The sequence below is a fragment of the Oncorhynchus clarkii genome, chromosome 5, assembly GCF_045791955.1.
Source record: "Oncorhynchus clarkii lewisi isolate Uvic-CL-2024 chromosome 5, UVic_Ocla_1.0, whole genome shotgun sequence".
Lineage (NCBI taxonomy): Eukaryota > Metazoa > Chordata > Actinopteri > Salmoniformes > Salmonidae > Oncorhynchus > Oncorhynchus clarkii.
In genome coordinates this window covers 57,668,804-57,812,982 of record NC_092151.1, presented here as the reverse complement: position 1 = coordinate 57,812,982, position 144,179 = coordinate 57,668,804, and the positions used below count along the sequence as shown (strand labels likewise).

General features: G+C 41.3%; 6 protein-coding genes and 1 pseudogene across 11 annotated transcripts; 2 read left to right on the top strand and 5 right to left on the bottom strand.

Moving 5' to 3' along the window:
- Nucleotides 1-8,829: 8,829 nt before the first annotated feature.
- Nucleotides 8,830-18,264, bottom strand: LOC139409077 (solute carrier family 35 member E1-like). Its single transcript, XM_071153759.1, has 6 exons — nt 17,684-18,264; nt 16,409-16,479; nt 14,797-14,934; nt 13,208-13,333; nt 12,554-12,799; nt 8,830-11,893 (listed from the first exon to the last, which is right to left on the bottom strand). Exons 1-6 carry the CDS (start codon nt 18,009-18,011, stop codon nt 11,657-11,659), a joined length of 1,146 nt encoding a protein of 381 aa, XP_071009860.1. The 5' UTR covers nt 18,012-18,264; the 3' UTR covers nt 8,830-11,656.
- A 1,067-nt stretch (nt 18,265-19,331) lies between these two features.
- On the bottom strand, nt 19,332-30,888 carry LOC139409076 (mediator of RNA polymerase II transcription subunit 26-like). Of its 3 annotated transcripts, XM_071153757.1 has the most exons (4): nt 30,495-30,812; nt 24,754-25,404; nt 21,974-22,051; nt 19,549-21,876 (listed from the first exon to the last, which is right to left on the bottom strand). In XM_071153757.1, exons 3-4 carry the CDS (start codon nt 22,037-22,039, stop codon nt 20,227-20,229), a joined length of 1,716 nt encoding a protein of 571 aa, XP_071009858.1. In that variant the 5' UTR covers nt 22,040-22,051; nt 24,754-25,404; nt 30,495-30,812; the 3' UTR covers nt 19,549-20,226. The 3 variants fall into 3 exon arrangements, with proteins under 3 accessions (XP_071009856.1, XP_071009857.1, XP_071009858.1); XM_071153755.1 differs by lacking the exon at nt 24,754-25,404 and having other exon boundaries at nt 19,332-21,876; nt 30,495-30,888; XM_071153756.1 differs by lacking the exon at nt 24,754-25,404 and having other exon boundaries at nt 19,332-21,876; nt 21,974-22,048; nt 30,495-30,861.
- Nucleotides 30,889-37,873: 6,985 nt separating this feature from the next.
- LOC139409075 (trimeric intracellular cation channel type A-like) lies at nt 37,874-42,991 on the top strand. Its single transcript, XM_071153754.1, has 6 exons — nt 37,874-38,447; nt 40,453-40,609; nt 40,866-41,050; nt 41,200-41,287; nt 41,711-41,828; nt 42,174-42,991. Exons 1-6 carry the CDS (start codon nt 38,324-38,326, stop codon nt 42,384-42,386), a joined length of 885 nt encoding a protein of 294 aa, XP_071009855.1. The 5' UTR covers nt 37,874-38,323; the 3' UTR covers nt 42,387-42,991.
- A 5,949-nt stretch (nt 42,992-48,940) lies between these two features.
- Nucleotides 48,941-71,111, top strand: LOC139409073 (thrombospondin-4-like; annotated as a pseudogene).
- A 6,881-nt stretch (nt 71,112-77,992) lies between these two features.
- Nucleotides 77,993-102,425, bottom strand: LOC139409072 (CREB-regulated transcription coactivator 1-like). Its single transcript, XM_071153753.1, has 14 exons — nt 102,263-102,425; nt 92,701-92,817; nt 92,035-92,160; nt 91,744-91,805; nt 91,361-91,455; nt 90,755-90,831; nt 90,629-90,672; nt 90,090-90,313; nt 88,701-88,849; nt 82,770-82,994; nt 82,381-82,479; nt 79,010-79,096; nt 78,660-78,834; nt 77,993-78,369 (listed from the first exon to the last, which is right to left on the bottom strand). The coding sequence occupies exons 1-14, from the start codon at nt 102,386-102,388 to the stop codon at nt 78,158-78,160; spliced, it is 1,818 nt and encodes a 605-aa protein (XP_071009854.1). The 5' UTR covers nt 102,389-102,425; the 3' UTR covers nt 77,993-78,157.
- Nucleotides 102,426-104,706: 2,281 nt separating this feature from the next.
- Nucleotides 104,707-115,000, bottom strand: LOC139409071 (kelch-like protein 26). 2 transcript variants are annotated; one of them, XM_071153751.1, is made up of 4 exons: nt 114,755-115,000; nt 111,724-111,906; nt 107,320-111,194; nt 104,707-105,693 (listed from the first exon to the last, which is right to left on the bottom strand). In XM_071153751.1, exons 1-3 carry the CDS (start codon nt 114,802-114,804, stop codon nt 109,613-109,615), a joined length of 1,815 nt encoding a protein of 604 aa, XP_071009852.1. In that variant the 5' UTR covers nt 114,805-115,000; the 3' UTR covers nt 104,707-105,693; nt 107,320-109,612. The 2 variants fall into 2 exon arrangements, with proteins under 2 accessions (XP_071009852.1, XP_071009853.1); XM_071153752.1 differs by lacking the exon at nt 111,724-111,906 and having other exon boundaries at nt 114,755-114,978.
- Nucleotides 115,001-126,014: 11,014 nt separating this feature from the next.
- Nucleotides 126,015-137,465, bottom strand: LOC139409070 (interleukin 12 receptor subunit beta 1). Of its 3 annotated transcripts, XM_071153748.1 has the most exons (16): nt 137,268-137,440; nt 136,195-136,318; nt 135,625-135,797; nt 135,385-135,462; nt 135,131-135,183; nt 135,000-135,027; nt 129,658-129,780; nt 129,312-129,391; nt 128,954-129,179; nt 128,645-128,806; nt 128,392-128,490; nt 128,112-128,282; nt 127,842-128,000; nt 127,527-127,596; nt 127,293-127,368; nt 126,313-126,683 (listed from the first exon to the last, which is right to left on the bottom strand). In XM_071153748.1, the coding sequence occupies exons 1-16, from the start codon at nt 137,329-137,331 to the stop codon at nt 126,366-126,368; spliced, it is 2,004 nt and encodes a 667-aa protein (XP_071009849.1). In that variant the 5' UTR covers nt 137,332-137,440; the 3' UTR covers nt 126,313-126,365. The 3 variants fall into 3 exon arrangements, with proteins under 3 accessions (XP_071009851.1, XP_071009849.1, XP_071009850.1); XM_071153750.1 differs by lacking the exon at nt 129,658-129,780 and having other exon boundaries at nt 126,015-126,683; nt 135,000-135,024; nt 137,268-137,465; XM_071153749.1 differs by lacking the exon at nt 129,658-129,780.
- Nucleotides 137,466-144,179: the final 6,714 nt, after the last annotated feature.

Below are 144,179 nucleotides of genomic sequence, written 5' to 3'. Positions count from 1 at the left end.
CAGCCAGCTGGTCTGCGCATGCTCAGAGAACGCGGCTTGGGATGCCATCTGGGCTGGTAGCCTTGCGAGGGTTAACATATTTGAAGGTCCTACTCACGTTGACTACAGAGATTGGGAGCCCAGTCTTCGTGAGCAGCGGGGGACCATGTCATCGACTCTGTGCTGTTTTCCTCAAAGCAGCCGAAAAGTGTGTATACTTTGAGAAGGTTAGAGTGGAACAGCCCATACGAAAAAGTAATATATGACAATACTTATCAAATCAAGATATTTGTTTATTTTTCACATTTTTTTTATTTTTTTTTTTACAAATGTTGTAGATCGTTGACAAAAAAAATGACAATTAAATCCATTTTAATCCCACTTTGTAACACGATAAAATGTGGAAAAAGTCAAGGGGTGTGAATACTTTCTGAAGACACTGTATATGTCCCTTATGTCACAATACCTGCATTATTTCAGTGATACTTGTAGTCATAGTACTTGTAGCCATGGTAATAAAACATTAGAACAAACACAAAACAATAAAAACTTAATTTCATCCTATTCATTAAATGTTTTTCTCTCATCACTTCTTAATTCAGCCATTTTACTGTTGCAAGCCGTTCCCACTTGTCCCTTTGTTACACCCGGAAAGCACTCTTGCCAGCATCTGTGGAAGGAAGCAACAAATAGAAGATAAAGAGCACATAGAACAGTTAATGGTTGGGTTTGGGCTCATAAATTAAGAGATATATTTTTTTTTTAAATTGAAAAACGATTATCAGATTCAGTTTAATAAGAAATCCTTGACCATTAATGCCCTATTTGCAATGACCGATTTATACATTCAATTAAGGGATTCACTTTTTTACACTTTATAGTCAGTCATATGGTTCCTTACCCTGAAAGTAGAAACTGTAATCCATGGTTAGAGTTGTTAACTTGAGAGGATTTGGCCACAAACATTGAATTTTGTCTAATTGCCACCATAACCTATATCATGTTTTTGTTAGCCATCTGACTATAAGGTGTAAAAAAGTGAAATTGACCCCAACCCTGTTATGGGGTATACATTTTTAGAGGGATACTGTGAGATTTCGATGAACTCATCAATACCATTTTTATGTCTCTGCGTGCAGTTTGGAGATTATTGAAGTTAGCATATCGTTAGCTTAGCACAATTGCTGGAAGTTTCCCGGTACAGTAACCAGCAGATTGCAACGTTGCATCTGTCTCAATGGCACTGTCTCTGTGCTTACAGACGCCATAATGAGACAGATAGAATGTTGCGATCTCTGTACATATCTATGTGCCAACGGGACAGAGAATGAGGAAGTGGATAGAATGTTTCAAATGATTATTAGTAAAATTAATGAATGTATAAAATATTTATTACTATGTATAGCTTTGTAAGACTATAAATGACCAACCACACAGCTTTGGAGTAGTTCGTTTTTTTTTCTTCCATTTCCCTGTTTGAGAGGAGCTGGCTACTGTGGGAGACTTAGCATTTTGTTAGCTTAGCGCAATTACTCTAACTTCAATCATCTCCCAATTACTCACAGACACATACAAATGGTTTCCATTAGTTCGTGTGACTCTGGGTCATTTAAAAAAGCAACCTAAATCTTGAAATATAGCAGAATCCCTTTAAGCCATGTCAGTGTTTGAAATAATATTCACCATTCTTTCTGCCATGAGTCATTTATAAGTCAAATATTTTTTATATATATCATGACAATACCTGCACACTTAAATGCTTTTTTTGCAATCGATTAACAAAAACCTACTCACTTTTTTCAGGATCTGTTTTTTTCTCCCCTTTTAGTTTTGCCACCTAGAATTGTTCAAATGAAATAAGTTCAATGTGTCCTAAATAATTATCCAAAGTCATAATGACACAGCAAGATATTTAAATTTGAGTTAGGTCTAAAGATAACGTCTCTGGCTTAGCTCTACAATGCTAGAAATAATACATTCATGTACATACTGTACCACAGCCATTGCACCATATAATTAGAATGAGTAAAACTGGCATTCTAATTTGAAAACAGGGTTGGTTTGGGTGAACAGCAATTAGCCTCTTTCATAGGCAATGAACCTCCAGTTACCTGTTATCCTTATATGTTCATTATGAGATGGAGACCCCACAAAAATGACCCAATGTGATTGGATCTTCAAACTTGGAGACAAAATTATATCGAGCCTGCGCAAACTCATCCCCCAGCGCCAAGGACGAGCCCCTTCTAGCCATAATCTAAGGGCCTATTCCCCTTTCAAGTAATTATAATTCTACGGTCTATACAATCTATTTACATACATTTCAGGTTGTTATTCAGCAACATGTCAATACCAAAACCACAGCTCTCTTGCCATCGCAGTTGGCCTGTTTGCATGGTCGCCCACTGTAATGTTTGAGCCTGGGTGAATTTCGATCTGCAAAACATGAATAATTCATTCAGATGCTGTAAAAGACTAGAAAGTACTGTAAGTACAGTAACATAGTACATTCTCTGTATTTAAAACAATTCCGCTAGCTAATACATTGACTTGCATTTAAAAATATACCTTCTCAGTATTTATCTTAACCTCAGATGATATAAAAGTTAACAATCATGTACTGTTTCAATACAAATAAATACACACATAAGGAAGCCTATTTGAACCTTTATAGCTAAATTAACCATAAACCAGTGCAATCATCTCTATACTGAGCCAGGTAACGGTAGCTGCTAAGCTCATAGCAACCCTATAGGCTTGACAGGCTAGCATCAGAGCAGTTAGCTGAGCGTTAGCGTATACAGTTTTTCTAAACAAATGGGGAGATGTCAGCGCCTAGAAAATATAAACGGAGTAGAAAAGAAACCACAATATTACCTCACCTATGAATCAATAAGTTAAAACCAGAATATTAGCTGCCGACATTTCTTATTGTGTTATTCGATGGGCTAGCCTAGCTTAACACAGTCATCTCTATGTCAAGATCGCTAACGGTTTCACTCAATCAATTTACACATTTAAACTTTACAATTTCAATAATAAAAAGGTAAGTATCACTCAGACAACCATTTACTCTAAGATGTTCTATAGATAATATGCTTGTGTACACCACATACCTGTCTAACAGAACAAAGAAAGAGGAGACAGGAGGAGAAATGATTAGGGTTGTCACAGATGTCTTCTTCGAGGAGGAGAAATGATTAGAGTTGTCACAGATGTCTTCTTCGAGTGTTGTTAAGGGGAGGGCTAGTGGCAATAGGCATAAACGATTCCCAACGGAAATCATTGAAGGACTCAGCCCAAAATAATAGTGGGTTACAACCATATGCAAAAGGAAAACTCAACACACTGCTGCTCATGCTCCCAGGTGATATTTATAACAACGCTTTGACCCTTATGTCTTTATCAGGCATCCATATCCCAGGTGGGGGTGGAAGGTCCTATATATAGGGGCAGTACTCAGTGACATATATAGTATATATAGGGGCAGTACTTCCTGAAACAGAAAGTAAAAATGTATAACATAGGTACACAATATTAACATTCAATGTATCACAATATATGATCATACACAAGGAATTTGATTAATATTTACAGTAATATACATACACATACAATATTCAATTAGGATTTTAAAATATATATATTAATTTTGATATTTTGAAACTATAAAAACTATTTCAAGTCAAACTCCTCGTTAAGGCCAAGAGGAGACAGTGTGTTGACCCTGTGGATCCAGAAAGATTCCCTTTGAAGAAGTTTCCTCCCAATGTCCTCACAGTCATTGATTACAACAATATATACCATGTTTTACAAATTTAGATTAGATTCAACTTTGTCATTGAACAAGTGTTTACGGACATATTCAATCAATCCCTATCCCAGTCTGCTGTTCCCACATGCTTCAAGAGGGCCACCATTGTTCCTGTTCCCAAGAAAGCTAAGGTAACTGAGCTAAACGACTACCGCCCCGTAGCACTCACTTCCGTCATCATGAAGTGCTTTGAGAGACTAGTCAAGGACCATATCACCTCCACCCTACCTGACACCCTAGACCCACTCCAATTTGCTTACCGCCCAAATAGGTCCACAGATGATGCAATCTCAACCACACTGCCCTAACCCATCTGGACAAGAGGAATACCTATGTGAGAATGCTGTTCATCGACTACAGCTCAGCATTTAACACCATAGTACCCTCCAAACTTGTCATCAAGCTCGAGACCCTGGGTCTCGACCACGCCCTGTGCAACTGGGTACTGGACTTCCTGACGGGCTGCCCCCAGGTGGTGAGGGTAGGTAACAACATCTCCACCCCGCTGATCCTCAACACTGGGTCCCCACAAGGGTGCGTTCTGAGCCCTCTCCTGTACTCCCTGTTCACCCACGACTGCGTGGCCACGCACGCCTCCAACTCAATCATCAAGTTTGCGGACGACACAACAGTGGTAGGCTTGATTACCAACAACGATGAGACGGCCTACAGGGAGGAGGTGAGGGCCCTCGGAGTGTGGTGTCAGGAAAACAACCTCACACTCAACGTCAACAAAACTAAGGAGATGATTGTGGACTTCAGGAAACAGCAGAGGGAACACCCCCCTATCCACATCGATGGAACAGTAGTGGAGAGGGTAGTAAGTTTTAAGTTCCTCGGCGTACACATCACAGACAAACTGAATTGGTCCACCCACACAGACAGCATCGTGAAGAAGGCGCAGCAGCGCCTCTTCAACCTCAAGAGGCTGAAGAAATTTGGCTTGTCACCAAAAGCACTCACAAACTTCTACAGATGCACAATCGAGAGCATCCTGTCGGGCTGTATTACCGCCTGGTACGGCAACTGCTCCGCCCACAACCGTAAGGCTCTCCAGAGGGTAGTGAGGTCTGCACAACGCATCACCGGGGGCAAACTACCTGCCCTCCAGGACACCTACACCACCCGATGTCACAGGAAGGCCATAAAGATCATCAAGGACAACAACCACCCGAGCCACTGCCTGTTCACCCCGCTATCATTCAGAAGGCGAGGTCAGTACAGGTGCATCAAAGCTGGGACCGAGAGACTGAAAAACAGCTTCTATCTCAAGGCCATCAGACTGTTAAACAGCCACCACTAACATTGAGTGGCTGCTGCCAACACACTGACTCAACTCCAACCACTTTAATAATGGGAATTGATGGGAATTGATGTAAAATATATCACTAGCCACTTTAAACAATGCTACTTAATATGTTTACATACCCTACATTATTTCTCATATGTATACGTATATACTGTACTCTATCATCTACTGCATCTTTATGTAATACATGTATCACTAGCCACTTTAAACTATGCCACTTTGTTTACATAATCATCTCATATGTATATACTGTACTCGATACCATCTACTGCATCTTGCCTATGCCGCTCTGTACCATCACTCATCCATATCTTTATGTACATATTCTTTATCCCTTTACACTTGTGTGTGTATATAAGGTAGTAGTTTTGGAATTGTTAGTTAGATTACTCGTTGGTTATTACTGCATTGTCGGAACTAGAAGCACAAGCATTACGCTACACTCGCATTAACATCTGCTAACCATGTGTATGTGACAATAAAATTTGATTTGATACAATACAATGAAATGCAGTTAGCATCTAACCAGAAGGTCAAATAAAAGAGTACAAAAAATGTACAAGTGAAACAATTAAGTACAATGTATGTTATTAAGTGGTATGTATAAATGTGCAATGAAGGCAAATTGAAAGTGTAAGGAGGCATGCAACTGAAATACAGGGATAGCAGCAGAGGTTAACAAGGTGTACATGTACAATTGAAAAATGTCCTTAATCAGACTTTGCAAAGCAATATCAGAGTCCAGTAATACAGTGAAGAGTGCAAAGAGAGTAATGCAACAAGGTCCCTGAGAGGCAGTACTAAGCGGTGGGGGGGGGGTGGATATGGCTAGTGCTGTGTCACAGAGTTCAGCAGGGTTACAGTAGCTGGAAAGAAACTGTTCTTGAGCCTGCTTAGTGCGGGAACATAGAGACCTGTACCGTCTACCTGATGGTAGGAGGCCAAACAGTTTGTAGCATGGATGTGAAGGGTCCCTGATGATGCCTCACGCCCTACGCAGACACCGCTTGGGCTGGAGGTTTACGATGGCAGGGAGCTGGGCACTAGTGATGTGCTGGGCGGTTTTCACCACCCATTGCAGGGCCTTCCGGTCAGCCACGGAGCATCCGCCTAACCACACTGTGGCGCAGTTAATGCTCTCGATCGTGCAGCGGTAAAAGTTCACCAGGATCTTGAGAGAGACCGGCGGGCCTTCTTCAGCCTCCTCAAAAAGTACAGGTGCTGCTGTGCCTTTTTGACCAGGGTTGAGGTGTTGAGGGTCCAGGAGAGGTCCCCGGAGATGTAGACACCCAGGAATTTGAAGCTGGGCACACGCTCCACCTCAGTGCCATCAATGAGAACTGGGGCGGGGCTGCAGATTTTAGACTTTCCGTACAATGTGTTGCCATAACCTTATGGGCAGCCACAACTATAGTGTACGAAAATAAATAGTCATACTTTCATAGGTTTCTGTACATTTTCAAACAAAATATAAACCTACAAAATTTATCTATGCCATCTCAATCTAATCTCAAAATGAGACGACAAGTATCATCTACAGTAGCTACAAGAAACAAAGTAGTCATAATGTTGCCAAATGCAATTAATCTCTACGTGTGAGATTTAGGTATGGTTTTTAAATACATGCCATGTATATTGTTTTCATTCTGGAATACATTTCAAAGCAATAAATGCACTGAACAAGAAAACCTAATGTTCCGAGTACATTTTGCATGATGAAAATACATATCCATGTTATTTTTTTACAATGGTGTAAATTACTGATGTGAAAATAATTTAAAGTACTACTTAAGTAGTTGTTTGGGGTATCTGTATTTTTACTTCACTACATTCCTAAAGAAAATAATGTACTTTTTACTCCATACATTTTCCCTGACTCCCAAAAGTACTCATTACATTTTGAATGCTTAGCAGGACAGGAAAATGGTCCATTCACACACTTATCAAGAGAATATCCCTGGTCATCCCTACTGCCTCTGATCTGGTGGACTCACTAAACACACATGCTTCATTTGTAAATTATGTTTGAGTGTTGGAGTGTGCCCCTGGCTATCCATCAATAAAAATGTAAAAAAGGAAATTGTGCTGTCTGTCTGGTTTGCTTAATATAAGGAATTTGAAATTATTTATACTTTTACTTTTGATACTTAAGTATATTTAAAAAAAATAAATACTTTTAGACTTTTAATCAAGTAGTATTTTTCTGGGTGACTTTCACTTAAGTCATTTTCTATTAAGGTATCTTTACTTTTACTAAAGTATGACAATTAGGTACTTTTTTAACCACAGATTATTGTAAGGGGGGTGCGAAATGTACGTTATTAAAATACATATTTTCAAATGTCACATTCTCTGATATATAAGGCCATATGACTTTTCCATATGGGAGCAGCCCAAGTCTTTGTGTAATAGTTTGTTAGAGAAATGTGACAGAAAGTCCATAGCTCTAGCCAAGGAGTGTCAAACTCCTTCCTTTGAGGGCCTAGTGTCTGCAGGTTTTTCTTTTTTTCTTTAAATTAAATCCTAGACAACCAGGTGAGGGGGGTTCTTTACTAATTAGTGACCTTAATTCATCAAATCGGGTACAAAGGAGGAGCAAAAACCTGCAGACACTTGGCCCTCCGTGGAATGAGTTTGACTCGTGCCCTAGCCCCTATGGCACAGTTAACATTTCCACCAATACGAAGCCCTATAGAGCCCCACAGTAGAGGTGTCATAATACCCATAAAACCTAGCAGTCAAACAGGGAAATGGTTCCAATAGTTTTTATATCAGGTAATTTTAGAAACACTTAAAATAATAAAGGTCTGTTTCATGTGGGATAACCATGTAAATCTCTCTCGGACAAGATCACTTTTATCAATAGAGTCGGCTTTATTTACTCTCAAATTCGAACATGCTAATTAGCATCAAAGTGGACATCATGCGAGACTACAAATCCCTGCAATCTCTTGCACGTCATCTCTAGCTGACACCTTTGCTAACAAGTAATATGTCCATTTAAAACTTGCATAAGACAGAATGGTCAATTTAAAAGACATTTAGCCAATTTATTCATTACCAAATTTAGCTAACAGATAGTTAAGCCAGATATTCTTACCTTTGTCTTGATTCGGCAATCTTGTCCAGATCATCATGGCATTTGTAATTCTTTATGATAACCACATTAGCATTTTTTGGGGGGGGTAAATACAGGTGAATATGTTGAGAAAAAAAATCATGTTGTCCTAGAGAGATTTACACAGTTATCAAAACGTCACACCAGGATATGCCTATATCCTGCTTCTAAAATCCCCTATGGGAAAATAAATGGTGGAAAAACAACTGGAACCATTTCCTTATTTGACCACTATGTTTTATGGGTATTATGACTCATATGGTGGTACTCCATTGACCTCATCCAAGCAATCTTCAAATACCCATGACGTGCCTGAAAGTAAGAAATGGAAGGGGAATATTGAGATCTTGTAAAAAAGAGGTCTGCTCTTGATCCGAGGTAGCACTAGCTTTACATTGGATAGGCTGTAGAGCTGAGTTAAAGTTCATACTAGCCCTGATTATTATAAACAATTGAAAACAATTTATTGAACATAAAATATCTAATAGAATTAATGTCCACAATAACAATAGTACTTAAGTTATAGTAATATATTTGGGATTTTGGACTTACCAATGTAAGCACACACCTGTCCAAAGTCAGTGAAAGTCATATTCATTTCACAATGCATTTATTCATTTCACAATGCATTTATTTATTTTTACATCTAAAAACGTAAGCAGACAAGACTGTGCATGGTTGCACTTATGTACACTTTTCTGTACCTAGACACCATAAATAAAAATCTATAAACATTGGTTCAGTAAAAAAAAATCTGTTTTTCAAGATCCTTTAAAACAGGAAAAATGTCATTTATACAACTTTTACAAAGCAAACCCCCACACAGTCAAATGTACATTCCAGTAAATAACGTCATAACCTCAAATGTCATCCCAGATTTAATGAAAATAGTTTCTCTTCAAAATGTTATTTAGCCTACTGTACAGTCAAATATTAGGCTTTACATTAAACATATACATCAGATTCCATCATTCCGCGCTACTGCATCACACAAGCCTTATAAAGAGGAGTCAAAATCCTTCGAGGGTGTATGTGTGTTTTGTTATTGTATTGCTAGATATTGCTGCATTGTTGGAGGCAGAAACATAAGCATTTCCCTGCACCTGCGATAAGTGTGTAAGCGACCAATAAATATTGACTTGAGCCACGTAGCTTCTTTCATTTGGCATCTCGCATCAGGACGTGACAAACTCAACCATAGATTTAAGAGGAAAGCTTGAGACAGTTTAACAGAATGTCAGCACAGTAATAAAAAAATAAAAATGGGTCGCAAAATAATACAATGGGCTCAAATCTTACATGTTAAAGGTGACAAATGAGATTTAGTAGAATCCAATCATGGCTCCAACATTTGATCTTCCATACTTTATAAGCCAAGGTGAAATCAAACCCTAATATTGAAGTTATCCACTGTCATTGGATTTCTACAAATGATTGTTTACTTTGTAACACTATCCAATAGACAGGTAAATTCAAAACTCTAATTCACGAGGACATGCAGATAACAGGCATGTACTAAAATCTCAATAGCCTAATCACCACGCCAGTATGAATTTCATCACGTAACCAGACCAAACCTACTGAACCAAATGATACGGGAGCTTCACTAAATGGAATATGAAATAAGCTTGGAACTACCTGAGAATTCCACACAAGCGCATACATACACAGCTCTACAAATGTGTAAATCCACCTGGATCATCTCTGTGCAGCCAACCAGAACTATGTGCTATTCAGTACATACCATAGGAGAAGATATCCAAATAAATGCTATTATTTGTATTGATGGTAAACAGCAAAAATGTGTTGCTGCCCAAAATAGTAGTTTGTTGCTGCCCAATATACAATAGAGTCACTAGACACGCAATAAATACAGTCAGAGCGAACATCCCTGCAGTTAGGAAACAGCAAATCAATTGTCCACTTACAATGCTGGAATGTTCTGCAACAAATTGAAACAAGCAAACTCAAATGAAAAATGTAGACTAGAAGAATATGAATTTTATATTCAACAAGTATAACGTTTAAGTTAATGGGGTTAACAACATTATTACCATCCGTTCTCCAGCTGTACACTAGAATAGAGCTTCCACACAAGAGTTAGTCACAGTCTCTCTGTCACATCGTTCTTTTTTTTTCTACAATGTGCAAACCTTAACAAGTTAACTAGTTCAGGTGCTCCACATCGGCTTTGAAAAACAGCTCGTTCCCTGTAGGCTAAATTACTATTCCTCAATCTCAGACAATTTTAAGTGTGAATATTGGGAAGAAGAATGACAAACCGGCAAAAGCATGTGGAGTCTACTGACTTCTATACCTGATCCAAGTAGGTCTGCCACATAAAACTAGGTGCATCTCAGATACTTGACCCATGTAACCCCATACTACAAAGCTTTTACCAGACCAGATACGAATTGATTCAATAACTCAAATGTAAATTTGGAACCACAGAATGAAAGATTCTCAATTTATCTGTAACTACGATCGTTAACATACATTTTCATGCCATGCCTCCATCACTAGTTAAAGACCAAAAAGAAAAATGTCTTCTGGGCAAATGTTTTTACATGTATAGGACCAAAATGTTGCCAATCTCAGAAAAAACACAAAACAGTGTAAAATGAGCAGGTCTTCTCTGATAAAATTGGGGTCAATATAACTGAGTGCAAGCCTGATTCAAAGCATTACTCAAAACATTTCATGTTCTTTGATTTGGAGTAAGAGTTCTGTTCAATTTATTTGGACCTATGCCATTGTGGCTACGGTAACAATTATTACCACATTAGCAAGCTTCCACAGTAAAAAGAATACAGCAACATCCGCTCCTCAGCAAGCAAATTTCAGACAGGCGTTTTGAAAGTAGTGATCACGAGCCAAAATGCGTCCTCGTAAATTGTGCACTACGTCACCTATTTCGTATGATATGTTACATCCTGCAAAAAAAACTTTTCCAATTCGTATAATATGTGCTTCAGATCCTGTACTGCATCTTTAACTTCACTCCAAAATCAACATTTGTCAGATGAGTCCATGTTCCAAGCCATCTGTTGTGTAGATGCAATGGTATCCCTCAATCCCAAATTAACTGGAAATATTGACACCACAAAACATTATGAAATTAGATGGTGCCAATCTTTCTCATTCACTCATGATTGAGACATACAGCTTGATCTACAAGAGTTGATGTGGGCTTATCTCGATGTCAGATTACTTTTAAGGTTTGAAAACATCTGAAAAAAACTGATTTGGACTGAACTATCTTTAAGTGTTCATATCAAAACAAATAAAAACACGCAGAGGTGAAGAAAATATGTTAGGAGAACATTTTTGGGACAAAACGCTGGCCAACTCACGATTGATACTTTCCTCTCCCGCCAATACGACAGTACTTGCCTTCCTTTCTTTATACAGCATATCCATGTAGGCATCCACCAGCCTAAACCACATACTGGTGGTTGGAGGCGCCGTAGTTCATCGTGTAGGCCTGCCGGCTGTACTGGAAGTGGTCGGTCAGCACGTTGCTTCGACCATACTGAATGTCTGAGCCTTGGGAGAAAGGCACTGAACCATTGGGCTGCGTCTTGTCCAGTCCCAAATTGTCGAAGGACATTGTGTCCTGCTTGGAGGAAGGCAGCAGCTTCTTCTTAGCTTCCTTATTGGCGTCATATTTCGCCTGTTGGCAGTGAAGAGAAGTGAATAGCTTAGCTTAACACATAACAAAGAATGACAAAAAAAAACACATTGATGTAAATTACCATTGTGTGATTTCAAAGTTCTACATAGTTATAAAGTTGCATGTAAAACTTTCCGATGGGGGAGGAATTCAGAGCACTGTTAGAACCCCCCCCCCCCCCCCATGCAGCGCAGAGCAAGCGCCATGGCAGCAACAAGCACAATTGGTTATCTATTAATACATTGTAAGACAGTCGTGTGAGTTTAAATATCAAAATTGCAAGGTGTGTGGAGTGTACCCACAGGATGTTGGGTATTTATAAAATTTGCATCAGAGATGACAAAAAGAAAATTGCTCTACAGACTTCGCGCCGCATAGTACAATAGTGTCTGAACATTTCCAACATGTTGTCACCAACAACTAATTCAACTTAGTTCATGAAATAGATTAACAATTAAATCAAACTCAGTATTAAGCATGCAGATGTACAAATGCGCTTCTTTCTTAGTATCACAGATTGTGTAGATAGCCACTATATTCAAGGTTTACATTGCAATAATTGTGATGTGTGAGTGGTTTACCCACCGTAGGTGAATGCAGTAATTGTGTTGACTGGATAAATGCCAAAAAAGTATATGCAAGCTTGTCAGAAGGAGTCACCTTGTTGTACAGGAAGACGCCCACAATGGCCGTCATCATGCCCATGATGTTGGTGGAGCTGACCGGGTTACGCAGCATCAGGAGCGATATGCTGATGACCATGATCCTCTTGGTGGCGTTTGCCACAGCGTAGCTCAGCGGGCTGACCAAGTTGAGGACGCTGAAGGCGATGACGTTCTGAGCAAAGTTACAGAAGCCGCTGACGAGGAGTAAAAGGAAGGTGCCGCTCCATTCAGACATGCCTGTCTGGAGGGGTGATGCAGAGGAGGAAGGAAATGATTACTTGGATATTTGTAGAGAACAATGGATTTAGTCATGACTTTCTAGGAAAATAGAATGTACCAAGGTTGTGGTCTCAATGTGACAAATGAACAAAAGGCAACCGGATACTAGAGATTTTGTTGTGTGTGAAGGTATATTGAGGATTAGGCAAAGGAAATGGATAACACATTTATGGTACATACTGTGTGACATCCTGTAGACTTGTGAATATATATCATGTGGATATAAGACAGACATACACCATATGCAGTAGATGAACCACTATCTTATAAGCTGGACAACAATTAGACCACATTAGTTGATGCGTAATGTATGAACCTGCGCATACACTTTACGAAACTGAAAAACGTATCCTATCCTTTTTTAACTCACAAAATCCCCCTCAACCAAGAATGAGGAGAGGTCCACCAGAACCCACGTAGGCACCATGAAGAAAACAGCATTGAAGCCCAGTATGTTGAGAAGTCTCAGGTGGTGGATCCTCGTGTCCCGCAGCACCTAAAAAAAAAAATGCATATTCATTCATGGCCCTTGTCATTTCTTAGGCAGAAAACAACTGTTGTGTTGACCTTTCGCCTCGATCAGACCGACAGTCACGGCATCAATTCTCCGCAATAAATTATGCAGTCAAACTTTTTCCATTATGTAATCCAAAATTGTTCATGCGTGTGCAACAAAAGTTTAACATTCACCTTCTGCTCCTATTTCTGTCAAGTCTACGCATGCAATTTGATGCATACGCTGGATAAATCCAAAGTATGCACTGCACAGATCGCACCGCAACTGCCTCTGCAGTGCTGCAAGGTAAACAACAGCATTCCAACGGAAATTAATGTGCTTCTAGTGTACCGAAACGTAAATCGGTCTGATCGAGGCGTTCGAAATCAAGTGAGCAGAAAAACACCTCAAAGCGAGACAAAAAGACACATCGCTAGAAATTCAGAGGTCATAAATTCCTTGTCGGTTGGATCAATCAAGTAAACTGAACTCGCTGTCACGTTCCAGGCAATGTTTTTCCACTCCTCAATCACCAGTGTTGGTGATCGCGTGCCCACTTTTTTTTTTTATCTGATAGGAGTGGAAACCAGTGTGGTCGTCTGCTGTAATGGCCCACCTGTGACAAGGACTGACGAGTTGTGTGTTCCCAGATGCGTTCTGCACACCGCTGTTGTACTGCCCCAGTATTCGTCCGTTTGTGGCTCATCTGTTAACTTGACCGATTCTCCTTCAACCTCTCATCAACAAGCTGTTTTCGCCCACAGGACTGCCGCTGACTGGATGTTTTTTTTGTTTGTCGCACCATTCTCTGTAAATCTTTGATGTCATTGTTGTGCGTGAAAAGCTCAGGAGGGCGGCTGTTTCTGAGATACTGGATCCAGCGTGTCTGGCACTGACGATCATGCAACGCTCAAAGTTCCTTAGGTCACTCATTCTGGTGTTCAATCGAACATTAACTGAATGCCTCAACGCCTGCTTTATATAGCAAGCCACGGCCACCTGACTCCTGTCTGTAGGAGCAATCAATTTTGTGAATGGGGTGATGTGCCTAATAAACTGGCCGGTAAGTGTGTGTCCTTCTCAAATATTGGTTTAAGGGAGACCACTTAAAACAGCAGGAAAATGTAGGACAGATGACACAGCACATCTACAGTATGTAATGAGCAAATGTATTGCAAGGACTAACAAGGCTTCATACAAATAGGCCTTGCCCTTGAGTTTTCCTTTTTAGTATAAGTGATGTCTATTATGTCTTCACTTGAATATTGCAAGGAGTGCTTTTACTTCAAATAATACAGTATTCTATTAAAAAGAAAATGTCTTGAACTTATTCTACAACCTCTGCTCAAACACATACTTCATTAAAAAGGTCCTCCTAAGTTCAAAATGTGCTATACTTGTATCCATCATCTAACACCACAAACAATAGTCCTTTTCAAAGGGTGCCGACTGTTAAGACATACCTTTTTGGAAAATATGTTTTGCAGAGAGAAGCAGAGTGTGGCGGCCAGGGCACTGACTAACCCAGATACATCAAAGGACAGCTCTGTCATTGTGGCCAGAAGCACTCCTCCGATGATGGGGATGAGAGATACGTACACCTGAGACAGGCACAGGACAAGAGTGCAAAAGAGAAAGTAGGCCAAAGTCAAAAAGTATGGTTGAAACCATTACCATCCATACACATGCAGTTGTTTTGCTAATTTGTTTATGGGACATTTTGTCACATTGAACCCACCCTCTAAATGGCTGTGGCACATACAGTGCATTTGGAAAGTATTCAGACCCCTTGACATTTTCTACCGTGTATTATTACCTTACAGTCTTATTCTAAAATGGATGAAATGTCTCTTTTCCCCTCATCACAATACCCTATAATGACAAAGCAAAAACAGGTTCAGAAATTTTTGCAAATGTATTAAAAAAATTTAAAAAACTGAAATATCACATTTACACAAGTATTCAGACCCTTTACTCAGTACTTTGTTGAAGCACCTTTGGCAGCGATTAGTCTCGAGTCTTCTTGGGTATGACTCTACAAGCTTGGCACACCTGTATTTGGGGAGTTTCCCATTCTTCTCTGCAGATCCTCTCAAGCTGTTAGGTTGGATGGGGAGCGTTGCTGCACAGCTATTTTCAGGTCTCTCCAGAGACCTTCGATAGGGTTCAAGTCAAATAAAATTAAATTGTATTTGTCACATGCTTACTTACAAGCCCTTAACCAACAACGCAGTTAATAAACATATGTGTTAAGTAAAAAAAAATAGATCAGGAAAAAAACCCACAAAAAAACAAATAAGCAGTAAAATCCTGATTGCTCAGTTTGGCCGGGCGGCCAGCTCTAGGAAGAGCCTTTGTGGTTACAAACTTCTTCCATTTAAGAACGATGGAGGCCACCGTGTTCTTGGGGACTTTCAATGCGGGAGAAAAATGTTTGTACCCTTCCTCAGATCGGTGCCTAGACACCATTCTGTGTCGGAGCTCTATGGACAATTCCTTCGACCTCTTGGTTTGGTTTTTGCTCTGACATGCATTGTCAACTGTGGAACCTATATAGGTAGGTGTGTGCCTTTCCAATTCATGTCCACTCAATTGAATTTACCACAGGTGGACTCCCAATGAAGTTGTAGAAACATCTCAAGAATGAACAATGGAAATAGGATGGACCGGAGCTCAATTTCAAGCCTCATTGCAAAGGTTGTGAATACTTATGTAAATAAGGTATTTATTTTTTATTCTTAATACATTTTCAATAATTTCAAAAAACCCGTTTCACTTTGTCAGTATGGGGTATTGATGAGGGGAAAAAAATTATTCAATCCATTTTAGAATAAAACGGTATAAAGGTCTGCATACTTTCTGAATGCACTGTAAATAGCCTTTTTATTGTGCACTACACGCAGTGTTAACCGGATGCGCGTTTTATTCCTGCCTCAAAGCTGCGACCTGCAAACACACCTGCAAGGCTGGTGGTAATATGAGCCAAAAGACAGGCTCACATTGTGCCACATCACCATTGCTTGGACAAAATATATTCGAAAGCAGCTTGTACACCATCAATTCTGAGTTACTCACTTTTGTGGTTTGCTTCTCCTTCATGATAATCCTTGATAACAACACAACCCATATAGGCATTGTGGCTTTGACTGTGGAGTGAAAAGAAACAAAGATAAAAGGATCCTGTTCAGTGCTTGACTTGAGGGCAAGGGCTTGAGTTGGACAAGCCTAGGTTACAAAAGGTAAGGTGCATGACTTGAGATACAATGGTTTAAAGACTTAGGAGCCCATGCGATTGTGCTAGACAACAAGAGTTTAAGTCTCATTGTGTCTCGTGCGTCACATATACACCCCTGGTCAACACAAAACGTGGAACTTATTGCATCATAACCTTATGACACTGCGTCAACCATAGCTATACATGTCAGTTATTAAGGTAAGACAGCAATGAGTTACAGTTCAACTTTATAAAGGCGTATGTCATACATTAGGTACCTAGCTAATTAGGAAGTGAAATGGTATAATACAAAGGGATTGTCATTAAGTGTTGCCGAGGTCACATTTCTGAGCTGTCAGGTTCCCACCAGTGACCATGGCCAGAAAGTCAAAATTGGCTAGAAATTCATTAACACAAACATTTGCTTTTTGTTCTTAATTTAAGGTTAGATTTAGGCATAAAGTTAACAGTGTAGTTAAGGTTTAAAATCCGATTTTAAGAAGATACATTTTTTTTTAAATAGCCAGGATTTATGACTTTGTAGCTGTGGTAACTAGTGACAACCCAGTCAGGAAAGGTGAAGCACCGACCGTTTTCCTGTTGAGATTCAATTGGCACATGCGCATCCGCGCCAAGTTGCCATCTTAAAGTAACAGCAAGAGGAAACAGTCGGTGGTTGTATTTGATTAATCTTTTATTAAAAAGTATGAATTTAAGCGAACAAAGGCATGCAACAGAGGACAAACATAGGTATAATGTAAAGGTTTCAGAATGTACATTTCCTATCGACGCATAGCGACTCGAAGGAGTAGGAGTTCGAGGTTCCTTTCAAAAACTAGTCTGCACACATCTCAGTGAAGGAGTTGAGGTAGCCCCCCCCCCCCCCCCCCCCCCAAACAAAAAGGTATTCCAACAACCCCAGTATGTTGGTAAGTAAGGGAGGACGCAAGCCTTTTGGCTAATCGTCAAGTGACTTAAACAAAGCTTGCCTAAATTGACCAGGACAAGACAGCAATCGATGTCGTTGCTAGCAAGCTAAAGCATTATACAAAGATTTGCTAATGTTGCGAGCTAACTAGCTAACATTCCGTTAGTTAAAACGTCAACCAATGATTCAGAGCTCGTACAAGTCTTACCAGTGTGTGCGTAGGAAACAGGTACCTTCCATATACTGAAGTGGGCCGACACAGAAGCGAAGTATTTCCCAAAAGCTAAAGGGAGAATATACCATTTGTAGTATATAGTTGGTACTTCTGTTTTTGGGACTCCCCATGCCTTCAACAACGTAGGAAGGAAGACGACGATTGAGAGTATATGAAAGAGCGAAACGGTGACAGGATAAGGGAATCCATTTAGAATAATTTTGTTAACGACGTTACCTCCCGAACTAACAGTGTACCAACAGAAACAGAGTAAAGCTATCCGGACCCCTTCCTTGACTGGGGGACGTTCCACCGCAGCCATCTTCCAGTTCGGATTCACCGGCAGTGAGACGTGGAGCAGCTACCAAAGATGGTGGATAAATGAAGACAGTTCACTCAGGCAATTTACCATTGGGGAAAAAAGTCAGTTCCGGTCTACTTAACTGGGTGTGTCTCCCATAGACACGGATGTAATAGCAACTTGGTCTGGTCGAAACAGTTCTGGTTGAAACAGCGAGTGGGGTGTCTCGTTTCCTCTTCCGTCTCTGCAGCTACTACGTAGCTCTGCTACGTACAACGCTGAGAATATATGCCGCGTTCACTTGCTAGTCGGAACTCTGAAATGTCCGACTTGTTTAGTTTTTGAACGCAGCACGTGTATAACTACAACCAGCTAGCAAGTCGGAATTCCATAATTCCAACTAACACATGAACGCGGCAATTTACTTCTTGCTGATTGCGTCACCCCCCTTATTTATTTTATTTTACCTTTATTTTACTAGGCAAGTCAGTTAAGAACAAATTCTTATTTTCAATGACGGCCTAGGAACAGTGGGTTAACTGCCTGTTCAGGGGCAGAACGACAGATTTGTACCTTGTCAGCTCGGGGATTTGAACTTACAGCAGAGGTCCCAAATAATTTAAATATTTAAACTATACTGCTCATATTGACATATTTACCATGCACCATTAAATGCTCTTTCACGTTATATTTTGTAGCTCGATGGCTGTGTAGCTGGCAACTGAAAGGATTATAAACTTGTTTAACTTTAACTAGGCAAGTCGGTTAACACATTTCTATTTACAATGACAGCCTTCTTTCAATTCATTAGATTGTGCAAAACAAACATGCCTGACAGTCCAGACCAATATTTACGACAAAATAAATCTCCAAAGTGTTGTTGTTGTTGATAGAACACTGGAACCTAAACACATTGACTGTTAAGGTATTACATTCCAGATTCTCTTTGATTATATTGGGGAAAACATTATTCTATTTAACATATTTTGCACACAAAGGAGTTTATGGGCCCTCAACATAAAACATTTCCACCTGCCAAGTGCTGAGCGATAGTGGCTCCTAATTAACCCCAGGAGGCATTTATGTACCAGGGACTCGGAGATAGAAAATTGGGAAATTATCCAAATGTATCTGGATAGCGCATTAAATATTATATTTAATCACAGATATGTTGTAAACTACTTTTAGAAAGACTGGCTCAAAAGAGTGCTCCTTTGACTACTTAAAATGTGGATGTTGAGGTTAAAAGTCAAGCCACTGTGGAGGCTCTCAACTAAGACAAACATCTCAGGACAGATAAGTCTCCTGTGGTACACTGTTCCACTGAAAGGGAGAAAGACATTCACAATTTATGCATTGTATTTATTAACACATACTGTATCAATGTGTCCATTTAAAAAGGACTAAGTCTCAAATATGTTCTCTTCTGCATTCAATGAACACAAATGGCACATTTCTATACATTCACTAAGGCTCCATTTTAGGAAACAAATTGGTTTCCACAAGGCAAACAATATCTAAAGGAATGGTAACAAGTATATTTCCAGCATATAAACAATTTATTTTTCAGTTTTTTTTTCAGTTTTTCCTCTCACAGTACAACGTTGCAATGTTTTAGCATCTGGTTTGTAATTGCAAATTGTTTTCCCTTATATTAATATAAATTGGAGTTCGGGCAAGAACCGTTCTAGTTATATTATGGTATGGAATGTTGCTACCGCTTTAACCATACATTTTTGTGAGAAAATGTGCAAAGCACAGGTTTACCATATCTGACAAGCAGAACTGATTGAATAAGTGACTTCAATGAAAGTTGTTTTGCACATGTATGTAACTAACAAAATAATGAGAATAAGTCCAGATAAATAAATGCATACATGATAACCACACATTTCATTCTCTTTGCCAGCTTGCACCTGCCAAACAGGTTCCTTAATAAAGTTACAGGGCACCTTAAACTCTTTGCATTTTGCACACAATGCATGGAACCCTTCCACTCAAAGAACTTCAGTGATGCTACAGCTGGGCTGTCTCCCATCGAACACTGATCAGCTATTGCTTTTTATAGACAGCACAATTAGCAAGGCCTCTCTTACACCAACTCTGCAAAGGAGTGAGCAGGTTCCACCACCGACAAGTGCCTTTTTGCACTCCAAACTTACACAACCCTCAAGAAGGGAGCAAAGGAAGGCGCTATTTATCCCTCTTAATTCAGAAAGCACAGCTCATTAAACTCTCAGTCTAGGCAGACATATGGCAGAATGTTCAGTTTGCTCTCATCCCCATGTGGTTCTAAGGATATGCACTCTGTCCAATCATACCAGTTGTCCTTGGTGTCATGGCACCCGTTCACCCCAGGCCAGTGCTCTTTGTGTATTCTGTCGAGGTCCTCGTTTATGACCTCTCGGCTCACCCCAGGTAAGTCCATGTCAGGGATATTTGGTACCAGCACATGTGTTCTTCTGGCCTCTTTGATATGATGTTCCATGTACTCATTCATGAAAAAGTGTGCCCCCAAGGTTTGAGCCCCAGATGACGTGAGCACATTGCTTTGACGGTTAAGGTAAGACTGGATGATTTCATTCCTTGACAGCTCTTTCCAGTTGGTCTGTTGGAATGGACTGGGAGTAACAGGGGTATTCTGTGCATATTGATTCCGCTTGAGCAGTTCTGTCCGAGGTTCTGGTGTGACCGGCACCACTGTAGCCTCCCATTCTGGGTAAGACTCTTTGTGGGTCCAGGATTTTATCTGCCCTGTTACAGGGTCAAACGTAAGTCTACGGTCTTTTAATCTACATGGTTTTGTGCTCTCTTCCGTGGGCTGCCCACCCAAGTTCACTGTGTAGTCTCTGGACCTGTATTTGTTCCTCTTTCTCACTGTGCTAGTGGCAGCACCATTGCCCTCCGCCTTCACCTTGCTGTGTGACGTGGCTTTTGAGTTGTGCAGAGAGTCAGGTCTCATGGTACTGTGCTGAAGGCGTTGGTCCACGTCTGCCTGTCCATCCTGATGAAAGGCGGACTCTGCAGGCGGAGGCCCAACAGTGTGGGAACCCTGGATACATGAGGTTAAAGGCTGTGGAGAAGGCAAAGAAGAGGGCTCCAGTCCAGAGCTGTCCATAACCCTGGGACTCTGAGCAGGGCTCAGTAGAGTTGTTGCTTTTGGTGCAGACAGTTTAACAACCACATCCTGTTTCGTACTTCTGGGACTATACGAGTTTCTGTGGGGGCTTTTGGGCTGATGTTGCCCCCTTCCTGAAGCAACCAGGCCCATTTTGGCTTGCTGTTGCAACACGGCCGTTTTGAGCAATGCGGAAGTGCTAGGAGGTTTGGCAAGTCCCGGTGAGCTAGGGTGAGGTTTGACAGCGTTGATGGGAATTTTGTTGAGTCTGTCATTGTCAAGATGATCAGCACCATCCTTGTCTGATTTTGGATGTGAATGAGCATCAAGTGTGTCCATAAAAGCCTTGGGACTGGCCCCAATTCCATTTATTGGCAGCCGTGAGTTTCGTGTTCTTTCATAGGCTGTCTTTTTAGAGATTTTCGCTGGTAGGTGCTGTCCATCCCTCTGCTCCCCTTTGCGTTTTCGGTTGCCTGACTTTTCTGCTTTGGGAGAATAATAGTTGTTAAAGTCATTTCTACTCTTGAGCTCCGAAACCATTTTATCCGAAGGCGGGGTGGCAGCTGGAGGGGAGACAGCCGTCCGGCAGGGGTTGTTAGCACCGTTGGCAGCGACTGGCGGCCCTCTATTCCCCTTGGACTGTGCCTCACTCTGCCCAGGCTCAATCAGCTTCTGCCAGGTGCGCAGGAGCTTCTTTGCACGCTTGACAAGATCCTCATCCTTTGTCTTTTTCCTTACGTCGTTGATCAGCTTGCCAAGGCGGGTTTCCTTGAAGAAGAACAGGAAGGTTTATTTTTAGTACAACACCCTCTTGGCAACATATTTCCAAGAGCTGACATGCACATTTGTCCCCAGCATTACCTACCTCAAGTGCTTCTTTGGTGATGGGATATTTCTCCAAATATGAAATGACATCCATTACAGCTACCATGTTGCAGATCTGCTGGAAAGTAAACAACAAATCATGTTAAAACTATGAAAGTAAGAGACAGGAAATGGTAAGAGAAACTCAATGTATAATGACAGATGAGTGTATACAACAATTCAATCAAATCCAATAAGAGTCCAAGTTGTAGAATATGAACTTCAATTATGCCACTTCTGTGTTGCAGAGAAAATAAATGCTCTATGAGCATGAATTCTTTTTACTTTGAACAAGAAATTCAAATTGGATTAAAAAACCCACACTGACAGTCATAGTCAGTGGCTTAAATGAATAGGCCTAAAGGTTCAATGGATGTATAGTGGTTCATACCACTTACTGACCAATGGGTACCACCGGAATGAAAATAAGTAAGGTGTTCGCCAACAAGTCATGTCTGCAGGCACCTTTAGCCAATTTATTTATATAATGAGCCTCTGGATAGCTTCTTGGTAGTTCCCCTTTCCTTGACAATTTGTTTAGCTTTACTGACATACCCTGGGCCAGACGGATTACCAGGACGTGTACTCTGAGTAATGCGTTAACCAACTGGTAAGTGTCTTCACTGACATTTTCAACCTCTCCCTGTCTGAGTCTGTAATACCAACATGTTTCAAGCAGACCACCATAGTGTTCTTGGGCACAGGGACTAAGGTAACCTGCCTAAATGACTACCGATCCGTAGCACTCACGTCTGTAGCCATGAAATGCTTTGAAAGGCTGGTCATGGCTTACATCACCACCATTATCCCAGAAACCCTAGACCCACTCTAATTTGCATACCACACCAACAGATCTACAGACAATGCAATCTCTATTGCACTCCACACGGCCCTTTCCCACCTTGACAAATGGAATACTTATGTGACAATGCCATTCGTTGACTACAGCTCAGCGTTGAACACCATAGTGCCCTCAAAACTCATCACGAGGGTTGCAACGGGTCGGAAACTTTCCGGTAAATTTCCATAACTTTTCCATGGGAAATTAAGGCTGGGAATTTTGCTTAAATTCATCAGAAAAAGTTTGCTTATAACAGTGAACCTTTTCTGTGGGATACACATAAGTCAATTCTAGGTCTTGTGGCATATTTTGGTTAAACTATCCCCAATTCAATGGAATTGCAACCCTCTGCATGCACAGTGCATTCTTCCACCACAGGTACAGCTGATTCAAGATCATGCACACTAATAAAATATGCTACTGAGACTACAATACTACACTGTCTGAGCCTAGGACTACATGTTTTCTGGTAAGTTTAGATTACAATAATAGGTGGGGTGAATATATTATGACATACATTATTTTTTGTTAACTAGTAAATAGTAGCCTACAGCAAAATGTGTTTAAATAATTCCTAACTTGTTAACAATTTCTGCTAGTTAGTTTTTGCTACCTTGTGGGTTTTAGCTTGCTTGAGCCTGCTAACTGAGTGTTAATTCACCTGTTTCCATGCACGTTTCATTTGAAAACATTTCTTACAAAGGAGATGTTTAATCTAACTGCTTAACTATTTATCTGTACATGGAATTGTATTTGTTTTGTTTTTTAAACTATTTTTTCTAAATCAACACAGGAAAATGCTACGGGCACTATCTGGTGTGTGGAGACATTTCACTTCAGCTAATGTAGAAGGAAAAGCTGTGTATATTTGCAAATACTGTGCCAAATCATGTGTGAAGAATGCAACAAAGATGCAGAATCATCTGGCCAAGTGCATATAGTTCCCTCAGCCCTCACAACAAGCAACCTCTGACAAAAGTCACTCTACTTCTATTCGAGGTGAAAATGACGAATCAGACACCTTATCGATAGCAACAGCTCATGGTCCTCCTGGAATCAGACGTTTTTTTGATTCAATGGAGGAACAGTCAGAGAAATGCTGATGAATGTCCTGCTTTAGCTGGGTATGCAACTGGTTCACCTCTGATGCTCACAGGCAATGTGTATTGGAATAGATTTCTGAATGTTCTTCACCCAGCATACACCCCTCCAACCAGACATGCTTTATCTACTAATTTGCTGGATGCAGAGTTCAACAGAGTTCAAGTGAAGGTCAAGCAAATCATAGAGAAAGCAGACTATTGCAATCATCGCTGATGGGTAGTCGAATGTTCGTGGGCAGGGAATAATTAACTACATCATCTCCACCCCTCAATCAGTATTCTACAAGAGCACAGACAAGGGAAAGACACACCGGTCTCTACATTGCAGATGAGCTAAAGGCAGTCATCAATGACGACAGAAGGTATTTGCACTGGTGACAGAATGCTGCGAACATGAAAGCTGCTTGGTCTAAAGGGGAGGAGTCCTAACCTCACATCACACCATTTAGCTGTGCTGGTCATGCATTGAATCTGCTCCTCAAGGACATCATGGCACTGAAAACAATGGATACACTCTACAAGGGAGCCAAGGAAATGGTTAGGTATGTGAAGGGTCATCAAGTTAAAGCAGCAATCTACCTGAACCAAGCAAAGTGAGCAGAATAAGAGCACCACATTGAAGCTGCCCAGCAACACCCGTTGGGGGTGGTGTCGTCATCATGTTTGATAATCTCCTGGAGGGGAAGGAGTCTCTCCAAGAAATGGCCATATCAGTCTGCCGATATGGACATGCCCATCAAGAGGATCCTCCTGGATGATGTATTTTGGGAGAGAGTGGTAAGCAGCCTAAAACCTATATCAGTAGCCATTGCACAGATTGGGGGAGACAATGCCAACCTGTCTGATGTTCAGACTCTGCTTGTAGATGTAAGAGAAGAAATCCGTACTGCCCTGCCCACTTCACTGTTGCTCCAAGCAGAGGAAACTGCAGTTCTGAAATACATCAATAAGCGTGAAGACTTCTGCCTGAAGCCATACACACCGCAGCATACATGTTGGACCCCAAGTATGTTGGCAAAAAACATCCTGTCTGATGCAGAGGTCATCATTACTGTGTCTCGCCACCTTAGCCTGGACGAGGGAAAGATTATTGGCAGTCTGGCTAAGTACACTTTCAAGCAAGGGCTTTGGGACGGAGATTAGATATGTTGGCATGACTGTAAAAAATTGCCACCTGGTGGAAGGGACTTTGTGGCTCTGAGGCTGTTTCCTCTTTCCTCCTCTGTTGCCTCCATCCTCCAAATCCCACCAACAACAGCCGCCTCAGAGCGCAACTGGTCCTTGTTTGGGAACACACACACCAAAGCATGCAACAGGCTGACCAATACAAGGGCTGAAAAATTGGTGGCCACCCAGGCAAATTGGGGTCTTTTTGAGCCTGACAACGAGCCATCTGCAAAAAGGTTGGAAAGTGACAGTGAAGATGAGCCCTCAGTCTGATGTTCAAGAGGTGGACATTGAGGAGGTCCAGGGAGAAGACATGGAAGCCTGAGAGGAAGACAACCAAAGCTTTAGTTTCCAGACTATAATTTTACAGATAGATGCATGTTGAAAACGTTTTTGGGAGATGCAATGGATCATTCAATAGTCCCTTTTGTTGTTCAGTGAAATCATCCCATGTGAAGAGTCAACTCAATTAAAAGTTAAATTCGTAACTATTGTTTTTTTTTTCTTTTTTCTATTGGACGGGTTTAATAATTTGCAATTATGTCTACTTATAAGGTAAAAGGTTTATGTTTGTCTCCATATGATATGGTAAATATATCCAAGGCAAAAAACATCTACATTTAAATGGTATTAAAATTAATTTGCATATATTTCGATTACTTCCCATATATTCCCACGAAAAGTTTCCACCTCTGAATATTCCCCAAAATGTTCAACCCTGCTCATCACTAAGCTAAGGACCCTGGTACTAAACACCTCCCTCTGCTACTGAATCCTGGACTTCCTGACGGGCCACCCCAGGTGGTAAGGGTAGGTAACAACACATCCGCCACGCTGATCCTCAACACGGGGGCCTCTCAAGGGTGCATGCTCAGTCCCCTCCTGTACTCCCTGTTCACTCATGACTGCACGGCCAGGTAGGACTCCAACACCATCATTAAGTTTGTTGATGACAACCGCCTGATCACCGACAATGATGAGACAGCCTATAGGGAGGTCAGAGACCTGACCGTGTGGTGCAAGGACAACAACCTCTCCCTCAACATGATCAAGACAAAGGAGATTGTGGACTACAGGAAAAGGAGGACCGAGCACCACCCCATTCTCATCGACGGGGCTGTAGTGGAGCAGGTTGAGAGCTTCAAATTCCTTGGCGCCAAATCACCAACAAACTAACATGGTCCAAGCACACCAAGACAGTCGTGAAGAGGGCACGACAAAACCTATTCCCCCCTAAGGAGACTGAAAAGATTTGGCCCTCAAATCCTCAAAAAGGTTTTACAGCTGCACCATCGAGAGCATCCTGACGGGTTGCATCACTGCCTGGTATGGCACACAGCTCGGCCTCCGCCAGCAAGACATTACAGAGGGTAGAGGTCGACCGATTATGATTTCTTTTTTTTTCTTTCTTTTTTTTTTGAATTTTACCCCTTTTTCTCCCCAATTTCGTAGTATCCAATTGTTGTAGTAGCTACTATCTTGTCTCATCGCTACAACTCCCGTACGGGCTCGGGAGAGACGAAGGTTGAAAGTCATGCGTCCTCCGATACACAACCAACCAAGCCGCTGCTTCTTTAACACAGCGCACCTCCAACCCGGAAGCCAGCCGCACCAATGCGCCGGAGGAAACACCGTGCCACCGTGTACACTGCGCCCAGCCCGCCACAGGAGTCGCTGGTGCGCGATGAGACAAGGACACCCCTACCGACCAAGCCCTCCCTAACCCGGGCGACGCTAGGCCAATTGTGCGTCGCCCCACGGACCTCCCGGTCGCGGCTGGTTACAGCCTGGGCGCGAACCCAGGACTCTGATGGCACAGCTGGCGCTGCAGTACAGCGCCCTTAACCACTGCGCCACCCGGGAGGCCCCCGATTATGATTTTTCAACGCCGATACCGATTATTGGAGGACCAAAAAAAGACTGAATAAATGACTGCAATAGATACCGATTAAATTGTTGTAGTAGCGGCATGCATACACAACCAACCAAGCCGCTGCTTCTTTATTTTTACACTACATTTAGGCCAATTTTTGGCGCTGCAATAATACCGATTAAATCGAATTTTTTACATTTATTTTTAATAATGACAATTACAACAATACTGAATGAACACTTATTTTAACTTAATATAATACATCAATAAAATCAATTTAGCCTCAAATAATTCATGAAAAATTTGGTTTAAATAATGCAAAAACAAAGTGTTGGAGAAGAAAGTAAAAGTGCAATATGTGCCATGTAAGAAAGCTAACATTTAAGTTCCTTGCTCAGAACGTGAGAACATATGAAAGCTGGTAGTTCCTTTTAACAGGAGTCTTCAATATTCCCAGGTAAGAAGTTTTAGGTTGTAGTTATTATAGGACTATTTTCCTCTATACCATTTGTATTTCATTAACCTTTGACTATTGGATGTTCTTATAGGCACTTTAGTATTGCCAGTGTAACAGTATAGCTTCCGTCCTTCTCCTCGCTCCTCCCTGGGCTCGAACCAGGAACACAACAACAGCCACCCTCGAAGCAGCGTTACCCATGCAGAGCAAGGGGAACAACCACTCCAAGTCTCAGAGCGAGTGACGTTTGAAACGCTATTAGCGTGCATCCAGGAGTTGATAGGCTTGAAGTCATAAACAGCGCAATGCTTGTATGCACAACGAAGAGCTGCTGGCAAAACACACTAAAATGCTATTTGAATGAATGCTTACAAGCCTGCTGCTGCCTACCACGGCTCAGTCAGATACTTGTATGCTCAGTCAGATTTTATATATTTTTTTACCTTTATTTAACTAGGCAAGTCAGTTAAGAACAAATTCTTATTTTCAATGACGGCCTAGGAACAGTGGGTTAACTGCCTGTTCAGGGGCAGAACGACAGATTTGTACCTTGTCAGGAACTTGCAACCTTTCGGTTCCAACACTCTAACCACTAGGCTACCCAGCCGCCCCATATGCAACGCAGGACACGCTAGATAAACTAGTAATATCATCAACCATGTGTAGTTAACTAGTGATTTTGATTGATTGATTGTTTTGTATAAGATAAGTTTAATGCTAGCTAGCAACTTACCTTGGCATACTGCATTCACGTAACAGTCAGTCTCCTTGTGGAGTGCTACGAGAGGCAGGTGGTTATAGCGTTGGACTAGTTAACTGTAAGGTTGCAAGATTGGATCCCCCGAGCTGACAAGGTGAAAATGTGTCGTTCTACCCCATGAACGAGGCAGTTACCCACCGTTCCTAGGCCGTCATTGAAAATAAGAATGTGTTCTTAACTGACTTGTCGAGTTAAATAAAGATTAAATAAAGGTGTAATTAAAAAAAATAAAAACGATTTTTAAAAATCGGCCAAATCGGGGGTCCAAAAATATTGTTATGAAAACTTGAAATCGGCCCTAATTAATCAGCCATTCCGATTAATCGGTCGACCTCTAACAGAGGGTAGTGCTTACGGCCCAGTAAATCACCCAGGCCAAGCTTCCTGCCATCCAGGACCTCTATACCAGGCGGTGTCAGAGAAAGGCCCTAAAAATTGTCAAAGACTTCAGCCACCCTAGTCATAGACTGTTCTCTCTGCTACCGCACGGCAAGCGGTACCGGAGTGCCATGTCTAGGTCCAAGAGGCTTCTAAACAGTTTCTACCCCCAACCCATAAGACTCCTGAACAGCTAATCAAATGGCTACCCAGACTATTTGCATTGCTGCCCCCCCCCCCCCACGCTGCTGTTTCTGTTATTATCTATGCATAGCCACTTTCATAACTCTACATACATGTAGAGCTCAATACCGGTGCCCCCGCACATTGACTCTGTACCAGTACCCCCTGTATATAACCCCGCTATTGTTATTTACTGCTGCTCTTTATTTGTTATTATCTCTTTAAAAAAAATTAAAAAATTAAAAAGTATTTTCTGAAAGCTGCATTGTTGGTTAAGGGCTTGTAAAGTAAGCATTTCACTAAGGTTCACTACACCTGTTGTGTTCGGCACATGTGACAAATAAAATTTGATTTATAAAAAAAAAGAAGCTATGTATCAATTGAACCTTTTTTGCTGATATGAAAGATAATGTCCTTATGTTTCTAATACCATACCGCAAGTGATGCATGTTGATGTTCAGACCGAGTGTTGGGGCTCTTGACAAAACTCCCTGTACAGAAGACACATTCATCCAATGACGTGTAATGTAATGGAACAGAGTCATGATCAAGGGCTAAGTATGCTACAAAGAGTACACCTTGACCAACAGACTTGGAGGAAAGCAAGCTTCCTTGTACTGTGTTGTCACTTCAAGAGTTTAACAACACTTTTGTTTGCGTCAGCCATTTAATTCAATGTTTGTTAATCACATATCATGATAGTCTGTGAGCCTTTGTGACAGATGGCTTCATGTTAGCAACCAGTAGTCATTAAGGAATGGCACGTCACATTGAATAACAAAAGAGCTGATTGGCTAACACTGCCAATCCAAAATGGCTGCGTGGCTTCTGCTACCTAACACGATGGATGAAAAGGACAGTTTTCTGATAACTTCAAAACCAAAACTAGCAGGCGTTCAATCTTCCCAGTGGTACAATTCAGAGTCCAACGCATTTCTTATCCCTGGATTAAGGTATGTCTTCTGAGCCGTATCTCGCGGAAGCCTGTCCGACCCAAGTAGTGCAGATACAGGCAAGCGGCTCGGATCTGCTGGCTACTCATTCCCAAAACACTGCTGACCTTGGTGTTGGGTTTAGAGTAGTAAGATCATCCTTTCAGTTAACCTGCTAGCTAGCTACAATGCTTGGGCCTAGCTAAAGTAACGGCAAAGTTTAACTCAAAGTCTAACTGGTTTAGTTAGTTACAACAGTCGCTACGCAACAGTATAACTAGCTAATAAAAAAAATACATTAAAAAAAGTAGAACTAGCTAATTTGCTAAGGTGAAGTTTAAAATGTAAACTTTAGCTATCTAAATTAGGTACAGTAGTTAGCTAAATGACAGGCAGGTAGCTAGCCAACTAACTTATGATCACTAGAACTAACTCATGATCACTAGAACTAAGATAGGTTGACCAAAGATGTTGAAATGCTTGGGCTCAGGCGAGACTCGTGTGTTTATGTACGTTAGCTAGCTAACTACTACAGAGTTAATGAACTACTGTTAACTAGCTAAGTTCATAGTATTGACTTTAACGAACGAGCTCATAGATTGTTAGTTTACTAGCAGGCTTCCAGCTAGATAACATTAGATAGCTAGCTACCTGCCGCGTCGTTAGTTACCACTGCACTGATTTCGATAACGACGTTAGCTAAGACAAGTTAGTTAGCTAGCTAATGTTCGCTGTCGATGTTTGTCATAATATTTCACAGTAGGGGATCATTGCAATAGTGTGGACAGAGAGAGACCCTTCAAGTACGTGGAAACATTACTAACTCACATTGTTTTGGCCATCGATGGCCTGCATCAGCCGGTCTCTCATCTGCTGCGGAGTTGCCGTGGCCGCTGTCATTGCATGGCTGTGGTGCGGATCAGTTGACGGGGGAGGAATCCTCCTTAGACACGAGTGGGTGACTTGCAGACACTCACAGGCCTTTCGGGAGATGTGCTAGTAAATAAAGACCCATATTTTATGGAGCTTTATTTGACCTTGAAGGTGTATTCATGTATTTCGCAATGAATACGTATCTCCAGATAGAGGATCTTCCCGAATACTCGTTTCCGACTGCCTCTTTGGCAACAGCCAACGCTGTGGCCTTTCAACATCGGCTTCTCTGCAGCTCAAAACAACAGAGCTATTGAAAAACGCTCTCCTGGTGCATCGTGGGAAATGTAACAGAAACGTCGTCGACTGTGAATGTATCTGATATTCTTTGTGTGAACCTGTAGTTAAATTACTGGGTTATCCTATTACAATATGGATGTGTAACCAAACACTGTATCTGAAACGTTAGATTTGTCTTAATTCAATACATTTAGCACGAACAATGAAGCCCAACACGTACATTCTAATACATGTGAAAGCTGTACTGTGTAGCCTATATATGCTTATTAATTTTATTAATGAATCAAGACTTGATACACAACTGTTTTATGATTTTGTTTAACATGTTTATACAGATGAGTGAGTGTGTGTCAAACAATGCACAATGTGATTGAGTGCAGAAACCAAATAAGGTTGAGAAGCACTAAATCAGATGACACACTACTCAAATCCTAAATTAGGAAAGGAAAATATGAAAAGGGTATGGATGAAAACACCAAGTGCATTTTAGAGTAAAGATTTATTATACAAAACTAGATCATAGACAAAAGTATGCAACAAAGCAATGATACAATTAAGTCTGAATGCTCTTAACATCAGAAGGCCTTAGTAAGACAAACATCAAACATGTCAAATGGTTCTCATTCTGTTCACAAGTTTTAGAAGAAAATGAGGACTATAGATAACAGGTTAGCAATCGGGCTGGGAATTGCCAGGGACCTCATGATACGATATTATCACGATACTTAGATGCCGATACAATATGTACTGCGATTCGATGTTCCAAACATATTGCTAACCATATATCCGCTGCAGTGTGACGAGAGAACCATGAGAAGCAGTTTAGGTCAGTCATGGAAATAAAAGGGCTGAAAAACCAATTGGCTACCTATTTCTAAATGCTATGAAGATAAAATACTGTAGTTTTGATGCAGGTACAACTAACTAGCGCAAAAATATTGCGATATTGCACATAATGGTCGCAGGTCACAGGATCCGACATGAATCTCAACTCAAAAAAGTAATTTTTTTTGTGCAGGGGCCCCCAATCCAAAAACTAAGTTGATCACTATCCAAACAATCTGTAAATGTAATAGACATGGGCATTTAATACACAATACATTATAGTCAATATGGTATACCTTGTGAGGCACAGAAGCATATCAGTATGACAATAGTAGTAGATTAGACTCTACAAGATGGCAGCTACTTACAGAATCATGCAAAACATCATGAATATGTTCCATAAGGCAATGAAAATCCGGAAGTAGCGTAGACTCTGGAGGAGTCTCTCAGAGCAAGTGACGTCACCGATTGAAACGCTATTTAGCCGGTACCACCACTGATCCGGGTCCGGATCATCCAGGTGATCCGGGTCACGGCACCAATGTAACAGTATAACTTTAGACCATCCCCTCGCCCATACCCGGGCGCGAACCAGGGACGCTCTCACCACCATGCAATACAGCGTACCAATAAGTGCTTCAGCCTGACTCATAGGCTCAGAGGACGGGGTAAAAACGATGCAGAAACATCAGCAATAGCCTGCAGCCTATGTTCTTTAAAAATAGATGATCTATCTCAATGCATACCTCTTGAGTATCCTTACTTTCATTTTCATGAATAGTCACTCTGTGAAGTTTCCTGAGGTGAGGTTTTTTAATGCACCACAATGCATCACACACCTGTAGTTGGTCCACGAGGTTCATCTCCAAATTGTCCTTGTGACTCCTTTTTCTTACTGTAATAGAGAACAGTGTTGATTGTCTTGTGTTGATGAGCTAGTAAAAATAATATGAAGTCCAGCATTATTGTCTGTTTAGTGTTACAAGGCACAACTAGCACAATGTCTTCAGCGCAAGACAGAAATTGTATAATACTCACAGTTTGAAGTTTAACACAGCACCAGTGTTCATGAGTAAGGTCCTAAAAAGGATGACATAGAAATAGTTGAAAATTATCACTTTTAATACAGCACATGACAGCACAGAACTCCAACTTTGGCATTAAGCAAGTCAGGTACAGTGGGGCAAAAAAATTATTTAGTCAGCCACCAATTGTGCAAGTTCTCCCACTTAAAAAAGATGAGAGAGGCCTGTAATTTTCATCATAGGTACACTTCAACTATGACGGACAAAATGAGAAAAGAAAATCCAGAAAATCACATTGTAGGATTTTTAATGAATTTATTTGCAAATTATGGTGGAAAATAAGTATTTGGTCACCTACAAACAAGCAAGACTTCTGGCTCTCACAGACCTGTAACTTTTTCTTTAAGAGGCTCCTCTGTCCTCCACTCGTTACCTGTATTAATGGCACCTGTTTGAACTTGTTATCAGTATAAAAGACACCTGTCCACAACCTCAAACAGTCACACTCCAAACTCCACTATGGCCAAGACCAAAGAGCTGTCAAAGGACACCAGAAACAAAATTGTAGACCTGCACCAGGCTGGGAAGACTGAATCTGCAATAGGTAATGTGGGAGAAAGATGTACATATAGGAAGAAACTTAATACTGTACCACAAGAGAAAGATACACTTAGAGTGCATTTGCCATTCTGGTAAAATGCATTGTCTATTGTATAGGACAGGAGGCCAGAGTAAGGCCATGAGAGCATAGGACAGCTGGACAAACCAAGGTCAGAGTGACATACAAAGGAGGGGGTCAGCCAAATGACCAACTGATGGACTATAGACATAGGGCATATATTTTTAGGACATGAACAGAAGAGACACATAGTCTACTAGTCCTAATAAGGACAAGCCAAACATAAGGGGCCCATAGGATAAGATGGGCATGTATTATTTTTGGGACATGAAGAGTTCCTGTCACCATTATAACTTGACTGAAAGCAGATATGGGCGTTATTGGGTGTGAACAAGCAGGAAGCACAGATTGAAAGATAATGGTGGCAGATGGACTGAGGGAAGTAACTTCATTTGCATGTGGGATGGACTCATATTTTGTATGTGTATAAATCAGAGCCAGTGCTCTGGAAAAGTGTGTGTTCCGCAGACCATCTAGGCTTCTGATATGTTTGTATTAAAAGCCTATATTGAATTCACAAGTTCTTGTAAGTGTTACATTTTGTTACGATTCTCCACGACAGTAAGCAGCTTGGTTTGAAGAAATCAACTGTGGGAGCAATTATTAGGAAATGGAAGACATACAAGACCACTGATAATCTCCCTCGATCTGGGGCTCCACACAAGATCTCACCCCATGGGGTCAAAATGATCACAAGAACGGTGAGCAAAAATCCCAGAACCACACGGGGAGACCTAGTGAATGACCTGCAGAGAGCTGGGACCAAAGTAACAAAGCCTACCATCAGCAAGGGCATTGAAGATGAAACGTGGCTGGGTCTTTCAGCATGACAATGATCCCAAACACACCGCCCGGGCAGCGAAGGAGTGGCTTTGTAAGAAGCATTTCAAGGTCCTGGAGTGGCCTAGCCAGTCTCCAGATCTCAACCCCATAGAAAATCTTTGGAGGGAGTTGAAAGTCCGTGTTGCCCAGCAACAGCCCCAAAACATCACTGTTCTAGAGGAGATCTATCTGCGTGGAGGAATGGGCCAAAATACCAGCAACAGTGTGTGAAAACCTTGTGAAGACTTACAGAAAACATTTGACCTCTGTCATTGCCAACAAAGAGTATATAACAAAGTATTGAGATAAACTTTTGTTATTGACCAAATACTTATTTTCCACCATAATTTGCAAATAAATTAATAAAAAATCCTACAATGTGATTTTCTGGATTTGTTTCCCCCTCATTTTGTCTGTCATAGTTGAAGTGTACCTATGATGAAAATTACAGGCCTCTCTCATCTTTTTAAGTGGGAGAACATTCACAATTGGTGGCTGACTAAATACTTTTTTGCCCCACTGTATGTGTAAACGAGGATAGCTGGTAGTTATGTCTAAACTGGGCTACTGTAGTTTGCTAACGTTAGTGAGCTGGCAAAGAAGGTGCTAGCTAGGCTTGCTCAGCCACACATAGGCTTTGCTGCTAAGTTAACCATGTTGGGAAAGCTACTCTGAAAATATAGCTTACGAAGCTACCAATTACTTAACACTGGAAGAAGTTAAGCTACACTAAAGCTACCCTTAAGAAAAATATAGTTTACTTCAATAAAGTTACTTAGGAAAAAAAATACTTTCACAAACTACTTGGTGAAAAAATATATCTAAATCTAAAATGTCAGACTGCAAATTGCAAGACAGATCACTCTGTAGTCAGATGTTAACAGGATGTGTGATTTTTGCCTATTAAACACAAAAAGTGTTTCAAGTGAGAATTAGGCAGGTCTGATGCAGGAAAATAAAGGAAATTCTTGCCTACCTCACCCATATTTTTTTTTTGCAAAAAAAGGGTGTAAAGTTCCAGTAGTTACACCACTACATGGCAAAAAAAAGTAATTACTGAAAACAGTACCGACATTTGAAGTTACTACCACCAAGCTACTGCAAAAATATATTAGTCAGTTGTACAACTGAATGCATTCAACTGAAATGTGTCTTCCACATTTAACCCAACCCCTCTGAATCAGAGAGGTGCGGGGGGGCTGCCTTAAATCGACATCCACGTCTTCGGCGCCCAGGGAACAGGGAGTTAACTGCCTTGCTCAGGGGCAGAACGACAGATTTTTACCTTGTCAGCTCGGGGATTCGATTGGTTACTTGCCCAACGCTCCAACTACTAGGCTGCCGCCCTTATTAAATACTATACTGAACAAAAATACAAATGTAACATGCAACAATTTCAAACATTTTACTGAGTTACAGTTCATATCGGAAATCAGTCAATTGAAATAAATTCCTTAGGCCCTAATCTATGGATTTTACATGACTGGTCATACAGTTATGCATCTGTTGGTCACTGATACCTTAAAAAAAAGGTAGGGTTGTGGATCAGAAAACTAGTCAGTATCTAGTGTGACCACCATTTGCCACATGCAGCGTGACACATCTCCTTCGCATAGAGTTGATCAGGCTGTTGATTGTGGCCTGTGGAATGTTGTCCCACTCCTCTTCAATGGCTGTGTGAAGTTGCTGGATATTGGCAGGAACTGGAACACGCTGTCGTACACGTCGATCCAGAGCATCCCAAACATGCTCAATGGGTTACGTGTCTGGTGAGTATGCAGACCATAGAAGGACTGGGACATTTTCAGCTTCCAGGACTTGTGTACAGGTTCTTGTGACATGGGGCAGTGCATTATCATGCTGAAACATGAGGTGATGGCGGCAGATGAGTGGCATGACAATGGGCCTCAGGATCTCGTCACGGTATCTCTGTACATCCAAATTGCCATCGATAAAATGCTATTGTGTTCGTTGTCTGTCACTTATGCCTGCCCATACCATAAACTCACCGCCACCATGGGGCACTCTGTTCACAACTTTGACATCAGGTAAACCGCTCGCCCACACGACGCCATACACGTGGTCTGCAGTTGTGAAGCCGGTTGGATGTACTGCCAAATACTCTAAAACAACGTTTATGGTAGCACGCTCCCTCAAAATTTGAGACATCGGTGGCATTGTGTTGTGTTACAAAACTTCACATTTTAGAGTGGCCTTTTATTGTCCCCAGCACAAGGTGTGTAATGTGTAATGATCATGCATTTTAATCAGATTCTTGATATGCCACACCTGTCAGGTTGATGGATTATTTTGGCAAAAGATAAATGCTCACCGACAGATGTCAAAAGATTTGTGCACAACATTTGAGAGAAATAATATTTTTGTGCTTATGGGCAGTTTCTGGGATTTTATTTTAGGTCATGAAACATGGGACCAACACTTTATAGATGTTGCGTTTTATACTTGTGTTCAGTATAGTTGAACTACATGTAGTTCACTACTCCCCGACATTGTAATTTAAATTAGCTAGCTTGCTAACAACAACAATCAAACTACACACTGGCTGGTTGAAACAAAAGGCCACAATTATCACATTCCTCGTTGTTAAAATATAATTCATCTCTTTATTACGTAGTTGTTTTCTTTGGTTTCATAATAAAAAGTCCAGCATTACCCGAATATCAAGAGATCCCCGATAATTTTGTCCACAACACAGGCGCTATACTTCCGCGAAAATCGTAAAAATAGTCGAATGGCTGAAGTGTAATCCTAGTGCGAATTCAATACACCGATTCGGTTGCATAACGTTTCTTAAACGGAAGAAATGGGGAGGGACCTAGCTGAATTGGTCCAATAGAAACTCTAGTTTTAGTTGTAAATGGTTCCGTTTTGCAACTTGTTGGACTAATGATTACACCCATGGAATATGTTCAGTAGAGAGAACGTTTTGAAAGGGGAAGCCACATGGAAATATAATCAACCCACGTAGGGGGTAATACATGGAAACAATTAGCTTTGGACATAGGCCCATATACTCCTATTTTATATTCAGCACTATTTTGACATCATTTTGACTCCTAGTTTAATCAATTATAAAATTCCGTTTTTCTAGCCACTAGGGAAGCCCGTGCGCCAATGTGTAGGCCTACACTAGCTATCGCACCGTTTTTTCTCACAATAAACTCTTTCCGCAGCATATTCACGGAACCACATAATCTGCAGAGCTATATGTTCTTTCTACAACTACATCTCATAGGTTTGGCTTGGTCAAATGTACTACAACGCGAACACACGATTTCAGCCACCCCATCGGTTTATGGAGGCACATGATGAATAAAATTAGGCTTCAGACCCTTCATTTATCATCATTAGGCCAGTTTGTTAAACAAATACAATCCTAAAGGACCGAGGTTACATGAATATAATACATCATAAACATATTCTACCTGATTTATTGCAAATGTCTTTATTGTAGGCTACCATAAGCAGGTGCCAGGTGGAATTGACTATCTCAATACAAATATTATTATGAATCTGTAATAGTTTTTATTAGGCTATCAATATACGATTCTGCATTGATTTTTCACATCAGGTTCCAAAGCCAACGTTACCCACGATTTAGGCCAATAGAAAAACGTGTTATCGTAAAATAAACCGTAAACCTGTATAGTGACATGCGCATCGTGTCATCTCTTTCTTTCTCCCCCTCTCTCTTTCTTTCTTTCTTTCTCTCTGTCTCTCTTTCTCTCTGTGTGTTATTTGCAGAGCACTATGGCAAATCGTCAATATATTTCTTAGGCCAGCTATCGTTCAAAGATTAGATTAAATAATGTATATAGCTGCATATCTGATCAAAATTGGGGACCCAAAAATAAAAGCCTATCTGTCATTTTTCAACCGTAGCGACGAATTACATGGGGAGCTGACAAATAAGACCAGCTGGAATAGAAAAAACGCTCGGCCGAGAACAAATTATAAAGCTGTGCAGATGAGGTATATTAATAGGAGGGCTTGAGTGGCACAGTCTTTTTACTCGTGAAGACGTGGAGCTTCGTGGCGAGTCGCCGGACAACTGACATTCTAGTTACGCAGTGATCATAAAATACACGCGGTAGTGTTATAAATCTTAAATCATGGACGTGTTGGAAGTCCTCAATTTGGGCGATGTTGCCCAACATTTCTCAAAAATGGGAATGTTTCCAGTTTTTGATCTTGCTTATTACATCGTGTCCATACTCTACCTCAAGTATGAACCAGGTTAGTGGTATTTTTTCCCCTATACATTCATGTTAAAAAATGAAATCATTAGTTGTAATGGATTTATAATTGTGAGGCTGAGTAGCCTGTAATTAGGTAGGCTATTGAATATAATACAGGTCAACGTTGAATAGGTTATAACCTAGGCTATATGGGTTGTCAACCCCCCAAAATTATAACACCAATAGATACATGTACCAATACAAACATTAATTTGTCAATTTATACATAGGCCTACTATGGAAATCGTAATAAACTTTTGATAACTTGGAAGGAATTTGAATTTGTCCTATGAATAACATTGGCAGCAGCGGCTTGGCCTACTTTGAGAGAGGAATTAAGAAACCCTTTTCTTTAATACCTCACATTTCCCAACATTTAACCCTTCAAACAGAAAGGGTCTCCTGTATGAAATCTGAAGAGACCTGTTGCATACCAAAGCTTTGGCCCCCATGCAATAAATAGAATGTCCCTAAATAGATGTCTCTGGGCTGGCTACACACTACAGAAAGTCTCCTCTGCTTCGGAGTAGAATTGTTCACAGCCCGTTTGTAATTGTGTTCGTAAGACCTCATTGACATTGTATTAATCAAAAGTGAAGTTTACAATACTCCAGAATATATGCAGCCAAGCCTCTTTAGAGACCAAAAATATGTCCAAAAGCACGTATGTTGGCCTCGAAATGAACATGTCTAATACAATCCCAGGACTGTTCTACCCTTCTGGATATCCCTTATTCACCCAAGTAAAGGTACACTGAATGAAGAAATTGCATTTGTTCATTGTGGAATAAGTTTTAAATTACTTCAATATTTTATTATTTACTCATTGACACATTTTCGTGTTACAAGTAAATAATAGTTGTCTATAAAACCTGGTATCAAAATACTCTCATTCCCTACCTTGCCTTTTTGGCCAAATCTTAGTAAAATCTTAGTAAAGACAGGTGGAACGGTTTTTTTCTCTCCAGTAATGGTTCAAAGAAGCCTCGTGAGCTCCTAGACCTATGTAAACCAATCACTTATCAGTGGTTCCCTGGTTCCTCATGAATGAGTTTGGAGGCTGGGGTGTTGAGGGTCAAGGTTTATGTCAGGCCTGCCAGTTGCGTTGTGAGGCAGGAAAGCAATCGAGCAGCGTGTATTTTTAGGGTGCATTTCTTTGGATCAGTTTTCTGTCAAACAGCAGGCAAATCACTCCTACACCCAGAATCACACCTGTTATTTTAGATCTTGACAGTTCTGGTGCCCAATAGGGGGACACACATTACTCCACAATCTTACAACGATCCATAGATGTTTCAAACACCTTATTATAGTAGATGTGGCTTTTTAAAATGACTTGGGTTGTAGTGAAAGACTTGATTTCCCTTTCCTCGTCCCAGTAACACAAATGAGTAGAGTTAATTAATAACTGAGTAATGGATGAGTAAAAGGATTCAGAGACTTTCTCGTGTGGTGTGTACTGTAACGTTGCCCTTGAGTAACTCACTCAATGGTGGGAGTGACATGAGTGGATCATTACTATAATAGTATACTGCTGGTATACATTTGATGTGGGGATGAGAGCTAAGGAAGAACCAACCAAAACATAATGGTACACACACACACACGGTAATACTTTATAATAACTTTGATGAATAAGCATTATTAAACAATTGATAAACTATTAATAGATGTGTAGTTCATGGTTTACTAATCTCCAAGTTTGTGTGCGTCTGTAAATTGTTGTTTGTATGTGTATGTTTGTATCTGGTGTGGGGATTTGTGCAAAAAAATTGAACATTTTATATTATTAAAAAAAAATATATATATATATATGTATTTATTTATTTATTTTACTAACGTCCAGAAACATTTCTAAGCATTATAAGCATTACAAATCACGAGTATTTATTTATGAAGCATTTTATGAAGCATTTTTAATTGGTTATTTATGAATGTTACTATAACGTGTTACCAGTCTGACTTCACGTGGAGAATATATTTAAATCCTGATTCTTCTGCAGGGTCAGTAGAGGTGGCTCGCAAGAGCCCCGTGGCCTCTTGGCTCTGTGCCATGCTCTACTGCTTTGGGAGCTACATCTTAGCAGACGTTCTGCTCGGCGGTTGCCCCCTGGACTACTTCCAATACAACAGCCACATCCTCCTAGCCTCCGCTATTTGGTAAGATCCTTTTAAATGGTTAATGTGCTTATCTACATACATTATTGTTTTTTTGTTTTTTAGAAAGTGCAAAACCTGTGTCTGTATATGCCTAGGATTGTTGAAATAGGCCAAATTGAATTTGGTGTAACATTGATAGTAATTATTTCAAAATGATTTAGAAATGTTGTTGTCAAGTAATAAGAAAACAAACTGCCACAACATTATTAAAATGTACTCTTTTGTTTCTCTCTCGTTCACTAAAATGTAACAACAGGTACCTCGTCTTTTTCTGCCCTCTTAACCTGTTCTACAAATGTGTGGCTTTCCTGCCTGTAAAGCTGGTGCTGGTAGCCTTAAAGGAGGTTGTCCGCACTCGTAAAATCGCAGCTGGTGTGCACCATGCCCATCATGCCTACCATAACGGCTTCCTCATCATGGTCATCATCGGCTACGTCAAAGGTTGAGGTCTCCCTGCACCCCCCCCCCCCCCCCCCCCCATAGCTACTATTGCAACCTGTAGGACTTTCCTTGTGTGTGTCCATTCTGTAAAGGAGCGAGATACAGACCTTTGTCCTAATTATTTCTACTTTCTATTTATATCCTCCCAGGATCAGGAGTGGCTCTCATTTCCAATTTTGAGCAACTGCTGCGTGGTGTGTGGAGGCCCGAGACCAATGAAATCCTCAACATGTCATTGTGAGTTGATTTTCCTCACGACTCTGTGGTTGATGTCAGCCGTCGACATTTGTTTGCTGCCTCCTCAAGCAGAAGAAGATTTTCAGAAAATGTCTGGCTGTTAGAAACCTAAGCTGTTTCAGGACGACCTACGGGGTTCCCAGCTCTAGTTTTTGACAGCAAGACAATGTTCTCCTATTACAGCAAATAATCTGATATTGATATTTACACCCACAACTTCTGAAGGTATCAGGTAGTTGCACAACTGTATTTGAAGGCAATCGAATGCATTTACTGATTCTCCAGGTATCTATAAGAGATCATAAATGTGTAAATGGGGCTGAACTATCCATTTTAAAGCTGACAAATGTATAACAATGGATATTTTCTATCAAGAGAAATGTTGTGACTTTGTCTGATGTTCATAACATTTTCCCTCTCCAGCCCTACTAAAGCCAGTCTGTATGGAGCCATTTTGTTTACACTTCAGGAGACACACTTGCTTCCTGTGTCCAAGACCACCCTCATCTGTCTTTTCACTGCGTTCATGGCTACTACAAAGGTAGGTCCTGGAGTCCATACTAGAGAGTGTGCATCATACGTTTGTTTATACAGTGTTTGGGGCAAATATGCTTTAACTCAAGCAATTGTGCAAATTAATTAACACAAATCCTTTTGTAAAATAATTGTCAATAAGCAGTTCATATTCTGAACAGATTTTTAAATGGAATTGATCTCGACCCTACTGCTGTACTTACCTACCTCTCCCTTCCTATTGTTTGCTATTAGTATCAGCAATTAAACAAACTTGATAGGGATCCTACTCTATGGCAATTTTGTTGTTTCAACTAGATAATTGCACAAACTAAGTCAATATTTTCACACTTATGATTTCTATTTCACTCAGGTGATTTTGACCGCCCGCCACTCTCACGGCTCTCCCTTCGTCCTCATCGAGTCTTGGGTGTGCCACTTGCTCTTTGGCTCCCCTCTTGGAGGTGGTGAGGAGGAGCACCATGCTGCCTCTGCCCCTGCACCTGTCGCCCCTGTCTCACCAGTCAAAACCAAGGAAGAGTTTGGCGAAGGCACCCGCAAGAGGAAGTCCAAGAAAGCAGAGTAGCACGCAAACTACACAAGGGGAAAAACGGTCCCCACCCCATCCACAAAACGCAACTGATCTCCCCTCATGGTCCAGCCTTCTGTTTAGACATGATGGAGTCTCCCATTCCTTGCTGGGGAAAGGTGCAGTTTGATGTTTACCAAATGAGTCCCTTTCTATTGAAGGAAATGGTGCTTTCTATGTCATATCACACTGTATGGGGATTCTGTAAATAGCTCACCAAAGTCTCAGACTTAAATCATCATCCTAGCCAGTACATATCTACTTATTTATTTATGTATTTATTGTGAAAACTGTGAACATCTCTCCTACTGTGTGCAACAGCATGTGGTGAACAGTGTTACTGCAAGTTACCTGATTGTTTTAGGATGGCCTTTGTTTCCAGTGCTTCTGCTGTTAGCTATACATGTTTTTGGTTTAAACCCAGTCAGACCTATTTCAGTAATGTAAAGAAATTGGATCAAAAGCACAATCTAACCCTTGATCAGACAATCAGACCACAGAATCAATCAGACAATAATATAATGTGAATAATACATGGCTGCTTTTTACAAATAAAACTAGTGAAAGTAATGTCCTTTATTATTAAAGGCAGGTCAGAATTCTTATGTGGTGAGAGTTTTTGATTCAGTTGTTTACTATGATATTGGGATATGTTGTTTAATGGTTACCGTAAACAAAATAATATATGCGGCTGCTGGGCATTCATACAGAAATGTGCAATATAAAAGTACAATTAATTTAGTTTACAAAAGAGAGGGTCACAATACCAGACAGAGATAAATAGTATGAGGGGAAACTGCCACTGTACCCACATACAACACATGAAATGACTCCCTGAAAAAAATAAAGGTTAATAACATAAATAAATGTTTTAACAAGTAACCTTTTAAAAGACACAACAGACGCAGGTACTTAAGGAGAAAGTTAAATGTCTTGATATACTGTTCCATAAAGAAGTTGAAATTACTAAAAAGTGCAGTGTCATTACAAAAGCATCTTCAGGGGTTGTCGTACTGAGCTCAAAATGGTGTTGTAACCTGAAGCTACCTCTGTGTCTGTTTGCCCTAGTCCCACTTCCTGTCCTTTGTAGTACAGCTAATGAACCATCATTGATTAACTTTACAGAACGTCACAACCCCTGACCTCTGACCTTACAGTCCTCTCAGACAGTGGAGGCTGCTAAGTGGAGGACGGCTCATAATAATGTCTGGAATGGAGTCAATGGAATCGTATCAAACATGTGGTTTCCATTTGGTTTATACCGTTCATTTGACTCCATTCCAGCCATTACTATGAGCCATCCTCCCATCAGCAGCCTCTACTATCTCAGCAGTAGAAGAGGTCACTGACCAAACACAAGCATTCCCTTTATTTTCCCTCCTCATAGAAATGTTAGCTTGTTTTGTATGTCCCTCAATCACACCTCAAATATAGAAAACAATGCTGTTTTTCAACTGAAACCAAAAGACATCACTAAGAGCACTACACTGAGTATACAAAACATTAGGAACACCGGCTTCTTCCATGATATTGATTGACCAGGGGATTCCAGGTGAAAGCTATGATCACGTATTGATGTCACTTGTTAAATCCACTTCAATCAGTGTAGATGAAGGGGAGGAGACAGGTAAAATAAATATTTTTAAGCCATGAGATAATTGAGACATGGATTGTGTGCCATTCAGAGGGTGAATGGGCAAGACAAAATATTAAAGTGCCTTTGAACAGGGTATTGTAGTAGGCTCACAGGTTTGTGTCCAGAACTGCAACGTTGCTGGGTTTTTCACACTCAACAGTTTCCCATGTGTATCAAGGATGGTCCACCACCCGAAGGACATCCAGCCAACTTGACACAACTGTGGGAAGCATTGGAGTCAACATGGGCCAGCATCCCTGTGGAATGCTTTTGACACCTGTATGGTCCATGCCCCGACAAATTTAGGCTGTTCTGAGGGAAACTCAATATTAGGAAGGTGTTCCTGATGTTTGGTATAATCAGTGTATTGAGGACATGTTGAAATATTCAGTGTAGTCTCAGTTTCTTCAACCTAGCTAAGACTTTAAACACACAGCAATGTTTTTCCAGAGTTGAATTTCAACCATCAAAGGTGACTTGCAAGGTAACAAGTCATGCGTCACCTTGTTTCCTGCCAACCTTCGAGTGCATGTCCAAAAAACAAGGAAACGTCAACATCTTGGGAAAGAGATGCCTACAAGCCTCACCAACACCAAGCCTTCCCTTTTCATGTACCCTCTGACAGATAGCTGTTTGTAGAGAGAGTTGAATAGACAGTCAAATGTAGTGTCATTTTGTTTCCTTTCTGACATCACCATCGAAGTCAGGGATTCTTGATTTGCTTTTCCAGCGAGGGACCAAGAGGAGGCTTCTCGGGTGCTAAGGGTTAGGGAGAGAGCTAGGATAAATGTACTGGAAGTCATGAAATCCAGTCAAGGTGCATGCACCACAAAACCTCAGGGGTGCCTGCACTGCAATGTAACCAACATCTGCTAGTTCCACTACTGGCAAACAAGACATACAACACACAAATCCACCAACGCAAATGAGTTCAGCTTTCCATGCAGACACTGGTAAATTAGGGTTCAAGCAAAATTTGGAATGGATATGAGTCCCTTTTTCCTTTTACAAAAGGTGTGATGTACACAGTTGTCATAACTCTCCTGTGAAGATCTGAAGGATCCGGTTACAGTGGGTTCGCTCTACAGCGTGCTCTCTCTCGTAGAGGGGGAGAGCGGGAAGTCGGCTGTTTTATGGCGGTTATAAAATACGCTGCCCATATGCTCTGTCGTGTTCGAGATTGAAATGTAAACTGTGGAACACAGAGAGACCCTTGGTCATCAAAAGTTTGAATAATTAAACAATATTTCTATTTTTGAGAATGTGGGAGTGGTCCGTGGACACTTAAGGGACAGTCATGACGAAGTTGTTTCATTTGGTGACCTCATGAAAGACAGGAGATCCACATTACTGTACCTCTGTTTGTGTACACTTTTCAATGATCAGATGTACATCTACATGTTGGATAAAATGAATGAGTAAATATGAAACTATTTGTGAAAAGATGTAATGTGATGCTCGCCTTCTAAATGAGAGTGTGGATTTTCATATAAAGTTTAACTAGTCAGTGGCCACACCTCCGTGAGCCAGACAGTACATCAGGCGTCATGGAACCACCCTTTTCTACTCCAGAGTATAAAACCACCCGTGACAAAATGTACATTTCATTCCAAAGAGACTCACGGTAATCCAGAGATCTCGAATGGTTAAGAAGACTAGAAAACATGCAGTTGACGCTACATGTGAAATGGTTAAGAACTACAACTCTATAGGCCGCAGAGACAATAAAGAGTGTAGCGTTGGCTTCACGGCTGGAAATGGTTAAACTCTGAGACTATCGATTACTACAAAATGAGAGCAAATCCTAGACGTAGAATTACTAGTCTGCAGCTGGAAATTACGTAAGGCTAGTACGAGAATACCGACAACCGCGGAAACATCTATTCTATGGAACGACCATCTTTATGCCTGATGTATCCATTACAACAGACACTATCCAGAGCCGCCGAGAAAGTGACAACTATGAAAGACTTTGTGACTTCTCGGGAAGTTAACCAGAGACTCTCTGATGAACTGACTGCCAGGAGACGGATCGGCGATTCCAACAGAGAAGACAACAAAGGCATACGGGTGCAAATATTGTTACGCTCTGGCCATAGAGAGGCTTTTATTCTCTATTTGGGTTAGGCCAGGGTGTGACTATGGTGGTCATTCTAGTTTCTTTATTTCTATGTTTTCTATTTCTTTGTTTTTTGCCTGAGTGTGGTTCCCAATCAGAGGCAGCTGTTTATCGTTGTCTCTGATTGGGGATCACATAAGTTATTATTTTTGTTGTTTTTGTTTGGTGTTCTGAGTAATTAAAGAATCATGAATACTTACCACGCTGCACCTTGGTCTCCTTCCGACGACAAACGTTACAAATATATACATTGCAATTCTTTTCGAATGAGCGGCCGTTCATGTGCAAAGGATTAGCATTACACTGAATATAATTATCAACTGTGTGTAGTGAATCCATTTAGTCTTTTCCGCTTTTTATCTGTCCCCACCCCTTTCCATTGTCTACCAAACCGTCATACCGATTTAGCCCACTAGGGACTTATCAATGCACTGTGTTAGTAACCAATAACTATATCATTTGTTTATGTATTTCTGTGATTTGTTTAGTTAGTTAGTAAATAAATAATTAAGCCAATTTGTATATCGCTGATACATTTTGGAGGCTAGGGTTCATGCAGATATCCAAGGGTTTGTGACTTTCAGTAATGAGAACTGATAAGGTAATAATACATTAATTCAAGACTGTACTCGATAAGATATGAAAATATCTGAAGAGTCGATTCAGGAAATAGAGACTCTATAAACGTTTTCCTGTGTGTAAAGTGTCTGTGTGTAACTGGTGAGATGAGTCAGGCGCAAGACAGCAGATATGAGTAATGAAAGCAATTTTACTCAAATATATCCCAATACACGTCTTATAAATACAAGGCCACAAATACGGACCACAATACAATAAATAATTACTCACAACCAAACATGGGGGAACAGAGGGTTAAATAATGAACAAGTAATTGGGGAATGAAATCAGGTGTGTAAGACAAAGACAAAACAAATGGAAAATGAAAAGTGGATCGGCGATGACTAGAAGGCCGGTAACGTTGACAGCCGAACGCCGCCCGAACAAGGAGAGGGATCGACTTCGGCGGAAGTCGTGACACCGTGGTGCCCCGACTTCCTAGTTTATTAATGTCACATCCTGACCTTAGTTCCTTTTTTATGTCTCTATTTTAGTTTGGTCAGTGCGTGAGTTGGGGTGGGCATCCTATGTTTGTTCTGTGTGTTATAGTTCTATGTGTTTGGCCTGGTGTGGTTCCCAATCAGAGGCAGCTGTCAATCGTTGTCTCTGATTGAGAACCATACTTAGGTAGCTTGTTTCCACCTGGTGTTTGTGGGTAGTTGTTTTCTGTTTGGTGTATTGCACCTTGCAGAACTGTTTGTTTGTCGTTTTGTTGTTTTTTTGTTCAAGTATTCGTATTGATTAAAAGGTATTATGAATACTTACCACGCTGCACCTTGGTCTTCTCCTTCTCCCGACAACAGACGTTACAATTAAACTTTACATGATTAGATTAATTACGTAATAATAATTACACATAGAGATTTGATAAAATAACATTTAATGATAGTCACAGACACGACACAGTACACGAGAGGTGTACCCAATTGACAACCTGATCAGGAACATACTCATCAATCAAATTAATTTTCTAACATTATAGATGACTGAAGACTTTTGAGGCATGGTTAGTTTCAGTTCGGGTTGCATATTGGTTCCCCTTATATCGTTTTCCTATTTATTTGCTAAACTGATTAGTTCTTCCAGCAGGCAAAATGGGTTGTAATGACATCAATATGATGGTCAGGTTGTAGACTGACCAGGTGAATCCAGGTGAAAGCTATGATCCCTTACTGATGTCACTTGTTAAATCCACTTCAATCATTGTAGATGAAGGGGAGGAGACACAAATTTTAAGCCTTGAGACAACTGAGAGGATTGTGTACATGTACTGTATGTGTACCATTCAGAGCATTAATGGGCAAGTGCCTTTGAACGAGGTATGGTAGTAAGTGCCAGATGCACCGGTTTGTGTCAATAACTGCAACGCTGCTTGGTTTTTAACGCTAAAGAGTTTTCAGGGTGTATCAAGAATGGTCCACAACCCAAAGGACATCCAGACAACTTGACAAAACTGTGGGAAGTGTTGGAGTCAACATGGGCCAACATCCCTGTGGAACGTTTTCGACACCTTGTAGAATCCATGCCCGATGAATTGAGGCTGTTCGGAGGGCAAAGGGGGAGGGGTGGGGGGTTAGAACTCAATATTAGGAAGGTATTCTTAATGTTTGTACACTCAGTATATACTGGTTGAGATATCGGTCACATTTTATTTCGATAGTCCAGATAGTCATACGATCAACAATCTATCTTGTTGACAAGCAACTGCTTGCTAAGGTTAAGGTTAGGTTTAGAATAAGGGTTAGGGTGGGTTAGAAATAGGGTTAGGGTAAGGGTTAAGATTAGGGTTAGGATAAGGTTGAAGGTTAGGTTTAGAGCAAGGGTTAGGGTTAATAGTTAATTAGTTAGTTAGTTAGTTAGTTAGTTGAAATGATACTGATAGTCTGTAGAGCATTTATAGATGGACTATCCAGATAAAGTGTTACAGAGATATCTTTACCTGGTTGTAATAGAGACCAGTTGGTTGTAATCTGGTTACAATCAGACAATGACAACCCTTGTATGTGTATCATCATTATCAATAAACAAAGTTTAGAGGACCATGCTTTTGGGCCAGTGATGGACTTCTGTGTTACGTGGACATTCCTAAATGAAGGCTTCCAGAGGACCTCATGGTTGGAGGTGATGTCACTCTAGGAGACATGTATAAAAAGGCAGGCAGCAGAGGAGCCAGATCCCACTCTCTCTCAGACTGTCTTAACCCTGCTACAGGAGCCCTCCCTGATTCTTCTTGAAGACAAAGGGCAGAATTTGGATAAAGGACTTGGTCGAACCGCACGAGACTTTACACAGTGGCACCGGACTTCATATACACTTACCTGTCTTTCGCTGTAGAGACGTCGAAGGGCAAATGAGAGCATGCTGCGGATTCTGGTGTTGGTGATTTCGCTGAGTGTGAGCAGTGACCTAGTAGCTGGTCAGAGAGGTATGTCTATCAATATTTTAGTATCTTAAGTGAACAAAAACAAAAACTTCATAGCATGTCAAAAATGTTTGCAGAGATTCCAAAGTTATTTCAAGTGGGTCTGGTAACACCATGATAACAGTGTCATGTATAAGTAATTTATAAATTCTAATAAATGCTTTATAAATGATTATAAATGTTATAAATGCATACGAATTGTAATGTTTTATAATGCTTATAAATGCATCTAAATGTTTACAATGAATTAAATATTAAATTCTTTCTTAATGCTTATTAATTCATTTGTGCTACCAACTTCAGAGGCGTGAGAACACTTTTTTGGAAGTCTGCTATTTTATACCTGTGATAAATGTCACATAAATGTCTGGTCAATGGCACGTCAGATCATATTAGTCTAAAATGGAAAGTTTATTTGCAATCATCCCGATTCAATGTAACTACTTTGATTTAGCATATTCCTGAAATAGAACACAATAAATGAATTCATCATCAATTTGCAAAACTGAATTCGTAAGTCCTATCCTCTACATGGCCAACGGGTTGATTCATTTTCACACTTTGAAAAACAAATTGGCAGCTTATGCTGTTGAGTGACTTGTCGGTCAGGCAATGCAACTAAATCACCCTGATAGTGTCATTGGTAGTGTTTTCTTGCCAGTATCTTTGAAGCATGTTTGCTTGGAATTCATTCAGAAAAGATTGCAGCTCCTAATGGGAAGACCACACTTCCTCTCCTCCATGCTCAGGAGACTTTGACACAATACAGCTCCCTGGGGAGTTTAGTACATCAGGTCAATTAATACATCTAGTAGGTTCCCGTTGGAGCACCACAACAGGCCCCACATGCCAGGCTATCCCAGCATCCTATTCATCTGGGACACCTCTTCCTTGGAAAGGCCCAGACCCCAGGGCCTGTAAATCTAACTTCCACAGGAGTCCATAAATTAAGACTTAAAGTGATTCAAGTTGCCATGATTCTTGCCAACCACTGTTAAACCAAACCACAGGCTGTGGCTGCTCTGTTATTTTCAAGCTCCTGTTCTACACCTTTCACGTTGCAATGAGTGTGAAAAATAAAACATTTAATTTCAATAAATTCTTTATCATCCCATATTTTAGAAAATTGGTATTGCAGAGGTATGAAAAACGATTTGGCACAAAACCCACAACATCTTAGTCTCTGTATTTCTGTATGCATGTGATTCAGGCCCAGGGATTGTCTTGGAATGCCAGCTCCTGTGGCAAGGGGATAGTAGTGCAGGTAGTAAAGATGATGAATGGGCAGTGGATGATGTTGTTTTATAAAGGGACATCTGCATAGTGCATCCCCAACACATTGCATACTGATGACTTGCGTCAGCCACAGATGTGCATCCAAGACAATGTCACAGGAAGAGTAATGAGGTACGAGCAGGAGCTGTGTGACCTGCCTGACGTTCAGTTTCAACATGAGGTTGACATTAGTTTCAGTTTATCTTGGCAACCTATGATGATAACACCCCATTTACCTGAAATTGCTATTCTGTCTACTGACTTTGAGTTATTTTGACTTTGGTTGAAACAGAATGTGCTGGAATAGGAATACATGTGGGAGTATGTTTTCAAAGATGATCTGTCCATTGCTAATGTATGAAACAAACATAGCTGTGTGTGCACATCCATCGCTAATAAAGCGCTGTGAAATGTTTTTTCAAACTCAGATGGGGAAATTATTAATCAGATCAAGGGAACGAATCAAGCCTTGGCTGAGATTAAAGAACTGCTGAAGCAACAGGTAAAGTCACTGTTTGGACATATAGGGCAACTTTCATTGAGGATGTAAATGGTCCCATACAGTATAACGTGAACTAATAGTGTATTTGTACCTCCATGCAGATCCAAGAGATTGTTTTCCTGAAGAACACAGTGATAAAGTGTAAAGCCTGTGGTGAGTAGCCTGCAGAAATATATATTCCAGTTGAATGTCAGTAAACATTGTGGTGTATCTGTTAATCAGGCTGGCGCTCTTTGAGGCACAAAATAAAGTTACTGTATTTTTAAAACAGTACATACATGAATATGTACATATTTAATATATAATTACAGTACCAGTCAAAAGTTTGGACACACCTACTCCTTCAAGGGTTTTTCTTTATTTTTTAAAAACTTTTTTCTTCTTTGTAGAATAATAGTGAAGACATCAACACTACGAAATAACACATATGAAATCATGTAGTAACCAAAATAGTGCTAAACAAATCTAAATATATTTTAGATTTTAGATTCTTCAAAGTAGCCACCCTTTGCTTTGATGTTTTTTTTCTCACCCATCATAAACATGTCTTTAGACATTTTTGCACATTTATTAAAAATTAAATAAAGAAATATCAAATTCACGTAACTATTCACACCCCTGAATCAATACTTTGTAGAAGCACCTTTGGCAGCAATTACAGTGGTGAGTCTATCTGGGTAAGTCTCTAAGAGCTTTCCATACCTAGATTGTGCAACATTAGTTTATTATTCTTTTCAAAATTCTTCAAGCTCTGTCAAATTGGTTGTTGATCATTGCTAGACAACCATTTTCAGATCTTGCCATAGATTTTCAAGTAGAGTTAAGTCTAAACTGTAACTTGGCCACTCAGGAACACTCGCTGTCTTCTTGGTAAGCAACTAGTGGAGATTTGACCTTGTGTTTTAGATTTTCGTCCTGTTGAAAGGTGTGTCTGGTCTCCCAGTGTCTGGTGGAAAGCAGACTGAACCAGGTTTTCCTCTAGAATTTTGCCTGTACTTAGCTCCATTCCGTTTATTTTTTATCCTGAAAATTCCCCAGTCCTTAACCATTACAAGCATGATGCAGCCACCATTATGCTTGAAAATATGGAGAGTTGTACTCAGTAATGTGTTGTATTGGATTTGCCCCAAACAAACCACTTGTATCCAGGACAGGGTGCATGTTTTGGAATATTATTCTGTACAAGCTTCCTTCTTTTCACTATGTCAATTAGTTTAGTATTGTTGAGTAACTACAATGTTGTTCATCCCTCCTCAGTTTTCTCCTATCCCAGCCATTTAACTCTGTAACTATTTTAAAGTCACCATTGGCCTCATGGCGAAATCCCTGATTTGTTTCCTTTCTCTATGGCATGTGAGTTAGGAAGGACTCCTGTATCCTTGTAATGACTCTGTGTATTGATGCATCAATCCAATGTGTAATTAATGACTTCACCATGCTTAAAGGGATTTTCAATGTCTGCTTTTTTTTTTTACCCATCCACCAATAGGTGCCCTTCTTTACAAAGCTTTGGAAAATGTCCCTGGTCTTTGTGGTTGAATCTTTGTTTGAAATTCACTGCTTGACTGAGGGTCCTTACAGATAATTGTATGTGTGGGGTACAGAGATGAGGTCGTCATAAAAAAAAATCATGTTAAGCAAACAGAGTGAGTCCATGCAACTAATTACGTGACATGTTAAGCACATTTCTACTCCTGAGCTTATTTAGCCTTTCCATAGCAAAGGGGTTGAATACTCATTGACTCAAGACATTTGAGCTTTTCATTTTTAATTAATTTGTAAAACATTCAAAAAACATCATTCCACTTTGACATTATGGGGTATTGTGTGTAGACTAAAACTAAATGTCATCCATTTTAAAATCAGGCTGGAAAAAAGTGGAAAAAGTCAAGGGGTAGAGTGCTTTCTGAAGGCACTGTACATTACACATATATCAATATCAACAGCATGATTGCTATCTCAATTGTATGTAAATATGGTACATTAATCATACCATTGTGCTCTCATGTACCTTTAAAAAATATGTACAGTGCATACATAAACGTATGAATATTTAATGGTAAATGAATCTGTAATGGAAATGTAAACAAATAGAAAAATGCCATGTTTCATAACCTGCAGTAGATGGAGACATCTTACAGGAGAGTGCTCCAGGTCTACTTGGTTGATGGTTGGTGTATCATCCTCTCCCACCTAGGCATGCAAGGTCCCCCTCGCACCTCCTGTGACCCTAACCCCTGCCACATAGGAGTAACGTGCATTGAGACCGCCGGGGGCATCAAGTGTGGCCCCTGCCCTGAGGGCATGGAGGTTAATGGTACCCACTGCACACATGTGGATGAGGTAGGACAGGATCCCAAAAATGTCATGTAGTATTCTGTAGTGCAGGGATCATCAACTTTATCAGTGTTTCCCAAACTCGGTCCTCGGGATGCACGTTTTGGTTTTTGCCCTAACACTAAACAGCTGATTCAAATTCAAAGCTTGATGATTAGTTTATTATTTGAATCAGCTGTGTATTTTTTTACATTTTTTATTTAACTAGGCAAGTCAGTTAAGAACAAATTCTTACTTACAATGACAGCAGGATTCAAACCAGGTACTGCATTGATGCCTCTTGCACTGAGATGCAGTGTCTTAGACCACTGCGCCACTCAGGAGTCAAGTGCTAGTGTTTGGCTAGGGCAAAAACCAAAACGTGCACCCCATGGACTGACATTGGGAAACCCTGAACTAGATTCAGCCGCGAGCTGTTTTCTTCTTGAGTGGATGGATGGGGGGCAGGAACATAAGCCCAAACAGATATAATATTTGACTAAATCATAATCATTTCACACCTTGCTGACATTTGTATTCCTGCAAATCACATCTTTCTATTATGAGTGGGATTACTTCGGGAACAGAGTTCCAAAATTAGAATAACTTTGAGTTGATTTCCTGATGTTTTTACAGTGTTTTATGTCCAACAATGAACATAATTATTTGTTTTTGCTCAGGGGGGCCAAATAAACTTGGGGGGCCAAATAAAAACACCCGCACTGCCACTGGGGAAACTCTGCTGTAGTGGGTCTAAACTGAAATACGATCATTTACACAGTACGTGTTACTATTGTGTATATTGTTAGGTTTTTAAAGAGCCTCTGAACACCCGGATTGGCATGTGTGCTTTCCTGTTGCTCATTTGAAAACCTAGATTTCAGTCTTGCCGGTGTGTTTCCTGACGATTCCACGTTTGGTTAACGATGTTTGTCCCTCATGACACACTGTAAATGCGGAAGCCTATTTAACTTCCTCAAAACCCCCAGAATAATTGCAAGATAACTCAAGAAATCTTGAATTAATCTTGATGTTTTTGCAGAGGATGTTTCAGTTGTGCAATTTTACATCTAACTAAGGTGTTTGGTGCAGTATTTCTCAAGCTAAAAAAACACGTTTTCTTATGTAAACAAAGTCGGAGCTGCTGGGAAGGTCTGTCTCACTGTCTATGCTATTGGATTAACAGCAATCACTGCAGCTGTTCACCCCATGTTAGTGGGGAAATGGACACTGTAAAATGAAAACACAACCTTAATTTATCCGTTGTGATGCACGGATGTTCCTAAAACTCAGTTTTAGAGGAGACTGACTTTATGACCAAATTATCCTATTTACACTGTGTAGTCAATATTGACACTAGAATAACTGTTTCTGGCTCATATTGCTGCCACATAGGCCATTTTCAAATGGATTTGTTGCTTTTAAAAGGCAGTCACTCTTTAAATCAACTGTTAGATTATCTCAATAGCAAATAGCAAATTCCAATTCAAATATTGAACATGTACATTACTGCCCTCTCTCCGCTCTCCTCCTGTGTGTGTAGTGTGTCTTGAAGCCCTGCCACATGGGTGTGCGCTGCATCAACACCTCTCCAGGGTTCCGCTGTGGCCCCTGTCCCACTGGCTACACCGGCCCCCGGGTGCAGGGAATAGGCCTCTCCTACGCCACTAACAACAAACAGGTAGCAATTTTGAAGCTTATGAGCTTGGCTTTGGGGCCTTTCCACCTCAAAAAACACAAGAAAGAGGATTTTGACACCCGCCATCTCAGATTGTTCTGAAATCGTTTCGGTAATTAGTAACAGATACAATTAGCATTCCTGAAACATACATTTTCTTGAAATATAATGTTATCTCTGCGAAATTAAGCTAATTGATTGCACCCAAATTGGCCATTTGGATTTATAGGATTCAGATATTTAATACAAATTTAATAAAAATAGTACTCAACATCCCCCCCACACCAATCCCACCTCAACAACCAGTATACAGTATCAGTTCTCTATTTTTAACAAGTAGTATGAAGCTGTGACTTGGAGTTCTGCTTCTCCATACTATGTAAATGTTTTCGCTGTGAATCTGGTGATGTTTTTTTCAATGAAGTCACTTGCATTTTTTACCATAAAGTAGTGTGAAAGTACCAGGTCTTGACCACTAGATGCCTCTGTTCCTGCTCTACCACCACATTCAGTCTCTTGTGTTTATTAAATAGATCAAAACATTTCCTTTGCAACTTTGGGTAGAAAACCAATAGATTTGTCTCTTTACGAAAAGTGTGTGGTCATCCTCACAATTCAAGTCAGTCCTCAACCCAACTCTCCTTGAATAGTCCAACAAATGGCAGCTCTTTGAGAGGGCTATTCCTATGCAATTCTCATATGAAGACTTTTCCTACAAGCCCAAAACTACTGTATAATGGAGAACTTGGCTAGGGATTAAAATGTTGTGACAACCCTAATAAAATACTGAATTGCATGGCAGCCTGTTTTTGAAAATGATCAGGAAACATTTCTACATGTGATTTGTGATTAGTGACATTCAACATTGAACCCAAAGCAATCCAATACCATTACAACTGCAATACACTATAAAGTGTGTGTTTTGGAGATTTACTATTGAAGTTCATTAGAGACCATAACATGGAACTGATGTAACCAATGGTCTTGATCAGGCTGTTGATTGTGGCCTGTGGAATGTTGTCCCACTCCTCTTCAATGGCTGTGCGAAGTTGCTGGATATTGGTGGGAACTGGAACACGCTGTCGTACACGTCGATCCTGAGAATCTCAAACATGCTCAATCGGTGACATGTCTGGTGACTATGCAGGCCATGGAAAAACTGGGACATTTTCAGCTTCCGGGTATTGTGTACAGATCCTTGCGACATTGAGCTGTGCATTATCATGCTGAAACATTAGGTGATGGCGGCGGATGAATGGCACGACAATGAGCCTCAGGATCTCGTCACGGTATCTCTGTACATTCAAATTGCCATCGATAAAATGCTATTGTGTTCGTTGTCCATAGCTTATGCCTGCCCATACCATAACCCCACCTCCACTGTGGGGCACTCTATTCACAACGTTGACATCAGCAAACCGCTCACCCACACAACGCCATCTGCCCAGTACAGTTGAAACTGGGATTAATCCGTGAAGAGCACGCAGGTCAGATTCCCTGAGGCAGTTTCAGACAGTCTGAGCAGAAATTCACAGTTTCATCAGCTGTCCGTGTGGCTGGTCTCAGATGATCCCGCAAGTGAAGAATCCAGATTTTGATTTCCTGGGCTGGCGTGGTTATACGGGCTCTGCGGTTGTGAGGCCGGTTGGACATACCACCAAATTCTCTAAAACGACATTGGAGGTGACTTATGGAAGAGAAATGAACATTCAATTCTCTGGCTACAGCTCTGACCTGCAGTCAGCTTGCCAATTGCACGCTCCCTCAAAACTTGAGACATCTGTGGCATTGTGTTGCGTGACAAAACTGCACATTTTAGAGTGGCCTTTTACTGTCCCCAGCACAAGATGCACCTGTGTAATGATCATGCTGTTTAATTATCTTCTTGATATGCAGCACCTGTCAGGTGGATGGATTCTCTTGGCAAAGGAGAAATGCTCACTAACAGGGATTTAAATACATTTGTGCACAACATTTGAGAGAAATAACCTATTTGTGCGTATGGAACATTTCTGGGATCTTATATTTCAGCCCATGAAACATGGGACACACACCTTACATGTCACGTTTATATTTTTGTTCAGTGCAGTAGTAAAACCTGATACTTTCACATTACTAATTTCTCTGAACAGGGGGAAAAAAAACATGACCAGATTCACAGGGAATACATTACATAGTATGGAGAAGCAATGCACAGTTTAATACTACTTGTCAAACAGAGAACTGATACTGTGTACTGGTTGTTGGGGTGGACTTGGTATGGAGTGTAGAGGGTCAGTGATTGACTGTTGACCATTTTTTTGGGATTCCTAATGTCTAACTTACTGTTAGGAAAAAGTTTGGTCCAAATCGGATGTTGGGAACTATATTTATTGGACATTATTGGACACAGAATCTTATAAATTAAAATGGCTAATTTGGATGCACTCAATTAAGCAACATTTCTGAGATAAAATCTTATCTGTTTGTAACTACAGAAAGAATTTCAGAACAATCTGAGATAGTTTGTATCATGGCTTGCTGAAATTACATGGAAAGACTCGCTGGCAACATGCAAGGTTTTGCTTGAAGATGGAAGATTTATGCATTAGGGCATGGAAAGTCTCGCTGGCAACATGCAAGGTTTTGCTTGAAGATGGAAGATTTATGCATTAGGGCATGCTTGGCAACATGCAAGGTTTTGCTTGAAGATGGAAGATTTATGCATTAGGGCATGGAAAGTCTCGCTGGCAACATGCAAGGTTTTGCTTAAAGATGGAAGATTTATGCATTAGGGCTTTCTTTTGTATTTGAATTCTACCCAGGTCTGTAAGGACATCAATGAGTGCGAAGGACTCAAGAATGGAGGTTGTATGGAAAATTCCAACTGTGTGAACACACCTGTAAGTATCATTAAAAGTCAATGCCACTCAAATATATATCTCATTAGGAAATCCAGAGGTCTTTCCTCTCTGAGGTTTTGAGGGGGGGAACTAAGTTTCTGCTGTGGTTGTGCGTGTTGTTGTCAGGGCTCGTTTAAGTGTGGCTCCTGTAAGGCAGGCTATGTGGGGGATCAGAGCAAGGGCTGTAAGCCTGAGAGAGCGTGTGGTAATGGCCAGCTCAACCCCTGCCATGCCAGCGGAGAGTGCATTGTCCAACGAGATGGGAAAATAGAGTGTCAGGTAATGCGATACAATTCTGTTGCAATGGATCAATATGAATTTGAATACAGCCTAAATGTATACTACTCCTTATACATGTTGTCTATAGCATTCTTTTGGATACAGATAGCTCGTTATTGATTCAACTGCTGTAGCTGAAATGGAATTGAATGCAAATTGACATTCCATATTCAATACAGTACAGTCCATAACTTTGACTTGATCCTGATTCACAGTGTGGGGTGGGATGGGCTGGCAATGGCTACTTCTGCAGCTCTGACATTGACATTGATGGCTTCCCTGATGAGAAACTGGAATGCACCGAGAGGAACTGTGCCAAGGTAATAAACTTGAATGTCCTTGAAAAGGCTATGGAAGTCCACGACTATACCATTTTGGAACTCAAAGGGAAAATAAAGTGGAAAAACTAAGTCATTGTCATGTGCTTTATATACATACTTTTAGGATAACTGTCTAACAGTACCCAACTCGGGCCAAGAGGATGTAGACAAGGATGGCAAAGGAGATGCCTGTGATGAGGATGCAGATGGCGAATCCTAAATACACAGGTTACTGATCTCTTTCTCCAGCAACTGATTTTTTGCTGTGTCATGTTTACGACAGGTCTTTACACTGATTTTGTATCTTAGTGTAAAGACAGGCTCTGATGCCTCTTTGGTAGGACAACTGTGTGCTGGTACCAAATGTCAACCAAAGAAATGTGGACGAAGATGACTTTGGAGACGCCTGTGACAACTGCCGTATGATCAAAAACAACGACCAGAAAGACACTGATGTTGATAGATTGGGTGACGAATGTGACGAAGACATTGATGGCGACAGTAAGTATGCATGTCGAGGTTTTGACCGTGACAAGCCTAATTCTGCCATTGCGGTCATTCATGTCAATTGACATGTCAACTACTGTTACCTCCTTCTAGGAATCCCCAATAATCTGGACAACTGCAAAAGGGTTCCCAATGCTAACCAGAAGGATCGAGATGGGGACAAAGTCGGAGATGCTTGTGACAGTTGCCCCTATGTTCAAAACCCTGACCAGGTCTGGTTTCTGATTTCCATGTTTAGCTGTACTTGTATTAATCCTAGTCATTACTGCATGTTCTACCAGAATGACAAACTATCTCGATGTTCGAGTGATATTTTTTGTGTTTGATACAGTTGGATATGGACAACGATTTGATCGGAGACCCTTGTGACACCAATAAGGACAGGTATAGCGGTGTTACTAGTGCTCTTGTTACCTCCCTGCCTTTAACCAGTGTCGACCTGTGCGTGGCGTTCCAATCTATTAGTAAACCATGACTTATTTTATATGTTATGTAATGACTTTGGTTTGACACATCAACTTTCAGAATCCCACAACAGTGGGGAGAACTGTAAAATGGTCTCCTTGTGTTTTTCTCTACTGTTCTCAGTGATGGTGACGGTCACCAGGACTCTCAGGACAACTGCCCTGCAGTCATCAACAGCTCCCAGCTGGACACGGACAAGGACGGCCTGGGGGACGAGTGTGACGATGACGATGATGATGATGGTATTCCTGACCTTCTGCCCCCGGGACCGGACAACTGTCGCCTCATTCCCAACCCTCTGCAGGAGGACTCTGACGGTGAGTTCAGCACTTTTTCAGTCTAGTTTCCACAAAGTTCTCCAATATATCCGTGTAATGTTGACAGTAATATTGTCCAGTGACTTAAAAGTCACATATTGCGTCAATCTCCTTGTTACAGGTGATGGTGTTGGGAATGTGTGTGAGAACGACTTTGACAACGACACCATCATCGACAGCATCGATGTGTGCCCGGAGAACGCCGAGGTCACTCTCACAGACTTCAGGGCCTACCAGACAGTGGTGCTGGACCCAGAGGGAGACGCACAGATAGACCCTAACTGGGTGGTGCTCGATCAGGTATGTGTATGCAGATGTTGGATCATAGTTTCAGCCAGTTTGTTATAATAGGATAACAATCCTGTAGCAATTTTTGTAGGGGTTGATACATTTTTGTTAGGTCAAATCAAGTCTGAAATTTCTGAGTGGAAATTCTAAATGTTAGAAGCCTTTTTAAAACTCAAATAGACTTCAAGTTTGCATTTCCTGCCATGCAGGAAAATGATCAGCAATAAAAGGGTCATCAAATCTGTATTGATGCACGCATTAAATCTTATACAATAAGTCCAAGGGTGTTACAGTAGATACAAATCAGTGCCAACCTACTGGGAATAGATGTCAGTTCAACGTCTATTCCACGTTGGTTCGACGTAATTTCGTTGAAATGAGGTGGAAACAACGTTGATTCATCCAATGTGTCACCAGTGGGAAGAGACATGTTAACTGCTTAAGTTCTATAATCTTCCACAGGGAAGAGAGATCGTCCAAACTATGAACAGTGACCCTGGACTGGCTGTTGGTAAGAGCAACAATCACGCTGTCTCAAGTCGGATTTCATTCAATAAACCGAGTTGTACATGACGTTCTCAAATGCGTCCTAACCCAAACTCACGCCATTCCTTCAAGGTTACACAGCTTTCAACGGTGTTGACTTCGAAGGGACTTTCCATGTGAATACCGTAACGGACGACGACTATGCAGGGTTCATCTTCGGCTACCAGGACTCTTCCTCCTTCTACGTGGTGATGTGGAAACAGGTTGAGCAAATCTATTGGCAAGCCAATCCATTCAGAGCTGTGGCAGAACCAGGGATCCAACTGAAGGTACAGAAAATCCTATATGCACATCTTATATGACTATTATCTAGTCATGTCGTAAAAGTCACTTGTGTTCTCACGGCAGGAAAATAATCCTGCAGCAACTGGAAATGGGAGTTATTGTGTGGATTATAATTCATGGAAGAAAAAAAAACACTGGGCACAGACGTCAATTCAACGTCTATTCCACGTTGGTTCAACATAATTGGGATGGAACATCCGCAATTCTGATATGCTCCTACGGTGATTTAATCAGACGTACAATAAACACAACGTTTTAATATATCATATTTTTCTGTTTTTTCTATTACAATTATAGCAAATTTTCAGTTTTCCCCTCCCCACTCAAATCACTCCCAGACAGTCCTAGCAAAATTCTTTGATTGAGAAATTGCTCTTTGTTAAGAAGCATTTTTTTTCCTTATTTTTGACGTTTTAATTTAAAACAACCACAGTAAGGTACTTAATTGTTACCCAGAAAATATTTATTCATTTTTTATTAGAATTAATGGTCATTTTTGTATGACTTTACATTTTTTGTTAGGGCAAATCAAGTCTAAAATGTTAAATGGAAATTGCAAACTCTAGAAGCCTTTTTAAACCTTGAATTCCTCCAACTACAGGGTGATCAAATTAAGATCCTATACGCATCTGTTCAAATTCATGCAAACATGCCACTACTCTATTAATAGACTGACCTACACACAACTAGCCCTTTCTAAGTAATACTCATAGGGCCAGTTACCTAATATTAAGTTTACCCCTGGACTAAAAACAGCTCAACGGAAAATAGATACATTTTGAGTTGAAATATAAATACACCTGCCCAGATTGATACATTGGAAGAGATCTACAGTTCTGTAAAAGTGCTGCCTGTGCAATTGTGTTGTTGACTAGGCTGTGAAGTCCAACACGGGACCAGGGGAGAATCTACGCAACTCCCTGTGGCACACTGGCGACACCAGTGACCAGGTGAAGCTGCTGTGGAAAGACGTCCGCAACGTGGGCTGGAAGGACAAGACTTCCTACCGCTGGTTCTTGCAACACAGGCCCCAAGATGGCTACATCAGGTAGTGCGCTGCTATCAGACACACCTCGTAGGCGTCTGATGGCTTTTGGTGCAGTTTGCCAACGATGGCGTGACCTTCTCCTTTCATAATACATTAAAGGCCCAGTGCAGTCAAAAATGTGATTTCCTATATTTTATATATAGTTCCACACTATGAGGTTGGAATGAAACTGTGAAAATTTAAATAATACAATTTTAATGTAAAAGCTTTTTGAAAAGACAGCCTGAAACTTTTGCCTGTTTTAGTGGGAGGGAGTTTTGACCTTCCATGGTGCCATCACCATGCGGTAAATTAATGAATAGACCAATAAGAGAGTTCCAAACCTCTCTGCCAATAACAGCAAATGTCCAGTTTTCCCCTCCCCACTCAAACCACTCCCAGACAGTCCTAGCTAAATTCTTGTTTGAGAAATTGCTCCTTGCTAAGAAGCCATTTTTGTTCATTTTTAAACTATTTTAACAGGAAACAATCACAGTAAGGTATTTCATTGTTACCCAGAAATTATTTGCTATTGAGGTAAAAACGGCTGCATTGGACCTTTAAATTACAATTTGTGGCATTATGTGTGCAACTGATTGGACTGACATATGCGACCACATACTGTTGAACTTGAACAACATGAAATTACTATTGTGCATGTTCTCTTATCATCATACATCATCATACATACATCATACTAACCATATTGTATTCTTTACCACAATAGGTTACATCATCCAGTCGTGACACAACTATTCGGGTTGGAGATGGTCTTATTTTGGCTGCATTAACACAGGCAGCCTAATTCTGATCTTTGGCAAAATGATTGGCAAAAGATCTTATTTGATTGGTTAAAAGATCAGAATTGAACTTCCTGTGTAAACGCAACCTTTGTCATATTTTGGTATTCCTAACTGGTCTCGCTCTATGCATGTGTGTGTCATGTTCAGAGTGCGTTTCTTTGAGGGTCCTCAGATAGTGGCAGACACAGGTATCATCATAGACACCACCATGAGAGGAGGCAGACTGGGTGTCTTCTGCTTCTCCCAGGAGAACATAATCTGGGCTAACCTACGCTATCGCTGCAATGGTGAGCAGCACACTAATGACAACCCCACCCCCCTTATTAGAATACCCTTCTCACAAGCAGGAAGTAGAGGAGGATGGGGACCTTAGGGAATCAATTAGAGAAGTATTGCATTGCAGCATCCTGATAATAGAATTCCTGTATTGAGAAATGGATGATACTGCTCTCTGGCAAAAGAGGATCTACATTTACTTGTTTTGTGCCTGCTTCTATCCATTCTCATTGTCATTAAGTGACACTGTGGCTGCATTTACAGTGCCTTCGGAAAGTACTCATACCCCATTGACTTATTCCACATATTGCTGTGTTACAGCCTGAATTCATAATGGATTAAATATATTTTTTCCCCTCCCCTATCTACACACAATATCCCATAATGACAAAGTGAAATTGTTTGTAGATGTCTTTTTTTTAATTGAAAATGAAATACAGAAATATTTCATTTACATAAGTATTCACACCCCTGAGTCAATACTTTGTAGAAGGACGTTTGGCGGCGTGGAGAGCGGCGGTGAACAGCAACCTTCAATTCTTTCCACATATTTTCAATGGGATTCAAGTCTGGGCTTTGGCTGCGCCACTCAAGGGCATTCACATTCTTGTTCTGAAGCCATTCCAGCGGTGCTTTGGCTATATGCTTGTAAATCGTCGTCACAGTCAAAGCTTGTTTGCACTGTGACCGTCGGCGTCATTTAAGATGAGGGAGGATGATTATTTTTTTCCCATGAGCATGGCCTTATTTCTATTACAGCATATTGGATGACTGTCATTCATATTCCATTCGCCCAGCTCAATAGAACATCGATAGGTGTAGGTTACTACATGATACTCAGATTTTCCCTATACCCATCATGAGGTTTCTAGAACCTGGCCTATGAATTCAAGTTTACAACATACAGTGGGGCAAAAAAGTATTGTCAGCCACCAATTGTGCAAGTTCTCCCACTTAAAAAGATGAGGCCTGTAATTTTCATCATAGGTACACTTCAACTATGACAGACAAAATGAGGGGAAAAAAAATCCAGAAAAATCACATTGTAGGATTTAATGAATTTATCATCCAAATGCTCTCTAGCAAACCTCAGACGGGCCTGGACATGTACTGGCTTAAGCAAGGGGACACGTCTGGCGCTGCAGGATTTGAGTCCCTGGACACGTAGTGTGTTACTGATGGTAAGCTTTGTTACTTTGGTCCCAGCTCTCTGCAGGTCATTCACTAGGTCCCCCCGTGTGGTTCTGTGATTTTTGCTCACCGTTCTTGTGATCATTTTGACCCCACGGGGTGAGATCTTGCGTGGAGCCCCAGATCGAGGGAGATTATCAGTGGTCTTGTATGTCTTCCATTTCCTAATAATTGCTCCCACAGTTGATTTCTTCAAACCAAGCTGCTTACCTATTGCAGATTCAGTCTTCCCAGCCTGGTGCAGGTCTACAGTTTTGTTTCTGGTGTCCTTTGACAGCTCTTTGGTCTTGGCCATAGTGGAGTTTGGAGTGTGACTGTTTGAGGTTGTAGACAGGTGTTACGAATCCCTTTTGGCCCGACAGTCTAGGGGGGATGGTAATGAGACCCGTAGCATAACTCATGTAAATTAGTGACAAAGTAAGAGTGTGAACGAAATAACCAGGACAACTGAAATCTACCATCAAACTCAAGGTTTATTTATAAACACGGTAATGGGGGGAGCAGGAAAAGGGGCTGAGCTGGACCCAAGGAAAGAAACAATAAATATGCAAAAACACCCCTAAGCTAGACTAGCCTACTTTAACAGCTAACTAACCAAAAATACAGTGGGTGGTCCGCCCAGTTCTAACTAGTGTATTTAACAAAGTTCACCTACAGGTAGTGTATGCCCATGGGCGACTTGTCTTGGTTTCCCCTTTTCCCACCAGCAATCAAATACAAACACCATAACCAAAAACAATACTCACAGGTGATGACAAAGTGCTATGGAGGTGCTCAAACAAAAGGAGAGGTTAAGACACAAAGAGAGAGTGAAACAGAGCGATCTACATACATGGCATTTACAGAGAGATTGAGCTCTAGAGCAAACAAATGATGGGGTTTTTAAACCATGGGGAAGGAACTGTGATAGGGTAGGAAACAGGAGGAGATGTGTCTTCTGATTGATGATTGATTGTTGACTGATTGGGGAGTGATGATTTTCACCTGTGAGGGGAGAAGGAGAGAAAAGAAACACACACACAGGATACACACACACACAGGATAACTGTATCCGTAACAACAGGTGTCATTTATACTGATAACAAGTTCAAACAGGTGCCATTAATACAGGTAACGAGTGGGGGACAGAGGAGCCTCTTAAAGAAGAAGTTACAGGTCTGTGAGAGCCAGAAATCTTGCTTGTTTGTAGGTGACCAAATACTTATTTTCCACCATAATTTGCAAATAAATTCATAAAAAATCCTACAATGTGATTTTCTGGATTTTGTTCTTCTCATTTTGTCTTTTACAGGTCTCTCATCTTTTTAAGTGGGAGAACTTGCACAATTGGTGGCTGACTAAATACTTTTTTGCCCCACTGTAGGTGCACAGGTGGAGAGAAATTTGAGTAATCAAGGTGACAGACATTGACAACTTCAATACTGCCTCGCACAATCTTGCCTGCATCTAGCTGATCTAGGGTGTAATCATTAGTCCAAAAGATGCAAACGATAGTTTCTATTGGACAAATTCAGGTATGGTTATCAGTGGTGTAAAAAGTACTCAATTGTCATACTTGAGTAAAAGTAAAGATACCTTAATAGGAAATGACTCAAGTAAAAGTGAAAGTCACCCAGTAAATGACTACTTAGGTAAAAATCTAAATGTATTTGGTTTTAAATATACTTAAGTATCTAAAGTAAATAGAATTGCTAAAATGTACTTAAGTTTCAACAGTAAAAGTATAAATAATAAAAGATTCCTTATTTTAAGCAAACCAGACAGCACAATTTCCTTTCCTTTTTTATTTACGGATAGCCAGGGGCACACTCCAACACTCCAACATAATTTACAAACACAGCATTTGTGTTTAATGAGTCTGCCAGATCAGAAGCAGTAGGGATGACCATGAATGTTCTCTTGATAAGTGAATGAATTGGACCATTTTCCTGCCCTGTTGAGCATTCAAAATGTAACAAGTACTTTTGGGTGTCGGGGAAAATGTATGGAGTAAAAAGTGCAATTTTCTTTAGGAATGTAGTGAAGTAAAAGTAAAAGTTGTCAAAAATATAAATAGTAAAGTGAAGTACAGATACCCCAAAAAACGACTTAAGTGGTACTTTACACCACTGATGTTTATCCCCGTTTCTTGCCATTTAAGAATCGGCGGAATGAATACACCCCTGATCACGCAAACACAGTTGACCCCTTTGATTGCGCTCTCCACCTCTCACTTTTTGCCTTCACAACACATCAGCTGTCTTCCACACCAATCTCGACAAACCATTTCTGTATGGACGTCACTTTGCACAAGGGGGCATGCTGAAACAGGAAAGGACCTTCCCCAAACTGTCACAACAAAGTTGAAAGCTCAGAATCGAATACAATGTAGCGTTAAGATTTCCCTTCACTGGAACTAAGGGGCCCAAACCATGAAAAACAGCCCCAGACCACTATTCCTCCATCAAACTTTACAGCTGGCAATATGCATTGGGGCAGGTAGCGTTTTACCAGATTCATCCGCCGGACTGCCAGATGGTGAAGCGTGATTCATCACTCCAGAGAACGCATTTTCCTTGCATCAGAATCCAATGGCGGCGAGCTGTACACTACTCCAGCCGACGCTTGGCATTGCTTATGGTGTTCTTAGGCTTGTGTGCGGCTGCTCGGCCATGGAAACCTATTTCATAAAGCTCCCGACGAACAGTTCTTTGGCAGACGTTGCTTCCAGAGGCAGTTTTTAACTTGGTAGTGAGTGTTGCAACCGAAGGCAGAAAGATAGCTACTTCTCGCTCTCGCTTCTCTTTCATTTTTGCTAGCTAGCTGTAGTTTACGTTTTCAGTACTATACTGAACAAAAATATAAATGCAACATGTAGTGTTTGTCCCATGAACTGAAATAAAAGATCCTAGAAATTTTCCATATGAACAAAAAGCTTATTTCTCAATTTCTCTTTCCATCCGTTAGTGAGCATTTTTCTTTTGCCAAGATAATCCGTCTACCTGACAAGTGTGGCATATCAAGAAGCTGATTAAACAGCATGATCATTACACAGGTGCACCTTGTGCTGGGGACAATAAAAGGCCACTCTATATGACTGCAGGAATGTCCACTAGAGCTGTTGCCAGAGAATTGAATGTTAATTGAATGTTAGTTTTAGAGAATTAGGCAGTATGCCCAACAGGCCTCACAACCACAGAGCCCGTGTAACCACGTCAGCCCAGGACCTCCATTCCCGGCTTCTTCACCTGCGGACTCGTCTGAGATCAGCCACCTGGACAGCTGATGAGTATTTCTGTCTGAATGAAAAAAATACTTTTGTGGGGAAAAACTCATTCTGATTGGCTGGGTCTGACTCCCCAGTGAGTGGGCCTGTCTCCCAGGTGGTTTGGTATATGCCCTCCCAGGCCCACCCATGGCTGCGCCCCTGCCCATACATGTTAAATCCATAAATTAGAGCCTAATGCATTTATTTAAATGGACTGTTTTGCCTATATGACCTGTAACTCAGTAAAATCGTTGAAATTGTTGCATGTTGCATTTATATATTTTTTCAGTATAGATTTATTCGCTGATCCTTTGATTGGGTGGACAACATGTCAGTTCATTCCATAAGAGCTAGAGGACGTCCTCTGGAAGTTGACATAATTATGGTGTAAGTCTATGGAAGGGGGTGAGAACCACCTAGGTTTTGTATTGAAGTCAATGTACCCAGAGGAGGATGGACATTACCTGTCTTCCGGCTACACCATGATGCTACCCTAGAGTGCTGTAGACCTTCATTGCAAAACAATGTGTTTTAATCAATTATTTGGTGACGTGAATTAATTTAGTGTCTTTGTTTCACTATTTTTATGAAATTCTGTGAGGAGGATGGTCCTCCTCTGAGGAGCATCCGCTCTCTGAAGTGGGTTCTCATTAAGGATTTGCCTGTATTTCGCTCCACTCACTGTTCCGTCAATCCTTACCAATCTCCCAGTCCCTGCCGTTGAAAGGCATCCCCATAGCATGATGCTGCCACCACCATGCTTCACGGTAGGGATGGTGTTAGATGGGTTATGAGCTTTGCCTGGTTCTCCAGACATGGCACTTTGCATTCAGGCCAAAGAAATGTGTCTCATCAGACCACAGAATCTTTTGAATGATGATCTCTTTCATGTGCCTTTGTGCAAGATCCAGGCATGCTGTCATGTGTGGCTTCCATCTGGCCACTCTCCCATGAAGTTCAGATTGGCTCCCTTCTGGCAGGTTCTCCCATTTCAGCCAAGGAACTCTGTAGTTCTGTCAGAGTAGTCATTGGGTTCTTGTTCACCTACCTGACCAAGGTCCTTCTTGCCCAGTTGCTGAGTTTGGTCAGATGGCCAGCTCTTGGCAGTCTGGGTAGTTCCATATGGAGACCACTGTGCTTTAGAAATCTTTTAAATAGTTTCATACCCTTCTCCAGATACAGTATATGCCTCATCTTGGAGATCTGCGGACAGTTCCTTGGATTTCATGTTATAGTTTCTGCTCTGACATGCACTGTAAACTGTGGGACCTTTTTATATAGACAAGTGTGTTTCTCTCTAAATCATGTCCAAACACTTGAATTGGCCATGGGTGGACTCCAATCAAGTTGTAGTGACATCAGCGATGGTGTATGGAAATTAGATGCAACTGAACTCAATTTGTAGTGTCATATCAACAGGGTGTAAATATTTAAGTGAGATATTTCTGTATTTCATTTTCACTAAATATGCTGAGAAAAAAAAATCTAATCCATTTTGAAAAACAAAATGTGGAATAAGTCAAGGGGTATGAATACTTTCTGAAGGCATACAGTATATACAGTAGACTGCATTTAAATGACCACTCGGTACACATACGACTAGTTTGAGGCTTTAGAGAGAGAAGTCTGAGTCTTAATTATATTGGTCCGTTGGATGATTGGTATTGTATTGTAGACTTGCCATGCAAGGATTCCATATCGACTTATCATCTCTCCCTCTCCCTTTAGATACAACCCTCGAGGACTTTGACTCATACCAAGTCCAACCCATTCAGCTACAGTTCTAATACAGCATGCACACAACTCTGCCCAAACGAAGACTGGGAGGACATTCCATCTACACCCCCACATTCTGGAACGCATGGCTCCCAGCTGAACAGTGCATGGTTGTGTCTGTAATGGCACCCTATCTCCTATATAGTGCACTACTTTTGATTAAAGGCTATATAGGGCCCGATTTGGAATTAAGAAATTATGCCTTTCTTATGCACGCCTTTCCTACACACTTCTCAGTAGTTAGTATTCAGACTTACCTTATGAAGGTACGTAAAGGACTTTGCAGGCATGCTTCCCTTGTCATTCAATAGAGTTTTCAGTGCATTTATCTTAAGCCATCTCTTTAAATATAGTGTAACTTTTAGTTAGTATTTTGTTGACAGACTCAATAGAATATATTGAATATTAGTGATCAATGAAAGAAAGCCATCTAAATATATGCATATCATTCTCTGTTTCAGCACCATTTGGTAGATTCAAAAAATACTCTGATCTTGTAGATTATTTAGGGTTAGGAAAGTATTTATGAAATCATAAAAAACAGGTTTGGAGAGCTTTTACGCGGAAAAGAAGAGTGGTTTGATTCATTCAGAAAATTGCCACATTGCTATTTAACCCATGGTAATGTTGGAAGATTAGTGTACATTGAATTATAATAGGGAGAATAGTGTACAATAGTAGACTATACCCTCGTCTGTTGCCTGCACTAGCCATGGTACTGTGTGATGACAGCCGAGTATTGCGCCATGCGTAGGCTTCAAACTGTTAATGCGTGGTCTGCACTCCGCTCCATAACGATTTAATTAGCCTAACTGTTACTAATGATCCTCAGCAACAACCACATGGCCATGACAGCGTTTACAGAGGAAGCAAATGCAGGTAAACAAAACGATGTAATTAAATGGAATGATAATGTATGCTATACCAACTGAAGGGAACTAACAGTAAACTGGCAGTTAAATATGTGTGTTATTAAGCCTACTGACGGTCAATACTGATAGTGGCTAATATTTAACATGATAGAAATAGGAAACAGAAAGTCGTGGTAGCCTATAATTAAGACATCCGAGTGCCCAGCTATGAGTTAAAAGGCTGTGCAATTTAAATTCTGCATAATAGCACGGCCTTTCATAAACTTTACTTTGAGAAAGTTGATATGCTTCAATTTGAAGCCATATATGACTGGTTTCACATGTCTCCAGCAATTGGAAGGTAAAATATATCTTAAACAAGTGTCATTTATATTTATAGTTTCCTTATCCAGACAGATTACACATTTAACTAGCGCTTATCAAGTTGTAAATGACAGTGCATGGAGAATGGTGTTATTTCTATTGGGAAAAATAAAGTAATGCTTTTTCCACTTGAAACCGGTAGGTTCGCTAGACCTTATGAGGAAATAATGAATATGTAAAGGTGGAAGAATTATTAGGGAATTAAGTCAAGGTCAGAATACAGCGTCTGTTGACACACCATCATTTATTTGATCTCCACCCAAAACAAATAGCAGGTGAACAGCATGCTATTCTCATGCTTAAGTTCAAGGTCAGAATAAGCATAGAGAAAAGTGCATAAAAATGGAATTACTACGTTCCATTTAAGCACGCTTAACTCGGGTCGGAATTGGGCCCCTATTGATTTTTTTTTTTTAGAAGGACCCTGTGAGATGTGACTCAGCAAAATGGAGGCTGCCATATTGGTCACCACCAGCAATGACAACATTTTCCGGTGACATTTGCTCCCCAATAATTCCAGTTCTCAGGGGACTTTTCTTTATGTCTACTACTACTCTGTCAACAATATAGAAATGTGAGGATAGTTGTGTGCGTTTTGAATAATCAGGGTGTGGACAGAAAATGTGTATTACATTGTGAGCGGACTAACTTTTTTTGAGGGGGGGCTATGCATTAGATTGCATGTGATCAATTAATAAAATGTTGAACCACACAACTGTTATTTTGCTTTAGCATATACTGAATATATAGGACTTACCTTTAGGTCAAAACTGGTTTACACTTTCTCCTCACTACTGACTAGACAGAAACTGAAGTCATGAGAAACTGCTTTGAGTACTGATCAAAAGTTTGGGACTGAAAATCACAAAACAGGTATTCAAAATGATCTTTTAAAAACACATACAGAAATACAGATTACAAAATATAAACAACATAACAAGGACAACAAAATATAGAATAGTTCAAACGTCATGCATGTCCACACTTAGTAAACCTTGGTGAAATGACATTTTTCATTTATATATTCTGCAAAATCGAGACCATGTACAGAGAAGAAATGCCTCCCACATTCAGTTTATCTTACAAAGGGGTCACATAAAAGGAGTTTCACATAGAAACAAATAATTACTATACATCTCAGAATATGATTTACAGGACAATAGTTAAAATATGTGATACCCACTTAAAGCTGACCAGGGAATTCCCTATAAGAGAGATTTTCTTTACATTATGAATTGGAAATACTTGCCAAAAGTGGCATTTTAGGGTACCCAACTTCAACTGCACGGTTCTACAGGAGGAAATTATGTAGATTCATATGAATCCATTTCAAATTATGGGACAGAAAATATAATTATCCCTTTCATTCACCTTTAGTTGAGAGAATGCATGGGGACAGGTACTGCAGTGACAGTAAGCTTAGTGAGAATCAAGATACTGCTCACCAATTCCCACAAGGCTGAATTCCTTTCATGCTCACTTCAGTCAGTGTATTGTAATAATTACTGTCAAAACAGGAGTCCACATCACCGTATTTGATTGCCATTTCCCCATGCATATGCAGAGCAGTATGGTATATCTATTGACAAATAAATATACATTGAGTGCTATTCCTTTTTTAACATGATTGGAAAACAAGCTGCAATGGAATAAGCCCTTTCTGGTTTCGCATTACAAAATAAGGAATACGCTTCCACATTGTTACAGGCTTTAAAAAAAAAAGATATTATTTCTAGGGTACAACAGTCAGCATTGACAGAACAGTCACTGTTCACATTCACAAGGCAGTTGGCCACAAATAAAAGTGAAAAATTCAACAGAATAAGAACACATACAACATAAAAACGTGTCATAAACCTTACTTAAAATATGTCTTATGCAGTTATCAGTTTAGACTTGATTCGGCAGTCATGATGGCACATGCCTCAATTTAGGTTAGCTAACTAGCCATAGTTCATATTGCTGAAGTCAACAAGATAATGTTGAATCATTTGCAATAAACCAGCATCAACAATAGGGACCACTTATAACATCAGTCATGCCATGCAACTGACAGTAAGCTCTCGCCCGTCAAGTCAAGTCTTACTGCCAATACGGAGTACAGTTGCAGTCTAATATATTGGCACCCTTGCAGTTTACAATGGAGCAGAAGGTTCTGTTCTCTTTAAAAAAAACTGGTTGAATGTTATTTCTTTTTTACCCTGAGGCAACTGGAACTTACCACAGGTGGAGATACATTACAACCGTAACAAGAATCACTTTCCTCCAAACAAACTCATTTCAATTTTAAATAATTTAGTACGTAAATAAATCTTAATTTCAGTTTGGATGTTTTGTTTCTTGGTCCTGTGCAGCTTTAAATCAAAAACACTTGTTAACGCCAACAGTTTTCTTCAATTTCAGCTGATGAGAATAAATGGAATCGTTCAAGGGTGCCAATATATTTGATCGCAGCTGTATAAGTGACATTTTTAAGTAGCTCGTGAAACTGTTATGACTCTTGCCAGATCATTAAAGTGTCAGTTCACTCCAAAGTCAACAGAAGTTTCTATATTTCAAAAGTGGTCTTACGTCAAAATGAGTCCATGCCCCTGGCCTTATGTTCTGTAGATCCAGATATTCAGGGTATGATTCAGTCTTAAATGAATGGAAACAATGCGCACTCTCTTATTCCATCATGGTTGCAGTCTTTGGCTTTCAGTTTACACTTGAAGCCCAGTAATTGGGGCTGTCATTTGATGACAGGAAGTGTATCAGTGCATCAAACTAATTACAGCATACATGCTATAATCACATCAACTATTGGGCTTTTATCCACACATATCATGTTGATGTGATCCTTCTGGAGAGCGTGACAAGGATGTGAATTTACAAGTTCAGGATATGAGTTGAGTTACCTGCAAGGAAGCCGGTTAGACTTGGAGGATTTGTTGCCATTGTTTTTGATTAGGCTATAACTCTTTCTGGATCAGGAAATTCAAAGTCAATTCCGACTTTGACGGAAGTTCTCACAAACTCATGAGCCCGCTTAAAAAAAAAAAGAAGATTCATCTCAACGTTAGACAACTTCGAGGTCTGAAATCTTCAGACAATCTACAGATCAATTGGCATCTGATGTGTTATGAAAACGGGATTTTCAATAGGTTTGCATTATAGGAACAACTGACAATTTGACTCACACACAGTGAGGTGCTACAATGAAGAACTAGACGCTAAAGCAAGTAACAGCCAATTCAACTGAATAAGAAGTAGATGGTGAGAAAATTGACTCAATGAAAATGCTTTTGGTTCATGTCAATCAGTGAAACAGACACATTCCAAGACTATGTTACACAAATACATTCTTATTTCAGCAATGAGCTAGCATTATGCAGAAATAGAGGTAACACAGTCCTCTGAAAAGTAAATTGTTTAAGTGAATCATTAGGAACAATTGACATACATCCTTTTTGACTGGGCGTGTCACTGTTTTACATTGTAGAGCATGATTTAAATCATCCTGCTTAGCAAATTAAGGCCTTTTTCTGAGGTTCTCTTTCATTTTTGTCATGCAGTCGATTTGTTTCAGCTATAGCCTATGTACAGTACAGGATGTACAAAAAAATTGTCTTGACAAGGAAAAATGAACAAGCATTTGTTTGCAGATAATCTGAATGGCACTGTAAGTATCATACATGCGTATTGCAGTTTGGCCCAAAGTGAAGTTTTTTGTGTGAGATATATATCTCTCACACACACACACACACACAGTATCATCTATATCTATTTCCTATTCTAATGCAATGGTCAGATGTTTTATTCTGATTTGCATAGGAATCACAAATCTTATTAAAGCCAAACAGTCTGATTAATAAACAAGTCAACAGGCAATGAAGAATAAAATGAACATGAACCCTTAAAATCGTGTCTGCAAGAACAATATTTCTTTGAGGTATGAAGTAAACCAACTGTTTCCTTTTTACTTAATTCCTTTTTTTGTTATATTTACATTATATTTGGGGCAATATGCCTCTTCCCACATTGGTAAATTAAATTAACATATTTATGTTTTCTGTACACACACACACACACACACACACACACACACACACACACACACACACACACACACAATACATTACATTGTACAATAGAAACATGATCCCACACAGCTATCAACATTTCAAAGGTGAACTGAAAAATAAGTTGGATAGTGTTCTTCAAACAAATAAACAGTTGACACGACGCCTTGAGTATGAAAACGATCTCAGCCCATAGAGCGTCCAATTTAACCAACTTCCAATCTAGTGACTTACTTCCAACCACTCTATTAGTTTTCAAAACAAAAATGTTTGAATATGAATCGGAGGGAAAGATAAGAGTAAAATAAAAAGCAAGAAGCATTTCAGCTCTACAAATTGGTGTATGGACAAAATCTCTTCGTCAATTTTAACCACTTTTGTGACGTTCTACATGTCTTTTGGGACTCATTTCACTGGGTGCATAAAACTGAATGTTCAGCTTGTTTTCTACCAGCCCTAATCTGGAGGGAATAACCAAATATAATACATAAGTAATATTGTAATTGTTTCATACAATTTTCTACCAAAATCTGGGTTAAGGAGCAGAACATGATTGTGCATTGTCGTCAGTTTCCCTTTAAAGAAGCAGAAACCCTACCCATATTTGCACTCTCCATCACAAATTTGAATCCAGCGTTTGATTTTCTTTTTTACAAAATCATCAAGAATTTGGCTAGAAAGTGTACCAGTAAAAAAATACAGTACAGTGATTTGTCAAACTTTACACTACATAACAAATATGGTCACTGACTAGGAGTTAAAAGTCCTCTCAAGTACAAGAAAATCTTACGAGAAGTTAAGAAAATACATTGTCACATTAGTTAAGACTTAAACAGTATAACACTCAATATGTAAGGCAAAATCAGGTGATCTCACAGTGACAAGTTCAATAGGTTTCTGAGGAGTTTGTATCCTTCAGATTTTCAGGAGGCATTCAATCTGGATATCCATTTTCAACACGCAAAGGAAAAATATGGCCATCTTGTTTTGGGAATTTGCCTTTACAGTGTTTTCATTGTCACATTTGCTTCACCTTATCAGCTGCTAAATGCAAGGATCTGTTGTGCATGTTTCCCATTAATTATGACAAACTTAAAAACAACAGAGTTGGCACAAGACAAAACCCAACAATTTCTGGCCCATGTAAGTGATAAAAAGACCTGCAGACCCTATGCTATATTGTGAGATGCCGCAGCTAATTCTATCTAGCAAGCGGTCTTAGCAACTGGCACTCGTTAGAGCTTATGAGCAAATATGGGGAGGATTTTTACTCCTTAAGTTAACAGAGTAGCTTCATAAATACAGTATGTAGGTTAAAAATGAATAAATTACATCAGTGCAGTATGTACAACATGAACACAACAGAGCAATGTTGGTATCGAACTCAAAACACAATGAATATGAAACAATTTAAAAAAAGAAATTAAAACTAAATGAATAAACATTTCAATAAATACATATTTCAAGATACAACATACATAAACGCAAATATTAACATTCGGTTGTCAATAAAAATAAAGCTTTGAGTGTGAAGTATAAAGCTGTTATAGTGGGTAGGAAAAGAATCCATTTCAATAATAGGGTAAAAATAACTTGGATGTTGTACACAGTATTCATGAAAGATACGGTGCAGCTCACCTTCCTAGTGGCTTTTTGCTTTTCAAATCACAAAATGTATTTGTAAAAAATAAACAAATAAAAATGGAAATGTAATAAAATCAGAAGGAGATCAAATCTGTTCAACTGTGACACGGTGGGATATAAGTAATACGATATGTACAGTTGAAGTCGGAAGTTTACATACACCTTAGCCAAATACATTTAAACTCAGTTTTTCACAATTCCTGACAATTAATGCTAGTAAAAATTCCCTGTTTTAGGTTAGGATCACCACTTTATTTAAGAATGTGAAATGTCAGAATAATAGTAGAGAGAATGATTGATTTCAGCTTTTATTTCTTTCATCACATTCCCAGGGGGTCAGAAGTTTACATACACTCAATTAGCACTTGGTAGCATTGCCATTAAATTGTTTAACTTGGGTCAAACGTTCAGAGTAGCCTTCCACAAGCTTTCCACAATAAGTTGGGTGAATTTTGGCCCATTCCTCCTGACAGAGCTGGTGTAAGTGCGCCAGGTTTGTTGGCTTCCTTGCTTGCACACACTTTTTCAGTTCTACCCACACATTTTCTATGGGATTGAGGTCAGGGCTTTGTGATGTCCACTCCAAAATCTTGACTTTGTTCTCATAAGTGATTTTGGAAGTATGCTTGGAGTCATTGTCCATTTGGAAGACCCATCTGCGACCAAGCTTTAACTTCTTGACTGATGTCTTGAGATGTTGCTTCAATATATCCACATAATTGTCCTTCCTCATGATGCCATCTATTTTGTGAAGTGCACCAGTCCCTCCTGCAGCAAAGCACCCCCACAACATGACGCTGCCACCCCATGTGCTTCACGTTTGGGTTTGTGTACTTCGGCTTGCAAGCCTCCCCCTTTTCCCTCAAAACATAACAATGGTCATTGTGGCCAAACAGTTCCATTTTTTCTTTCATCAGACCAGAGGATATTTCTCCACAAAGTACAATCTCTGTCCCCATGTGTAGTTGCAAACCGTAGTCTGGCTTTTTTATGGCAGTTTGAGCAGTGGCTTCTTCCTTGCAGAGCGGCCTTTCAGGTTATGTCCATATAGGACTCTTTTTACTGTGGATATAGATACTTTTGTACCCGTTTTCTCCAGCATCTTCACAAGGTCCTTTGCTGTTGTTCTGGGATTGATTTGCACTTTTCACATCAAAGTATGTTCATCTCTAGGAGACAGAATGAGTCTCCTTCCTGAGCGTTATGACGGCTGCGTGGTTCCATTTTGTTTATACTTGCGTACTTTTGTTTGTACAGATGAACGTGGTACCTTCAGGCGTTTGGAAATTGCTCCCAAGGATGAACCAGACTTGTGGAGGTCTACATTTTTTCCCCCTGAGGTCTTGGCTGATTTCTTTTGATTTGCCTATGATGTCAAACAAAGAGGCACTGAGTTTGAAGGTAGGCCTTGAAATACATCCACAGGTACACCTACAATTGACTCAAATGATGTCGATTAGCCTATCAGAAGCTTCTAAAGCCATGACATAATTTTCTGGAATTTTCCAAGCTGTTTAAAGCCACAGTCAAATTAGTGTATGTAAACTTCTGACCCACTGGAATTGTGATACAGTGAATTATAAGTGAAATATTCTGTCTGTAAACAATTGATGGAAAAATTGTGTCATGCACAAAGTAGATGCCCTAACCGACTTGCCAAAACTATAGTTTAACAAGAAATTTGTGGAATGGTTGAAAAACGAGTTTTAATGACTCCAACCCAAGTGTATGTAAACTTCTGACTTCAACTGTATGTGTATGTGTGTGTGTGTATATATATATATATATATAAATAAAACGCAGCAGGCTAGCAAAGCTCTGACCAACCAACAATCTCATTGGAAATGACAGCAATGCCCTTCCCAAACCCAACAAGTCATTGCATGTCCTTCTCTACAATGGTTTTTGATGGCATATTATTTAAAAGGACTTGAGGGTGAGATCAGATAGCTGAATGGCCATGAAACTGGGGAGATGATTCACCCCCACCATGCCTCGTTTCCCTTTCTTACCAGGGTTATTTTTTGTTGTTGGCCACAGCCAGTATTCTGCATTACAACCTGTCCACCCTGAACGTGTCCTCAGTGGCAGGGTCAGCCAGAACCATGTCGGGGTCATTGAGCATGTGCAGTCCATCCAAGGTGAGAGGGTCGATCTTCAGCTCGTCCAATGGGAAGGGAGAGTCCGCATCGAAGCTGACATCTCCAACACCAGCCAGTGAGTTGGTTAACTCCTTAGAGAGGCTGGGTGGAGACTCACCTGTGACTAAAATACAACATTTGGGAAAACATTTGACATTTGTAAATGAAAGCAGCTGCTAGATAACTACCAATATTATTTAAGTAATAGTCTTCACTCAAAGAATCTATAAGAGAAAAACGAAATACAATTCACTTAAACAAAATACATGTTTTCCTTATACTGGCCAACCTTCATAAAACAATTGACTATAATCAAGCCAGGATGAATGAATCCCTTTATTAGGTGTGTACAGAGCCTAGACTAAGTTAAATTACATGACAGGCTCACTAATTGGCTCAGCTGCTGCTCAGTACCTGTGAGAATGATGTTAGGGATGTTGCCATGGCTACTGTAGCCCAACTGCTGGGAGTCATGCAGGTTGCTCCCTGTAAGGCCCATCATAGCTGCTTGTGTGTAGTTGAGGGTGGAGCACTGGCTGTATAGGCTATTGGAGCTGATGGGGTTTTCAATCATATTGAACTGCTCGAGCTAGGCAAGTGAAAAAAAATATACACATTTAATAAGTAAAGTTAGGTAATAGAATATAGAGATCAGGCACTATTTCTAATATGGATACATTTAGGGGGAAAAGAGTTGCAGTGAAAATAGAGAATAGAGTGAATAGAGTGAAATTCATGTCCTAGTTTGATGTGGGTTAAGTCACCTGGTGGGAGAGAGCATTGGTCTGCCGAGATGCTAGCTGCGGATCGTAGAACGAATCCCCAAATATACTGCCCACCACCGGAATGTGCTGAAAGAGACATTTGACCACTGATTAGAGTAAAAATAAATGGGTGATGGAAACTAATAGGCCTACAGCTAATCAGTACAGCCTTCTTCTTGGGTATCTGAGGGATATAAGGGAACAGTAGTCATGAAACATCACAAAAAAGCACAAGCATGAGGCAATCCACAAGCTAGTCAATTCAAGCACCGTTAAAAAAATGGCTGTTAATGACTGCACAGACACTAGCATCTGACAACACTTTATTATGCCTATTCAGACCATGTTTTAAAAATGAACCATAGAATGCATGATTCATAAGAGCCACATCCACATAAAATGTTTCAGCAGTAAGATTTGATACAGCTGAACAATAACATTACAAAAATCAAGAGCAATAGGCCTTGTTTAGAAAAGAGAAATAATAATCACAATATAACTGCAGAGTGAGCCATCTTGTCATTTTTAGAGGGATGAGCTAGCAAAACAGTGTTGGAGCGGTAGCTATTAACAAACTGACTGCAAATAAATGCAAGTGACTTTTGCTAGCTAGCTAGGCTAACTTTGGGGTGAAGTTAATTCGTTTCTGCAGCTTCTCTCTGCTAGTAACACGGTTTCATGCCTTTAAATCGGACTTGTGACGTATCCACTTTTTAAGCATAATTACTTGCTAAAGTTTGGCAATATAACAAAACAAATGTTGGAATTCAGATATATAAAAAAACAACAATAAGTAGAACATACAGTATATAAAGCTACTTTCCCAAGGAAGATCACATTACTGTAGCCAGCTGTAATATATGTAAAGGTAGGATCTTTCACAGAAACAGCAGCAAACAGAACAAAAATATAAACGCAATATGCAACAATTAACTATTTACTGAGTTACAGATCATAAGGAAATCAGTCAATTGAAATACATAAATTAGGCACTAATATAATAGATTTCACATGACTGGGCAGGAGCACAGCCATGGGTGAGCCTGGGAGAGCATAGGCCCACCCACTGGGGAGCCAGGCCCAGCCAATCAGGACTTCAAAGGGACTTCATTACAGACAAAACAGAGGATTATTTCTATCAGCTATTTGGGTGGCTGGTCTCAGATAATCCCACAGGTGAAGAAGCCAGATGTGGAGGTCCTGGGCTAGCATGGTTACACGTGGTCTGTAGTTGTGATGCCGGTTGAACGTACTGCCAAATTCTCTAAAACGACATTGGAGGCGGCTTATGGTAGAGGACATTCCTGCAGTCAGCATGCCAATTGCACACTCCCTCAAAATTTGAGACATCTGTGGCATTGTGTTGTGTGACAAAATTGCACATTTTGGATTGGCCCTTTGTCCCCAGCACAAGTTGCACCTGTGAAACGATCATGCTGTTTAATCAGCTTCTTGATATGCCACACCTGTCAGGTGGATGGATCATCTTGGCAAAGGAGAAATGCACACTAACAGGGATATAAAACAAATTTGTGCACAAAATTTGAGAGAAAAGCTTTTTGTGCATATGGAACATATTATTTCAGCTCATGAAACATGACCAACACTTTACATGTTGCGTTTATATTTTTGTTCAGTATAGAAAGAGTTAAACCCATTTCTCACACCTGAAACAGCCTTGTTAACAGGATATTTCCGCAAAAATAAATCATGTCAACAGGAGACAACCAAAGCTGCTACAAACAGGTTGGACTATCCAAAACTAAAATGAATCATAATTAAGGTTCCAGGTAGGTGCTACATATTCACAAGACATACACTACATGGCTAAAAGTATGTGCACAGCTGTTCGTCGAACATCTCATTCCAAAATCAATGGGCATTCATATGGAGTTGCACCCCCCCCCCCTTTGCTGCTATAACAGCCTCCACTCTTTTGGGAAGGATTTCCACTAGATGTTGGAACATTGATGCAGGGACTTGCTTCCATTCAGCCGAAAGAGCAGTAGTGAGGTCGGGCACCGACGTTGAGCGATTAGGCCAGGTTTGCAGTCGGCGTTCCAATTCATCCCAAAGGTTTTCGATGGGGTCGAAGTCAGGGCTCTGTGCAAGCCAGTGCAAGCCAGTCAAGTTCTTCCACACCGATCTCAACAAACCATTTCTGTATGGACCTCGCTTTGAGCACAGGGGCATTATTCATCTCATATGCATACGTATATACTGTACTCTATATCATCGACTGTATCCTTATGTAATACATGTATCACTAGCCACTTTAAACTATGCCACTGTTTACATACTCATCTCATTTGTACATACTGTACTCGATACCATCTACTGTATCTTGCCTATGCTGCTCTGTACCATCACTCATTCATATATCCTTATGTACATATTCTTTATCCCCTTACACTGTGTACAAGACAGTAGTTTTGGAATTGTTAGTTAGATTACTTGTTATTACTGCATTGTCGGAACTAGAAGCACAAGCATTTTGCTACACTCGCATTAACATCTGCTAACCATGTGTATGTGACAAATAAAATTTGATTTGATTTTTTGATTTGATTTGTCATGCTGAAACAGGAAAGGACCTTCCCCAAACTGTTGCCACAAATTTTGAAGCACAGAATGTTACTGTTTGCTGTAGCGTTAAGATTTCCCGACACTGGAACTAAGGGGCCTAGCCTGAACAATTAAAAACAGCCACAGACCATTATTCCTCCTCCGCCAAACTTTACAGTTGGAACTATGCATTTGGGGAGGTAGCGTTCTCATGGCATCTGCGAAACGCAGATTTGTCCGTCGGACTGCCAGATGGTAAAGTGTGACAGCTGAGCAGTTGTTGCTCCTAGACGTTTCCACTTCACAATAAAAGCACTTGCAGTTGACTGGGGCAACTCTAGCAGGGTAGAATTTTGATGAACTGACTTGTTAGAAAGGTGGGATCCTATGACGGTGCCACGTTGAAAAGTCACGGAGCTCTTCAGTAAGGCCATTTTACTTTCAATGTTTGTCTATGGAGATTGCATGGCTGTGTGCTCAATATTATACACTCGTCAGCAACAAATGTGGCCGAAATAGCCCGAATCCACTCATTTGAAGCGGTGTCCACATACTTTTGGCCATGTTGTGTACATTTGGTTCAAGCAAAAACACAAAAAGCTGCTATGCGACAACACTCAAAGACCTGAGCCAATATGATAAGCAGACATCGAGCAGTGGTCTGGAGGAGAGGAAATGGGGGTGGGATTGCTGACACCATGGATGGGAGCGAGAGGCTGGGATGAGTAGCAGCTGGACCAATTACAGCCAATTCCAGGCAAAAAAAACCCTCCCCCAACAAGGCAACTTGGTGGTTTCGCCCTTACTTGAGGCGAGCCGCCAGGGGAGAAGCCTGGGGAGAAGCCTTGATTGGAGACTGGGGAGGTTGGAGACTGATTGGCCGGAGAGCCTGTCTGATTGCGGTACTGTTGGAGGGAAGAGTGTTAACCGGTGCAGAATTTCTAAACACTAGCAAGAGCACACAGAGAAAGTCCCAAGGACAGTCTGGGGTGGGCTCAGTCTTAAGCAACTACTACTACACCATCTATCCACAGACCAGTTCACTTCCAATGAAAAAACACAAAAACTAAAAGCAAATCAGCCATTACTGAAGTGAACCAAACTTTGTAGAAGCTAGAATTTCACTGGGTATGAGTAAGGAAGTTATCAACAGTCAAGGTACTGACAAGCAGGAAACTCAATTCAACAGACTCACCGAGTTGACGTTGATGCTTGCGGGCGTCTGGATCTGGCTGTCCGGGGAGGACTGGGTGGCTGTTGGGGCAGTGGTGGTGGCCAGGGTGATCAGCCTGATGCCCTGGGGCAGGGCCTGCTGCTGCAGGTCATTGAGCACTTGAGCCTGGGCCTGAACTGTCAGCTGGCTAAAGAAAGCATACTGGGATAGCTGTTGCTCCAGAGTCAAGGCCTCCATCGCCACTGCCTGATAAATGATACACAAAAACAACTTTACCAGGCTAAAGAGACCAAGATTTTGGGGCGAAAAAATTAAAACAAGGTATCTGACAGTGTTAGGACAGGGTTACAGTATCTAGCAAAATAGTGTAGGAGCAGTTGATAAATTAAAATGCAATTTGTTTTAGTAAGTTAGCTAACTAACAGGTGAAACAATTAACTTATTTACAGTTAGGTAACTAACGCACCGCTCTTTGTTAGCAGTGTTTTCCACTAATGTCGGCTATACACACATTTTCAGCCGCGTACTTTTTCCACTTAAAAAGGTGCACTAAGCAGAAATCGCTCCCCCATTTCCTGGTTGCAAAAATGCTAATAGTTCACCTCATTTCAGTTTGTGTGTGACAAAAAAAAGCGAGTATAGCGCAGAGAATTATTGTACCATCTAAACCGTTGTGAAATATATTTTCCATAACCAAAAATATTATATTTTCAGCTGTTTGACACTGGTGTTAAAAACCGAAAGACGCAAAAACAAAACTTAAAAACGGGATGCACAGAAATAGCGCACATAGAAAATATCTACCACTTCTTAGACTTGCTTTCAATAAGAATGAGAGTTTTATATTTCACAATTTTACACATTTCTATGTGAATTCTATGTGAATTTGGTCAGGTCGCCCAAAAATGTACACACACACTGCAGTTTTAAATTAAACAAAGCCACTTTTTATCATTCGCAATTGTGTCGCACTGACTGAATAAAGTCAATCTCATATCCTTGTCATGCATAAATCATACAATGTAGTTATACACGGAGTGTACAAAACATTAGGAACACCGTTCCTCAGAACAGCCTCAATTTGTCGGGGCATGGACTGACTACAAGGCATCAAAAGCGTTCCACAGGGATGCTGTCCCATGTGTCAAGTTGTCTGCATGCCCTTTGGGTGGTGGACCATTCTTGATTTTTTTTTTAGAATGAATGACATACTGTAATTCACAAAGAGAGTTGCAAACACTTGCAGAAATTATGTCACTGATGTCGATCTCTCTTCTCTTAACATGTATGGACCCAGAACTTAATTGAGCATCTCTTCTATTTATTTTAGAGATACATTTTTTTCAGGGGATCCTGGCTGGCTACTTTTTCTATAGGGGCTACTCCGTGTGCGCTTGTTGAAAACATTGCGCTAAAAAAATCTATTAGACATTTTTGACAGTCTTCCAAAGTGTATTAGTAAAAATGAACTGGTTTAACATACAAGTGACTGCCAAAAATAAAGGAAACACCAACATAAAGTGTCTTAGGCCATTGGGCCACCACGAGCCAAAACAACTTCAATGCATCATGGCATAGATTCTACAAGTGTCTGGAACTCTATTGGAGGGATGCAACACCATTCTTCCACGAGAAATTCCATCACTTGGTGTTTTGTTGATGGTAGTGGAAAACGCAGTCTCGGGCATCGCTCCAGAATCTTCCATAAATGTTCAATTGGGTTTAATGCTAATCAAACTATTCAGTGACCACTCGTGCCCTGTGAATGGAGGATTGATCACCCTACGGGGACATAGCCATGGGAGCCAAATATAATAATCTTCCCAGCATTTTTACACATGACCCTAAGCATGATGGGATGTTAATTGCTTAAATAACTCAGGAACCACACCTATGCAGAAGCACCTGCTTTCAATATACTTCCCTCAATTACTTGTGTTTCCATTATTTTGGCAGTTACCTGTACATGACCTACAGTATATCTTCAAGCAGTATATAGCACCCAGACGAAGACTTAAAAATAAAGCAAATATGAATCACCTTTTGCTGAGCTTACATTTTCCTCCAATATACACTGAGTGTACAAAACATTAGAGGAAACAGGCTATTTCCATGATATACACTGAACAGGTGAAAGCTATAATCCCTTATTGATGTCACTTGTCAAATCCAATCAAAATCAGTGTAGATGAAGGGAAGGAGAAAGGTTAAAGAAGGGTTTAAGTCTTGGGACAATTGAGACATGGATATCGCATGTGTGCCATTCAGCGGGTGAATAGGCAAGAAAAATATTTGAAGTGCCTTTGAATGGGTTATGGTAGTAGTTTGTGCCAAGAACTGCAACGCTGCTGGGTTTTTCCACACAACAGTTTCCCGAGTGTATCAAGAATGGTCCACCACCCAAAGGACATCCAGCCGACTTGACAACTGTAGGAAGAATTGTAGTCAACACAGGCCAGCATCCTGTGGAAAGCATTCAACACCTTGTAGAGTCCATGCCCCGATGAATTGAGGCTGTTCTGAGGGTGGGTGGGGGTGAAACTAGGGCTGTTATGGTGACCGTACTATCGCATCACTGGCGGTCACTAGTCATGACGGCAGTCAAAATCCACATGACCGTTTAGTCACGGTAATTAGGTGTCTCCAAGCTCTGATGCTGCTGATGGTCACTAGTAGCCTACCAAACGTGCTAACTGCCTGGTACTCAACACTATTGGCTCTCTAATCACTCTGACATCAATGCAAATGTAATCGAAAATCTAATCAAACACTTCATGAGAGCCCATGAGCTCATGTTGCGCAACATTTCTTTAGGCTATGCAATTGCATGAGGAAACAGAGTGATGGCCTCTACTAAAAAGAGGATCCCATCAGCTTTCTATAGGCTAGGCCTACTATATTTCTTTCTCAACTTCCCCAATACTAAGCACATTGCTTCTCTTTACAACAGGAGTATAGCCTACCAGGCTGGCATGAAAATGGACCACAGGAAAAGCGTCCAATATTTTTTTTCTCGCTGCCCGTTTCAAGACGGTGCATGATAATGGTCCATTCTAAATCAAAATACATTTAAAATATATGCTAAATAATATATGTAAAGGCAAGATTAAATCAAGAATATTGTGATGGTGACAATATTAGCCCATCACTTGTGAATGATGCTCAGTTTAAGGTAAGAAACATGCATGTTTTTTTGGGGGGGTGGCAAATTTTTCAAATCACACCTCATGTAGCCTAGCCCATAACCCTATATGTTTTGATAAGGTTTGTATCACATTAAAGTGTCCAAATAACCTCTTAAAATTAATCACATTACTCCGCTTTGGAACGGGTGTAGAGCCTAACTGGCATACACACACATCGCGTGCGTTTCATGTTTGGGGGAGATCATTTTCACCATAAAAATGTACCTTTATAATAAAAGCACTACATGCATAATGGCATTTGTGGAATAAGTTCTGCCCAGAAATTTGCTATAGGATTGAGGTCAGGGCTTTGTGATGGCCACTCCAATACCTTGACTTTGTTGTCCTTAAGTAATTTTGCCACAACTTTGGAAGTATGCTTTTGTCCATTTGGAAGACCCATTTGCGATCAAGCTTAAACTTCCTGACTGATGTCTTGGAGATGTTGCTTCAATACATCCACATAAGTTTCCTTCCTCATGTCACCATCTATTTTGTCAAGTGCACCTCCTGCAGCAAAGCACCCCCACAACATGATGCTGCCACCCAGTGCTTCACGGTTGGGATTGTGTTCTTCGGCTTGCAAGCCTCCCACTTTTTCCTCCAAACATAACAATGGTCATAATGGCCAAACAGTTCCATTTTTCTTTTCATCAGATCAGAGGACATTTCTCCAAAAATGTGCAGTTGCAAACCACAGTCTGGCTTTTTTTATGGCAGTTTTGGAGCAGTGGCTTCTTCTTTGCTGAGCGGCCTTTCAGGTTATGTCGATATAGGACTCGTTTAACTGTGGATATAGATACCTTTGTACCCGTTTCCTCCAGCATCTTCACAAGGTCCTTTGCTGTTGTTCTGGGATTGATTTGCACGAAAGCACCTTCATCTCTAGGTGACAGAAAGCATCTCCTTCCTGAGCAGTATGACGGCTGCGTGGTCCCATGTTTATAATTGCGTACTATTGTTTGTACATATGAACGTGGTACCTTCAGGCGTTTGGAAATTGCTCCCAAGGATAAACCAGACTTGTGGATGTCTACAATTTTTTTCTGAGGTCTTGGCTGATTTATTTTGATTTTCCCATGATGTCAAGCAGAGGCACTGAGTTTGAAGGTAGGCCTTGAAATACATCCACAGGTACACCTCCAATTGACTCAAATTATGTCAATTATCCTATCAGAAGCTTCTAATGCCATGACATAATTTTCTGGAATTTTCCAATCTGTTTAAAGGCACACTGAACTTAGTGTATGTAAACTTCTGACCCCCTGGAATTGTGATACAGTGAATTATAAGTGAAATAATCTGTCTGTAAAGAATTGTTGAAAAAATGACTTGTGTCATGCAAAGTAGATGTCCTAACCGACTTTCCAAATCTATAGTTTGTTAACAAGAAAGTTGTGGAGTGGTTGAAAAACTAGTTTTAATAACTCCAACCTAAGTGTATGTAAAAGTCCAACCTCCAACTGTAGGAAGTTCTTTGTTAACCGCTCAACACAGAATAGCCTCATGTTTGCACTCCCTCAAATTGTTTAGAGATAATAATATTTTGTATTAAATTCAGCTATGTTCAATTGTATTCTTTATACTATAAAATAATGCCACGGAATTCTAAGCAAATCTTGTCTGCTAATTAAACTAGTGTAGCCCACAGCCATATGGCATAGCCAGATCAGGACCTCACATAACGTTGGACTAGTAACCGGAAGGTTGCAAGTTCAAATCCCCAAGCTGACAAGGTACAAATCTGTCGTTCTGCCCCTGAACAGGCAGCTAACCCACTGTTCCTAGGCCGTCATTGAAAATAAGAATTTGTTCTTAACTGACTTGCCTAGTTAAATAAAGGTTAAAATTACAAAATTAAATAAGGACAACTCAGAGTATTCGATTCTGTTCTTCTGAAAAATACTATATTTTCTTCATAGCATGCTTCTTTAGACCTGTCTAAAATAAATAATGAATTTATTGTGAAGTTGTAGGCTATATTACATGGATTTAATATACTTTTTAAAATGTACATGTTCCAAGGTCTACACCAGTGGCTAGTAGGCTATGCGTGGAAGCCAGGAGATGCTAAATTTCTTTATGTTAATTAGGGTCAATTACCGTGAGACCGGCAGTTATTTGATTGACAATCACCGGTTGACAAAATTTCATGACCGCCACAGCCCTAGGTTCCAAGGCATATCCGGAAGGTGTCCTTGATGTTTTGTACACTCAGTATTACAAGATTGGCTGAATATCTTGTGAGGATCTAGGTTTTGCCCAGGATGTTGTATAAAGATTTTCTTAGGTCATGGTCAGAACAGGTAACAGTCGAGACTGGATTATTGTTTTCCATTTGAAAGTAGCTCACACTCGGAGCATTGTGATCGAATGCCTTCTTTGAGCAATTGAAAGCACTAAATTACTTGAGGGATATTTGCTAGCCGAGTCATTCCAGGAAACAAGGCCAAACTACATCTGCCAGGAAGTGCATGCTCACCTCCAAATTGGGATTTAGCCATGTACGAGAAAAATACTTCCACCAGTGCTCCTTTTGAAGTTAAGGTTGAGTTATAATTTAATTTCCGTCTACATAGTTGTTTAGCCAACTCCAGCACTATTATAAAATGTGCCCTATATAAAAAGCCAACCCCACGGACAATCGGTAGAGCAAAGTTAAAATATAATTGTATTCAACAAGGGACGTTTAGGTTTTTGTCCATGTAATAATGCTTAGCCCTGCTGTCCAGGGATTGGATAGCATGGTAACGTTGGGTCTACTCACCTGGATGTTGAGAGGGGGCGACAGCGTGGGGGAGAGCTGCTGCGGGGACTGCTGTGGCTGGGGGTCTGCATTGAGGGTTAGGGGGATCAGGGTGGGCTGCCTACGCTGGGCCGAAACAGTCATGGTAGGCTGAGAGGTGGTAGTGATCCCTGCCAAGACACAACAGGACAGGCACAAGTGACTTCTCTGAAGTACAGCAAAACTCATTCTGGGCATTGCAGTGCAACATAACATTTCTGCAATGTACATTTCTGCAATGCTACGCAACATTTTTCACAACTACATTGAACAGATTTTCTAGTGAATTGTGCTTTATCGGACTTTGGCAATCGTCTACATATGCCAATCACTATGTAATAAAGTACCCACCCATCTAGCGTTCCTAAGCTTGGAAAATGCAGTTTCTTTATTGAATGAATGGTTCTTCCTCAAATACACTACATGTAATAATTTATAATATTTTACCGAGTTACCCGTAGTCTCGCTCTCTAAATTATCTTATCTGGAAACAGCTCTGGTGGACATTCCTGCAGTCAGCATGCCAATTGCACGCTCCCTCAAAACTTGAGACATCTGAGGCATTGTGTTGTGTGACAAAACTGCCCATTTATTGTCCCCAGCACAAGGTGCACCTGTGTAATGATCATGCTGTTTAAGCAGCTTCTTGAAATTCCGAACCTGTCACTTAGATGGATTAGCTTGGGCAAAAGATAAATACTCCCTTGCAAATCAAATCAAATTGTATTTGTCACATACGCCATATACAACAGGTGTGAACCTTACCGTGAAAGGCTTACTTACAAGCCCTTAAACAACAATGCAGAACAAGAAATAGAACTAAGAAATGATTTACTAAATAAACTAAAGTGATTTGTAAAAATAAAATAACAATAACGAGGCTATATACAGGGGGTACCGGTACAGAGTCAATGTGCGGGGGTAGAGGTTAGTCGAGGTAATGGGGGGGGGGGGTCAATGTAAATAGTACGGGTGGCCATTTGATTAATTGTTCAGCAATCTTATAGCTTGGGGGTAGAAGCTGTTAAGGAGCCGTTTGGCACTAGACTTGGCACTCCGGTACCGCTTGCCGTGCGGTAGCAGGGAGAACAGTCTATGACGTGGGTGACTGGAGTCTGACAGTTTTTTGGGCCTTCCTCTGACACCACCTAGTATGTAGGTTCTGGATGTCAGGAAGCTTGACCCCAGTGATGTACTGGGCGGTACACACTACCCTCTGTAGCGCCTTACGGTCAGATGCAATACCAGGTGGTTACAGAACTTGCTTGGTGCTTTAATGAAAATCCGTAGAGTATCCTTGGTTACATTTTTATCTGAATATCATATACACTTTTAAAATTTGCCACATTCATTTCGCCATCGATGACTTACCGTGGCTGGCAGCACTGATGCCGAGGTGGGTGAGGTTGGTGGTCAGGTTGCCTGTGCTGTTGGATGAGCTAAGGGAAGGAAACGCCACAGTGTCGTCTGGATCCAGCGGAGTGGGCAGCGGTGGGGGGAACTGGATGTTGGTCAGATCAGGCAGGGAGCCTCCCGTATTGAGCGTGGCCGGGATCAATGACGTGTTCACTTCCTGATCTGGTGATGGAAATATACTAGAGGGGAGAAAGAAAAATTTATACATATTTCCTAAAACAGCACTAGGCAAAAGAAAATCCATTATAAAATTAATTCTATTGGTTGGTTTTTATGAATGATGACATTTCTCGTTGTTGTGTGTGTGTTGAAATAACAGCTGCTAGTCATTTGGTGTCATAGGTCCTCTCTCACACAGACCCATGTTCTCTCCATCTTTGGACATAATATATTCTAAGCATGCCCTGAACAGCTCTTTCTCACAAAGCACCTTTCTACATGGTACGGTCCTGCCGGAGCACCATATTCAGATGAATGATGCGGCAATTACTCACTTGATCCCAGGGACTTCGCAGGACTTGGTTCTTGATGAGTCATTCTAGAGTGAAAGTACACTCAGTAAAAATAAATAAACAGTGAGCAAGCACTGATACAACTAGGCTACATGTCCCCTCCTTTACCTTTTTGTTATCCCACTGTGTATCCTTGTCTGCATCTGATTCAGACTCCTCAGTCCCAGGCACTGTAAGCAGCAGCACTAAATGGGGAAAAGAGTCAAATAAATGACAATTTAAGGTACTAAGCTCAATTCAAATCAACCCACATTGCAGTATTTTCAGTGTAGCATTCTTCCTGTAGTGAAATGAAACTGCATAATCGTTTTGGGGACAGTAAAAACAACAGGTAGCTAGATACTTTTCAGAAGACCATATTATAGCTATATTTTCACGTGTCAATTTCCATTGAGACCATTCCCAGAGGAGATAAGTTCCCTTCAAGAAAATGACTTTGTTTAGCACAATATAATTCAAAATACTACAACAATCTTTCCCTCATCAGTAAGCAGTGGTTGGTTGAACACAAATCAAAATGTGATCGCTTCACCGAAAGAGAATAGCTGCTCCAACATGGACAAAAACTGTTAGTGGAACACAACACCTTCATGTCATAAATTATCCAGACGATTTCCCAGTGGGCTTATCCTTTCATGGACATGTGGATTCAAACATGAATAAATTGAATCAATTGAAGCTGTTCCTTGTCCATGTAACTGAATCCTCCATTACCTCGTTTAGGCTGTAGCTCTTGTGATCCCCCTGCAAACGCATCCTGGGGCACAGGGTTCATGGTGTTCTGGTGTAGTGCTGAGTCAGAGTTTGTCCTGTGGCATTAGAACGAAGGAAGGTCAACAAAATGTCTCTGTGACCCCTATTCCTCAACCTCATATCTGGCATGCTATGTCAGACTCTGGGTAAAAAAAAAAAAAAATCAGTTCAATTGAGCATGCCATTTCTATTTGAAAAATTGAAATTTACAAAGACATTGCATGTACTGTGTTTTTCCTGAATGTAGATGAAATTGCTAAAAAAAATTAAAAATAAAAAATACATTTAAAAAAAAACTCGTTTATTATGATTTTTTTTTAAATAGGAGGACATTAATGACATACCTCCTCCAACTGGTATCCGGTGGGGGTGAGAGGTACACGGAGCTATAGGGGCAGCTGTCAATGTGGACCTCAGTTAAGGACGAAAATGGCGGTGCAATATAAAATCAAACCTAAATAATTGAATGGTCAAGTTAACGATCAGCATTCATCTACTGAAGTGTAAAGTCTAACTCTAAGCATGATCTGACAATGACACACGCCGTTTTAAAACAAGTACTAATCAAGTCAAAAAGTTTTGTAAAAGACCATTCTGTTCAAATCCAAAATAAGCTGAGTGCAGACAAAGGATATCTGGCGGCCATGTTTGTCCACAGAGAGGGGCCGGCGATGGGGCGAGGTTATACGGTTCCGATCGCGGTAAACACGGTCCACCAGCCCGTGATGCCTGTTCGACCGGCTGGTGTCCAAAGCGGAATTCTGGACAGGATTAGCAAAAATCAACCAAACAAAGAAAAATTGGGCATTTGAAAACACACAAAAAAAAAGTAAATTAAAATGTATTGATATAATATGGTGCAAATGTATTCATTTCAAAATGGGTCAAGCTATGGGCCCTCATACTCAAGTTAGCAAAAATGTTTAAAATAAATGGAAAGTCATGATATAGAAAGCAATGACAAAGGCTCCTTGTATGTGTTTTTTAGGAATCTTTTTAAACATTTCAAGATGGGGTGAGAGTGTCTGAAACTCAAATTTAGCTTTCTTCTGAGACTTGGTTTTCCAGACAAATGCTGTGGATCAATACTGATACGGCAGGGCGAGTCTTCAAAATTGTAAACTACTAAAGAAGTCTCTTGAATTGGATTCTTGTTAACAATATAGGGTAACGCAAGGGTGAATCTTAGCCTATCATGGAAGCTCTGAAAGATAAAAATTTCCCTCAGGTGAGATTTAATTGTTGTATCACGCAAATTAAAAACAACATTTTACCAACTGATAGAGAAGCTGTGAGCTCACCTGAAAAGGCAGGTCAATGTTGCTATTTCCAATCTGATTGACATTGGGCAGTGAGCCTCCATAGTACTGTCCACGATTCTGCCCTAGTTGCAAATACTGGGTCTTCTGTAACTGCAACTGTGCAACGTAAAATCGTATGAAAGCATGAATGGATGTGTAAACTGATACATGAAGGATTACACACAAAATATTGATAGAAAACGTTCCACAGTGCTAAAGATAGAATAGACCACATCTAAAAGGCCAGATGAGATAAGACATAGGTTAATATGGGCCCGTAAATTGTTCATATCTTAATTGATTCGAGGCAGTATCAAGTTTGTGCAATGTCAGCAATGTGTGGACAAAGTCCGTAGGCCTAAGCCAAATTGCTGGAGGGTGTCAATCTCATAAGGAAAGACATCACTGTGTAATGATGGATACTTGGATTTGTCAAATGGTGTTTCTATTTTTTCAATTAGATTTGTAAAAAATAATAACTAATAATAATACTAATAATAATAATAATAATAATAGCCATGTTGTAAAACCACAACATAAATCCATTCTGTACTCCTAAACCATTCCTTTATGATATTCATAATGGGTAGGTTCACCACCAAACACCTGGCAATAACTACTAAATGTTTAAGATCACCAATTGCTTTAATGAATTGCATGAATGATGGATTAAACAAAGGCCTGATTTTATGGGGATGAATAAACAGACTAACATGGACATTGGCCTTTTTAAATCAGGCCGACAAGAATGATTTCCAGTAACCAACCAAAACGAGTCAATTATTTGCATTGCACGCATTACTAAAAAGGTCTACAAGAGGATAGTTGATCCCATGTTATCAGTATCTGCCATCAAAGTTCAAACCTTGCAAATCTGTCAAACCTCAGCATGCACACACACATTAGGTGCTGGGGAGGGGGGTTTCTTAGGTGCTGTCAAAGCAGCTATTAAAAATACAGCATAGTCCTACTGTTATTACTGTTCCAGATGGCTGATAGGAGTTATTAGGTAGGTAAAGTTAAGCATAGCACGGAGAATTTGACCAAATTCCCGACTTGGAAGACAATGTGTCTTCTAAACTTCCACGTCTAGTTGCAGGGGATTCGTTTGAATTTAGATAATGCTCAGTTAAAAATAAATAAATAAATGTTTTACTACATGAAGTAATCTGAAAATGTGTATGCCACCATCTTGTCCATTTCAAATCTTCTCTCACTGATCGAGACAAGTATCATCAGGATATGAAGCACTATTTTAATTTAACCTTTAACTAGGCAAGTCAGTTAAGAACAAATTCTTATTTTACACTGGCCTACCCCGGCAAAAACCTCCCCTAACCAGGACGATGCTGGGCCAATTGTGCGCCGCCCTATGAGTCTCCCGATCACGGCCAGTTGCGATACACCCCGGGATCGAACCAGGGTCTGTAATGACACCTTTAGCACTGAGATGCAGTGCCTTAGACCGCTGTGTGCAAAGCTGTCATCAAGGCAAAGGGTGGCTACTTGGAAGAATTTCAAATATATCTTGATTTGTTTAATCATTTTTTAATAATTCCATAGTTGATGTCTTCACTATTATTCTACACTACAGAAAATAGTAAAAATAAAGAAAAACCCTTGAATGAGTAGGTGTGTCCAAACTTTTGACTGATACTGTATTTATGTATGTATACAGGACCAGTCAAAAGTTAACACCTTTTCATTCAAGGGTTTTTCTTTATTATTTTCTACATTGTTGAATAATAGGGAAGACATCAAAACTATGAAATAACACATGGAATCACGTAGTAACCAAAAAAGGATTAAATAAGTCCAAATATATACAGTGGGGCAAAAAAGTATTTAGTCAGCCACCAATTGTGCAAGTTCTCCTACTTAAAAAGATGAGAGGCCTGTAATTTTCATCATAGGTACACTTCAACTATGACAGACAAAATGAGAAAAAAAAATCCAGAAAATCACATTGTAGGATTTTTAATGAATTTATTTGCAAATTATTGTGGAAAATAAGTATTTGGTCAATAATAATTTCTCAATACTTTGTTATATACCCTTTGTTGGCAATGACAGAGGTCCAACGTTTTCTGTAAGTCTTCACAAGGTTTTCACACACTGTTGCTGGTATTTTGGCCCATTCCTCCATGCAGATCTCCTCTAGAGCAGTGATGTTTTGGGGCTGTTGCTGGGCAACACGGACTTTCAACTCCCTCCAAAGATTTTCTATGGGGTTGAGATCTGGAGACTGGCTAGGCCACTCCAGGACCTTGAAATGCTTCTTACGAAGCCACTCCTTCATTGCCATTGTCATGCTGAAAGACCCAGCTACGTTTCATCTTCAATGCCCTTGCTGATAGAAGGAGGTTTTCACTCAAAATCTCACGATACATGGCCCCATTCATTCTTTCCTTTACACGGATCAGTCGTCCTGGTCCCTTTGCAGAAAAACAGCCCCAAAGCATGATGTTTCCACCCCCATGCTTCACAGTAGGTATGGTGTTCTTTGGATGCAACTCAGCATTCTTTGTCCTCCAAACACGACGAGTTGAGTTTTTATCAAAAAGTTATATCTTTGGTTTCATCTGACCATATGACATTCTCCCAATCTGCTTCTGGATCATCCAAATGCTCTCTAGCAAACTTCAGACGGGCCTGGACATGTACTGGCTTAAGCAGGGGGACACGTCTGGCACTGCAGGATTTGAGTCCCTGGCGGCGTAGTGTGTTACTGATGGTAGGCTTTGTTACTTTGGTCCCAGCTCTCTGCAGGTCATTCACTAGGTCCCCCCGTGTGGTTCTGGGATTTTTGCTCACCGTTCTTGTGATCATTTTGACCCCACAGGGTGAGATATTGTGTGGAGCCCCAGATCGAGGGAGATTATCAGTGGTCTTGTATGTCTACCATTTCCTAATAATTGCTCCCACAGTTGATTTCTTCAAACCAAGCTGCTTACCTATTGCAGATTCAGTCTTCCCAGCCTGGTGCAGGTCTACAATTTTGTTTCTGGTGTCCTTCGACAGCTCTTTGGTCTTGGCCATAGTGGAGTTTGGAGTGTGACTGTTTGAGGTTGAGGACAGGTGTCTTTTATACTGATAACAAGTTCAAACAGGTGCCATTAATACAGGTAACGAGTGGAGGACAGAGGAGCCTCTTAAAGAAGAAGTTACAGGTCTGTGAGAGCCAGAAATCTTGCTTGTTTGTAGGTGACCAAATACTTATTTTCCACCATAATTTGCAAATAAATTCACTAAAAATACTACAATGTGATTTTCTGGATTTTTTTTCTCATTTTGTCTGTCATAGTTGAAGTGTACCTATGATAAATTACAGGCCTCTCATCATAAGTGGGAGAACTTGCACAATTGGTGGCTGACTAAATACTTTTTTGCCCCACTGTAATATTTGAGATTCTTCAAAGAAGCCACCCTTCGCCTTGACTGCTTTGCACTCTAAACCATCTTCATGAGGTATTAATTAATGAACAGGTGTGCCTTGTTAAAAGTTAATTTGTGGAATTTCTGTCCTTCTTAATGTGTTTGAACCAATCAGTTGTGTTGTGACAAGGGAGGGGAGGCAGGGTAGCCTAGTGGTTAGAGTGTCGGACTAGTAACCAACCGAAAGGTTGCAAGTTCAAATACAAATCTTACGTTCTGCCCCTGAACAGGCATTTAACCCACTGTTCCTAGGCCGTCATAGGAATTTGTTCTTAACTGACTTGCCTAGTTAAATAAAGGTAAAATAAATAAAAATACAGAAGATAGCCCTACTTGGTAAAAGACCAATTCCATATTATGGCAAGAACGAGAGTCCGTCATTACTTAAACATTTCAAGAACTTTGAAGGTTTCTTCAAGTGCAGTCGCAAAAACCATCAAGTGCTATGATGAAGCTGGCTCTCATGAGGATTGCCACAGTAAAGGAAGCTGCTGCAGAGGATATGTTAATTAGAGTTACCAGCCTCAGATTACAGGCTACCACAGCATTCTGCAACAATACGCCATCCCATCTGGTTTGGGCTTAGTGGGACTATCATTTTTCAACAGGACAATGACCCAACACATCTCCAGGCTGTGTAAGGGATATTCGACCAAGAAGGGGAGTGCTGCATCAGATGACCTGGTCTCCACAATCACCCGACCACAACCCAATTGAGATGGTTTGGGATGAGTTGTGCCACAGAGTGAAGGAAAGGCAGCCAACAAGTGCTCAGCATATGTGGGAACTCCTTCAAGACTGTTGGAAAAGCATTCCAGGTGAAGCTGGTGGAGAGAATGCCAAGAGTGTGCAAAGCTGTCATTAAGGAAAATATATTTAGATTTGTTGAACACTTCTTGGTTACGACATTTTCCCATATGTTTTATTGCATAGTTGATGTCTTCACTATTATTCTACAATGTAGATAATAGTAGAAATAAAGAAAAACCCTTGAATGAGTAGGTATCCAAACTTTTGACTGGTACTGTATATATTTATACATGAAGTGTACAAAACATTATGAACACCTGCTTTTTTCATGACGGCTGTGATCCGTTATTTATGTCACTTGTTAAATCCACTACAATCCATATAGAATAAGGGGAGGAGACCAGTTAAATAATGATTTTTAAGCCTTGAGTGCATGTACTGACATGTACAGTCGTGGCCAAAAGTTTTGAAAATGACAAATATTAATTTCCAAAGTTTGCTGCTTCAGTGTCTTCAGATATTTTTTGTCAGATGTTACTATGGAATACTGAAGTATAATTACAAGCATTTCATAAGTGTCAAAGGCTTTTATTTACATGAAGTTGATGCAAAGAGTCAATATTTGCAGTGTTGACCCTTCTTTTTCAAGACCTCTGGAATCTGCCCTGGCATGCTGTCAATTAACTTCTGGGCCACATCCTGACTGATGGCAGCCCATTCTTTCATAATCAATGCTTGGAGTTTGTCAGAATTTGTGGGTTTTTGTTTGTCCACCCGCCTCTTGAGGATTGACCACAAGTTCTCAATGGGATTAAGGACTGGGGAGTTTCCTGGCCATGGACCCAAAATATCCATGTTTTGTTCCCCGAGCCACTTAGTTATCACTTTTGCCTTATGGCAAGGTGCTCCATCATGCTGGAAAAGGCATTGTTCATCACCAAACTGTTCCTGGATGGTTGGGAGAAGTTGATCTCGGAGGATGTGTTGGTACCATTCTTTATTCATGGCTGTGTTCTTAGGCAAAACTGTGAGTGAGCCCACTCCCTTGGCTGAGAAGCAACCCCACACATGAATGGTCTCAGGATGCTTTACTGTTGGCATGACACAGGACTGATGGTAGCGCTCACATTGTCTTCTCAGGACAAGCTTTTTTCCGGATGCCGAAAAACAATCGGAAAGGGGATTCATCAGAGAAAATGACTTTACCACAGTCCTCAGCAGTCCAATCTCTGTACCTTTTGCAGAATATCAGTCTGTCCCTGATGTTTTTCCTGGAGAGAAATGGCTTCTTTGCTGCCCTTCGACACCAGGCCATCCTCCAAAAGTCTTTGCCTCACTGTGCGTGCAGATGCATTCACACCTGCCTGCTGCCATTCCTGAGCAAGCTCTGAACTAGTGGTGCCCCGATCCCGCAGCTGAATCAACTTTAGGAGATGGTCCTGGCGCTTGCTGGACTTTCTTGGGCGCCCTGAAGCCTTCTTCACTACAATTGAACCGCTCTCCATGAAGTTCTTGATGATCCAATAAATGGTTGATTTAGGTTAAATCTTACTGGCAGCAATATCCTTGCCTGTGAAGCCCTTTTTGTGCAAAGCAATGATGACGGCACGTGTTTCCTTGCAGATAACCATGTTTGATAGAGGAAGAACAATGATTCCAAGCACCACCCTCCTTTTGAAGCTTCCAGTCTGTTATTCGAACTCAATCAGCATGACAGAGTTATCTCCAGCCTTGTTCTCGTCAACACTCACACCGGTGTTAACGAGAGAATCACTGACATGTCAGCTGGTCCTTTTGTGGCATGTCTGAAATACAGTGGAAATGTTTTTTGGGGGATTCAGTTCATTTGCATGGCAAAGGGGGACTTTGCAATTAATTGCAATTCATCTGATCACTCCTCAAAACATTCTGGAGCATATGCAAATACTACTTGCCATCATACAAACTGAGGCAGTAGACTTTGAAAATTAATATTTGTGTCATTCTCAAAACTTTTGGCCACGACTGTATGTGTAACTGATAAATGCACACACATGCACACTACATGTTTTTAAATGTACTGTATGTAAATTGTAACGTCTTTTGTCAGTAATTACTTTTCGTTATGTGTCGGATCCCAGTAAGACTAGCTTTCACCATTGGCGTCTGGGAATCCTAATAAATAAAATCAAGAATGGTCCAGCTTTCGACACCTCAATATTATGAAGGTGTTGTTACTTGTGTGTACACTCAGTCTGTGTGTGTAATATACACACACACACAGCAAAAAAAGAAACGTCCTCTCACGGTCAACTGCGTTTATTTTCAGCAAACTTAACATGTGTAAATATTTGTATGAACATAACAAGATTCAACAACAGACATAAACTGAACAAGTTCCACAGACATGTGACTAACAGAAATGGAATAATGTGTCCCTGACAAATGGGGGGGATCAAAATCAAAAGTAACAGTCAGAATCTGGTGTGGCCACCAGCTGCATTAAGTACTGCAGTGCATCTCCTCCTCATGGACTGCACCAGATTTGCCAGTTCTTGCTGTGAGATGTTACCCCCCTCTTCCACCAAGGCACCTGCAAGTTCCCAGAAATTTCTGGGGGGGAATGGCCCAAGCCCTCACCCTCCAATCCAACAGGTCCCAGACGTGCTCAATGGGATTGAGATCCAGGCTCGTCGCTGACCATGGCAGAACACTGACATTCCTGTCTTGCAGAAAATCACACACAGAATGAGCAGTATGGCTGGTGGCATTGTCATGCTGGGGGGGGGTCATGTCAGGATGAGCCTGCAGGAAGGGTACCACAAGGGAGGAGGATGTCTTCCCTGTAACGCACAGCGTTGAGATTGCCTGCAATGACAACAAGCTCAGCCCGATGATGCTGTGGCACACCGCCCCAGACCATGACGGACCCTCCACCTCCAAATCCATCCCGCTCCGGGGTACAGGCCTCGGTGTAACACTCATTCCTTTGATGATAAGCGCGAATCTGACTATCACCCCTGGTGAGACAAAACCGCGACTCGTCAGTGAAGAGCACTTTTTGCCAGTCCTGTCTAGTCCAGCGATGGTGGGTACGACACATAGGCGACATTGTTGCCAGTGATGACTGGTGAGGACCTGCATTACTCCAGGCCTACAAGCCCTCAGTACAGCCCCTCTAAGTCTATTGCGGACAGTCTGAGCAATGATGGAGGGATTATGCGTTCCTGGTGTAACTCGAGCAGTTGTTGTTGCCATCCTGTACCTGTCCCGCAGGTGTGATGTTTGGCTGTACCGATCCTGTGCAGGTGTTGTTACACGTGGTCTGCCACCGCGAGGACGATCAGTTGTCCGTCCTGTCTCCCTGTAGCGCTGTCTTAGGCACAGTACAGACATTGCAATTTATTGCCATGGCCACATCTGCAGTCCTCATGCCTCTTCCTTGCAGCATGCCTAAGGCACGTTCACGCAGATGAGCAGGGACCTTGGGCATCTTTCTTTTGGTGTTTTTCAGAGTCAGTAGTAAGGCCTCTAGTGTCCTAAGTTTTCCTAACTGTGACCTTAATTGCCTACCGTCTAAACTGTTAGTGTCGTAACGACTGTTCCAAAGGTGCATGTTTATTAATCGTTTATGGTTCATTGAACAAGCATGGGAAACAGTGTTTAAACCCTTTACAATGAAGATCTGTGAAGTTATTTGGATTGTTACGAATTATCTTTGAAAGACAGGGTCCTGGAAAAAGGGACGTTTCTTTTTTTGCTGTCTCAGGGAAGCTGAACATGTGCCCCATGGTATGGGCAGACATAAGCTACGGACAATGAACACAATTACATTTTATCGATGGCAATTTGAATGCACGCAGAGCCCGTGACGAAATCCTGAGGCACATTGTTGAGGCGATTGCACTTTTCAGCATGATAATACATGGCCCCATGTCACAAGGATCTGTACACAGTTCCTGGAAGCTGAAAAAGTCCCAGTTCTTCCATGGCCTGCTTGGTCACCAGACATGTCACCCATTGAGAATGTCTGGGATGGTCTGGATCAACGTGTACGACAGAGTGTTCCAGTTCCCGCCAATATCCAGCAACTTGAAGAGTGGGACAACATTCCACAATTAACAGCCTGATCAACTCTATGCAAAGGAGATGTGTCATGCTGCATGAGGCAAATGGTGGTCACACCAGATACTGACTGGTTTTGTTTTTTAAGATATGCATCTGTAGGTCACAGACATCTGTATTCCCAGTCATGCAAAATCCATAGATTAGTGTCTAATGAATTTATTTCAATTGACCGATTTCCTCATATGTTCTGTAACTCAGTGAAATCTTTTAAAATTGTTGTTTGTTGCGTTTATATTTTTTGTTTAGTGTATTATAAAGATCAGTCCTTTCAGCAGCCCAGATTATTTATTTATAAATACCATCATTGGATGGTTTGGCAGTAGGGTTTAGGCCATAGGCCAGCATATTGAAAATATAGAAAAAAATATTTGCCTGGTAATGTGTATGTCTTAGCATTTCCTAATTTCAAACGAACCCCCTGTAACTAGACATGGAAGTTTAGAAGACACGTCTTCCAAGTCGGGAATTGAGGTAGTATCCCAGTTAACGGTTGGTAAAAAATGATGTGCTACACTTAACATTCCCTACCTACAATAACGCCTACCAGCCAGCTGGAACAGTAATAATGGTCCGACTAGGCGATATTTTTTTTTTTTTAGCTACTGTCAAAGCAGGGTTGGTACTTTGCAAACATGCAAACCCATTGCCTGACAAGCATGGGAAAACAATTGACTGGGGAATTATGTCAAAATGGCTTGTGGTGATCTAGCTATGGTGGATGTAACTCCATTGCGTTGTCAACATTGGAGTTAGCGAGATGTATCCTCCTAGCTACTGCGGTGTTCTGTCAGTGTCAAATACACACCAGTTTGACTGAGTCAGTCGAACTGTGCTAGCTAAACATGTTCAGTTTTCATTGCAAATTGTAGATGGTAACGAACTAGCTAGCTAGATAGTATCGATATCTAGCTTGATACTCTGAACCTTTTGATGTTTATGATGCATGGCAATTTGACTATGTATGAGCAGGTGCTTGCTAACTATAGAGCCTAGTTAGCTAGCCTATCTGGCTGCTCACCATACCTAGCAAACGTCAACAAAGACAGTTCACTACACTAGCTGGCTAGCTAGGTTAAAACGTTTGCAAAATAACGCCCCAATATATAATGGTTATCAGAATACAGCTATTTAACTGCGAATGCAGTCAATCGGCTACTTTTGCTTGCCACTGCCAGCTGGCTAAAAACAAGTTGTCATAAAAACGTGCTAACGTTACTGGCTAACTAGCCAAGCTGCATACAGTAATTAATCAACAAAACAAGGCACTTACCCGTGCAGCTCTAGTGATGTTTAGGTCTTTCATCACTTCTTCGAAAGCCGCAGTCTCCTCCGCCTGTTTCTGATTATGTAAAGCGATTTTCTCGCTAAATTTACGTGGATTGTTTGAGCTCGCCATCTTTTGCTGTTCTTCTCAATGGGACATTACGCACAACGCTTGGATACGATGGTTTGTCGTCATTACGCGCGTGCTGTAAATGATGCTATGAAATTAAAAATACAAATGTAAATGTCTAGCTAGCTACATAACATATCGCATACTACATGCCATTTTCTATTTTCTGGAAATCTAATGATGAGTATTATCACATCATTAAATCAGGACTTACCGTGTGTATTTGATTTGTATGTTGGGCTCTGTGGGCTTTCACAGCAAATTAGTTTGGAGCGGTTCGGTTCGTTTGGACTGGTGTGAACACTATCCGCACTCGAGCGCACCGTGGTTCGCTCAAAAAGGTTGGTCTCAGTCAGATTCCGTTCGTACCTTGGTGCGGTTCACTGCAGATGAGAACGCAGTCCGGACCAAATACCAGAAAATAACCAGAGGCGTGCAGTATTGATTGTTTGACTGCAAGCATTTGATGACATGCAAACAGTACCATAACTTGATCTGTTGAACATTATGTGGGTAGCAGCGAATTTATGGGTGTAAATTGTGGGGAGACAGGGCTATACCAGGATAGGCAATGTGAAACCACCTGGACCAAATTAAGAAAATACAATTTAACAAATAATCGAAATCTGATTCGAACTATAGCTCAGAACTACGCGTGGGAACGCCTTAAAATATGTCAAAGGACAATTGTTTAAAGGGATAGTTCACTTAAAACTATATTTTAGTATATTGTTCATTAGTACAATCCAAAAAAACTAAACATATGTCAGCAGTGAAGTTTTCAAGAAGATAGAGCACTTTCAGTAAGCAAAAACTGTGACGACGATTAATGATGATGATGCTTTGCAGGAATGGTTAGGTTGACAAAATTTTAAAAAAACTGGAAAACAATTTATTTCTTGAAGTTTTATTAAAAGCCACTCAATATCCGAACTACAAAATGAACTGAGTGAACAAGGTATCACCAGAGGGGGACCCCACACATACACACACCTGTTCTGTCAAAACCATGGATGGCAAATTCACAGACGCACAATAGGATTACAAATTCGCCACAGTATCCTTTGAAGTAGATACAGAAAGTAGGAAGGACACATGGCAGATATGTGCATGCTACTTTTTCGAATATTTACTAATCATACATTTTTTGGGGTACAAATAAAGATATTGCTCTACCAAAGTTGAAATACCAGTAATGGATCAATCAAATCCTTGGAATTGTATCAGGGTCATGATGAACAGAGATAAACTGAAATGGCCTATACCAAATTGATCAGTTGTCTAGTAGGCCTATAATTGACTGACAGGAAATATTGGGATTCATGTCCTTGTGACATTTACAGTGATGTTGGAGTTTAAATGCACAGTATTTAGCTAAATACAGGGTATGGTCAAGTATAGAAAGGCAAAAATAGTACCTCATATAAACCATACATTAATTATGAATAATCTCATAAGTGCATGTTGTCCTCTGACACACATTTAAAGCATAAATCTCTGGAGCAAGGGCATTTCTCAACATCTTATTCAATAGCATTTTCTGTAAAAAACACTAACACAAATGACAAAAGGATTAGTATGCTGATCACACAAAAAAATGTGTCAATCTACATATCACATCTGTATTACAGTACTGTATAAGAAAGAGGAAGAGCTCATAAGATTAAACACATTCTGGTACGGACTTGTATTTCACAGTTTCACTGACGGGTCAAGTAGAATTTTCTACGATTGGGAATAAGGTTTCACTTGTCTTCAATTTACATTAAACTGCCATCCCACAAAGATTTTTGTTGTTCTTTGAAAAATGATACATTCATTTACAACACCTGAATGCTGTTTTCAGTTCATGTAACACCTTTAATTAAAGCTGGAATCCATAGCGGTGAAATTGAACACATCAGTTTGCGATATTACAACAACAGACATTACTTCAAACAACAGACACTGATTTTTCCCCCCCGTTGGACATCATTGATTTTATTGCTGGACGCTCATTTCCTCAAAAACAATAACAAATGCATCCAGGGGCGGCTGCTTCGCCTATCGCGGATCTCAGCTTTAAGGTTATGCAGGGTTGTTTTAAAAAGGGGCTTAGGTGGTGTAGAGGCATTTTTAAACCAATTTCTCCACAGAGAAATGTATCTCTGCGATTCTACATATTCTGCCATTGAGGGAGTGACAATTTAGCAGTTTTAATGCACATGTCCTGCAATTCTATGCATTTTGCCATGGATAATGCTGTGTTCTTTTATACAAACATATGAACAAAATCAATACGGATAGATTAATTGTTTTTAGAATTTCCAATTCTGTCTAGGTTTTATTTTGGTGATTGTTAGTTTTCAAATATGATATTATTGAAAAATATATAGGTCCATTATCTTTCTACATACCTTATCTGGTTTTAATAGTTTAAGTTTAGACTGAAAGCTTTATTCCATTCTGAAAATAAATGTTAAAAAAAAATAGATTAAATGCTTTTTTTTACCCCGTTTTCTTTTTTTTCTTTTTTACTTAGGAGTCCCGGAAAAAACACTTAGGTGGCCCACCCAAGGATTTTAATGGCAGAAGAAGTCTACATTCTCCTTTGATAACAGTGGACTCCACTTATAAAGCACTTAAAAGCTAACTATGTGCTTTTGAGTTGGACATACAAAACATCAGAACAGGTGAGGCAAACAGGTGACATTTTCAAAACCAAAACATATTTCAACGAGGGCCACGTTGTGCTTCCAAATAAGATGTTGCATTATAAGCTTGTCTCACCACTGTCAACATAGTCTACAAGGAGTAAAATACATTAACAACCAGTTGTGCATACAATACTGAAAGTCTCACAAATAGGCTACTCCACATTAAACTAACGTTTTACCATATGCACTATACTAAAGGGAGAAACACACAGGACAATAATCACATATCCTCACTGCTTGTGTGCTGTGCTTGTTCTTTCCATCAGGAGGTCCCCCTTACATGAATTTCAGCCCATTGCCCTTAGCTCTTTGGGCTTTACAGTTCTGGCAGGACTGCATAGGTGAAAGCAGTTGGCATATGTCTATTTGAAGATAAGTGAAGGCATCACCCTATTTCTCACACCATAGGAGTCCTTTTGTGTAGGAGCTAGGAGAAGGGGGTGACACCAATGTAACTTGGCCTTCGAATCTGGCCACTTGACCAGAACCCTCCCACCCCCACTTGTTCATCACAACCAAACACTGCAAGAGTTGGACGAGACAAAATCACTTCATTCTGATCTATAGTATTAATTATACACAGTATAACATTTTAGAGAAAATGCAAGAAGCCTACAGAATTCCTACATAAGGAGCACTAACCACAGATGTTCTCATGCACTCACACAGGACTTCAAAAACGACTGAGCTGCCATAAGATAGAGTTTGGAATACGTGTTTCATAAGATAGCTTGGACTATATCCACACCTGCTCCATTGACTCCAGACATTGTCAGTGGTATAGGCTGATTGGTGGTGGTGCTCGTGCTTGCTCACGCCTCGATCACACCGACAGTGTCATTGCATTTTGGTACACAAGAAGTACAGTACCAGTCAAAAGTTTGGAGACACCTACTCATTCCAGTTATTTTTTTATTATATATATATTTTTACTATTTTCTACATTGTAGAATAATAGTGAAGACATCAAAACTATGAAATAACACATATGGAATCATGTAGTAACCAAATAAGTGTTCAACAAATCAAAATATGTGTGATTTTTCAAAGTAGCCACCCTTTGCCTTGATGACAACTTTGCAAAATCTTGACATTCTCTCAACCAGCTTCATGAGGTAGTCACCTGGAATGAATTTCAATTAACAAGTGTGCCTTGTTAAAAGTTAATTTGTGGATTTTCTTTCCTTCTTAATGTGTTTGAGCCAATCAGTTGTGTTGTGACAAGGTAGGGGTGATATATAGAAGATAGCCCTATTTGGTAAAAGACCAAGTCCATATTATGGCAAGAACAGCTCAAATAAGCAAAGAGAAACGACAGTCCATCGTTACTTTAAGACATGAAGGTGAGTCAATACGGAACATTTCAAGAACTTTTCAAGTTTATTCAAGTGTAGTTGTAAAAACCATCAAGCGCTATGATGAAACTGGCACTCATGAGGACCGCCACAGGAAAAGAAGACCCAGAGTTACCTCGGCTGCAGAGGATAAGTTCATTACAGTTACCAGCCTCAGAAATTGTAGCCCAAATAAATATTCCCCTAAGTTTAAGTAACAGACACATCTCAACATCAACTCTTTGGAGGAGACTGCGTGAATCAGGCCTTCATGCTTGAATTGCTGCAAAGAAACCACTACTAAAGGACACCAATAACAAGAAGAGACTTGCTTGGGCCAAGAAACACAAGCAATGGACATTAGACCAGTGGAAATCTGTCCTTTAGTCTGATGGTTCCAACCACTGTGTCTTTGTGAGACATGGAGGAGCTTTGCTAGTGACACTCTCAGTGACTTATTTAGAATTCAAGGAACACAATTCAAGGAACACTTAACTAGCATGGCTACCACAGCATTCTGCAACGATACACCATCCCATCTGGTTTACGCTTAGTCTGACTATCATTTGTTTTTCAACAGGACATTGACCCAACACACCTCCAGGCTGTGTAGGGGCTATTTGACCAAGAAGGAGAGTGACGGAGTGCTGCATCAGATGACCTGGCCTCCACAATCACCCGACCTCAACCCAATTGAGATGGTTTGGGATGAGTTGGACCGCAGAGTGAAGCAAAAGCTTCCAACAAGTGCTCAGCATATGTAGGAACTCCTTCAAGACAGTTGGAAAAGCATTCCAGGTAAAGCTGGTTGAGGGAATACCAAGAGTGTGCAAAGCTGTCATCAAGGCAAAGGGCGGCTACTTTGTAGAATCTAAAATCTAAAATATATTTTGATTTGTTTAACACTTTTTTGGTTACTACACGATTCTATATGTGTTTTTTCATAGTTTTGATGTCTTCACTATTATTCTACAATGTAGAAAATAGTAAAAATAAAGAAAAACCCTTGAATGAGTAGGTGTGTCCAAACATTTGATCAGTACTGTACATTCATTTCCAATGGAACGCTGCGTTTGCCTTGCAGCATTGCGTTGCAGAAGCAGTTGCAGTGCATTCTGTGTGGTGGACACTTTGGATTTATCAAACGTATGCATCAAATTGTATGCGTAGACGGCTAGACAGAAATGGTATCAGATCGAAGCATCAGAAGTTATGTCGCAAGCTAAGGTGACAACAATGCCTCCCATGGACGTTTCCCAGTTGATTTGAATGTTCATCATAGTGTAAGAACACTCTTTAAGCCTCAAAGGTTAAGACAAGTAGTTTCAAAACAAGTCCTTTTTGGCTAGCCACAGCAGTCAACTAGCTAGCTAGGTATCTGTTTAGCTTTCTAGCACATTCACTGATTTGTTTGTAAACGATTAACAAGCTAGTTAGATACCACATGTTATTGTCAAACTGTCAACAGAGTAGCTAGCAAGCAACAATATATGCCAAATAACAGTCTAAAAACCACACGAGGGCAAATCAGATTTGACGGTTCAGACAAGACGCATGGCCAGGAAGAAGATTTGTATCTGACTTCAAAGGAACTACAAAGGTGGTTTGAAATGTGTCTTGAAATATCCAATTCCATGTGCTTTTTGGCTGTTCAGACTGCAGGAAAAAGAACAGATTATAATCTGCTATATGCAATAAAACTGAATTTGAGTAACTTCAATGTGAACAATGCTTACGGGTCCCATGCAGTCTATTCTGTCATCAAATCTGTTGTAATTTTCGTTTTGTTTTAAGTTAAACCCTACAAATAGACTATTTCAATGTATTTACCCAACCAATTAATAGAAACATGCTTCCTTGATGCAGGGCACAAATGTAGAAATGTTATCCTGCAAATCTGTTAATAGGTTTTTGATTGTGGGTAGTGCTTTAAGTATTTTTTTAAACACCCCAAACTACATTGAAATGTCAATAATGATCTATTTAAAAGCAAGTCTGTCCTTAGAGCTAACACTTATTTTCCATTAAAAGGCCACTAATACATTTACACTAGCTCTGGCCTTCACATCATTTCAAACACAGTTCATTATAATGCAGCACATGGACCTCAACCATAGGATGGAAGCTGAAGTAATACACTGTAGCCTATATTATAGCAACATCTTAACAGATCTTAACAGATTAAACATTATGGAGTCTTAAAGGAGGCATAGTCAAGGCGAAAATGTCACAAATATTCCAACTTCAATTCATTATTTAAGATTTAGTTAAGATACAAATGTCAAACACAGTACCTTCAGAAACTATTCATACCCCTTGACTTATTCCACATTTTGTTGTGTTACTGCCTGAATTTAAAAATGTATTAAATAAAAAAAACTCACCCATCTACACACAATAACCCATAATGACAAATTGAAAACATATTTTGGGATTTTTTTTGCACATTTATTGAAAATGAAATATCAAATATACGTAAGTATTCACACCCCTGAGTCAATACGTGTTAGAATCACCTTTGGCAGTGGTTACAGCTGTGAGTCTTTCTGGGTAAGTCTCTAAGAGCTTTGCACACCTGGATTGTAAAATATTTGAACATGATTATTTTTCTTCTTCTAGCTGTCAAGTTGGTTGTTGACCATTGTTAGACAGCTATTTTCAAGTCTTGACATATATTTTCAAGTCAATTTAAGTCAAAACTGTGACTAGGCCACTCAGGAGCATTCAATATGGTCTTGTATTGAAGTAGTCATTCGAAAATCATGGTAAACACTGTTATCGCACACATAAGTACATGCAACTTATTATGTGACTTGTTAAGCAAATTTACTACTGAAATTATTTAGGCTTGTCATAGCAAAGGAGTTGAATACTTATTGACTCAAGACATTTCAGGTTTTTGTTCATTTGTAAAAATTCCACTTTAACATTATAGGGTATTGTGTGTAGGCCAGTGACACAAAATCCACATTTAATCCATTTTAAATTCAGGCTGTAACACAACAAGTTGTGGAAAAAGTCAAGGGGTGTGAATACTTTCTGAAGGCACTGTATGTGTCATCCATCCTTCTTCCAAAGGACCCTTCTGTGGATTAAATTGACTGAAAATCTCCCAAATCATGGTATTGTTTTTGTTTTCAGTTTTGTGAGGAATCACCCATGGAATCAAATTGTCACAGTCACTTTGGGCAGAGGGATTACCGTTGCGTGGTGGTTTGTGGAAGTATGATCGGCGTACACGCAATTCCTGCAAAAGACTCAGGGAAGTGCAAGTCCCTCTCCCACTCATCAGCCTCTGTGTTGTACACTTGCACGATGCTTGTGACATTGTTTAGATGCCAATTGTACCCTCCAACGATATAGATATTTTTGTCCAACAAGCAGCAGCCTGCCTCAGATTGCCCTGCTCGCATGGGGCTAACAGTGGTCCACTGGTCATTCTCTGGAATATAATACTCAACCACCAGGACGTCAAAGCAGCGGTCCACGTGGTCCATGCGACCGCCCAGGCAGTAAACACGGTCTTTGGCGCTGATCATAGCATGAAGCACTCTGGGCTCATTCATGGGCGATTTGAAGTCCCATTGGTCAGATGTGGGATCATAACAGTGCAGGGCTTTCTTATCGTCCACCGAGACACCGTAACCCCCTGAGATGTAGAGCTTGTCACCACAGGGAGTTCCTGCATGGCCCCAGATTCTGCGTTTCAGTGGTTCCACGTAGGTCCACTCATTTTTCTTGGGACAGTAGCACTCTACGGACGACAGACTTCCAGATCGGTTGCGCCCCCCAGTGGCGTAGAGTTGTCCTTGAAGAACGTTGAGCTGGAACTGAATGCGCACCTCCTGCATCGGCTGGATGCGCAGCCATTGGCTCAGGTGCGGGTCATAGCGGAAGCAGACGTTTACCGCCCCTTCGCCGCTGCGGTACTGCAGGTGCTGCCCGCCTACTACGTAAACAAAGTTGTCCAGCACCGATACACAGGCGTGGCTGGAACCTGTCTCCGCCTCCGTTAGTTCCTTGAACTGACGCGCGGCAATGTCTGGAAGATAGAACACCTTACTGCTCACAGTACGATCATTGTCAGTGTAGGGTGTCCCACCAAAGGTAATGAGTGAAACTACTTCGGAGCGGATCACAGTCCGAGGGGACTGCATCTCGTGCTGACGAAAGGGGAGGATCTGGAAGTTGAAGGCCTCCAGGAGGTACTGCCTGCACAGCACGTCCTCTACCATGATGTCCACCGTCTGCACGCTGTCTACCAGCTCCGAGGAGCGCATGAGGGGGAATCGTACGTGGCAGAGCACTTTGTTGGCTCCGGCCCGGCGGGCCTCGTCGTGCTGCAGCCAGCGGATGGCAGCGTGGAACAGGTCGATCTCGCTGCAGTTCTTCAGCTTGTTGCTCTGCAGGAAGAAGACCAGGCGCTCCATGGGAATGTGCAGGAAGTCCTCCTCCTCAGCGATCTGCAGGAAGTGGCGGAAGGTAAAGGTGTCCACAGACTCCTTGAGGGAGGACAGGTTGAAGGTGGTGGCCATCTGGCCAATGTTCAGGCAGGTCTCTACGCTCATGGCTGATTTGAGGAACTCCTCACAAAGCTCCACGACTGGGACCATCTGGAGAAAGACAGCTGCTCCCAGTACATCCTGAATGCAGTCCAGGTCAAGTGTGACATCTGCGCTGTAAGCAAAGTCAATTATATGTTTCAGGCCACGGGCGGACAAGCCTTTCAGCTCAATGGTATCCTTGTTTGACTCCCTCATGCCTCCGGTGAACATGGCTCTGCAAGGTAAGTGAGAATGCCATTTAAATAACTGTCTTTATGTTAAACTTGTTTTATTGATTTCCCCCAATTCTAAACAACATATTAATCTGAGGTAAATTAGACACGGAACCACTCCCCTACTTGCCATGCAACATCAGGACAAGAACATCAGATTATTCATTTAAATATATTCACATTGCACATTGTACACCTGTAATGTTAATATATCCCTCCCTATCAGTCCCACATATTGTACCAATTCCTCTTCCTTTCTCTCCACTACGCCTCTCATCTGACTCAGCTCTTGATGTATCATTATTTCACACCAAAGCCAAATTCAGCAACACAATCACACTCTTCCCCTCACCTCTACATCTGTATCATGATTTGATTTGTACGTCTCTTTACCTGGGTCTCTCTTTTACCAGTCAGTGTATCACTATAGTCAGAGAATACATCCAGTGTCCAGTCCTCTCAAATCAGTGCAGATGAAAGGAAAGGAGACGAGTAGCAGAAGCCATTTTGGAGACACAGCGTCAGTCTCACCTGAAGTAGTCACTGCAGGAGGCCAGCACTGCCTTGTGAACCTGGAAGCGCTCCTCATTGATGGCCAGCACCACATCCAGGAGCTGCCCCTGGACTCGCAGGACCGACAAGCCCTGCAGGAGAGTGGCGCTATGGCTTGGGGCTGAGAACGTGCAACGCAGGGTGCTATTCTGGTTAGCCATACTGGAAGAGAAAAGGCCTATCACTATCAGTTTATCAGAATAGGGTATTTTAAAAAGTATTTCCACGTATCTTCTGCCAATTAAGCTTCTAGGATACTTGTCAGAGTTGACTGATCCTGTTGTAGCATCAGTGACAGTGCTGAGCTCTTGCTCTCCTGCACTTTGTCCATCCTTTTTCCCAGCAGCTGCATCATCACCCTCATCTCATCTCAACTCCCTTTTCTTTTTAATTATTCAGCTGCTTCCTTTGAAGAAATGCCTTATTTTGTATTCAGAGAACAAAGCCTGTGTTAATGGTGATATATATATCCCTTAAACACTAGAGAATATCTTGAATTGTTCACCACTTTCAGGACAATTTAATCTCACTAGATATTGAGTGAGGATATGACCGTCTCAATGGATAATAGTACTATAGGCTGCCTATCTATGATACCTGGGGGGAAATTATAACTGTCACTCACAATTTATGTTGAAACATTATATTTTGTTAAATAGAATGAAGTTGCCTACATATTTATCCAATATATAGCCTACATGCGGGAAGTGGTGTGTCAATTATTGTGGTGACTTACAGTATGACTGACTGACTGTGCCTCTGGTAACTGGCAGAAGGCTAGTCAGTTTCATGTTTCAAGCTTATCAATTAAACCTAATGAAATCAAATAATTATGACTGTTTGGCTGTTTTGAGACAAATTCTTGATTGGGTTTGGTTGACAAAACACAACTGAAAAGTTGTGTTTTTTTACTTTAATTTTTTTGTTTGTTTTTAAAGTCAAACTAAAAACTAGCTATAGGCTACAGTATCATCAATAAGTGGCGGATTAAATTCAGTAGGCCATAACATTTTTCATTTGATGCTGAAGAAATAGGGACTTTGCAATGTGTTGCGGTGCTGCACCTGCTAGAGGAAATTTGCTTATCCAGATGCATGAGGGGGCTAAAGGGGGCTTAGCCCCCTCAGTTCAAACTTGTGCACCCTCAGTTTAAGTTGTATGTCCCTATATAAAAATAGCTAAAAAGTTCAGATGATTGAGTGACAGGTTGGCGCATAAAAAATTGGTATCTCCGCTGCGTCAGCACAATGGGCAGAGTACACCGCGGAGTGTGTAGGGGGGCTATGGAAAGCCACGGGGACAGTTAGGTGTGAATCCTTTGGGTTTCCATAGAAAGTGGGAAAAACACTTCTCATCTTTGTGATAGGCTAAGTGAATAAGGTAATAACTGTAATATTTAATTTACAAGGGCGGGGTCAAGGTTACCAGTCAGGCCCTGTTGAGGATGCAGTGTTGGAGGCCTGTCTGTCTCCTTCCTGCTCCTCTGCTGTTCCTTTGGGGGTGCTCTGCAGGAGGGTCTGCCCTGTGATGGGGTGTATGAGGTTTTCATCCGGACATTGACTGACACTGATTATGACCGAGCTCTCTCCGCAACCTGGAGAGGAGAGGGTGTGCTCTGACCCTTTCCCCGGGCTTGGAGAGAAAATGACCACACCGCAAAATGTTCCTGGGTGTGATATGGAAGTCTGGAGACAACCCCAGTGGGAGGTCTGGTTTATCGTTCTGGAGAGAATTCTCCCTTACCTGCATCAAAAAAGGTCAATGCGGAGAAGTTTGTGCCCCCGCATCGCCAAAAGGTTAGTGGACAGCTGAACGTTCGATTTCATTGTTTGTCAATGTTTATCAATGCCCCATGAAATATATATTCATCAGTGAAGTTACTGTTAATCACAACATAGTCCCCCATTAATTTCGAATGTGTGATTACAGAAATTTGTGTAATTCATTAAATATAGCCTAATACCATTCTCATTCTCCAAGTGGAAAAGTTGTTTGGAGAGCACACAAACTGCGCAACACTTGTGATTTATTTAATTGCGTGTACCAGTTAACTGTCAATTTCTTAATTGTCTTTGTTTGGAGAGCATGTGTCCGTTTTCTCCGTCATGTTTAATGGTGTGAATGCGCGCACGTTAGCGTGCACAGATATACCTGGCCTGCGCGCCAAGAATAGTTCACTTTTGGGTACCTCAAGCGTAGGCTGTATCCAAACCTGTGCTTTACTGGTTAAGGCAGGTTTTGCCTGATGAGAGGCTTTTTATTTTGCATGCTGACATTTTTATATATTTGTAAATATCACCGTCACATTTGAAACACCATCGCTGTGTCAATAAACCCAACACGAATTTGCACCTCTACCTGCCTCCTGCTGAATATTCGTCTTTACGACTGCTAGAAGGCCAATATTTTATGCTGATACGCGCAGCGGATATAGGTTACAGATTTTGCGCCAACCTGTCACTTTAAAAGCACTCAATGATCTCGGAGTCTCTGCATTTGAACTTTATGTTTATTGTGGTGTAACGTAATATAAGCAGAATTCAATATAATTCCAATACAAGAACCCCCCCAAAAACTAGCCCTTCGCCGATTTCAACTGCCCCCTTAAATCCCTTTATCCTGGAGCGGTGTCTGTAACTATGAACGTAACAATGTTACGACAGAATTCCAAACAGGTAGCCTAACATTCTTTCTTACTCATAACTTATCACTGGCAATATTTAGCCTAGGATGTAGCCTACCATGGATACAATGTACAATAAATGAATCAATCTGCAAAGATTTGACAATTCATGCAAAAACAAAAAAGGCCAGTATCCTCGGGAATTTCTTGAAAATCCACCCGAATGTCCTCTCGCCCAATGTTTCACATTTATACATGTTTTAATTCCTTACCCGGTATGTTCTCCTGGGTGTCATGTAGGCCTATCACATGCCCATTTATCTCTGGCTGCCTTTTGGTCTACATACAGTTTTCCCATATTGATTTCACCACGAGTGTCATCCTCACCTGTTCTGCGGACGATTCGAGGCGAAATCCCCACCATCCGACTCCGCCATTTTCTAATGTAGCAGTAGGTCAAAGGCATAACAAAATAAACGCATCAAGCCTATCGATAAGCCAATTATGTTACTTTCCCCCGTGCTAAAATATGGTGATCTCTGCACCAGATGTAAATGTTCTGTTGTGCTGGGACTTTTTTTCGGGTTTGCACTGTGTGCGCGCGCAATTGTACTTTTGTGAATGCAAGGACGTCTAGGTCTGGGAAAACCACTGCACAGATATAACAAGGAACACAAGTGTAATCAGCTAGCTAGACGGATTCCACAGCGATTTGCATTTGCCTGTGCATTTCATAATATATATATTTAAACAGGCGTATATGTAGTTTTGGACTTCTGTTTAAGGCATTTGTTAAGATTACACTCGGCTGTTATTGCTGATATAGTAGTCGGGCTAGCTAGTATGCTAGATAACCATCATAATGGTTTGGTTAGCTAGCCAATTTAGCTAGCTAGTGTCGTCAACCAGATTGGCATCTGAATTCGAATTATTTAAAGTGTAATGCAGTTGATTGATAACAATGGAATGACTGATTCAGCATTAGATGAGCATTATAACATGATTATAACCCAAAATAAATGTGGAATGGCATGTGCAGTGAACACACAAAAATATAAACTCAACACCTAAAGTGTTGATCCCATGTTTTGTGATCTGAAATAAAAATCCCAGAAATGTACGATATGCACCAAAAGCTTATTTCTCTCAAATGGTAGTGAGCATATCTGATATGACAAGATAATACATCCACCTGACAGGTGTGGCATATCAAGAAGCTAATTAAACAGTATGAACATTACACAGGTGAACCTTGTGCTGGGGACAATAAAAGGCCACTCTATAATGTGCAGCTTTGTCACACAACACAATGCTACAGATGTCTTAACTTTTGAGGGAGTGTGCAATTGGCATGCTGACTGCAGGAATGTCCACTAGCGCTGTTGCCAGAGAATTTAATGTTCATTTCTCTACCATATGCCGCCCCCAACTTAATTTAAGAGAATTTGGCTGTATGTTCAACCGGCCTCACAGTTTGCGGATGCCAACTTTTTGAACAGAGTGCCCCATGGTGGCGTTGGGGTTATGGTTTGGGCAGGCATAAGCTACGGACAATGAACACAATAACATTTTATCGATGGTAATTTGAATGCACAGAGATACTGTGATGAGATCCTGAGGCCCATTGTCATGCCATTCATACACCTCCATCACCTCAAGTTTCAGCATGATAATGCAATACCCCATGTTGCAAGGATCTATACACAATTCCTGGAAGCTGGAAATGTCCCAGTTCTTCCATGGCCTGCGTATTCACCAGACCAGAAATGTCACCCATTGAGCATTTTTGGGATGCTCTGGATCGACGTGTACGACAGCATGCTCCAGTTCCCGCCAATATCCAGCAACTTCAGACAGCCATTGAAGTGGAATGAGAAAACATTTCACAGGCCACAATCAACAGTCTGATCAACTCTAGGCGACGGAGATGTGTCCCGCTGCATTAGGCAAATGGTGGTCGCACCAGATACTGACTGGTTTTCTGATCCACTCCCCTACCTTTTTTAAGGTATCTGTGACCAACAGATGCATATCTGAATTCCCAGTCATGTAAAATCCATAGATTAGGGTCTAATTTATTTATTTAAATTGACTGATTTCCTTATATGAACTGTATTTTACATGACTGTATTTTTTAAAACCTTTATTTAACTAGGAAAGTCAGTTAAGAACAAATTATTATTTACAATGACGACCTACCAAAAGGCAAAAGGACCAAACACACATCACGACAAAAGAGATACCACACCATTGCATAAAGAGAGACCGAAGACAACAATATAGCATGGCAGCAGCACATGACAACACAGCATGGTAGCAACACACATGACAACAACATGGTAGCAGCACAAACCATGGTGCAAACATTATTGGGCACAGACAATAGTGCAAAGGGCAAGAAGGTAGAGACAACAGCTTGTTCCAGTCTCTAGCTGCAGCGAACTGAAAAGAGGAGGGACCCAGGGATGTGTGTGCTTTGGGGACCTTTAACAGAATGGGACTGGCAGAACAGGTGTTGTATGTGGAGGATGAGGACTCCAGTAAGTATCTCAGATAGGGGGGAGTGATGCCTAAGAGGGTTTTATAAATAAGCATCAACAAGTGGGTCTTGCGACGGGTATACAGAGATGACCAGTTTACAGAGGAGTACAGAGTGCAATGATGTGTCCTATAATGAGCATTGGTAGCAAATCTGGTGGCCGAATGGTAAAGAACATCTATCTGCTCGAGAGCACCCTTACCTGCCGATCTATAAATTACGTCTCCATAATCTAGCATGGGTAGGATGTCATTGTCGGTGATCAGGCTGTTGTGTCATCTGTAAACTTAATGATTGAGTCGTGCCTGGCCATGCAGTCATTGGTGAACAGGGAGTACAGGAGGGGACTGAGCACGCACCCCTGGGGGGCTCCAGTGTTGAGGATCAGCGTGGCAGATGTGTTGCTACCTACCCTCACCACCTGGGGGTGGCCCGTCAGGAAGTCCAGGATCCAGTTGCAGAGGGGGATGTTTGGTCCCAGAATCCTTAGCTTAATGATGAGCTTTGAGGGTACAATGGTGTTGAACGCTGAGCTTGTGTCACTGGGCAGCTCGCGGCTGTGCTTCCCTTTGTAGTCTATAATAGTTTGCAAGCCCTGCCACATTAGACGAGCGTCGGAGCCGGTGTAGTACGATTCAATCTCAGCCCTGTATTGACGTTTTGCCTGTTTGATGGTTCGTCGGAGGGCATAGCAGGATTTCTTATAAGCTTCCGGGTTAGAGTCCTGCACCTTGAAAGTGGCAGCTCCACCCTTTAACTCAGTGGGAATGTTGCCTGTAATCCATGGCTTCTGGTTGGAGTATGTACGTACACTGAACTGTGTTTGATGTGATCAGGGGTGTATTCATTGCAGATTCTGTGGAAAAACGTTTCTTAAACGCAAGTAAACAGAACAAATGGGGATAAACATGCCTGAATTTGTCCAATAGAAACTCTAATTTAAAATTGTTGGACTAATGATTACACCCTAGATAAGCTAGATGCAGACAAGATTGTGCAAGGTGGTATTGAAGGTGTCAATGTCACCTCATAGGGAAAATTGGAGTATCATGTAGTAGCCTAAACCTATTAATGTTCTCTCTCTCTCTCTGTTTCGCTCTCTGGCAGTCTCTGTCTGTCTCTCTGGCTCTCTCTCTGTCTGTCTCTGTCTGTCTCTCTGGCTCTCTCTGTCTCTCTGTCTGTCTCTGTCTGTCTCTCCATCTCTCTTTGTGTCTGTTTCTCTTTGTCTGCCTCTCTCTCTCTCTCTCTCTCTCTCTCTCTCTCTCTCTCTCTCTCTCTCTTTCTCTCTCTCTTTCTCTCTTTCTCTCTTTCTCTCTTTCTTTCTCTCTTTCTCACTCTCTCTCTCTCTCTCTCTCTCTCTCTCTCTCGGTTTCGTGCGAAACTGAATGCAAATCAACAATGACCCTCCTTGGCCTTCGGTCCTATGTGATTCTTCTATATAATTGCTCCTAACTTTTCCTTTTCTTTATATCTAGGTGATATTGCCAGCTGCAATGATGACCTGACAGTCAAGAAATACCCATGTCTAGGGAGGTCATTTGCAGACTTTAAATCGTAAGCATTGTGCATCTTACTTTTGTGTTGTATAGTTAGAAGGAAATTCTGGTCAGTTTACAAATGTTATGTGTAATGGAAGGCTAAAGACTGTATTATTCGTAGGTTTCTGGTTTGGTTTGGGTGTGTTCGCCTCTGGGCATCGGTCAGAACGCAATGATGGCAAGACTTGTAGGGTTGTAGTTTCCTGAAAGAACAGACAGTAAATAACAGGACAATATGTATAGGGCTTTGTATAGGGTTATGGGGTTGATCATTAGGAAGGCTACTGTACCACTGATCCATAACTGTGGATGTGGAACGGTGATAGTGCTTCTGTGTGGTTGACCTATATAGGAGGAAGCAGAGTGCAGAGTGCCAGGAATAATATCAGGAATAATATACAGAAATTATACAATGACATTACTTGACACCATTTACAATATAAACTGTAAAGGCATCGTTTACTACACAGTTTACTACGCATAAAGGGACTAATCTAAAGCACCACTAGGTGGCAGTAGTAACACATGAACGGCTAGGGCATTGCTACCTAACTGAATTGTGGAGTCTCACTGAATCCTGGTCACTCTTTGGCAAGAAAGGAGATCCACGAAGTGAACTGAATCTCTAAGCCTGAGTTCTCGTCAAGTAAAGGTAAGGATGGCTCACCTAGGGAGCTCTACACTCACAATTCCACTTAGTTCAGGAACTGTAACTCTAAGCCAGATGCCGGATGTAACTATGAGCCGGATGCTGGATGTAATGCTGTGGTGAATGCTGGATGTAACTCTGAGCCGGATGCTGGATGTAACTCTAAGCCAGATTCCGGATGTAACTATGAGCCGGATGCTGGATGTAACTCTGTGCCAGATGCTGGATGTAACTCTAAGCCAGATGACGGATGTAACTATGAGCCGGATTCTGGATGTAATGCTGTGGTGGATGCTGGATGTAACTCTAAGCCAGATGCCAGATGTAACTATGAGCCGGATGCCAGATGTAACTATGAGCCGGATGCTGGATGTAACTATGAGCCGGATGCTGGATGTAACTCTGAGCCGGATGCTGGATGTAACTCTGAGCCGGATGCTGGATGTAACTCTGAGCTGGATGCTGGATGTAACTCTGAGCCGGATGCTGGATGTAACTCTAAGCCGGATGCCGGATGTAACTATGAGCCGGATGCTGGATGTAAGGCTGTGGTGGATGCTGGATGTAACTCTGAGTCGGATGCCGGAAGCTGCATGTAACACTGAGGCAGATACTGGATGCTGGATGTAACTCTGAGCCGGATTCTGGATGTAACTCTGAGCCGGATGCTGGATGTAACTCTGAGCCGGATGCTGGATGTAATTCTGAGCCAGATGCTGGAGATAACTCTGTGCAGGATGCAACTCTGTGCAGGATGCTGGATGTAACTCTGAGCCAGATGCTGGATGCAACTCTGAGCCCGGATTCTATACTGGATGTCACATCCAACATCCAGCATCTAGCTCAGAGTTACAGCCCCTACTGTTAATAGGCTCACCAGACTTGTAGAAACTTACACAATATATACAAAAGTATGTTGACACACTTTCTCTCAAATTAGTGGATTTGGCTATTTCAACCTCACCCTTTGCAGACATGTGTATAACATTGAGCACACAGCCATGCAATCTCCATAGACAAACATTGGCATTAGAATGGCCTTACGGAAGAGTTCAGTGACTTTCAACGTGGCACCATCATAGGATGCCACCTTTCTAATAGGTCAGTTAGTCAAATTTCTGCCTTGCTAGAGCTGCTCCGTACAACTGTAAGGGCTGTTATTGTGAAGTGGAAACGCCAAGGAGCAACAACGACTCAGCCGCGAAGTGGCAGGCCACACAAGCTCACAGAACGGGACCGGCGAGCGCTAAAGAATGTAGCGCATAACATTTGTCTGTACTGCCTCCCGAGCAGCACAGCGATCTTAGGCACTGCATCGCAGTGCTAGAGGCATCAATACAGACCTGGGTTCGATCCCAGGCTGTATCACAACTGGCTGTGATCGGGAATCACATAGGGTGGCACACGTGGGATTGTTCATCAGGAGCTTCATGAAATGTGTTTCCATGGCCAAGCAGCAGCACACAAGTCTAAGATCACCAAGTGCAATGCCAAGCATCGGCTGGAGTGGTGTTGGAGTTTATTTTTTATTTTTTATTTCACCTTTATTTAACCAGGTAGGCTAGTTGAGAACAAGTTCTCATTTGCAACTGCGACCTGGCCAAGATAAAGCAAAGCAGTGTGACACAGACAACAACACAGAGTTACACATGGAGTAAACAATTAACAAGCCAATAACACAATAAACAAGTCAATGACACAGTAGAAAAAAAGAAAGTCTATATACAGTGTGTGCAAAAGGCATGAGGAGGTAGGCAATAAATAGGCCATAGGAGCGAATAATTACAATTTAGCAGATTAACACTGGAGTGATAAATTAGTAGATAATGATGTGCAAGTAGAGATACTGGTGTACAAAAGAGCAGAAAAGTAAATAAAATAAAAACAGTATGGGGATGAGGTAGGTAAATTCGGTGGGCTATTTACCGATGGACTATGTACAGCTGCAGCGATCGGTTAGCTGCTCAGATAGTTGATGTTTAAAGTTGGTGAGGGAGATAAAAGTCTCCAACTTCAGCGATTTTTGCAATTCGTTCCAGTCACTGGCAGCAGAGAACTGGAAGGAAAGGCGGCCAAATGAGGTGTTGGCTTTGGGGATGATAAGTGAGATATATCTGCTGGAACGTGTGCTATGGGTGGGTGCTGTTATCGTGACCAGTGAACTGAGATAAGGCGGAGCTTTACCTAGCATAGACTTATAGATGACCTGGAGCCAGTGGGTCTGGCGACGAATATGTAGCGAGGGCCAGCCGACTAGAGCATACAGGTCGCAGTGGTGGGTGGCATAAGGTGATTTGGTAACAAAACGGATGGCACTGTGATAGACTGCATCCAGTTTGCTGATTAGAGTGTTGGAAGCTATTTTGTAGATGACACCGCCGAAGTCGAGGATCGGTAGGATAGTCAGTTTTACTAGGGTAAATTTGGCGGCGTGAGTGAAGAAGGCTTTGTTGCTAAATAGTTTACAGTCTAGCCAGACACCTAGGTATTTATAGTTGTCCACATATTCTAGGTCGGAACCGTCCAGGTTGGTGATGCTAGTTGGGCGAGCGGGTGCGGGCAGCGAACGGTTGAAAAGCATGCATTTGGTTTTACTAGCATTTAAGAGCAGTTGGAGGCCACAGAAGGAGTGTTGTATGGCATTGAAGCTCGTTTGGAGGTTAGTTAGCACAGTGTTAGCACAGTGGCCAAGGAAGGGCCAGAAGTATACAGAAGTATACAGGAGTGATGAAGTACGCATCACTGTCTGGCAGTCCGACAGATTAATCGGGGTTTGGCTGATGCCAGGAGAACGCTACCTGTCTGAATTCATAGTGCCAACTGTAAAGTTTGGTGGATGAGGAATATTGGTCTGGGACTGTTTTTTATGGTTTGGGCCAGGCCCCTTAGTTCCAGTGAGGGGAAATCTTAATGCTACAGCATACAATGACATTCTAGACGATTCTGTGCTTCCAACTTTGGGGAAGGCCTTTTCCAGTTTCAGCATGACAAGGCAGAAATGTTTTTTAATTGTAATATTTGTATTTAACCTTTATTTAACTAGGCAAGTCAGTTAAGAACAAATTCTTATTTACAATGATGGCCTATACCAGCCAAACCCGGACAACGCTGGGCCAATTGTGCGCCGCCCTATGGGACTCCCAATCACGGCCGGTTGTGATACAGCCTGGATTCGAAAAAGGGTATGTATGTTTTCATGGAAGAGAAGGAAATTTGTAAGTGACCCCAAACTTTTGAATGGTTGTGTATATCATGTATGTGAGAGACAAGATTCACAAATTCTACAGCACAATGGCAGAGTCATGTCTTCAGTGTAAAACTAACAATAACTCAATAATTCATGCTTTCTGGGAGTGCTATAAAGTCCAGAAATTATGGGCAGAGTTAGAAAGCTGGCTGACAGAAGTTTTACAATGTAAATGTATTTTAACCAGTCTATGTGCATATTTCAAGACACGGCATATGGGTGATGCTGTGAAATACCCAATGGGCTGGACAATATTATTTTTGGCAATTATATTGAAGTTAGGGATGCAACTTTGGTTTTAGAAGTGGGGTGGGGGACATAACCTGGCAGGGGGTCCTCCCTCAATTATTTCTGGCATCTAAACTAATTTCCTGCCTTTCTTCTTGGGCTGTCTCAGACCAAAAACATCTTGGTCCACCAAGAGTAGTCTTTTCTTTCGACCAATCGATTGGTTGTGTAAACATACACCCTATGTGTTTTAATAAAATCAATGTCCTGAACTCATCTGATGCTTTAAGCTCGCTGTTTGATTCAATAATGAAGACACAAATGATTCAAGAGGGAGCCAGAGATGAAGATATCCTAACCAGAAGAAGAAAAAAAAACTGTTCTCGACCCTCCTTATGCTCCTGAAGTTGCCAGTAATAGGCTACACCAGTGGTCGGCAACCTTTTTCATTTGGAGTGCCAATTTATCTTACCATTTCTATCAATCTGTGTGCCAGCGGTAGGCTATTTGTGTAAGGGATAAGAAGTAATCAGGCATTTTATGAAATTTCCACTGGATTAGAGCATTACATTTTTCCCTTTCATGCTGAGTGGTTATCGAAATAGAGAGAACGGCTAATATTGTTCAAATACTTTGAGGAACTGATTTTGATTTTAAAAACAAAAGACGAGTGTAGCATAGGTTGAGTTCTGTAACACATGTCCACTCCAACAATGAGAAAGGTAAATGGCTAATAATAATATATTGAATGCATTAACAGAAATTACCATAACCAAACAAAAATTACAGATGAGAAATCATGGGAATTAACGGTAAATGTAGGCTACTACTGGTGATTAATAGACACAGCAAACAATGCACACAATTAAGTTATTATGAAACAATGAATAACCCCAAAATGGCGGGAGTGTAACGATTTTCGTGGGGTGAAAGAGGAGGACCAAAGTGCAGCGTGGTATGTATCCATAATACTTTTAATCCAGAATGAATAGACAAACAAAAACAACAAAACGATAACCGAACAGTTCTGACAGGTGCAACAAACACTAACCAAAAAATAATCACCCACAATTCAAAATGGGAAAACAGGCTACCTAAATATGTCTCTCAATCAGAGACAACGATAGACAGCTGCCTCTGATTGAGAACCATACCAGGCCAAACACATAGAAAAAGAAAACCTAGACCATACAACATAGAATACCCACCCACATCACACCCTGACCAAACTAAAAATAGAAACATACAAAGCAATCTACAGTCAGGGCGTGACAGGGAGTGAGACGTGCCTTGTGCATGAGCCAAACTCCTCATATTCTTAGACCGTGGCATCCCACGGCCTCCTCAATGGATTAGTCCACTGAGACAGGGGCAAATCACACAGGTGTGAGTGAGGCAAAAATAATACCTAGTGTGCCATGAAAAAAATTATATATTTGCGACTGCTCGACTAAAAAAATTGAATATTTTCAATACAGATCCATTTTGTAATACAGTAGGCTACTCTATATAAGCCACCCAGACCTTATGAAAGTTGCACAGTATACCCTTAATCTTGTTATTCAAATGTAGTGATGCATAACTTGACATTTTTGCCATCCATTGTGACATTCTGGGAGGATAACCAACCTTCCAATTAATGGCAATGCGTTTCTTAGGCGCTATAAATGCTAGCTGCCTCTGATTGAGAACCATACCAGGCCAAACACATAGAAAAAGAAAACCTAGACCATACAACATAGAATACCCACCCACATCACACCCTGACCAAACTAAAAATAGAAACATGCAAAGCAATCTACGGTCAGGGCCGGGATCCAAGCAAACAAAAACAGGGAGAATGTGTTTTTTTTATTTTTAAATTTGTTACCCCCTTTTCTCCCCAATTTTGTGTTATACAATTGTTAGTAATTACTATCTTGTCTCATTGCTACAACTCCCGTGCGGGCTCGAGAGAAAGCCATGCGTCCTCCGAAACACAACCCAACCAATCCGCACTGCTTCTTAACACAGCGCACATCCAACCCGGAAGCCATCCGCACCAATGTGTCGGAGGAGACACCGTGCACCTTGGTTAGCATGCACTGTGCCCGGCCTGCCACAGGAGTCACTGGTGCCCGATGAGACAAGGATATCCCTACTGGCAAAACACTCCCTAACCTGGACGACACTAGGCCAATTGTGCGTCGCCCCACGGACCTCCCGGTCGTGGCTGGCTGCGACGGAGCCTGGGCACGAAACCCAGGGTCTCTGGTGGCACAGCTAACGCTGCGATGCAGTGCCCTAGGCCACTGCGCCACCCGGGAGGCCCCCCTTCTGTATTTTACACCTCCAGCAGAGGAAATACATTTCTGAGTGCATGTTATTCAGTTTCACTGGCATATAGTACGATCTATGGATGGTCTTAAACTGCAGTAATTTATGTCTGAGATTATATGAACATAATCAATAACGTTACATTGCTATATTGACTCTAATAAAAACTCACATTGCGCTGTCAAGAAACGTTTGGCCGCTAGTTTCATCATTTAATTCAGGTCTAGTGTGAGTGAGGCAAAAATAATACCTACAGTTAGTGAGCTAACTAGCTAATGTTAGCCAAACAGCCTACCCGACCACATGACCGCATGGTCATAAAGCACACCGATGACGCTTGTTTTGTATCACAGTGCAATGATAATGTCACGCCCTGATCATAGAGAGCCCTTGGTTCTCTATGGTGTTGTAGGTCAGGGCGTGACTAGGGGGGTGTTCTAGTTTTCCTATTTCTATGTTGGTGTACTTGGTATGGTTCCCAATTAGAGGCAGCTGATGATCGTTGTCTCTAATTGGGGATCCTACTTAAGTTCTCCATTGTTCCCACCTGGGTTGTGGGATATTGTTTATGTTTGTGCTGGTTGCACCACATAAGTCAAATTTTGTTGCATGTTTATTGGTTTTGTTTGAAAGTTTCACTTAAATAAAATATGTGGAACTCCGAACACACGCTGCGCCTTGGTCTGCCTATTATCAGCACCGTGACAGGTAACTGGGGGGAGGGCAAAAATGCAATTTTAGAATGTGGGGGGGTCATCAAACGCTTTAAATATGGGAAAAACATCTGTCTACAGACAGAAACAACATAACACAATTTGACGTCACATGGGGCAGAGCATTAGAAAGCACTAAAGCCGAAACGTCTGATGCAGTGAAAATAATGAAAAACATTGAATAATGAAGTACTGTAAGCTTTATGCGACATCTTTTTGAGTGCCAACCCATTACACCTCTTTGTTTGTGTGGGAACATGTGGGTCTGAGCAAGTGTGATGCCACTAATGTTTGTGGCAATGTATGTAAATGAAGTTGTCTGTTTTTGCCTATGTTTTTGCTTATTGTCAAGAAAATAAGTTGAATCAAATATTTTAAAGAAATACATCAATGCAAACTTTTTCAGTATTATATCTACAGTGTTTAAACATATTTTAATGTCCACAATAATATAATAATTATCTGTTAATGAACTAGCCTGAATATTTGAACAGACAAAGTGCCAAATGGCCCAGCCAGGCCACTGTCACCACTCTGGCAGTGTTGCCTAACACTTTACTTAAAGGATGCAGATACGCTTTATAACTTATTAGAAACAAGAATAAGCCTTTATAATGCATTATTATAAGGCTTATAACATGTCCATTCTCTCAACTGACTCAAGATGGCTGTTATTTAGTCAGGACCAATAGAAAGTGACAATACACCATAATAAGGGGGTCATATATTATAATTACAGGCTTCGAGCGAGTGCTACAGCAGTGATGTCTAAAGTGGGATCCCGACATCCTCGGTGGAGTATGCTTTCATATCAAAGACCAGACCGTTCCTGTACATCAACATGGTGACCAAACAGTCAATCTCTCCTTGGCTTGAATCAGGGGTTTCTAGACGTAGCACCTGGGCCTTGTAATCAGGGCTTAGCAGGTCACTGACTGGGGTGCTGGAGTCTCCCAGGCACTTCTCGTCCGTGTCTTCACACTCGTATGTCTCAGACACCTCCAGGACAGTGGCTTCCTCAGGGTTGGGGTCTTGGCTGCAGTTGTCATATAGCTGCAGCTCATGCACCTCCTCCTCATGCATACTCTGTTGAGACAAAGGGATACCCATTCAGGATCAAATCATGCCAATGTCTCAGTGATGTCAGCATCAACACATGACTTGGACAAATGTTCAAGTTAAGCACACACATAAAGTCGTGCACCAGATATTTATGCTTTGCACCTATAACGCATCAGTTTCACATGTTTTGTAAAAAGTTAAGTTGATAAACCAGCTGTTTAATAAGTTTGGGGTGCATTATTGTTTGTGGAATGTATGGAAGGTTTGTGGCTTCTGAGTGTCAAGGGAAGATTCTTCTCACCATGTTTGTGCTTTCCTTGCTCAGCAGGTGCTTTCCTCCCACCAGTGTATTCATATAGACCTGAGCACCTCTGTAGACACAATAACTAACCCTACCTTTTATGATGGCAGCCTGACAGGGCTCAATCATGGCTATGGTACTTTATAATTTGTGATTTAGTGTAAAAGATCAAAGCATGTCACATGATGTCTACTTTCAATTCTGTTTCAATTCAATCATGTTGCTGCGGTGCATTCTGACTTACAAAGCAGGACATTTAGGGAAAATGCAGAGTTCTGCACAGTAAAGTCTGAACACAATCCTAAATATGTCAATTGTTAAAAGGATCTTACCTGATTCCTCGCTCGATAATTCGCCGACTCTACGACCACAGGACGTGGTATTGGTGGGAAGATCTTTTTTTTATATCTTAGAATTAGAACAAAAGTTATAGATGCTGTTTAGAATGATGTGTGAAATGTTTTTGAAGTAATTGAAAAATGAACAATAATCATCCCTGAAAGACTAGGCTTTCTTGCTAATCCTGAAGATCGGATGTTATTAAAAAGTATATATTTTCATCTTACCTCTGGATGATGAACAAGCATACTGTTATTAATATTGCAATTAAAACAATTATGCCAGCTATGATCCAACCTTATTGGAAAAGATAAAGGAGATAATTATTTAATTTGATGTTGAGTTCGATAAGCATCTTGAGTCTGTAGGGGGAAACAATGCAGGCAACATCCACATATCACTCATTTGAAAATTGAAAATCACAAGTGATCAAGTCAATTATACCATGAATGTGGACTCTCGTAATTTCAAAATTGTTTAACATTTTTGCTGATTCTCTGGTCTAGTCTGTGCCATAACAATAATACATTCCTAATTCCTACCAATAACGGACTGGGGTAGAGGCTTTGTCATGATTTGGATAGTCGTCGTTGGTCCTGAACCTGCAGCTGTTGCTCCAGCGAGATGGATGTTGTAGATGGACCCAGGTGTCAGGTTTTGAACAAGATACTCTGTTTTTGATGCAAAGCTCTTGAGACACTCTGATAAGAGACAAAAATGTGGTATTCATCTATATACATTAATTACACAATTACATAAATGACACGTTTATCACAGGGCATCGACTCATTACGTTTGGAGGAGGACTTTACCAGATTCAATTTGTGACTCATTTTTTGGGCTTCTCCTTGTGTAGCAGACTTCATAGTGTGTAAGGAAACCTCGCTGGTCTGGCACAGGAATAGGTTTCCAATACAGCATTGCAGAATTGGTTGTAACATTAAGAATAGGAGCAGTGAAATGATCAGGTGCCTTACTGGGTGCTGAAAACAAGACATCCGTGTTAGATGATGTATACATTGTTATGTAGGAAAGAACTGCATACAAGCATTGCTGTGACAGTCAGATTTTTTTTAAATGAGCTTAGCTTACCACCCTCCTTTTTATACATGAGACACGTCTCTGTTGATTGTGGCTTTCCATCAGTTTGTTTGTGAACGAGGTAATAGTACCGTACATAGTCGTCCATCTCTGGAACAAAACCAGACGTGTTTATTATCTCAGTTTGCGAGACATACCACCTGTATATCTTGATATATCACACTTTGGTAAAGCACAGTAAAACAAATAGAGACATTTCCTATTCTTCCCCACAAAATGTTTTGGGGTGAAATCCCCCCCTTACTTTCTCTGACGTGTTTTAGTTTTTTCTTCACGGTTCCATTTAGTTTTGATCTATTCACTTTTTCTGGTCGCGTTTCTCCGTCTGTTGACTTGTACCACTCCAGGCAGGATTTCATAAAGCCATGTGCATACTTGAGTGGGATGAGTCTGTCATTAGGCCAAGCTAATTGGAAATTAAATGACAACATTTTGATTTCAGGAATGAACATCATTGTGTAGAGGTAAATGAATCATAAGCGCAGACACACACACACACACACACACACACACACACACACACACACACACACACCCACACATATATACTTACACTTGCAGGGAAATGTAAGATGTTTTGCTGGGACAAGGATATGTGTCGGGGATGACTTTCCCACTTTATTAAAGGCAATAATGTCACCACTGACAGCAGAGTAAGTCACATAAACACTGAACTCAGTGGTAGTGACAATGGTGAAGTTCTTTCGCTTTAGTAGGCATGGCCAAATATGGAGAGAGAGGTTGTAATTCACCTGCATAGAGACTGGATAAGGTGGTGTCTGGAAGACACAGGGGTACACAAATAGATGTAAGTGATGCAACTCTTTGAAACACAATTTGAGCCTAATTGTAACCAGCAGAGTCTAGAATGTTACTTAATTTTCAATGTTTTGTAGCACTTTGTAACTTACACCCCAAGTCAGCTTGAGTAGTCGAGTACCATTGTTAAAATCCTCTACTGTCCAGTTAACTTCTGGGGGATTTGGGATTTCTGCAGCAAAATGACAGTTATAACCAGAAATGGTACATCCTCTGCAATTCTAGAAGGGCAAAGCCAGGAACATGTCTTCATCTCAGGACATAGAGTCAATAAAAAATTCTGACAAAACAGAAGATTGAAATTCAATTCATGAATTTAAAAACTTGCCACTGTTTCCAATCATCATGTGAACAGAATTGACTGATTTTGAATAGAATTGCCATCAACCCTGGTGAGTTTCACTGTAGGCACAGACTATTTAAATATCCATTGCTCACCAGTGGGAACGTCCAGGATTGGAGTCCAGTCGCTCCACAGGGGATGTTTGACATGCTTGGACATTTGTCTGACCTGTAGTTGGTACACAGATTCGTTCTGGAAATTCTCCAGAGTGACCATGGCTGTACTGTCATGTACTGCCATGTTGTGTCTTGTCTCTGTCCTTTCCCTTCACCCTGTCTCCCTCTGCTGGTCGTTGTTAGGTTACCTTTTCTCCCCCGCTTTCCCCCAGCTGTTCCTTGTCTCCTCTGACTACCCATTCACCCCGTTTCCCACCTGTTCCCTTTTTCCCTCTGATTAGGTCCCTATATCTCTCTCTGTTTCTGTTCCTGTCCTTGTCGGATTCTTGTTTGTTGTGTTTCATGCCTGAGCCAGACTATCGTCATGTTTGCTGTAACCTTGTCCTGTCCTGTCGGAATCTGCCGGTCTATCTGAGCCTACCTATGTTTGGTTATTAAAGAAGCTCTGTTTAAGTTAGTTCGCTTTTGGGTCCTCATTCACTCACCGTAACAGAAGAATCCGACCAAGAATGGACCCAGCGACTTCGGATCCTCTCCACTCAGCCGTCGGGATCCAGGGAGCGATGCTAGGCAGACACGAGCAGGAAGTGTCTGCTGCTCGACATGCCGTTGAGACCCTGGCCACCCAAGTCTCCAACCTCACAGAACAGGTTCACCATCTCCGCCTCGATCCACCGGCCACTTCCAGGGCTTTCGAATCTCCGGAGCCCAGAATCAATAACCCGCCGTGTTACTCTGGGGAGCCCACTGAATGCCGCTCGTTCCTCACCCAGTGTGATATTGTGTTTTCTCTCCAGCCCAACACTTACTCCAGGAGCACTGCTCGTGTCGCCTACGTCATATCTCTCCTTATTGGACGGGCTCGTGAGTGGGGCACGGCAATCTGGGAGGCAAGGGCTGAGTGTACTAACCAGTATCAGGACTTTAAGGAGGAGATGATACGGGTTTTTGATCGATCTGTTTTTGGGGAGGAGGCTTCCAGGGCCCTGTCTTCCCTATGTCAAGGCAATCGATCCATAACAGACTACTCTATTGAGTTTCGCACTCTTGCTGTCTCCAGTGGCTGGAACGAGCCGGCCTTGCTCGCTCGTCTTCTGGAGGGTTTCCGCGCAGAGGTAAAGGATGAGATTCTCTCCCGGGAGGTTCCTTCCAGCGTGGATTCCTTGATTGAACTCGCTATTCGCATTGAGCGACGGGTTGATCTTCGTCACCGAGCTCGTGGAAAGGAGCTCGCGCTCTCCGTCGCCTCCCTCTCCGCATCACTACCATCTTCCTCTGCCGGCTCGGGTGCTGAGCCCATGCAGCTGGGAGGTATCCACATCTCGACTAAGGAGAGGGAACGGAGAATCACCAACCGCCTCTGTCTCTATTGCGGTTCCGCTGGTCATTTTGTCACTTCATGTCCAGTAAAAGGCCAGAGCTCGTCAGTAAGCGGAGGGCTACTGGTGAGCGCTACTACTCCTGTCTCTCCTTCAAGATCCTGCACTACCTTGTCGGTCCATCTACGCTGGACCGGTTCGTCAGCTTCCTGCAGTGCCTTAATAGACTCTGGGGCGGAGGGCTGTTTTATGGACGAGACCTGGGCTCGGGAACATGACATTCCTCTCAGACAGTTAAAGGAGCCCACGGCCTTGTTCGCCCTGGATGGTAGTCCTCTCCCCAGGATTCAGCGTGAGACGCTACCTTTAACCCTCACTGTTTCTGGTAATCATAGTGAAACCATTTCTTTTTTAATTTTTCGTTCACCTTTTACACCTGTTGTTTTGGGCCATCCCTGGCTAGTTTGTCATAATCCTTCCATTAATTGGTCTAGTAATTCTATCCTCTCCTGGAACGTCTCTTGTCATGTGAAATGTTTAATGTCTGCTATCCCTCCTGTTTCCTCTGTCTCTTCTTCACAGGAGGAGCCTGGTGATTTGACAGGGGTGCCGGAGGAATATCACGATCTGCGCACGGTGTTCAGTCGGTCCAGGGCCACCTCTCTTCCTCCACACCGGTCGTATGATTGTAGTATTGATCTCCTTCCGGGAACCACCCCCCCCCGGGGTAGACTATACTCTCTGTCGGCTCCCGAACGTAAGGCTCTCGAAGATTATTTGTCTGTAGCTCTTGACGCCGGTACCATAGTCCCCTCCTCCTCTCCCGCCGGAGCAGGGTTTTTTTTTGTCAAGAAGAAGGACGGGTCTCTGCGCCCCTGCATAGATTATCGAGGGCTGAATGACATAACAGTGAAGAATCGTTATCCGCTTCCTCTTATGTCTTCAGCCTTCGAGATCCTGCAGGGAGCCAGGTTTTTCACTAAGTTGGACCTTCGTAACGCTTACCATCTCGTGCGCATCAGGGAGGGGGACGAGTGGAAGACGGCGTTTAACACTCCGTTAGGGCACTTTGAATACCGGGTTCTTCCTTTCGGCCTCGCTAACGCTCCAGCTGTCTTTCAGGCATTAGTCAATGATGTCCTGAGAGACATGCTGAACATCTTTGTTTTCGTTTACCTTGACGATATCCTGATTTTTTCACCGTCACTCCAGATTCATGTTCAGCACGTTCGACGTGTCCTCCAGCGCCTTTTAGAGAATTGTCTTTTTGTGAAGGCTGAGAAGTGCACTTTTCATGCCTCCTCCGTCACATTTCTCGGTTCTGTTATTTCCGCTGAAGGCATTAAGATGGATCCCGCTAAGGTCCAAGCTGTCATTGATTGGCCCGTCCCTAAGTCACGCGTCGAGCTGCAGCGCTTTCTCGGCTTCGCGAACTTCTATCGTCGTTTCATCCGTAATTTCGGTCAGGTGGCAGCTCCTCTCACAGCCCTTACTTCTGTCAAGACGTGCTTTAAGTGGTCCGTTTCCGCCCAGGGAGCTTTTGATCTCCTCAAGAATCGTTTTACATCCGCTCCTATCCTTGTTACACCTGACGTCTCTAGACAGTTCGTTGTCGAGGTTGACGCGTCAGAGGTGGGCGTGGGAGCCATCCTTTCTCAGCGCTCCCTCTCTGACGACAAGGTCCACCCATGCGCGTATTTTTCTCATCGCCTGTCGCCGTCGGAACGTAACTATGATGTGGGTAACCGCGAACTGCTCGCCATCCGGTTAGCCCTAGGCGAATGGCGACAGTGGTTGGAGGGGGCGACCGTTCCTTTTGTCGTTTGGACTGACCATAGGAACCTTGAGTACATCCGTTCTGCCAAACGACTTAATGCGCGTCAGGCGCGTTGGGCGCTGTTTTTCGCTCGTTTCGAGTTCGTGATTTCTTATCGTCCGGGCTCTAAGAACACCAAGCCTGATGCTTTGTCTCGTCTCTTCAGTTCTTCAGTAGCCTCCACTGACCCCGAGGGGATTCTCCCTGAGGGGCGTGTTGTCGGGTTGACTGTCTGGGGAATTGAGAGGCAGGTAAAACAAGCGCTCACTCACACTCCGTCGCCGCGCGCTTGTCCTAGGAACCTTCTTTTCGTTCCCGTTCCTACTCGTCTGGCCGTTCTTCAGTGGGCTCACTCTGCCAAGTTAGCTGGCCACCCTGGCGTTCGGGGTACGCTTGCTTCCATTCGCCAGCGTTTTTGGTGGCCCACCCGGGAGCATGACACGCGTCGTTTCGTGGCTGCTTGTTCGGTCTGCGCGCAGACTAAGTCCGGTAACTCTCCTCCTGCCGGCCGTCTCAGGCCGCTTCCTATTCCCTCTCGACCGTGGTCTCACATCGCCTTAGATTTTGTCACCGGACTGCCTTCGTCAGCGGGGAAGACTGTTATTCTTACGGTTGTCGATAGGTTCTCTAAGGCGGCTCATTTCATTCCCCTTGCTAAGCTTCCTTCTGCTAAAGAGACGGCACAAATCATCATCGAGAATGTTTTCAGAATTCATGGCCTTCCGTCAGACGTCGTTTCGGACAGAGGTCCGCAATTCACGTCTCAATTTTGGAGGGAGTTTTGCCGTTTGATTGGGGCTTCCGTCAGTCTCTCTTCCGGCTTTCACCCCCAGTCTAACGGTCAAGCAGAACGGGCCAATCAGACTATTGGTCGCATCTTACGCAGTCTTTCTTTTCGTAACCCTGCGTCTTGGTCAGAACAGCTCCCCTGGGCAGAATACGCCCACAACTCGCTTCCTTCGTCTGCGACCGGGCTATCTCCTTTTCAGAGTAGCCTCGGGTACCAGCCTCCGCTGTTCTCATCTCAGTTCGCCGAGTCCAGCGTCCCCTCCGCTCAGGCTTTTGTCCAACGTTGCGAGCGCACCTGGAAGAGGGTCAGGTCTGCACTTTGCCGTTATAGGACGCAGACTGTGAGGGCTGCTAATAAGCGTAGAACTAAGAGTCCTAGATATTGTCGCGGTCAGAGAGTTTGGCTCTCCACTCAGAACCTTCCCCTTAAGACGGCTTCTCGCAAGTTGACCCCGCGGTTCATTGGTCCGTTCCGTATTTCTCGGGTCATTAATCCTGTCGCAGTTCGACTTCTTCTTCCGCGATACCTTCGTCGCGTCCACCCGGTCTTCCATGTCTCCTGCATCAAGCCCGTCCTTCGCGCCCCCGCTCGTCTTCCCCCCCCCCCCCCATCCTTGTCGAGGGCGCACCCATCTACAGGGTCCGTAGAATTTTGGACATGCGTCCTCGGGGCCGTGGTCACCAGTACCTCGTAGATTGGGAGGGGTACGGTCCTGAGGAGAGGAGTTGGGTTCCCTCTCGGGACGTGCTGGACCGTGCGCTGATCGAGGATTTCCTCCGTTGCCGCCAGGTTTCCTCCTCGAGTGCGCCAGGAGGCGCTCGGTGAGTGGGGGGGTACTGTCATGTACTGCCATGTTGTGTCTTGTCTCTGTCCTTTCCCTTCACCCTGTCTCCCTCTGCTGGTCGTTGTTAGGTTACCTTTTCTCCCCCGCTTTCCCCCAGCTGTTCCTTGTCTCCTCTGACTACCCATTCACCCCGTTTCCCACCTGTTCCCTTTTTCCCTCTGATTAGGTCCCTATATCTCTCTCTGTTTCTGTTCCTGTCCTTGTCGGATTCTTGTTTGTTGTGTTTCATGCCTGAGCCAGACTATCGTCATGTTTGCTGTAACCTTGTCCTGTCCTGTCGGAATCTGCCGGTCTATCTGAGCCTACCTATGTTTGGTTATTAAAGAAGCTCTGTTTAAGTTAGTTCGCTTTTGGGTCCTCATTCACTCACCGTAACATGTACAGACAAACACAGGTTTACTGCAAGTCTCACTCTAGTAGTGATAGCTTTGCACTTTTCAAATACTCAATTGTAATGAGACCCACACTGCAGTAAAATAATGAAATAAACAGTACAATAATGTGGCTGCTTATATTTCAAAAGATCTTAAAATGAAACTGAAAGGAGCTCACCTTGTTTGACTTCTTTCTTAAATGTCTTCTAGACCAACAGAGACAAGGTCAAATTAATTGAGGCAAAAATACTAAACTCATCAGAAAAGAATGAATGAGAGCATTGTTGCAAGGAAAAGAAGAGGTCTCACCCATGTCCCTGAGGTTTCCTCTAGTCTTCTGAACTTGACCTCTATGACAGCATCTTCAGGCACGTGCACACATGAGAAATTGCTTTTTCATATTGGTTGTGTTTACAAACCCCCCCCCCAAAATTCAACGTAAGTCTTGTTACTTGTAACACATAAAACAAGCTAATCTCTCATAACCTCTTGAATCTTGGAAGAAAACTGTTGAGCACCTGCCCTCCCAAAGGACTGTGCAAGGCCCTGAGCACCTTAACTACCTTTCTTGTTATCCCAGCTGAGGGTAAGATTGCTCGAGGATCTTGCCATAGACATACGTTGGGGAGCTTCATACTTAACTGTAGGGAGAAAGCAAATCACGTTACACACAAAAAAACAAAGATTACAATAGGAATCTTGCGATTCAAATCGTACCGCGGTCAGTTGTGTAAAGTACTTAGTGGATTCTTAGCCTGCACTTTACACCGAATAACAGTTCAAAAATAAAAAAAATGATTTACCTCTTTCAGAAAGTGTAACAGTGGTATTGAGTGACTGGCAGCTCCCGTTGCCCATGTAAGCGACCACCCATATATCCACCAACACTTTGTTGAGCACTGTATTGTCTTGCACACAGATATAGCTCTTCCTACTACTGCCCAACGATGTTCTACTTGCAGCGGAATTGGAGCGGCTGAAAACATTAAGGATGAGAGCAACATTTGGTTCGCACACTGAACAGATATTTGCATGATGTTTTATTACCTGGGGATCTACTAAGGTTGATAGTTCATTCTCAAGCACAAGGCAATACTGTCTTCCTACTGTCAAACCCTCCGTCTTGCTTCATCTGCCGGTAACCGTAGCGTGCACACGCTCACATATCACAACACTATTTTCTTTTTGTCTGCTATAATAAAATTGTTACAATGTATATACAGGTAGCTCTTAAATGAGGAGTTCTTCATTTGCTCATGCATTGTTTAGCCACTACACACCCAGCACCTGCCGGTTTTACAGTGTCATAATACAACTTCTCTGTCTGTGTAACTTATGGAAGGTTCCCAAGCATGCATAGCTAGTTAACTTACCTGTAAAAAAGCTCATAAGTTGCATTCTTCATAGATTCAGATGTCTCCCATTCACATGTATAGATGGTGGCACTTTCAGTTTTCTTGTAGCACAGAGGACTAGAAGGACATTTAATAGTTGCCCCTTTATAAAGGAAATTTAAAGTGTTTAAATGTAAAAAAAAATATTGAAAAAATTCAGTGAGTTGCTGTCCTGTTCATTAGTATGTATACATGGGGTCTGAAATTATTGACACCTTTGTTAAAGATGAGCAATAATGTCTGTGTAAAATAAATTCCGAAAATACTGAGGTATATTTTTGTATGCAAAACATTTGGGAAATTGTATTATTTCATACTAATACAATTGTTCAGAGAAATACATTTTGTTTAACAAGTAATTATTGTTGAAAAAACAAAACAATTGACACCCCTAATAGATTTGTATAATAAAGTAGTCAAAAGTTTAGTATTTGGTACCATATTCCTAGCACGCAATGACTAAATCAAGCTTGTGACTCTACAAACTGGTTGGCTGCATGTACAGTTTGTTTTGGTTGTGTTTCAGATTATTTTGTGCCCAATAGAAATGAATGGTAAATAATGTATTGTGTCATTTTGGAGTATAATCATTTCAGACCCCACTGTACAACTTCTTTGCTTTCACCAGAGAGGGTCAAGTTAATTTAATAGATATTATGAATAGAATATATTCTATAAATTATTATATTAGATGTTACTTTGCAAAATTATCCCCAAATTACAAATGGGTATTACAAAAGTTTGATTGAAATACTACTAATTGTAACTATCAGTGTGCAATAAATAATATGCATATCTTTCATCTGTATTTCTGCACAGTTCATTTACAGTAGCAACTCTTGTTTGTGAAAACCATGCTGCCCTGATAAGCTAACCATAATCGTCAGCCTCATGTCAAACTTCAATCACAGTAAATGCTTCTTATTTGTCTTTTATGGTTTTGGTAGTATGATAATTGTATCACTACGGAGATAAGCTGAACAGAATTGACGCTGGGCCAAGAGCCACTTGAAAGCCCCTGAGACTAACTGAGTAGAGAAAAAGATTCATACCTTGAGCTATTACCATAGCAAGAAGCAGAAATCCTTGCAAGAACCAGTGTTCCTTTGTCTCCATCACCTCGACAACCCCTTGACGGAGTTAGTGTGTAAAGTCTCCAAACAGATGACAATCCAGGGTTGATCAGCCTGCGTTTGACCAAAGAGACTTGGGTTTGCTAGACTGTTAACACAGTTCCATGCAGCCGTCGACAGCTCCTCAAATTTGTTTCAGTTACGCTTCTCGTAAATGACACTGTTGGGGGCGAAAAATGTCTGCATGCTCTTGTTCTTTCTCAGATAAAAGGGCAGAACATGTTGTCTCTACACCACAAACCACAATGTTGGGGAGGGAAGCGTGCTGACTGTTGGCAGGTTAAAAAAGAAACCTTGACTTAATGTTTCAGAGAGGATGTTGGCCACTGCAATCTTCTGCAGTGACACAAAATGACCTACTTTACCTTTCCTACGTTCAGAAGCATAATCTATTTTCACATCACTCTCAAGCTAACCCCTGCCATGCAGCTTAGGCTTTGATGGACTCTTTCATATTAAAAGCATCACTCATCACCGAGGTTTTGAAAACTGGCTTTGCAACGGTTTGCTCGGCCAATCTGAATGAAGACACTTTGGTAGGACTTTTCAGGCAATCAGCTGAAGGCGTGGGCAATTCTGAGAAATTTCTCATCTCTTACATCCTCAAATTGGATTTCCATTTTCTATGAAATGACAACATTTCTTTAACATTGCTTAGTCACTTTATACCTCTCTTTGTACCTATTCCACATTAAAGGTGCATCCCGTTAGATTTCTATGTGCAAATTCCACTGCGCACACCACGTCATTTCAACGTGGATAACTGGGTAATGTTTGGTTGAGACGTTGATCAATGACATTACAACCTACAGTATATTCAACCACTCAAAGAGATGTGTTATCTCTATACTTTCAACAATGTCCACTGAACAAAAATAAAATGGAACATGTAAAGTGTTGGTTTCATGAGCTGAAATAAAAGATCCCAGAAATTTTCCGTACGCACAAAAAGCTTCTTTCTCTCAAATTTTGGAAACAAATTTGTTAACATTCCTGTTAATGAGCATTTCTCTTTGGCCAAGATAATCCATCCACCTGACAGGTGTGGCATATCAAGAAGCTGATTAAACAGCAGGATCATTACACAGATCATTACACAGGTGCACCTTCTACTGGGGACAATAAAAGGCCACTCTAAAATGTGCAGTTTTATCCCTCAAGTTTTGCGGGAGCATGCAATTGGCATGCTGACTGTAGGAATGTCCACCAGAGCTGTTGCCAGAGAATGTAATGTTAATTTCTCTACCAAAAGCCGCCTCCCTCATTGTTTTAGAGCATTTGGCAGTACATTCAACCAGCCTCACAACCGCAGACCACATGTATGGCATCGTGTGAGTGAGCAGTTTGCTGATACCAACGTTGTGAACAGTGTCCCATGGTGGCAGTGGGTTTATGGTATGGGCAGGCATAAGCTATGGACAACAAACACAATTGTATTTTATCGATGACAATTTGAATGCACAGAGGTACCGTGATGAGATCCTGAGGCCCATTGTCGTGCCATTCATCCACCGCCATTACCTCATGTTTCAGCATCATAATGCACTGCCCCATGGCGCAAGGATCTGTACACAATTCCTGGAAGCTGAAAATGCCCCAGTCCTTCCATGGCCTGCATACTCACCAGACATGTCACCCATTGAGCATGTTTGAGATACTCTGGATCAACGTGTACGACAGCATGTTCCATTTTCTGCCAATATCCAGCAACTTCGCACAGCCACAATCAGCAGCCTGATCAACTCTATGTGAAGGAGATGTGTCGCGCTGCATGAGGCAAGTGGTCACACCAGAAACTGACTGATATTCGGATCCAGGCCTTTACCTTTTTTTAAGGTATCTGTGACCAACAGATGCAAATATCAGTTCTCAGTCATATGAAATCTATAGTTTTGGGCCTAACAAATTTATTTAAATGACTGATTTTTGGTTTAGATCTCACCCAAATGTCTATCACTGCACTTTCAACCATTTAAAAGCAAAGCAAAGTTCAAATTGGAATGCAATGTCAGATATTTTATTTATTTATTCACGAGATGAATGTGTTGTACCTCTGCTTCATCTAATAGCATCACCAAATGTCCTGGATTGCAATTGAGATTACATTGAAAGTACATGGTGCAAGAGATCAATGCCGTTCGAGATTCTGCTCAAGTTATTACAGCAATTGTGAAGATCTCCACAGACCTGCGGCGACCTGGGCATGCTATCTTGAACAATAATAATCTTCAGAAATGGCTTTGTCAAAGGAACAAAATAACTTTACAATGATGGGGACAACTTGGAGAAATGTTGGGGTTAAGTGGGTTAAAATCTTCCTGGAAGTCACAGAGGGATTTATTTAATTTCCCATGTGGTTTATATTAAAGGACACTTCATTGAATATAAGTCTTTTAAAATTCAATATTGGTGCACAATTTCTACTTAAAATAAGAGACACAAAAGGCACTCATTTCGTGGAATGACACACATGTAACACTGCCTCAGATAACATGGTCCCACTCCACACAGTGTAAAATGAACTCTTCACCAAGTGTTACATTTCCAGAGTTGATTCAACTTTAACTCTTATTAAAACTCGCTTATTTTGTTCTTGTTTAACTCTATGCTACTAAGGTTCACCCTGCCCAGGGTGATGCCCCTTAACATGAATACCATATAAGCTCATAATTAATAGCTGCTAACACAAAGATGTTTCTGCTAGGTGGAGTTCAGTTTGTTATTTGCAGTTAGTCTCCCAATCCTTCTTCCTCCTTTTGCTATCAGAAGTAAGACTGGAACATAGTATCAACAGAAACTGAAAGTTTCAAACAGGCATTTGTATGGCTTTTGTACAATTGAGCTCTTCGTGCACACAAAGTGTCTACCACTGATTCTTAATCTCAAGCTAAAGCAAAGCATGAATCATTGTACTTTTGTAATTACAGGTGTTCCAATAATGTACAGATATTTGTTAAGCGGAGTGACACAGGGGAACCCAAGAGCCTCAGATAAGGAAACAGGGATAAATGAGCCAAAATATTTGTTACACAGGGAGATATGGAGTGCAGATCCAGGGAAGCTCGGATAAGTTGCAGAAAAAACAGATGTGGAGACTGAGGTTGGAGTTAACTGAATAGAACAGGGTAAACAGGTCCTGAGGGGAATCCAAGATAGTGGTTGTGAGTAAAATCCAGAGCAAGGTAGTTGGGTGGTGAGATGTGGAACAGGAGACAGAGCGGTAACTGCAATGAGAGGATAAACTGTGTCAGGCAGGCATATCAGCGTAACAGGATCTTGAATAATCATAAATGGCTAGAATCATGAACTGACTAAGCAGAGATTACGATCTGGCAAAGTGGAAGTGGCAGGACTGACTATTTGTACAGGTCTTGATTATGGAACGAGTTGCAGCTGGTAGGGATCTGCTCTGACTCCAGCACACCTGTCTCCAACCACACAATCACACAGAGAGAGAGGGGGGGAGAGGGAGAGAGAGAGAGAGTGTGTACATGGGGAGTAACTGCAGGTCAAGAGGACACCAGATGAACACCAGAGGGCGTAGCAGGAGCAGATTTGACAGATATTACACAATTCCTTTCACTCCCATGAAGTCCATGGCCATCAGGTCTGCATGGTAGAACTTCTAAGTAGAAGCTAATAACATCTACAGTAGAGTTCACAACCCAGTTACTCTAAGTCAAGTTTAGTGTTAGGGGTAGGGAAAAAAGGACTATAATTGGGAATCAATTATTGGTCCCCAAACAGTCCTCACAAGTATAATAAGAAATGCACTACATGCTTGTCGAACATCTCATTCCAACGTCATATGCATGTGCTGCTATAACAGCCTCCACTCTTTCAGGAAGGCTTTCCACTAGATGTTGGAACATTGCTGTGGGGACTTGCTTCCATTCAGCCACGAGTATTAGTGAGGTCGGGCACCGATGTTGGGCGATTAGGCCCGGCTTTCCAAATAATCTAAAGGGTGTTCGATGGGGTTGAGGTCAGGGCTCTGTGCAGGCCAGCCATGTTCTTCCACACTGATCTTGTCAAACCATTTCTGTATGCACCTCGCTTTGTGCACGGGGGCATTATCATGCTGAAATGGGAAAGGGCCTTCCTCAAACTGTTGCCAAAAAGTTGGAAGCAATTCCATAGGAAGAGAGAGACTGGAGAATCTTTCAAACAACAATTTTACAACATTTACAAAAATGAAGCAATCAACCATCACCAAGAATGCTTAAGAGTTGAAAGCTTAACAAACATAGTCGGATCTCTACTTTTATAGAAAAATACATATTTGTTGTATGAGTGTTAGTCAGCAGATAGTGTGTAAAAAGCAATTAGTTGTCTGTGCAGATTTAACATAGCACGAGGTTGCTAGCCCAAGGGCTCAACCATCTAACTGCATTCACAAACACTATAATGTGCACCTTTCTGCAAGTTTCCATACATGTGTCTTTCTGTCCCACAAAGTCAAGTTCGTATCAGGTTAGAAAAAACACGAGCATATAACAAGAGACTATTCTTTAAGCAGTAAAACACGGGATAGCACTGACGAGTTTCAGAAGTAAATTATTTTTTTCTTGCCATTTTGAGCATGTAATCGAACCCACAAATGCTGATGCTCCAGATACTCAACTAGTCTAAAGAAGGCCAGTTTTATTGCTTCTTTAATTAGCACAACAGTTTTCAGCTGTGCTAACATAATTGCAAAAGGTTTGCTAATGATCAATTAGCATTTTAAAATGATAAAATGATAAACTTGGATTAGCTAACACAACGTGACATTGGAACACAGGAGTGATGGTTGCTGATAATGGGCATCTGTACGCCTATGTCGATATTCCTTTAAAAACCTGCCGTTTCCAGCTACAATAGTCATTTACAACATTAACAATGTCTACACAATGTCTACACTGTATTTCTGATCAATTTGAGGTTATTTTAATGGACAAAAAATGAGCTTTTCTTTCAAAAACAAGGGAATTTCTGAATGGTAGTGTAAGTTAGAAGCTTATTATGCATAAGCTATCATTAACTAGCTAAACATAAGGCTAATACTGCATTGATTTTATTACATGAAAGAGGTAGGCTTGGACATATATACAGTGCCTCGCGAAAGTATTCGGCCCCCTTGAACTTTGCAACCTTTTGCCACATTTCAGGCTTCAAACATAAAGATATAAAACTGTATTTTTTTGTGAAGAATCAACAACAAGTAGGACACAATCATGAAGTGGAACGACATTTATTGGACATTTCAAACTTTTTTAACAAATCAAAAACTGAAAAATTGGGCGTGCAAAATTATTCAGCCCCTTTACTTTCAGTGCAGCAAACTCTCTCCAGAAGTTCAGTGAGGATCTCTGAATGATCCAATGTTGACCTAAATGACTAATGATGATAAATACAATCCACCTGTGTGTAATCAAGTCTCCGTATAAATGCACCTGCACTGTGATCTCAGAGGTCCGTTAAAAGCGCAGAGAGCATCATGAAGAACAAGGAACACACCAGGCAGGTCCGAGATACTGTTGTGAAGAAGTTTAAAGTCGGATTTGGATACAAAAAGATTTCCTGAGCTTTAAACATCCCAAGGAGCACTGTGCAAGCGATAATATTGAAATGGAAGGAGTATCAGACCACTGCAAATCTACCAAGACCTGGCCGTCCCTCTAAACTTTCAGCTCATACAAGGAGAAGACTGATCAGAGATGCAGCCAAGAGGCCCATGATCACTCTGGATGAACTGCAGAGATCTACAGCTGAGGTGGGAGACTCTGTCCATAGGACAACAATCAGTCGTATATTGCACAAATCTGGCCTTTATGGAAGAGTGGCAAGAAGAAAGCCATTTCTTAAAGATATCCATAAAAAGTGTCATTTAAAGTTTGCCACAAGCCACCTGGGAGACACACCAAACATGTGGAAGAAGGTGCTCTGGTCAGATGAAACCAAAAATTTAACTTTTTGGCAACAATGCAAGACGTTATGTTTGGCGTAAAAGCAACACAGCTCATCACACTGAACACACCATCCCCACTGTCAAACATGGTGGTGGCAGCATCATGGTTTGGGCCTGCTTTTCTTCAGCAGGGACAGGGAAGATGGTTAAAATTGATGGGAAGATGGATGGAGCCAAATACAGGACCATTCTGGAAGAAAACCTGATGGAGTCTGCAAAAGACCTGAGACTGGGACGGAGATTTGTCTTCCAACAAGACAATGATCCAAAACATAAAGCAAAATCTACAATGGAATGGTTCAAAAATAAACATATCCATGTGTTAGAATGGCCAAGTCAAAGTCCAGACCTGAATCCAATCGAGAATCTGTGGAAAGAACTGAAAACTGCTGTTCACAAATGCTCTCCATCCAACCTCACTGAGCTCGAGCTGTTTTGCAAGGAGGAATGGGAAAAAATGTCAGTCTCTCGATGTGCAAAACTGATAGAGACATACCCCAAGCGACTTACAGCTGTAATCGCAGCAAAAGGTGGCGCTACAAAGTATTAACTTAAGGGGGCTGAATAATTTTGCACGCCCAATTTTTCAGTTTTTGAATTGTTAAAAAAGTTTGAAATATCCAATAAATGTCGTTCCACTTCATGATTGTGTCCCACTTGTTGTTGATTCTTCACAAAAAAATACAGTTTTATATCTTTATGTTTGAAGCCTGAAATGTGGCAAAAGGTCGCAAAGTTCAAGGGGGCCGAATACTTTCGCAAGGCACTGTAGGATTATGTATTTTGGATGCAATTTGAATTGAAATTGATGGAGAGAGAGAGACTGCTCGCACGTGCTCTGATTTAAAACAACGATATTCGAGTGATAGCCTGTTTCAAAA

Excerpts from the sequence above, each read along its gene's own strand:
- LOC139409077 (XM_071153759.1), bottom strand. The coding sequence starts at position 18,011 with ATGGCTGCGGTGGAACGTCCCCCAGTCAAGGAAGGGGTCCGGATAGCT. Across the intron at positions 16,480-17,683 it reads TGTTTCCTACGCACACACTG|TCAAAGCCACAATGCCTATA; the intron begins GTAAGACTTGTA and ends TTCACTCCACAG. Across the intron at positions 14,935-16,408 it reads AGGAGAAGCAAACCACAAAA|GTGTACGTATCTCTCATCCC; the intron begins GTGAGTAACTCA and ends TGCCTGTCTCAG.
- LOC139409076 (XM_071153755.1), bottom strand. The coding sequence starts at position 30,566 with ATGACAGCGGCCACGGCAACTCCGCAGCAGATGAGAGACCGGCTGATG. Across the intron at positions 22,052-30,494 it reads CCATCGATGGCCAAAACAAT|CAGATCTGCAACATGGTAGC; the intron begins GTGAGTTAGTAA and ends TTTACTTTCCAG. Across the intron at positions 21,877-21,973 it reads TCACCAAAGAAGCACTTGAG|GAAACCCGCCTTGGCAAGCT; the intron begins GTAGGTAATGCT and ends TTCTTCTTCAAG.
- LOC139409075 (XM_071153754.1), top strand. The coding sequence starts at position 38,324 with ATGGACGTGTTGGAAGTCCTCAATTTGGGCGATGTTGCCCAACATTTC. Across the intron at positions 40,610-40,865 it reads CTCCTAGCCTCCGCTATTTG|GTACCTCGTCTTTTTCTGCC; the intron begins GTAAGATCCTTT and ends ATGTAACAACAG. Across the intron at positions 41,051-41,199 it reads CATCATCGGCTACGTCAAAG|GATCAGGAGTGGCTCTCATT; the intron begins GTTGAGGTCTCC and ends ATATCCTCCCAG.
- LOC139409072 (XM_071153753.1), bottom strand. The coding sequence starts at position 102,388 with ATGGCGAGCTCAAACAATCCACGTAAATTTAGCGAGAAAATCGCTTTA. Across the intron at positions 90,832-91,360 it reads AGAGCTACAGCCTAAACGAG|TGCTGCTGCTTACAGTGCCT; the intron begins GTAATGGAGGAT and ends TTCCCCATTTAG. Across the intron at positions 88,850-90,089 it reads CATCAGTGCTGCCAGCCACG|GGATCACTACCACCTCTCAG; the intron begins GTAAGTCATCGA and ends GTGTCTTGGCAG.
- LOC139409071 (XM_071153751.1), bottom strand. The coding sequence starts at position 114,804 with ATGGCGGAGTCGGATGGTGGGGATTTCGCCTCGAATCGTCCGCAGAAC. Across the intron at positions 111,907-114,754 it reads TCGAATCGTCCGCAGAACAG|TATGGCTAACCAGAATAGCA; the intron begins GTGAGGATGACA and ends TTTCTCTTCCAG. Across the intron at positions 111,195-111,723 it reads TCCTGCAGTGACTACTTCAG|AGCCATGTTCACCGGAGGCA; the intron begins GTGAGACTGACG and ends CTTACCTTGCAG.
- LOC139409070 (XM_071153748.1), bottom strand. The coding sequence starts at position 137,331 with ATGGAGACAAAGGAACACTGGTTCTTGCAAGGATTTCTGCTTCTTGCT. Across the intron at positions 129,781-134,999 it reads TAAGAAAGAAGTCAAACAAG|CCATGGTCACTCTGGAGAAT; the intron begins GTGAGCTCCTTT and ends ATGACAGTACAG. Across the intron at positions 127,597-127,841 it reads TCTACCCCAGTCCGTTATTG|GTTGGATCATAGCTGGCATA; the intron begins GTAGGAATTAGG and ends TTTTCCAATAAG.